We start from the raw sequence: 144,179 nt of genomic DNA, 5'->3' as shown, positions 1-144,179 counted from the left end.
GGGGACGGGGACGACTCCCATTTACCCCTGACTATTCCGGGGATACGCTTATCACAATGCCTTTCTGGTCTGTGCTGAAGCAGGGCATTCTGGCAGCCAAGTGGCTTGACCTTTATTAGTGAGCCTGGTTACCCCCTCTCGGAACCACAGACTTAGAAATCGCCAGCTCATATACAGTGCATAAAATATATTTATATATATACCCTTATACACCATTTTAATAAAAAATATCACAAAATTCTTCTACAGTAAGTCCCTCGGGAAGAGTGAATGACGCGCACGTTCATTTTCAGAGCTCCTAGACCTTCCTATAAGAAGTTAACCAAAAAGTAGCTTCGAAAAACGCTTAGGTTAAGTTTCAGAGTTGCTTCTAATGCACCAAAGCTGGACTTAGACATAATTTCACTCTCACAACATTATGGCTGGTTGGAGACAGTCCGAACCACAAGTACCGGGTCTATGGTTCTGGCCGTATACTGGGGGGACGGGGACGACTCCCATTAACCCCTGACTATACCGGGGATACGCTTATCACAATGCCTTTCTGGTCTGTGCTGAAGCAGGGCATTCTGGCAGCCAAGTGGCTTGACCTTTATTATTGAGCCTGGGTACCCCCTCTCGGAACCACAGACTTAGAAAGCGCCAGCTCATATACAGTGCATAAAATATATTTATATAATATATTTATATATATACCCTTATACACCATTTTAATAAAAAATATCACAAAATTCTTCTAAGTCCCTCGGGAAGAGTGAATGACGCGCACGTTCATTTTCAGAGCTCCTAGACCTTCCTATAAGAAGTTAGCCAAAAAGTAGCTTCGAAAAACGCTTAGGTTAAGTTTCAGAGTTGCTTCTAATGCACCAAAGCTGGACATAGACATAATTTCACTCTCACAACATTATGGCTGGTTGGAGACAGTCCGAACCACAAGTACCGGGTCCATGGTTCTGGCCGTATACTGGGGGGACGGGGACGACTCCCATTAACCCCTGACTATACCGGGGATACGCTTATCACAATGCCTTTCTGGTCTGTGCTGAAGCAGGGCATTCTGGCAGCCAAGTGGCTTGACCTTTATTAGTGAGCCTGGTTACCCCCTCTCGGAACCACAGACTTAGAAATCGCCAGCTCATATACAGTGCATAAAATATATTTATATATATACCCTTATACACCATTTTAATAAAAAATATCACAAAATTCTTCTAAGTCCCTCGGGAAGAGTGAATGACGCGCACGTTCATTTTCAGAGCTCCTAGACCTTCCTATAAGAAGTTAGCCAAAAAGTAGCTTCGAAAAACGCTTAGGTTAAGTTTCAGAGTTGCTTATAATGTACCAAAGCTGGACTTAGACATAATTTCACTCTCACAACATTATGGCTGGTTGGAGACAGTCCGAACCACAAGTACCGGGTCCATGGTTCTGGGCGTATACTGGGGGGACGGGGACGACTCCCATTAACCCCTGACTATACCGGGGATACGCTTATCACAATGCCTTTCTGGTCTGTGCTGAAGCAGGGCATTCTGGCAGCCAAGTGGCTTGACCTTTATTAGTGAGCCTGGTTACCCCCTCTCGGAACCACAGACTTAGAAATCGCCAGCTCATATACAGTGCATAAAATATATTTATATATATACCCTTATACACCATTTTAATAAAAAATATCACAAAATTCTTCTAAGTCCCTCGGGAAGAGTGAATGACGCGCACGGTCATTTTAAGAGCTCCTAGACCTTCCTATAAGAAGTTAGCCAAAAAGTAGCTTCGAAAAACGCTTAGGTTAAGTTTCAGAGTTGCTTCTAATGCACCAAAGCTGGACTTAGACATAATTTCACTCTCACAACATTATGGCTGGTTGGAGACAGTCCGAACCACAAGTACCGGGTCCATGGTTCTGGCCGTATACTGGGGGGACGGGGACGACTCCCATTAACCCCTGACTATTCCGGGGATACGCTTATCACAATGCCTTTCTGGTCTGTGCTGAAGCAGGGCATTCTGGCAGCCAAGTGGCTTGACCTTTATTAGTGAGCCTGGTTACCCCCTCTCGGAACCACAGACTTAGAAATCGCCAGCTCATATACAGTGCATAAAATATATTTATATATATACCCTTATACACCATTTTAATAAAAAATATCACAAAATTCTTCTAAGTCCCTCGGGAAGAGTGAATGACGCGCACGTTCATTTTCAGAGCTCCTAGACCTTCCTATAAGAAGTTAGCCAAAAAGTAGCTTCGAAAAACGCTTAGGTTAAGTTTCAGAGTTGCTTCTAATGCACCAAAGCTGGACTTAGACATAATTTCACTCTCACAACATTATGGCTGGTTGGAGACAGTCCGAACCACATGTACCGGGTCCATGGTTCTGGCCGTATACTGGGGGGACGGGGACGACTCCCATTAACCCCTGACTATACCGGGGATACGCTTATCACAATGCCTTTCTGGTCTGTGCTGAAGCAGGGCATTCTGGCAGCCAAGTGGCTTGACCTTTATTATTGAGCCTGGTTACCCCCTCTCGGAACCACAGACTTAGAAAGCGCCAGCTCATATACAGTGCATAAAATATATTTATATAATATATTTATATATATACCCTTATACACCATTTTAATAAAAAATATCACAAAATTCTTCTAAGTCCCTCGGGAAGAGTGAAAGACGCGCACGTTCATTTTCAGAGCTCCTAGACCTTCCTATAAGAAGTTAGCCAAAAAGTAGCTTCGAAAAACGCTTAGGTTAAGTTTCAGAGTTGCTTCTAATGTACCAAAGCTGGACTTAGACATAATTTCACTCTCACAACATTATGGCTGGTTGGAGACAGTCCGAACCACAAGTACCGGGTCCATGGTTCTGGCCGTATACTGGGGGGACGGGGACGACTCCCATTAACCCCTGACTATACCGGGGATACGCTTATCACAATGCCTTTCTGGTCTGTGCTGAAGCAGGGCATTCTGGCAGCCAAGTGGCTTGACCGTTATTAGTGAGCCTGGTTACCCCCTCTCGGAACCACAGACTTAGAAATCGCCAGCTCATATACAGTGCATAAAATATATTTATATAATATATTTATATATATACCCTTATACACGATTTTAATAAAAAATTTCACAAAATTCTTCTAAGTCCCTCGGGAAGAGTGAATGACGCGCACGTTCATTTTCAGAGCTCCTAGACCTTCCTATAAGAAGTTAGCCAAAAAGTAGCTTCGAAAAACGCTTAGGTTAAGTTTCAGAGTTGCTTCTAATGCACCAAAGCTGGACTTAGACATAATTTCACTCTCACAACATTATGGCTGGTTGGAGACAGTCCGAACCACAAGTACCGGGTCCATGGTTCTGGCCGTATACTGGGGGGACGGGGACGACTCCCATTAACCCCTGACTATACCGGGGATACGCTTATCACAATGCCTTTCTGGTCTGTGCTGAAGCAGGGCATTCTGGCAGCCAAGTGGCTTGACCTTTATTAGTGAGCCTGGTTACCCCCTCTCGGAACCACAGACTTAGAAATCGCCAGCTCATATACAGTGCATAAAATATATTTATATATATACCCTTATACACCATTTTAATAAAAAATATCACAAAATTCTTCTAAGTCCCTCGGGAAGAGTGAATGACGCGCACGTTCATTTTAAGAGCTCCTAGACCTTCCTATAAGAAGTTAGCCAAAAAGTAGCTTCGAAAAACGCTTAGGTTAAGTTTCAGAGTTGCTTCTAATGCACCAAAGCTGGACTTAGACATAATTTCACTCTCACAACATTATGGCTGGTTGGAGACAGTCCGAACCACAAGTACCGGGTCCATGGTTCTGGCCGTATACTGGGGGGACGGGGACGACTCCCATTAACCCCTGACTATTCCGGGGATACGCTTATCACAATGCCTTTCTGGTCTGTGCTGAAGCAGGGCATTCTGGCAGCCAAGTGGCTTGACCTTTATTAGTGAGCCTGGTTACCCCCTCTCGGAACCACAGACTTAGAAATCGCCAGCTCATATACAGTGCATAAAATATATTTATATATATACCCTTATACACCATTTTAATAAAAAATATCACAAAATTCTTCTACAGTAAGTCCCTCGGGAAGAGTGAATGACGCGCACGTTCATTTTCAGAGCTCCTAGACCTTCCTATAAGAAGTTAACCAAAAAGTAGCTTCGAAAAACGCTTAGGTTAAGTTTCAGAGTTGCTTCTAATGCACCAAAGCTGGACTTAGACATAATTTCACTCTCACAACATTATGGCTGGTTGGAGACAGTCCGAACCACAAGTACCGGGTCCATGGTTCTGGCCGTATACTGGGGGGACGGGGACGACTCCCATTAACCCCTGACTATACCGGGGATACGCTTATCACAATGCCTTTCTGGTCTGTGCTGAAGCAGGGCATTCTGGCAGCCAAGTGGCTTGACCTTTATTAGTGAGCTTGGTTACCCCCTCTCGGAACCACAGACTTAGAAATCGCCAGCTCATATACAGTGCATAAAATATATTTATATATATACCCTTATACACCATTTTAATAAAAAATATCACAAAATTCTTCTAAGTCCCTCGGGAAGAGTGAATGACGCGCACGTTCATTTTCAGAGCTCCTAGACCTTCCTATAAGAAGTTAGCCAAAAAGTAGCTTCGAAAAACGCTTACAGTAGGTTAAGTTTCAGAGTTGCTTCTAATGCACCAAAGCTGGACTTAGACATAATTTCACTCTCACAACATTATGGCTGGTTGGAGACAGTCCGAACCACAAGTACCGGGTCCATGGTTCTGGCCGTATACTGGGGGGACGGGGACGACTCCCATTAACCCCTGACTATACCGGGGATACGCTTATCACAATGCCTTTCTGGTCTGTGCTGAAGCAGGGCATTCTGGCAGCCAAGTGGCTTGACCTTTATTAGTGAGCCTGGTTACCCCCTCTCGGAACCACAGACTTAGAAATCGCCAGCTCATATACAGTGCATAAAATATATTTATATATATACCCTTATACACCATTTTAATAAAAAATATCACAAAATTCTTCTAAGTCCCTCGGGAAGAGTGAATGACGCGCACGTTCATTTTCAGAGCTCCTAGACCTTCCTATAAGAAGTTAGCCAAAAAGTAGCTTCGAAAAACGCTTAGGTTAAGTTTCAGAGTTGCTTCTAATGTACCAAAGCTGGACTTAGACATAATTTCCCTCTCACAACATTATGGCTGGTTGGAGACAGTCCGAACCACAAGTACCGGGTCCATGGTTCTGGCCGTGTACTGGGGGGACGGGGACGACTGCCATTAACCCCTGACTATACCGGGGATACGCTTATCACAATGCCTTTCTGGTCTGTGCTGAAGCAGGGCATTCTGGCAGCCAAGTGGCTTGACATTTATTAGTGAGCCTGGTTACCCCCTCTCGGAACCACAGACTTAGAAATCGCCAGCTCATATACAGTGCATAAAATATATTTATATATATATACCCTTATACACCATTTTAATAAAAAATATCACAAAATTCTTCTAAGTCCCTCGGGAAGATTGAAAGACGCGCACGTTCATTTTCAGAGCTCCTAGACCTTCCTATAAGAAGTTAGCCAAAAAGTAGCTTCGAAAAACGCTTAGGTTAAGTTTCAGAGTTGCTTCTAATGTACCAAAGCTGGACTTAGACATAATTTCACTCTCACAACATTATGGCTGGTTGGAGACAGTCCGAACCACAAGTACCGGGTCCATGGTTCTGGGCGTATACTGGGGGGACGGGGACGACTCCCATTAACCCCTGACTATACCGGGGATACGCTTATCACAATGCCTTTCTGGTCTGTGCTGAAGCAGAGCATTCTGGCAGCCAAGTGGCTTGACCTTTGTTATTGAGCCTGGTTACCCCGTCTCGGAACCACAGACTTAGAAATCGCCAGCTCATATACAGTGCATAAAATATATTTATATAATATATTTATATATACCCTTATACACCATTTTAATAAAAAATATCACAAAATTCTTCTAAGTCCCTCGGGAAGAGTGAAAGACGCGCACGTTCATTTTCAGAGCTCCTAGACCTTCCTATAAGAAGTTAGCCAAAAAGTAGCTTCGAAAAACGCTTAGGTAAAGTTTCAGAGTTGCTTCTAATGTACCAAAGCTGGACTTAGACATAATTTCACTCTCACAACATTATGGCTGGTTGGAGACAGTCCGAACCACAAGTACCGGGTCCATGGTTCTGGCCGTATACTGGGGGGACGGGGACGACTCCCATTAACCCCAGACTATACCGGGGATACGCTTATCACAATGCCTTTCTGGTCTGTGCTGAAGCAGGGCATTCTGGCAGCCAAGTGGCTTGACCTTTATTAGTGAGCTTGGTTACCCCCTCTCGGAACCACAGACTTAGAAATCGCCAGCTCATATACAGTGCATAAAATATATTTATATATATACCCTTATACACCATTTTAATAAAAAATATCACAAAATTCTTCTAAGTCCCTCAGGAAGAGTGAATGACGCGCACGTTCATTTTCAGAGCTCCTAGACCTTCCTATAAGAAGTTAGCCAAAAAGTAGCTTCGAAAAACGCTTAGGTTAAGTTTCAGAGTTGCTTCTAATGCACCAAAGCTGGACTTAGACATAATTTCACTCTTACAACATTATGGCTTGTTGGAGACAGTCCGAACCACAAGTACCGGGTCCATGGTTCTGGCCGTATACTGGGGGGACGGGGACGACTCCCATTAACCCCTGACTATACCGGGGATACGCTTATCACAATGCCTTTCTGGTCTGTGCTGAAGCAGGGCATTCTGGCAGCCAAGTGGCTTGACCTTTATTATTGAGCCTGGTTACCCCCTCTCGGAACCACAGACTTAGAAAGCGCCAGCTCATATACAGTGCATAAAATATATTTATATAATATATTTATATATATACCCTTATACACCATTTTAATAAAAAATATCACAAAATTCTTCTAAGTCCCTCGGGAAAAGTGAAAGACGCGCACGTTCATTTTCAGAGCTCCTAGACCTTCCTATAAGAAGTTAGCCAAAAAGTAGCTTCGAAAAACGCTTAGGTTAAGTTTCAGAGTTGCTTCTAATGTACCAAAGCTGGACTTAGACATAATTTCACTCTCACAACATTATGGCTGGTTGGAGACAGTCCGAACCACAAGTACCGGGTCCATGGTTCTGGCCGTATACTGGGGGGACGGGGACGACTCCCATTAACCCCTGACTATACCGGGGATACGCTTATCACAATGCCTTTCTGGTCTGTGCTGAAGCAGGGCATTCTGGCAGCCAAGTGGCTTGACCTTTATTAGTGAGCCTGGTTACCCCCTCTCGGAACCACAGACTTAGAAATCGCCAGCTCATATACAGTGCATAAAATATATTTATATAATATATTTATATATATACCCTTATACACCATTTTAATAAAAAATATCACAAAATTCTTCTAAGTCCCTCGGGAAGAGTGAAAGACGCGCACGTTCATTTTCAGAGCTCCTAGTCCTTCCTATAAGAAGTTAGCCAAAAAGTAGCTTCGAAAAACGCTTAGGTTAAGTTTCAGAGTTGCTTCTAATGTACCAAAGCTGGACTTAGACATAATTTCACTCTCACAACATTATGGCTGGTTGGAGACAGTCCGAACCACAAGTACCGGGTCCATGGTTCTGGCCGTATACTGGGGGGACGGGGACGACTCCCATTAACCCCTGACTATACCGGGGATACGCTTATCACAATGCCTTTCTGGTCTGTGCTGAAGCAGGGCATTCTGGCAGCCAAGTGGCTTGACCGTTATTAGTGAGCCTGGTTACCCCCTCTCGGAACCACAGACTTAGAAATCGCCAGCTCATATACAGTGCATAAAATATATTTATATAATATATTTATATATATACCCTTATACACGATTTTAATAAAAAATTTCACAAAATTCTTCTAAGTCCCTCGGGAAGAGTGAATGACGCGCACGTTCATTTTCAGAGCTCCTAGACCTTCCTATAAGAAGTTAGCCAAAAAGTAGCTTCGAAAAACGCTTAGGTTAAGTTTCAGAGTTGCTTCTAATGCACCAAAGCTGGACTTAGACATAATTTCACTCTCACAACATTATGGCTGGTTGGAGACAGTCCGAACCACAAGTACCGGGTCCATGGTTCTGGCCGTATACTGGGGGGACGGGGACGACTCCCATTAACCCCTGACTATACCGGGGATACGCTTATCACAATGCCTTTCTGGTCTGTGCTGAAGCAGGGCATTCTGGCAGCCAAGTGGCTTGACCTTTATTAGTGAGCCTGGTTACCCCCTCTCGGAACCACAGACTTAGAAATCGCCAGCTCATATACAGTGCATAAAATATATTTATATATATACCCTTATACACCATTTTAATAAAAAATATCACAAAATTCTTCTAAGTCCCTCGGGAAGAGTGAATGACGCGCACGTTCATTTTAAGAGCTCCTAGACCTTCCTATAAGAAGTTAGCCAAAAAGTAGCTTCGAAAAACGCTTAGGTTAAGTTTCAGAGTTGCTTCTAATGCACCAAAGCTGGACTTAGACATAATTTCACTCTCACAACATTATGGCTGGTTGGAGACAGTCCGAACCACAAGTACCGGGTCCATGGTTCTGGCCGTATACTGGGGGGACGGGGACGACTCCCATTAACCCCTGACTATTCCGGGGATACGCTTATCACAATGCCTTTCTGGTCTGTGCTGAAGCAGGGCATTCTGGCAGCCAAGTGGCTTGACCTTTATTAGTGAGCCTGGTTACCCCCTCTCGGAACCACAGACTTAGAAATCGCCAGCTCATATACAGTGCATAAAATATATTTATATATATACCCTTATACACCATTTTAATAAAAAATATCACAAAATTCTTCTACAGTAAGTCCCTCGGGAAGAGTGAATGACGCGCACGTTCATTTTCAGAGCTCCTAGACCTTCCTATAAGAAGTTAACCAAAAAGTAGCTTCGAAAAACGCTTAGGTTAAGTTTCAGAGTTGCTTCTAATGCACCAAAGCTGGACTTAGACATAATTTCACTCTCACAACATTATGGCTGTTTGGAGACAGTCCGAACCACAAGTACCGGGTCCATGGTTCTGGCCGTATACTGGGGGGACGGGGACGACTCCCATTAACCCCTGACTATACCGGGGATACGCTTATCACAATGCCTTTCTGGTCTGTGCTGAAGCAGGGCATTCTGGCAGCCAAGTGGCTTGACCTTTATTATTGAGCCTGGGTACCCCCTCTCGGAACCACAGACTTAGAAATCGCCAGCTCATATACAGTGCATAAAATATATTTATATAATATATTTATATATATACCCTTATACACCATTTTAATAAAAAATATCACAAAATTCTTCTAAGTCCCTCGGGAAGAGTGAATGACGCGCACGTTCATTTTCAGAGCTCCTAGACCTTCCTATAAGAAGTTAGCCAAAAAGTAGCTTCGAAAAACGCTTAGGTTAAGTTTCAGAGTTGCTTCTAATGCACCAAAGCTGGACATAGACATAATTTCACTCTCACAACATTATGGCTGGTTGGAGACAGTCCGAACCACAAGTACCGGGTCCATGGTTCTGGCCGTATACTGGGGGGACGGGGACGACTCCCATTAACCCCTGACTATACCGGGGATACGCTTATCACAATGCCTTTCTGGTCTGTGCTGAAGCAGGGCATTCTGGCAGCCAAGTGGCTTGACCTTTATTACTGAGCCTGATTACCCCCTCTCGGAACCACAGACTTAGAAATCGCCAGCTCATATACAGTGCATAAAATATATTTATATAATATATTTATATATATACCCTTATACACTATTTTAATAAAACATATCACAAAATTCTTCTAAGTCCCTCGGGAAGAGTGAAAGACGCGCACGTTCATTTTCAGAGCTCCTAGACCTTCCTATAAGAAGTTAGCCAAAAAGTAGCTTCGAAAAACGCTTAGGTTAAGTTTCAGAGTTGCTTCTAATGTACCAAAGCTGGACTCAGACATAATTTCACTCTCACAACATTATGGCTGGTTGGAGACAGTCCGAACCACAAGTACCGGGTCCATGGTTCTGGCCGTATACTGGGGGGACGGGGACGACTCCCATTAACCCCTGACTATACCGGGGATACGCTTATCACAATGCCTTTCTGGTCTGTGCTGAAGCAGGGCATTCTGGCAGCCAAGTGGCTTGACCTTTATTAGTGAGCTTGGTTACCCCCTCTCGGAACCACAGACTTAGAAATCGCCAGCTCATATACAGTGCATAAAATAGATTTATATATATACCCTTATACACCATTTTAATAAAAAATATCACAACATTCTTCTAAGTCCCTCGGGAAGAGTGAATGACGCGCACGTTCATTTTCAGAGCTCCTAGACCTTCCTATAAGAAGTTAGCCAAAAAGTAGCTTCGAAAAACGCTTAGGTTAAGTTTCAGAGTTGCTTCTAATGCACCAAAGCTGGACTTAGACATAATTTCACTCTCACAACATTATGGCTGGTTGGAGACAGTCCGAACCACAAGTACCGGGTCCATGGTTCTGGCCGTATACTGGGGGGACGGGGACGACTCCCATTAACCCCTGACTATACCGGGGATACGCTTATCACAATGCCTTTCTGGTCTGTGCTGAAGCAGGGCATTCTGGCAGCCAAGTGGCTTGACCTTTATTAGTGAGCCTGGTTACCCCCTCTCGGAACCACAGACTTAGAAATCGCCAGCTCATATACAGTGCATAAAATATATTTATATATATACCCTTATACACCATTTTAATAAAAAATATCACAAAATTCTTCTAAGTCCCTCGGGAAGAGTGAATGACGCGCACGTTCATTTTCAGAGCTCCTAGACCTTCCTATAAGAAGTTAGCCAAAAAGTAGCTTCGAAAAACGCTTAGGTTAAGTTTCAGAGTTGCTTCTAATGTACCAAAGCTGGACTTAGACATAATTTCCCTCTCACAACATTATGGCTGGTTGGAGACAGTCCGAACCACAAGTACCGGGTCCATGGTTCTGGCCGTGTACTGGGGGGACGGGGACGACTGCCATTAACCCCTGACTATACCGGGGATACGCTTATCACAATGCCTTTCTGGTCTGTGCTGAAGCAGGGCATTCTGGCAGCCAAGTGTCTTGACATTTATTATTGAGCCTGGTTACCCCGTCTCGGAACCACAGACTTAGAAATCGCCAGCTCATATACAGTGCATAAAATATATTTATATAATATATTTATATATACCCTTATACACCATTTTAATAAAAAATATCACAAAATTCTTCTAAGTCCCTCGGGAAGAGTGAAAGACGCGCACGTTCATTTTCAGAGCTCCTAGACCTTCCTATAAGAAGTTAGCCAAAAAGTAGCTTCGAAAAACGCTTAGGTAAAGTTTCAGAGTTGCTTCTAATGTACCAAAGCTGGACTTAGACATAATTTCACTCTCACAACATTATGGCTGGTTGGAGACAGTCCGAACCACAAGTACCGGGTCCATGGTTCTGGCCGTATACTGGGGGGACGGGGACGACTCCCATTAACCCCAGACTATACCGGGGATACGCTTATCACAATGCCTTTCTGGTCTGTGCTGAAGCAGGGCATTCTGGCAGCCAAGTGGCTTGACCTTTATTAGTGAGCTTGGTTACCCCCTCTCGGAACCACAGACTTAGAAATCGCCAGCTCATATACAGTGCATAAAATATATTTATATATATACCCTTATACACCATTTTAATAAAAAATATCACAAAATTCTTCTAAGTCCCTCAGGAAGAGTGAATGACGCGCACGTTCATTTTCAGAGCTCCTAGACCTTCCTATAAGAAGTTAGCCAAAAAGTAGCTTCGAAAAACGCTTAGGTTAAGTTTCAGAGTTGCTTCTAATGCACCAAAGCTGGACTTAGACATAATTTCACTCTTACAACATTATGGCTTGTTGGAGACAGTCCGAACCACAAGTACCGGGTCCATGGTTCTGGCCGTATACTGGGGGGACGGGGACGACTCCCATTAACCCCTGACTATACCGGGGATACGCTTATCACAATGCCTTTCTGGTCTGTGCTGAAGCAGGGCATTCTGGCAGCCAAGTGGCTTGACCTTTATTATTGAGCCTGGTTACCCCCTCTCGGAACCACAGACTTAGAAAGCGCCAGCTCATATACAGTGCATAAAATATATTTATATAATATATTTATATATATACCCTTATACACCATTTTAATAAAAAATATCACAAAATTCTTCTAAGTCCCTCGGGAAAAGTGAAAGACGCGCACGTTCATTTTCAGAGCTCCTAGACCTTCCTATAAGAAGTTAGCCAAAAAGTAGCTTCGAAAAACGCTTAGGTTAAGTTTCAGAGTTGCTTCTAATGTACCAAAGCTGGACTTAGACATAATTTCACTCTCACAACATTATGGCTGGTTGGAGACAGTCCGAACCACAAGTACCGGGTCCATGGTTCTGGCCGTATACTGGGGGGACGGGGACGACTCCCATTAACCCCTGACTATACCGGGGATACGCTTATCACAATGCCTTTCTGGTCTGTGCTGAAGCAGGGCATTCTGGCAGCCAAGTGGCTTGACCTTTATTAGTGAGCCTGGTTACCCCCTCTCGGAACCACAGACTTAGAAATCGCCAGCTCATATACAGTGCATAAAATATATTTATATAATATATTTATATATATACCCTTATACACCATTTTAATAAAAAATATCACAAAATTCTTCTAAGTCCCTCGGGAAAAGTGAAAGACGCGCACGTTCATTTTCAGAGCTCCTAGACCTTCCTATAAGAAGTTAGCCAAAAAGTAGCTTCGAAAAACGCTTAGGTTAAGTTTCAGAGTTGCTTCTAATGTACCAAAGCTGGACTTAGACATAATTTCACTCTCACAACATTATGGCTGGTTGGAGACAGTCCGAACCACAAGTACCGGGTCCATGGTTCTGGCCGTATACTGGGGGGACGGGGACGACTCCCATTAACCCCTGACTATACCGGGGATACGCTTATCACAATGCCTTTCTGGTCTGTGCTGAAGCAGGGCATTCTGGCAGCCAAGTGGCTTGACCTTTATTAGTGAGCCTGGTTACCCCCTCTCGGAACCACAGACTTAGAAATCGCCAGCTCATATACAGTGCATAAAATATATTTATATAATATATTTATATATATACCCTTATACACGATTTTAATAAAAAATATCACAAAATTCTTCTAAGTCCTTCGGGAAGAGTGAAAGACGCGCACGTTCATTTTCAGAGCTCCTAGACCTTCCTATAAGAAGTTAGCCAAAAAGTAGCTTCTAAAAACGCTTAGGTTAAGTTTCAGAGTTGCTTCTAATGTACCAAAGCTGGACTCAGACATAATTTCACTCTCACAACATTATGGCTGGTTGGAGACAGTCCGAACCACAAGTACCGGGTCCATGGTTCTGGCCGTATACTGGGGGGACGGGGACGACTCCCATTAACCCCTGACTATACCGGGGATACGCTTATCACAATGCCTTTCTGGTCTGTGCTGAAGCAGGGCATTCTGGCAGCCAAGTGGCTTGACCTTTATTAGTGAGCTTGGTTACCCCCTCTCGGAACCACAGACTTAGAAATCGCCAGCTCATATACAGTGCATAAAATATATTTATATATATACCCTTATACACCATTTTAATAAAAAATATCACAAAATTCTTCTAAGTCCCTCGGGAAGAGTGAATGACGCGCAAGTTCATTTTCAGAGCTCCTAGACCTTCCTATAAGAAGTTAGCCAAAAAGTAGCTTCGAAAAACGCTTAGGTTAAGTTTCAGAGTTGCTTCTAATGCACCAAAGCTGGACTTAGACATAATTTCACTCTCACAACATTATGGCTGGTTGGAGACAGTCCGAACCACAAGTACCGGGTCCATGGTTCTGGGCGTATACTGGGGGGACGGGGACGACTCCCATTAACTCCTGACTATACCGGGGATACGCTTATCACAATGCCTTTCTGGTCTGTGCTGAAGCAGGGCATTCTGGCAGCCAAGTGGCTTGACCTTTATTAGTGAGCCTGGTTACCCCCTCTCGGAACCACAGACTTAGAAATCGCCAGCTCATATACAGTGCATAAAATATATTTATATATATACCCTTATACACCATTTTAATAAAAAATATCACAAAATTCTTCTAAGTCCCTCGGGAAGAGTGAATGACGCGCACGTTCATTTTAAGAGCTCCTAGACCTTCCTATAAGAAGTTAGCCAAAAAGTAGCTTCGAAAAACGCTTAGGTTAAGTTTCAGAGTTGCTTCTAATGCACCAAAGCTGGACTTAGACATAATTTCACTCTCACAACATTATGGCTGGTTGGAGACAGTCCGAACCACAAGTACCGGGTCCATGGTTCTGGCCGTATACTGGGGGGACGGGGACGACTCCCATTAACCCCTGACTATTCCGGGGATACGCTTATCACAATGCCTTTCTGGTCTGTGCTGAAGCAGGGCATTCTGGCAGCCAAGTGGCTTGACCTTTATTAGTGAGCCTGGTTACCCCCTCTCGGAACCACAGACTTAGAAATCGCCAGCTCATATACAGTGCATAAAATATATTTATATATATACCCTTATACACCATTTTAATAAAAAATATCACAAAATTCTTCTAAGTCCCTCGGGAAGAGTGAATGACGCGCACGTTCATTTTCAGAGCTCCTAGACCTTCCTATAAGAAGTTAGCCAAAAAGTAGCTTCGAAAAACGCTTAGGTTAAGTTTCAGAGTTGCTTCTAATGCACCAAAGCTGGACTTAGACATAATTTCACTCTCACAACATTATGGCTGGTTGGAGACAGTCCGAACCACATGTACCGGGTCCATGGTTCTGGCCGTATACTGGGGGGACGGGGACGACTCCCATTAACCCCTGACTATACCGGGGATACGCTTATCACAATGCCTTTCTGGTCTGTGCTGAAGCAGGGCATTCTGGCAGCCAAGTGGCTTGACCGTTATTAGTGAGCCTGGTTACCCCCTCTCGGAACCACAGACTTAGAAATCGCCAGCTCATATACAGTGCATAAAATATATTTATGTAATATATTTATATATATACCCTTATACACGATTTTAATAAAAAATTTCACAAAATTCTTCTAAGTCCCTCGGGAAGAGTGAATGACGCGCACGTTCATTTTCAGAGCTCCTAGACCTTCCTATAAGAAGTTAGCCAAAAAGTAGCTTCGAAAAACGCTTAGGTTAAGTTTCAGAGTTGCTTCTAATGCACCAAAGCTGGACTTAGACATAATTTCACTCTCACAACATTATGGCTGGTTGGAGACAGTCCGAACCACAAGTACCGGGTCCATGGTTCTGGCCGTATACTGGGGGGACGGGGACGACTCCCATTAACCCCTGACTATACCGGGGATACGCTTATCACAATGCCTTTCTGGTCTGTGCTGAAGCAGGGCATTCTGGCAGCCAAGTGGCTTGACCTTTATTAGTGAGCCTGGTTACCCCCTCTCGGAACCACAGACTTAGAAATCGCCAGCTCATATACAGTGCATAAAATATATTTATATATATACCCTTATACACCATTTTAATAAAAAATATCACAAAATTCTTCTAAGTCCCTCGGGAAGAGTGAATGACGCGCACGTTCATTTTAAGAGCTCCTAGACCTTCCTATAAGAAGTTAGCCAAAAAGTAGCTTCGAAAAACGCTTAGGTTAAGTTTCAGAGTTGCTTCTAATGCACCAAAGCTGGACTTAGACATAATTTCACTCTCACAACATTATGGCTGGTTGGAGACAGTCCGAACCACAAGTACCGGGTCCATGGTTCTGGCCGTATACTGGGGGGACGGGGACGACTCCCATTAACCCCTGACTATTCCGGGGATACGCTTATCACAATGCCTTTCTGGTCTGTGCTGAAGCAGGGCATTCTGGCAGCCAAGTGGCTTGACCTTTATTAGTGAGCCTGGTTACCCCCTCTCGGAACCACAGACTTAGAAATCGCCAGCTCATATACAGTGCATAAAATATATTTATATATATACCCTTATACACCATTTTAATAAAAAATATCACAAAATTCTTCTACAGTAAGTCCCTCGGGAAGAGTGAATGACGCGCACGTTCATTTTCAGAGCTCCTAGACCTTCCTATAAGAAGTTAGCCAAAAAGTAGCTTCGAAAAACGCTTAGGTTAAGTTTCAGAGTTGCTTCTAATGTACCAAAGCTGGACTTAGACATAATTTCACTCTCACAACATTATGGCTGGTTGGAGACAGTCCGAACCACAAGTACCGGGTCCATGGTTCTGGCCGTATACTGGGGGGACGGGGACGACTCCCATTAACCCCTGACTATACCGGGGATACGCTTATCACAATGCCTTTCTGGTCTGTGCTGAAGCAGGGCATTCTGGCAGCCAAGTGGCTTGACCTTTATTAGTGAGCCTGGTTACCCCCTCTCGGAACCACAGACTTAGAAATCGCCAGCTCATATACAGTGCATAAAATATATTTATATAATATATTTATATATATACCCTTATACACCATTTTAATAAAAAATATCACAAAATTCTTCTAAGTCCCTCGGGAAAAGTGAAAGACGCGCACGTTCATTTTCAGAGCTCCTAGACCTTCCTATAAGAAGTTAGCCAAAAAGTAGCTTCGAAAAACGCTTAGGTTAAGTTTCAGAGTTGCTTCTAATGTACCAAAGCTGGACTTAGACATAATTTCACTCTCACAACATTATGGCTGGTTGGAGACAGTCCGAACCACAAGTACCGGGTCCATGGTTCTGGCCTTATACTGGGGGGACGGGGACGACTCCCATTAACCCCTGACTATACCGGGGATACGCTTATCACAATGCCTTTCTGGTCTGTGCTGAAGCAGGGCATTCTGGCAGCCAAGTGGCTTGACCTTTATTAGTGAGCCTGGTTACCCCCTCTCGGAACCACAGACTTAGAAATCGCCAGCTCATATACAGTGCATAAAATATATTTATATAATATATTTATATATATACCCTTATACACGATTTTAATAAAAAATATCACAAAATTCTTCTAAGTCCTTCGGGAAGAGTGAAAGACGCGCACGTTCATTTTCAGAGCTCCTAGACCTTCCTATAAGAAGTTAGCCAAAAAGTAGCTTCGAAAAACGCTTAGGTTAAGTTTCAGAGTTGCTTCTAATGCACCAAAGCTGGACTTAGACATAATTTCACTCTCACAACATTATGGCTGGTTGGAGACAGTCCGAACCACAAGTACCGGGTCCATGGTTCTGGGCGTATACTGGGGGGACGGGGACGACTCCCATTAACTCCTGACTATACCGGGGATACGCTTATCACAATGCCTTTCTGGTCTGTGCTGAAGCAGGGCATTCTGGCAGCCAAGTGGCTTGACCTTTATTAGTGAGCCTGGTTACCCCCTCTCGGAACCACAGACTTAGAAATCGCCAGCTCATATACAGTGCATAAAATATATTTATATATATACCCTTATACACCATTTTAATAAAAAATATCACAAAATTCTTCTAAGTCCCTCGGGAAGAGTGAATGACGCGCACGTTCATTTTAAGAGCTCCTAGACCTTCCTATAAGAAGTTAGCCAAAAAGTAGCTTCGAAAAACGCTTAGGTTAAGTTTCAGAGTTGCTTCTAATGCACCAAAGCTGGACTTAGACATAATTTCACTCTCACAACATTATGGCTGGTTGGAGACAGTCCGAACCACAAGTACCGGGTCCATGGTTCTGGCCGTATACTGGGGGGACGGGGACGACTCCCATTAACCCCTGACTATTCCGGGGATACGCTTATCACAATGCCTTTCTGGTCTGTGCTGAAGCAGGGCATTCTGGCAGCCAAGTGGCTTGACCTTTATTAGTGAGCCTGGTTACCCCCTCTCGGAACCACAGACTTAGAAATCGCCAGCTCATATACAGTGCATAAAATATATTTATATATATACCCTTATACACCATTTTAATAAAAAATATCACAAAATTCTTCTAAGTCCCTCGGGAAGAGTGAATGACGCGCACGTTCATTTTCAGAGCTCCTAGACCTTCCTATAAGAAGTTAGCCAAAAAGTAGCTTCGAAAAACGCTTAGGTTAAGTTTCAGAGTTGCTTCTAATGCACCAAAGCTGGACTTAGACATAATTTCACTCTCACAACATTATGGCTGGTTGGAGACAGTCCGAACCACATGTACCGGGTCCATGGTTCTGGCCGTATACTGGGGGGACGGGGACGACTCCCATTAACCCCTGACTATACCGGGGATACGCTTATCACAATGCCTTTCTGGTCTGTGCTGAAGCAGGGCATTCTGGCAGCCAAGTGGCTTGACCGTTATTAGTGAGCCTGGTTACCCCCTCTCGGAACCACAGACTTAGAAATCGCCAGCTCATATACAGTGCATAAAATATATTTATGTAATATATTTATACTGTATATATACCCTTATACACGATTTTAATAAAAAATTTCACAAAATTCTTCTAAGTCCCTCGGGAAGAGTGAATGACGCGCACGTTCATTTTCAGAGCTCCTAGACCTTCCTATAAGAAGTTAGCCAAAAAGTAGCTTCGAAAAACGCTTAGGTTAAGTTTCAGAGTTGCTTCTAATGCACCAAAGCTGGACTTAGACATAATTTCACTCTCACAACATTATGGCTGGTTGGAGACAGTCCGAACCACAAGTACCGGGTCCATGGTTCTGGCCGTATACTGGGGGGACGGGGACGACTCCCATTAACCCCTGACTATACCGGGGATACGCTTATCACAATGCCTTTCTGGTCTGTGCTGAAGCAGGGCATTCTGGCAGCCAAGTGGCTTGACCTTTATTAGTGAGCCTGGTTACCCCCTCTCGGAACCACAGACTTAGAAATCGCCAGCTCATATACAGTGCATAAAATATATTTATATATATACCCTTATACACCATTTTAATAAAAAATATCACAAAATTCTTCTAAGTCCCTCGGGAAGAGTGAATGACGCGCACGTTCATTTTAAGAGCTCCTAGACCTTCCTATAAGAAGTTAGCCAAAAAGTAGCTTCGAAAAACGCTTAGGTTAAGTTTCAGAGTTGCTTCTAATGCACCAAAGCTGGACTTAGACATAATTTCACTCTCACAACATTATGGCTGGTTGGAGACAGTCCGAACCACAAGTACCGGGTCCATGGTTCTGGCCGTATACTGGGGGGACGGGGACGACTCCCATTAACCCCTGACTATTCCGGGGATACGCTTATCACAATGCCTTTCTGGTCTGTGCTGAAGCAGGGCATTCTGGCAGCCAAGTGGCTTGACCTTTATTAGTGAGCCTGGTTACCCCCTCTCGGAACCACAGACTTAGAAATCGCCAGCTCATATACAGTGCATAAAATATATTTATATATATACCCTTATACACCATTTTAATAAAAAATATCACAAAATTCTTCTACAGTAAGTCCCTCGGGAAGAGTGAATGACGCGCACGTTCATTTTCAGAGCTCCTAGACCTTCCTATAAGAAGTTAGCCAAAAAGTAGCTTCGAAAAACGCTTAGGTTAAGTTTCAGAGTTGCTTCTAATGTACCAAAGCTGGACTTAGACATAATTTCACTCTCACAACATTATGGCTGGTTGGAGACAGTCCGAACCACAAGTACCGGGTCCATGGTTCTGGCCGTATACTGGGGGGACGGGGACGACTCCCATTAACCCCTGACTATACCGGGGATACGCTTATCACAATGCCTTTCTGGTCTGTGCTGAAGCAGGGCATTCTGGCAGCCAAGTGGCTTGACCTTTATTAGTGAGCCTGGTTACCCCCTCTCGGAACCACAGACTTAGAAATCGCCAGCTCATATACAGTGCATAAAATATATTTATATAATATATTTATATATATACCCTTATACACCATTTTAATAAAAAATATCACAAAATTCTTCTAAGTCCCTCGGGAAAAGTGAAAGACGCGCACGTTCATTTTCAGAGCTCCTAGACCTTCCTATAAGAAGTTAGCCAAAAAGTAGCTTCGAAAAACGCTTAGGTTAAGTTTCAGAGTTGCTTCTAATGTACCAAAGCTGGACTTAGACATAATTTCACTCTCACAACATTATGGCTGGTTGGAGACAGTCCGAACCACAAGTACCGGGTCCATGGTTCTGGCCTTATACTGGGGGGACGGGGACGACTCCCATTAACCCCTGACTATACCGGGGATACGCTTATCACAATGCCTTTCTGGTCTGTGCTGAAGCAGGGCATTCTGGCAGCCAAGTGGCTTGACCTTTATTAGTGAGCTTGGTTACCCCCTCTCGGAACCACAGACTTAGAAATCGCCAGCTCATATACAGTGCATAAAATATATTTATATATATACCCTTATACACCATTTTAATAAAAAATATCACAAAATTCTTCTAAGTCCCTCGGGAAGAGTGAATGACGCGCACGTTCATTTTCAGAGCTCCTAGACCTTCCTATAAGAAGTTAGCCAAAAAGTAGCTTCGAAAAACGCTTAGGTTAAGTTTCAGAGTTGCTTCTAATGCACCAAAGCTGGACTTAGACATAATTTCACTCTCACAACATTATGGCTGGTTGGAGACAGTCCGAACCACAAGTACCGGGTCCATGGTTCTGGCCGTATACTGGGGGGACGGGGACGACTCCCATTAACCCCTGACTATTCCGGGGATACGCTTATCACAATGCCTTTCTGGTCTGTGCTGAAGCAGGGCATTCTGGCAGCCAAGTGGCTTGACCTTTATTAGTGAGCCTGGTTACCCCCTCTCGGAACCACAGACTTAGAAAGCGCCAGCTCATATACAGTGCATAAAATATATTTATATAATATATTTATATATATACCCTTATACACGATTTTAATAAAAAATATCACAAAATTCTTCTAAGTCCCTCGGGAAGAGTGAAAGACGCGCACGTTCATTTTCAGAGCTCCTAGACCTTCCTATAAGAAGTTAGCCAAAAAGTAGCTTCGAAAAACGCTTAGGTTAAGTTTCAGAGTTGCTTCTAATGTACCAAAGCTGGACTTAGACATAATTTCACTCTCACAACATTATGGCTGGTTGGAGACAGTCCGAACCACAAGTACCGGGTCCATGGTTCTGGCCGTATACTGGGGGGACGGGGACGACTCCCATTAACCCCTGACTATACCGGGGATACGCTTATCACAATGCCTTTCTGGTCTGTGCTGAAGCAGGGCATTCTGGCAGCCAAGTGGCTTGACCGTTATTAGTGAGCCTGGTTACCCCCTCTCGGAACCACAGACTTAGAAATCGCCAGCTCATATACAGTGCATAAAATATATTTATGTAATATATTTATATATATACCCTTATACACGATTTTAATAAAAAATTTCACAAAATTCTTCTAAGTCCCTCGGGAAGAGTGAATGACGCGCACGTTCATTTTCAGAGCTCCTAGACCTTCCTATAAGAAGTTAGCCAAAAAGTAGCTTCGAAAAACGCTTAGGTTAAGTTTCAGAGTTGCTTCTAATGCACCAAAGCTGGACTTAGACATAATTTCACTCTCACAACATTATGGCTGGTTGGAGACAGTCCGAACCACAAGTACCGGGTCCATGGTTCTGGCCGTATACTGGGGGGACGGGGACGACTCCCATTAACCCCTGACTATACCGGGGATACGCTTATCACAATGCCTTTCTGGTCTGTGCTGAAGCAGGGCATTCTGGCAGCCAAGTGGCTTGACCTTTATTAGTGAGCCTGGTTACCCCCTCTCGGAACCACAGACTTAGAAATCGCCAGCTCATATACAGTGCATAAAATATATTTATATATATACCCTTATACACCATTTTAATAAAAAATATCACAAAATTCTTCTAAGTCCCTCGGGAAGAGTGAATGACGCGCACGTTCATTTTAAGAGCTCCTAGACCTTCCTATAAGAAGTTAGCCAAAAAGTAGCTTCGAAAAACGCTTAGGTTAAGTTTCAGAGTTGCTTCTAATGCACCAAAGCTGGACTTAGACATAATTTCACTCTCACAACATTATGGCTGGTTGGAGACAGTCCGAACCACAAGTACCGGGTCCATGGTTCTGGCCGTATACTGGGGGGACGGGGACGACTCCCATTAACCCCTGACTATTCCGGGGATACGCTTATCACAATGCCTTTCTGGTCTGTGCTGAAGCAGGGCATTCTGGCAGCCAAGTGGCTTGACCTTTATTAGTGAGCCTGGTTACCCCCTCTCGGAACCACAGACTTAGAAATCGCCAGCTCATATACAGTGCATAAAATATATTTATATATATACCCTTATACACCATTTTAATAAAAAATATCACAAAATTCTTCTACAGTAAGTCCCTCGGGAAGAGTGAATGACGCGCACGTTCATTTTCAGAGCTCCTAGACCTTCCTATAAGAAGTTAGCCAAAAAGTAGCTTCGAAAAACGCTTAGGTTAAGTTTCAGAGTTGCTTCTAATGTACCAAAGCTGGACTTAGACATAATTTCACTCTCACAACATTATGGCTGGTTGGAGACAGTCCGAACCACAAGTACCGGGTCCATGGTTCTGGCCGTATACTGGGGGGACGGGGACGACTCCCATTAACCCCTGACTATACCGGGGATACGCTTATCACAATGCCTTTCTGGTCTGTGCTGAAGCAGGGCATTCTGGCAGCCAAGTGGCTTGACCTTTATTAGTGAGCCTGGTTACCCCCTCTCGGAACCACAGACTTAGAAATCGCCAGCTCATATACAGTGCATAAAATATATTTATATAATATATTTATATATATACCCTTATACACCATTTTAATAAAAAATATCACAAAATTCTTCTAAGTCCCTCGGGAAGAGTGAATGACGCGCACGTTCATTTTAAGAGCTCCTAGACCTTCCTATAAGAAGTTAGCCAAAAAGTAGCTTCGAAAAACGCTTAGGTTAAGTTTCAGAGTTGCTTCTAATGCACCAAAGCTGGACTTAGACATAATTTCACTCTCACAACATTATGGCTGGTTGGAGACAGTCCGAACCACAAGTACCGGGTCCATGGTTCTGGCCGTATACTGGGGGGACGGGGACGACTCCCATTAACCCCTGACTATTCCGGGGATACGCTTATCACAATGCCTTTCTGGTCTGTGCTGAAGCAGGGCATTCTGGCAGCCAAGTGGCTTGACCTTTATTAGTGAGCCTGGTTACCCCCTCTCGGAACCACAGACTTAGAAATCGCCAGCTCATATACAGTGCATAAAATATATTTATATATATACCCTTATACACCATTTTAATAAAAAATATCACAAAATTCTTCTACAGTAAGTCCCTCGGGAAGAGTGAATGACGCGCACGTTCATTTTCAGAGCTCCTAGACCTTCCTATAAGAAGTTAGCCAAAAAGTAGCTTCGAAAAACGCTTAGGTTAAGTTTCAGAGTTGCTTCTAATGTACCAAAGCTGGACTTAGACATAATTTCACTCTCACAACATTATGGCTGGTTGGAGACAGTCCGAACCACAAGTACCGGGTCCATGGTTCTGGCCGTATACTGGGGGGACGGGGACGACTCCCATTAACCCCTGACTATACCGGGGATACGCTTATCACAATGCCTTTCTGGTCTGTGCTGAAGCAGGGCATTCTGGCAGCCAAGTGGCTTGACCTTTATTAGTGAGCCTGGTTACCCCCTCTCGGAACCACAGACTTAGAAATCGCCAGCTCATATACAGTGCATAAAATATATTTATATAATATATTTATATATATACCCTTATACACCATTTTAATAAAAAATATCACAAAATTCTTCTAAGTCCCTCGGGAAAAGTGAAAGACGCGCACGTTCATTTTCAGAGCTCCTAGACCTTCCTATAAGAAGTTAGCCAAAAAGTAGCTTCGAAAAACGCTTAGGTTAAGTTTCAGAGTTGCTTCTAATGTACCAAAGCTGGACTTAGACATAATTTCACTCTCACAACATTATGGCTGGTTGGAGACAGTCCGAACCACAAGTACCGGGTCCATGGTTCTGGCCTTATACTGGGGGGACGGGGACGACTCCCATTAACCCCTGACTATACCGGGGATACGCTTATCACAATGCCTTTCTGGTCTGTGCTGAAGCAGGGCATTCTGGCAGCCAAGTGGCTTGACCTTTATTAGTGAGCCTGGTTACCCCCTCTCGGAACCACAGACTTAGAAATCGCCAGCTCATATACAGTGCATAAAATATATTTATATAATATATTTATATATATACCCTTATACACGATTTTAATAAAAAATATCACAAAATTCTTCTAAGTCCTTCGGGAAGAGTGAAAGACGCGCACGTTCATTTTCAGAGCTCCTAGACCTTCCTATAAGAAGTTAGCCAAAAAGTAGCTTCGAAAAACGCTTAGGTTAAGTTTCAGAGTTGCTTCTAATGTACCAAAGCTGGACTCAGACATAATTTCACTCTCACAACATTATGGCTGGTTGGAGACAGTCCGAACCACAAGTACCGGGTCCATGGTTCTGGCCGTATACTGGGGGGATGGGGACGACTCCCATTAACCCCTGACTATACCGGGGATACGCTTATCACAATGCCTTTCTGGTCTGTGCTGAAGCAGGGCATTCTGGCAGCCAAGTGGCTTGACCTTTATTAGTGAGCTTGGTTACCCCCTCTCGGAACCACAGACTTAGAAATCGCCAGCTCATATACAGTGCATAAAATATATTTATATATATACCCTTATACACCATTTTAATAAAAAATATCACAAAATTCTTCTAAGTCCCTCGGGAAGAGTGAATGACGCGCACGTTCATTTTCAGAGCTCCTAGACCTTCCTATAAGAAGTTAGCCAAAAAGTAGCTTCGAAAAACGCTTAGGTTAAGTTTCAGAGTTGCTTCTAATGCACCAAAGCTGGACTTAGACATAATTTCACTCTCACAACATTATGGCTGGTTGGAGACAGTCCGAACCACAAGTACCGGGTCCATGGTTCTGGCCGTATACTGGGGGGACGGGGACGACTCCCATTAACCCCTGACTATTCCGGGGATACGCTTATCACAATGCCTTTCTGGTCTGTGCTGAAGCAGGGCATTCTGGCAGCCAAGTGGCTTGACCTTTATTAGTGAGCCTGGTTACCCCCTCTCGGAACCACAGACTTAGAAAGCGCCAGCTCATATACAGTGCATAAAATATATTTATATAATATATTTATATATATACCCTTATACACGATTTTAATAAAAAATATCACAAAATTCTTCTAAGTCCCTCGGGAAGAGTGAAAGACGCGCACGTTCATTTTCAGAGCTCCTAGACCTTCCTATAAGAAGTTAGCCAAAAAGTAGCTTCGAAAAACGCTTAGGTTAAGTTTCAGAGTTGCTTCTAATGTACCAAAGCTGGACTTAGACATAATTTCACTCTCACAACATTATGGCTGGTTGGAGACAGTCCGAACCACAAGTACCGGGTCCATGGTTCTGGCCGTATACTGGGGGGACGGGGACGACTCCCATTAACCCCTGACTATACCGGGGATACGCTTATCACAATGCCTTTCTGGTCTGTGCTGAAGCAGGGCATTCTGGCAGCCAAGTGGCTTGACCGTTATTAGTGAGCCTGGTTACCCCCTCTCGGAACCACAGACTTAGAAATCGCCAGCTCATATACAGTGCATAAAATATATTTATGTAATATATTTATATATATACCCTTATACACGATTTTAATAAAAAATTTCACAAAATTCTTCTAAGTCCCTCGGGAAGAGTGAATGACGCGCACGTTCATTTTCAGAGCTCCTAGACCTTCCTATAAGAAGTTAGCCAAAAAGTAGCTTCGAAAAACGCTTAGGTTAAGTTTCAGAGTTGCTTCTAATGCACCAAAGCTGGACTTAGACATAATTTCACTCTCACAACATTATGGCTGGTTGGAGACAGTCCGAACCACAAGTACCGGGTCCATGGTTCTGGCCGTATACTGGGGGGACGGGGACGACTCCCATTAACCCCTGACTATACCGGGGATACGCTTATCACAATGCCTTTCTGGTCTGTGCTGAAGCAGGGCATTCTGGCAGCCAAGTGGCTTGACCTTTATTAGTGAGCCTGGTTACCCCCTCTCGGAACCACAGACTTAGAAATCGCCAGCTCATATACAGTGCATAAAATATATTTATATATATACCCTTATACACCATTTTAATAAAAAATATCACAAAATTCTTCTAAGTCCCTCGGGAAGAGTGAATGACGCGCACGTTCATTTTAAGAGCTCCTAGACCTTCCTAAAAGAAGTTAGCCAAAAAGTAGCTTCGAAAAACGCTTAGGTTAAGTTTCAGAGTTGCTTCTAATGCACCAAAGCTGGACTTAGACATAATTTCACTCTCACAACATTATGGCTGGTTGGAGACAGTCCGAACCACAAGTACCGGGTCCATGGTTCTGGCCGTATACTGGGGGGACGGGGACGACTCCCATTAACCCCTGACTATTCCGGGGATACGCTTATCACAATGCCTTTCTGGTCTGTGCTGAAGCAGGGCATTCTGGCAGCCAAGTGGCTTGACCTTTATTAGTGAGCCTGGTTACCCCCTCTCGGAACCACAGACTTAGAAATCGCCAGCTCATATACAGTGCATAAAATATATTTATATATATACCCTTATACACCATTTTAATAAAAAATATCACAAAATTCTTCTACAGTAAGTCCCTCGGGAAGAGTGAATGACGCGCACGTTCATTTTCAGAGCTCCTAGACCTTCCTATAAGAAGTTAGCCAAAAAGTAGCTTCGAAAAACGCTTAGGTTAAGTTTCAGAGTTGCTTCTAATGTACCAAAGCTGGACTTAGACATAATTTCACTCTCACAACATTATGGCTGGTTGGAGACAGTCCGAACCACAAGTACCGGGTCCATGGTTCTGGCCGTATACTGGGGGGACGGGGACGACTCCCATTAACCCCTGACTATACCGGGGATACGCTTATCACAATGCCTTTCTGGTCTGTGCTGAAGCAGGGCATTCTGGCAGCCAAGTGGCTTGACCTTTATTAGTGAGCCTGGTTACCCCCTCTCGGAACCACAGACTTAGAAATCGCCAGCTCATATACAGTGCATAAAATATATTTATATAATATATTTATATATATACCCTTATACACCATTTTAATAAAAAATATCACAAAATTCTTCTAAGTCCCTCGGGAAAAGTGAAAGACGCGCACGTTCATTTTCAGAGCTCCTAGACCTTCCTATAAGAAGTTAGCCAAAAAGTAGCTTCGAAAAACGCTTAGGTTAAGTTTCAGAGTTGCTTCTAATGTACCAAAGCTGGACTTAGACATAATTTCACTCTCACAACATTATGGCTGGTTGGAGACAGTCCGAACCACAAGTACCGGGTCCATGGTTCTGGCCGTATACTGGGGGGACGGGGACGACTCCCATTAACCCCTGACTATACCGGGGATACGCTTATCACAATGCCTTTCTGGTCTGTGCTGAAGCAGGGCATTCTGGCAGCCAAGTGGCTTGACCTTTATTAGTGAGCCTGGTTACCCCCTCTCGGAACCACAGACTTAGAAATCGCCAGCTCATATACAGTGCATAAAATATATTTATATAATATATTTATATATATACCCTTATACACGATTTTAATAAAAAATATCACAAAATTCTCCTAAGTCCTTCGGGAAGAGTGAAAGACGCGCACGTTCATTTTCAGAGCTCCTAGACCTTCCTATAAGAAGTTAGCCAAAAAGTAGCTTCGAAAAACGCTTAGGTTAAGTTTCAGAGTTGCTTCTAATGTACCAAAGCTGGACTCAGACATAATTTCACTCTCACAACATTATGGCTGGTTGGAGACAGTCCGAACCACAAGTACCGGGTCCATGGTTCTGGCCGTATACTGGGGGGATGGGGACGACTCCCATTAACCCCTGACTATACCGGGGATACGCTTATCACAATGCCTTTCTGGTCTGTGCTGAAGCAGGGCATTCTGGCAGCCAAGTGGCTTGACCTTTATTAGTGAGCTTGGTTACCCCCTCTCGGAACCACAGACTTAGAAATCGCCAGCTCATATACAGTGCATAAAATATATTTATATATATACCCTTATACACCATTTTAATAAAAAATATCACAAAATTCTTCTAAGTCCCTCGGGAAGAGTGAATGACGCGCACGTTCATTTTCAGAGCTCCTAGACCTTCCTATAAGAAGTTAGCCAAAAAGTAGCTTCGAAAAACGCTTAGGTTAAGTTTCAGAGTTGCTTCTAATGCACCAAAGCTGGACTTAGACATAATTTCACTCTCACAACATTATGGCTGGTTGGAGACAGTCCGAACCACAAGTACCGGGTCCATGGTTCTGGCCGTATACTGGGGGGACGGGGACGACTCCCATTAACCCCTGACTATTCCGGGGATACGCTTATCACAATGCCTTTCTGGTCTGTGCTGAAGCAGGGCATTCTGGCAGCCAAGTGGCTTGACCTTTATTAGTGAGCCTGGTTACCCCCTCTCGGAACCACAGACTTAGAAAGCGCCAGCTCATATACAGTGCATAAAATATATTTATATAATATATTTATATATATACCCTTATACACGATTTTAATAAAAAATATCACAAAATTCTTCTAAGTCCCTCGGGAAGAGTGAAAGACGCGCACGTTCATTTTCAGAGCTCCTAGACCTTCCTATAAGAAGTTAGCCAAAAAGTAGCTTCGAAAAACGCTTAGGTTAAGTTTCAGAGTTGCTTCTAATGTACCAAAGCTGGACTTAGACATAATTTCACTCTCACAACATTATGGCTGGTTGGAGACAGTCCGAACCACAAGTACCGGGTCCATGGTTCTGGCCGTATACTGGGGGGACGGGGACGACTCCCATTAACCCCTGACTATACCGGGGATACGCTTATCACAATGCCTTTCTGGTCTGTGCTGAAGCAGGGCATTCTGGCAGCCAAGTGGCTTGACCGTTATTAGTGAGCCTGGTTACCCCCTCTCGGAACCACAGACTTAGAAATCGCCAGCTCATATACAGTGCATAAAATATATTTATGTAATATATTTATATATATACCCTTATACACGATTTTAATAAAAAATTTCACAAAATTCTTCTAAGTCCCTCGGGAAGAGTGAATGACGCGCACGTTCATTTTCAGAGCTCCTAGACCTTCCTATAAGAAGTTAGCCAAAAAGTAGCTTCGAAAAACGCTTAGGTTAAGTTTCAGAGTTGCTTCTAATGCACCAAAGCTGGACTTAGACATAATTTCACTCTCACAACATTATGGCTGGTTGGAGACAGTCCGAACCACAAGTACCGGGTCCATGGTTCTGGCCGTATACTGGGGGGACGGGGACGACTCCCATTAACCCCTGACTATACCGGGGATACGCTTATCACAATGCCTTTCTGGTCTGTGCTGAAGCAGGGCATTCTGGCAGCCAAGTGGCTTGACCTTTATTAGTGAGCCTGGTTACCCCCTCTCGGAACCACAGACTTAGAAATCGCCAGCTCATATACAGTGCATAAAATATATTTATATATATACCCTTATACACCATTTTAATAAAAAATATCACAAAATTCTTCTAAGTCCCTCGGGAAGAGTGAATGACGCGCACGTTCATTTTAAGAGCTCCTAGACCTTCCTATAAGAAGTTAGCCAAAAAGTAGCTTCGAAAAACGCTTAGGTTAAGTTTCAGAGTTGCTTCTAATGCACCAAAGCTGGACTTAGACATAATTTCACTCTCACAACATTATGGCTGGTTGGAGACAGTCCGAACCACAAGTACCGGGTCCATGGTTCTGGCCGTATACTGGGGGGACGGGGACGACTCCCATTAACCCCTGACTATTCCGGGGATACGCTTATCACAATGCCTTTCTGGTCTGTGCTGAAGCAGGGCATTCTGGCAGCCAAGTGGCTTGACCTTTATTAGTGAGCCTGGTTACCCCCTCTCGGAACCACAGACTTAGAAATCGCCAGCTCATATACAGTGCATAAAATATATTTATATATATACCCTTATACACCATTTTAATAAAAAATATCACAAAATTCTTCTACAGTAAGTCCCTCGGGAAGAGTGAATGACGCGCACGTTCATTTTCAGAGCTCCTAGACCTTCCTATAAGAAGTTAGCCAAAAAGTAGCTTCGAAAAACGCTTAGGTTAAGTTTCAGAGTTGCTTCTAATGTACCAAAGCTGGACTTAGACATAATTTCACTCTCACAACATTATGGCTGGTTGGAGACAGTCCGAACCACAAGTACCGGGTCCATGGTTCTGGCCGTATACTGGGGGGACGGGGACGACTCCCATTAACCCCTGACTATACCGGGGATACGCTTATCACAATGCCTTTCTGGTCTGTGCTGAAGCAGGGCATTCTGGCAGCCAAGTGGCTTGACCTTTATTAGTGAGCCTGGTTACCCCCTCTCGGAACCACAGACTTAGAAATCGCCAGCTCATATACAGTGCATAAAATATATTTATATAATATATTTATATATATACCCTTATACACCATTTTAATAAAAAATATCACAAAATTCTTCTAAGTCCCTCGGGAAGAGTGAATGACGCGCACGTTCATTTTAAGAGCTCCTAGACCTTCCTATAAGAAGTTAGCCAAAAAGTAGCTTCGAAAAACGCTTAGGTTAAGTTTCAGAGTTGCTTCTAATGCACCAAAGCTGGACTTAGACATAATTTCACTCTCACAACATTATGGCTGGTTGGAGACAGTCCGAACCACAAGTACCGGGTCCATGGTTCTGGCCGTATACTGGGGGGACGGGGACGACTCCCATTAACCCCTGACTATTCCGGGGATACGCTTATCACAATGCCTTTCTGGTCTGTGCTGAAGCAGGGCATTCTGGCAGCCAAGTGGCTTGACCTTTATTAGTGAGCCTGGTTACCCCCTCTCGGAACCACAGACTTAGAAATCGCCAGCTCATATACAGTGCATAAAATATATTTATATATATACCCTTATACACCATTTTAATAAAAAATATCACAAAATTCTTCTACAGTAAGTCCCTCGGGAAGAGTGAATGACGCGCACGTTCATTTTCAGAGCTCCTAGACCTTCCTATAAGAAGTTAGCCAAAAAGTAGCTTCGAAAAACGCTTAGGTTAAGTTTCAGAGTTGCTTCTAATGTACCAAAGCTGGACTTAGACATAATTTCACTCTCACAACATTATGGCTGGTTGGAGACAGTCCGAACCACAAGTACCGGGTCCATGGTTCTGGCCGTATACTGGGGGGACGGGGACGACTCCCATTAACCCCTGACTATACCGGGGATACGCTTATCACAATGCCTTTCTGGTCTGTGCTGAAGCAGGGCATTCTGGCAGCCAAGTGGCTTGACCTTTATTAGTGAGCCTGGTTACCCCCTCTCGGAACCACAGACTTAGAAATCGCCAGCTCATATACAGTGCATAAAATATATTTATATAATATATTTATATATATACCCTTATACACCATTTTAATAAAAAATATCACAAAATTCTTCTAAGTCCCTCGGGAAAAGTGAAAGACGCGCACGTTCATTTTCAGAGCTCCTAGACCTTCCTATAAGAAGTTAGCCAAAAAGTAGCTTCGAAAAACGCTTAGGTTAAGTTTCAGAGTTGCTTCTAATGTACCAAAGCTGGACTTAGACATAATTTCACTCTCACAACATTATGGCTGGTTGGAGACAGTCCGAACCACAAGTACCGGGTCCATGGTTCTGGCCTTATACTGGGGGGACGGGGACGACTCCCATTAACCCCTGACTATACCGGGGATACGCTTATCACAATGCCTTTCTGGTCTGTGCTGAAGCAGGGCATTCTGGCAGCCAAGTGGCTTGACCTTTATTAGTGAGCCTGGTTACCCCCTCTCGGAACCACAGACTTAGAAATCGCCAGCTCATATACAGTGCATAAAATATATTTATATAATATATTTATATATATACCCTTATACACGATTTTAATAAAAAATATCACAAAATTCTTCTAAGTCCTTCGGGAAGAGTGAAAGACGCGCACGTTCATTTTCAGAGCTCCTAGACCTTCCTATAAGAAGTTAGCCAAAAAGTAGCTTCGAAAAACGCTTAGGTTAAGTTTCAGAGTTGCTTCTAATGTACCAAAGCTGGACTCAGACATAATTTCACTCTCACAACATTATGGCTGGTTGGAGACAGTCCGAACCACAAGTACCGGGTCCATGGTTCTGGCCGTATACTGGGGGGATGGGGACGACTCCCATTAACCCCTGACTATACCGGGGATACGCTTATCACAATGCCTTTCTGGTCTGTGCTGAAGCAGGGCATTCTGGCAGCCAAGTGGCTTGACCTTTATTAGTGAGCTTGGTTACCCCCTCTCGGAACCACAGACTTAGAAATCGCCAGCTCATATACAGTGCATAAAATATATTTATATATATACCCTTATACACCATTTTAATAAAAAATATCACAAAATTCTTCTAAGTCCCTCGGGAAGAGTGAATGACGCGCACGTTCATTTTCAGAGCTCCTAGACCTTCCTATAAGAAGTTAGCCAAAAAGTAGCTTCGAAAAACGCTTAGGTTAAGTTTCAGAGTTGCTTCTAATGCACCAAAGCTGGACTTAGACATAATTTCACTCTCACAACATTATGGCTGGTTGGAGACAGTCCGAACCACAAGTACCGGGTCCATGGTTCTGGCCGTATACTGGGGGGACGGGGACGACTCCCATTAACCCCTGACTATTCCGGGGATACGCTTATCACAATGCCTTTCTGGTCTGTGCTGAAGCAGGGCATTCTGGCAGCCAAGTGGCTTGACCTTTATTAGTGAGCCTGGTTACCCCCTCTCGGAACCACAGACTTAGAAAGCGCCAGCTCATATACAGTGCATAAAATATATTTATATAATATATTTATATATATACCCTTATACACGATTTTAATAAAAAATATCACAAAATTCTTCTAAGTCCCTCGGGAAGAGTGAAAGACGCGCACGTTCATTTTCAGAGCTCCTAGACCTTCCTATAAGAAGTTAGCCAAAAAGTAGCTTCGAAAAACGCTTAGGTTAAGTTTCAGAGTTGCTTCTAATGTACCAAAGCTGGACTTAGACATAATTTCACTCTCACAACATTATGGCTGGTTGGAGACAGTCCGAACCACAAGTACCGGGTCCATGGTTCTGGCCGTATACTGGGGGGACGGGGACGACTCCCATTAACCCCTGACTATACCGGGGATACGCTTATCACAATGCCTTTCTGGTCTGTGCTGAAGCAGGGCATTCTGGCAGCCAAGTGGCTTGACCGTTATTAGTGAGCCTGGTTACCCCCTCTCGGAACCACAGACTTAGAAATCGCCAGCTCATATACAGTGCATAAAATATATTTATGTAATATATTTATATATATACCCTTATACACGATTTTAATAAAAAATTTCACAAAATTCTTCTAAGTCCCTCGGGAAGAGTGAATGACGCGCACGTTCATTTTCAGAGCTCCTAGACCTTCCTATAAGAAGTTAGCCAAAAAGTAGCTTCGAAAAACGCTTAGGTTAAGTTTCAGAGTTGCTTCTAATGCACCAAAGCTGGACTTAGACATAATTTCACTCTCACAACATTATGGCTGGTTGGAGACAGTCCGAACCACAAGTACCGGGTCCATGGTTCTGGCCGTATACTGGGGGGACGGGGACGACTCCCATTAACCCCTGACTATACCGGGGATACGCTTATCACAATGCCTTTCTGGTCTGTGCTGAAGCAGGGCATTCTGGCAGCCAAGTGGCTTGACCTTTATTAGTGAGCCTGGTTACCCCCTCTCGGAACCACAGACTTAGAAATCGCCAGCTCATATACAGTGCATAAAATATATTTATATATATACCCTTATACACCATTTTAATAAAAAATATCACAAAATTCTTCTAAGTCCCTCGGGAAGAGTGAATGACGCGCACGTTCATTTTAAGAGCTCCTAGACCTTCCTATAAGAAGTTAGCCAAAAAGTAGCTTCGAAAAACGCTTAGGTTAAGTTTCAGAGTTGCTTCTAATGCACCAAAGCTGGACTTAGACATAATTTCACTCTCACAACATTATGGCTGGTTGGAGACAGTCCGAACCACAAGTACCGGGTCCATGGTTCTGGCCGTATACTGGGGGGACGGGGACGACTCCCATTAACCCCTGACTATTCCGGGGATACGCTTATCACAATGCCTTTCTGGTCTGTGCTGAAGCAGGGCATTCTGGCAGCCAAGTGGCTTGACCTTTATTAGTGAGCCTGGTTACCCCCTCTCGGAACCACAGACTTAGAAATCGCCAGCTCATATACAGTGCATAAAATATATTTATATATATACCCTTATACACCATTTTAATAAAAAATATCACAAAATTCTTCTACAGTAAGTCCCTCGGGAAGAGTGAATGACGCGCACGTTCATTTTCAGAGCTCCTAGACCTTCCTATAAGAAGTTAGCCAAAAAGTAGCTTCGAAAAACGCTTAGGTTAAGTTTCAGAGTTGCTTCTAATGTACCAAAGCTGGACTTAGACATAATTTCACTCTCACAACATTATGGCTGGTTGGAGACAGTCCGAACCACAAGTACCGGGTCCATGGTTCTGGCCGTATACTGGGGGGACGGGGACGACTCCCATTAACCCCTGACTATACCGGGGATACGCTTATCACAATGCCTTTCTGGTCTGTGCTGAAGCAGGGCATTCTGGCAGCCAAGTGGCTTGACCTTTATTAGTGAGCCTGGTTACCCCCTCTCGGAACCACAGACTTAGAAATCGCCAGCTCATATACAGTGCATAAAATATATTTATATAATATATTTATATATATACCCTTATACACCATTTTAATAAAAAATATCACAAAATTCTTCTAAGTCCCTCGGGAAAAGTGAAAGACGCGCACGTTCATTTTCAGAGCTCCTAGACCTTCCTATAAGAAGTTAGCCAAAAAGTAGCTTCGAAAAACGCTTAGGTTAAGTTTCAGAGTTGCTTCTAATGTACCAAAGCTGGACTTAGACATAATTTCACTCTCACAACATTATGGCTGGTTGGAGACAGTCCGAACCACAAGTACCGGGTCCATGGTTCTGGCCGTATACTGGGGGGACGGGGACGACTCCCATTAACCCCTGACTATACCGGGGATACGCTTATCACAATGCCTTTCTGGTCTGTGCTGAAGCAGGGCATTCTGGCAGCCAAGTGGCTTGACCTTTATTAGTGAGCCTGGTTACCCCCTCTCGGAACCACAGACTTAGAAATCGCCAGCTCATATACAGTGCATAAAATATATTTATATAATATATTTATATATATACCCTTATACACGATTTTAATAAAAAATATCACAAAATTCTCCTAAGTCCTTCGGGAAGAGTGAAAGACGCGCACGTTCATTTTCAGAGCTCCTAGACCTTCCTATAAGAAGTTAGCCAAAAAGTAGCTTCGAAAAACGCTTAGGTTAAGTTTCAGAGTTGCTTCTAATGTACCAAAGCTGGACTCAGACATAATTTCACTCTCACAACATTATGGCTGGTTGGAGACAGTCCGAACCACAAGTACTGGGTCCATGGTTCTGGCCGTATACTGGGGGGACGGGGACGACTCCCATTAACCCCTGACTATACCGGGGATACGCTTATCACAATGCCTTTCTGGTCTGTGCTGAAGCAGGGCATTCTGGCAGCCAAGTGGCTTGACCTTTATTAGTGAGCTTGGTTACCCCCTCTCGGAACCACAGACTTAGAAATCGCCAGCTCATATACAGTGCATAAAATATATTTATATATATACCCTTATACACCATTTTAATAAAAAATATCACAAAATTCTTCTAAGTCCCTCGGGAAGAGTGAATGACGCGCACGTTCATTTTCAGAGCTCCTAGACCTTCCTATAAGAAGTTAGCCAAAAAGTAGCTTCGAAAAACGCTTAGGTTAAGTTTCAGAGTTGCTTCTAATGCACCAAAGCTGGACTTAGACATAATTTCACTCTCACAACATTATGGCTGGTTGGAGACAGTCCGAACCACAAGTACCGGGTCCATGGTTCTGGGCGTATACTGGGGGGACGGGGACGACTCCCATTAACTCCTGACTATACCGGGGATACGCTTATCACAATGCCTTTCTGGTCTGTGCTGAAGCAGGGCATTCTGGCAGCCAAGTGGCTTGACCTTTATTAGTGAGCCTGGTTACCCCCTCTCGGAACCACAGACTTAGAAATCGCCAGCTCATATACAGTGCATAAAATATATTTATATATATACCCTTATACACCATTTTAATAAAAAATATCACAAAATTCTTCTAAGTCCCTCGGGAAGAGTGAATGACGCGCACGTTCATTTTAAGAGCTCCTAGACCTTCCTATAAGAAGTTAGCCAAAAAGTAGCTTCGAAAAACGCTTAGGTTAAGTTTCAGAGTTGCTTCTAATGCACCAAAGCTGGACTTAGACATAATTTCACTCTCACAACATTATGGCTGGTTGGAGACAGTCCGAACCACATGTACCGGGTCCATGGTTCTGGCCGTATACTGGGGGGACGGGGACGACTCCCATTAACCCCTGACTATACCGGGGATACACTTATCACAATGCCTTTCTGGTCTGTGCTGAAGCAGGGCATTCTGGCAGCCAAGTGGCTTGACCTTTATTATTGAGCCTGGTTACCCCCTCTCGGAACCACAGACTTAGAAAGCGCCAGCTCATATACAGTGCATAAAATATATTTATATAATATATTTATATATATACCCTTATACACGATTTTAATAAAAAATATCACAAAATTCTTCTAAGTCCCTCGGGAAGAGTGAAAGACGCGCACGTTCATTTTCAGAGCTCCTAGACATTCCTATAAGAAGTTAGCCAAAAAGTAGCTTCGAAAAACGCTTAGGTTAAGTTTCAGAGTTGCTTCTAATGTACCAAAGCTGGACTTAGACATAATTTCACTCTCACAACATTATGGCTGGTTGGAGACAGTCCGAACCACAAGTACCGGGTCCATGGTTCTGGCCGTATACTGGGGGGACGGGGACGACTCCCATTAACCCCTGACTATACCGGGGATACGCTTATCACAATGCCTTTCTGGTCTGTGCTGAAGCAGGGCATTCTGGCAGCCAAGTGGCTTGACCGTTATTAGTGAGCCTGGTTACCCCCTCTCGGAACCACAGACTTAGAAATCGCCAGCTCATATACAGTGCATAAAATATATTTATGTAATATATTTATATATATACCCTTATACACGATTTTAATAAAAAATTTCACAAAATTCTTCTAAGTCCCTCGGGAAGAGTGAATGACGCGCACGTTCATTTTCAGAGCTCCTAGACCTTCCTATAAGAAGTTAGCCAAAAAGTAGCTTCGAAAAACGCTTAGGTTAAGTTTCAGAGTTGCTTCTAATGCACCAAAGCTGGACTTAGACATAATTTCACTCTCACAACATTATGGCTGGTTGGAGACAGTCCGAACCACAAGTACCGGGTCCATGGTTCTGGCCGTATACTGGGGGGACGGGGACGACTCCCATTAACCCCTGACTATACCGGGGATACGCTTATCACAATGCCTTTCTGGTCTGTGCTGAAGCAGGGCATTCTGGCAGCCAAGTGGCTTGACCTTTATTAGTGAGCCTGGTTACCCCCTCTCGGAACCACAGACTTAGAAATCGCCAGCTCATATACAGTGCATAAAATATATTTATATATATACCCTTATACACCATTTTAATAAAAAATATCACAAAATTCTTCTAAGTCCCTCGGGAAGAGTGAATGACGCGCACGTTCATTTTAAGAGCTCCTAGACCTTCCTATAAGAAGTTAGCCAAAAAGTAGCTTCGAAAAACGCTTAGGTTAAGTTTCAGAGTTGCTTCTAATGCACCAAAGCTGGACTTAGACATAATTTCACTCTCACAACATTATGGCTGGTTGGAGACAGTCCGAACCACAAGTACCGGGTCCATGGTTCTGGCCGTATACTGGGGGGACGGGGACGACTCCCATTAACCCCTGACTATTCCGGGGATACGCTTATCACAATGCCTTTCTGGTCTGTGCTGAAGCAGGGCATTCTGGCAGCCAAGTGGCTTGACCTTTATTAGTGAGCCTGGTTACCCCCTCTCGGAACCACAGACTTAGAAATCGCCAGCTCATATACAGTGCATAAAATATATTTATATATATACCCTTATACACCATTTTAATAAAAAATATCACAAAATTCTTCTACAGTAAGTCCCTCGGGAAGAGTGAATGACGCGCACGTTCATTTTCAGAGCTCCTAGACCTTCCTATAAGAAGTTAACCAAAAAGTAGCTTCGAAAAACGCTTAGGTTAAGTTTCAGAGTTGCTTCTAATGCACCAAAGCTGGACTTAGACATAATTTCACTCTCACAACATTATGGCTGGTTGGAGACAGTCCGAACCACAAGTACCGGGTCCATGGTTCTGGCCGTATACTGGGGGGACGGGGACGACTCCCATTAACCCCTGACTATACCGGGGATACGCTTATCACAATGCCTTTCTGGTCTGTGCTGAAGCAGGGCATTCTGGCAGCCAAGTGGCTTGACCTTTATTATTGAGCCTGGTTACCCCCTCTCGGAACCACAGACTTAGAAAGCGCCAGCTCATATACAGTGCATAAAATATATTTATATAATATATTTATATATATACCCTTATACACCATTTTAATAAAAAATATCACAAAATTCTTCTAAGTCCCTCGGGAAGAGTGAAAGACGCGCACGTTCATTTTCAGAGCTCCTAGACCTTCCTATAAGAAGTTAGCCAAAAAGTAGCTTCGAAAAACGCTTAGGTTAAGTTTCAGAGTTGCTTCTAATGTACCAAAGCTGGACTTAGACATAATTTCACTCTCACAACATTATGGCTGGTTGGAGACAGTCCGAACCACAAGTACCGGGTCCATGGTTCTGGCCGTATACTGGGGGGACGGGGACGACTCCCATTAACCCCTGACTATACCGGGGATACGCTTATCACAATACCTTTCTGGTCTGTGCTGAAGCAGGGCATTCTGGCAGCCAAGTGGCTTGACCTTTATTAGTGAGCCTGGTTACCCCCTCTCGGAACCACAGACTTAGAAATCGCCAGCTCATATACAGTGCATAAAATATATTTATATAATATATTTATATATATACCCTTATACACGATTTTAATAAAAAATATCACAAAATTCTTCTAAGTCCCTCGGGAAGAGTGAATGACGCGCACGTTCATTTTAAGAGCTCCTAGACCTTCCTATAAGAAGTTAGCCAAAAAGTAGCTTCGAAAAACGCTTAGGTTAAGTTTCAGAGTTGCTTCTAATGCACCAAAGCTGGACTTAGACATAATTTCACTCTCACAACATTATGGCTGGTTGGAGAGAGTCCGAACCACAAGTACCGGGTCCATGGTTCTGGGCGTATACTGGGGGGACGGGGACGACTCCCATTAACCCCTGACTATACCGGGGATACGCTTATCACAATGCCTTTCTGGTCTGTGCTGAAGCAGAGCATTCTGGCAGCCAAGTGGCTTGACCTTTATTATTGAGCCTGGTTACCCCGTCTCGGAACCACAGACTTAGAAATCGCCAGCTCATATACAGTGCATAAAATATATTTATATAATATATTTATATATATACCCTTATACACCATTTTAATAAAAAATATCACAAAATTCTTCTAAGTCCCTCGGGAAGAGTGAATGACGCGCACGTTCATTTTCAGAGCTCCTAGACCTTCCTATAAGAAGTTAGCCAAAAAGTAGCTTCGAAAAACGCTTAGGTTAAGTTTCAGAGTTGCTTCTAATGCACCAAAGCTGGACATAGACATAATTTCACTCTCACAACATTATGGCTGGTTGGAGACAGTCCGAACCACAAGTACCGGGTCCATGGTTCTGGCCGTATACTGGGGGTACGGGGACGACTCCCATTAACCCCTGACTATACCGGGGATACGCTTATCACAATGCCTTTCTGGTCTGTGCTGAAGCAGGGCATTCTGGCAGCCAAGTGGCTTGACCTTTATTAGTGAGCCTGGTTACCCCCTCTCGGAACCACAGACTTAGAAATCGCCAGCTCATATACAGTGCATAAAATATATTTATATAATATATTTATATATATACCCTTATACACCATTTTAATAAAAAATATCACAAAATTCTTCTAAGTCCCTCGGGAAAAGTGAAAGACGCGCACGTTCATTTTCAGAGCTCCTAGACCTTCCTATAAGAAGTTAGCCAAAAAGCAGCTTCGAAAAACGCTTAGGTTAAGTTTCAGAGTTGCTTCTAATGTACCAAAGCTGGACTTAGACATAATTTCACTCTCACAACATTATGGCTGGTTGGAGACAGTCCGAACCACAAGTACCGGGTCCATGGTTCTGGCCGTATACTGGGGGGACGGGGACGACTCCCATTAACCCCTGACTATACCGGGGATACGCTTATCACAATGCCTTTCTGGTCTGTGCTGAAGCAGGGCATTCTGGCAGCCAAGTGGCTTGACCTTTATTAGTGAGCCTGGTTACCCCCTCTCGGAACCACAGACTTAGAAATCGCCAGCTCATATACAGTGCATAAAATATATTTATATAATATATTTATATATATACCCTTATACACGATTTTAATAAAAAATATCACAAAATTCTTCTAAGTCCCTCGGGAAGAGTGAAAGACGCGCACGTTCATTTTCAGAGCTCCTAGACCTTCCTATAAGAAGTTAGCCAAAAAGTAGCTTCGAAAAACGCTTAGGTTAAGTTTCAGAGTTGCTTCTAATGTACCAAAGCTGGACTCAGACATAATTTCACTCTCACAACATTATGGCTGGTTGGAGTCAGTCCGAACCACAAGTACCGGGTCCATGGTTCTGGCCGTATACTGGGGGGACGGGGACGACTCCCATTAACCCCTGACTATACCGGGGATACGCTTATCACAATGCCTTTCTGGTCTGTGCTGAAGCAGGGCATTCTGGCAGCCAAGTGGCTTGACCTTTATTAGTGAGCTTGGTTACCCCCTCTCGGAACCACAGACTTAGAAATCGCCAGCTCATATACAGTGCATAAAATATATTTATATATATACCCTTATACACCATTTTAATAAAAAAATATCACAAAATTCTTCTAAGTCCCTCGGGAAGAGTGAATGACGCGCACGTTCATTTTCAGAGCTCCTAGACCTTCCTATAAGAAGTTAGCCAAAAAGTAGCTTCGAAAAACGCTTAGGTTAAGTTTCAGAGTTGCTTCTAATGCACCAAAGCTGGACTTAGACATAATTTCACTCTCACAACATTATGGCTGGTTGGAGACAGTCCGAACCACAAGTACCGGGTCCATGGTTCTGGGCGTATACTGGGGGGACGGGGACGACTCCCATTAACTCCTGACTATACCGGGGATACGCTTATCACAATGCCTTTCTGGTCTGTGCTGAAGCAGGGCATTCTGGCAGCCAAGTGGCTTGACCTTTATTAGTGAGCCTGGTTACCCCCTCTCGGAACCACAGACTTAGAAATCGCCAGCTCATATACAGTGCATAAAATATATTTATATATATATACCCTTATACACCATTTTAATAAAAAATATCACAAAATTCTTCTAAGTCCCTCGGGAAGAGTGAATGACGCGCACGTTCATTTTAAGAGCTCCTAGACCTTCCTATAAGAAGTTAGCCAAAAAGTAGCTTCGAAAAACTATTAGGTTAAGTTTCAGAGTTGCTTCTAATGCACCAAAGCTGGACTTAGACATAATTTCACTCTCACAACATTATGGCTGGTTGGAGACAGTCCGAACCACAAGTACCGGGTCCATGGTTCTGGCCGTATACTGGGGGGACGGGGACGACTCCCATTAACCCCTGACTATTCCGGGGATACGCTTATCACAATGCCTTTCTGGTCTGTGCTGAAGCAGGGCATTCTGGCAGCCAAGTGGCTTGACCTTTATTAGTGAGCCTGGTTACCCCCTCTCGGAACCACAGACTTAGAAATCGCCAGCTCATATACAGTGCATAAAATATATTTATATATATACCCTTATACACCATTTTAATAAAAAATATCACAAAATTCTTCTAAGTCCCTCGGGAAGAGTGAATGACGCGCACGTTCATTTTCAGAGCTCCTAGACCTTCCTATAAGAAGTTAGCCAAAAAGTAGCTTCGAAAAACGCTTAGGTTAAGTTTCAGAGTTGCTTCTAATGCACCAAAGCTGGACTTAGACATAATTTCACTCTCACAACATTATGGCTGGTTGGAGACAGTCCGAACCACATGTACCGGGTCCATGGTTCTGGCCGTATACTGGGGGGACGGGGACGACTCCCATTAACCCCTGACTATACCGGGGATACGCTTATCACAATGCCTTTCTGGTCTGTGCTGAAGCAGGGCATTCTGGCAGCCAAGTGGCTTGACCGTTATTAGTGAGCCTGGTTACCCCCTCTCGGAACCACAGACTTAGAAATCGCCAGCTCATATACAGTGCATAAAATATATTTATATAATATATTTATATATATACCCTTATACACGATTTTAATAAAAAATTTCACAAAATTCTTCTAAGTCCCTCGGGAAGAGTGAATGACGCGCACGTTCATTTTCAGAGCTCCTAGACCTTCCTATAAGAAGTTAGCCAAAAAGTAACTTCGAAAAACGCTTAGGTTAAGTTTCAGAGTTGCTTCTAATGCACCAAAGCTGGACTTAGACATAATTTCACTCTCACAACATTATGGCTGGTTGGAGACAGTCCGAACCACAAGTACCGGGTCCATGGTTCTGGCCGTATACTGGGGGGACGGGGACGACTCCCATTAACCCCTGACTATACCGGGGATACGCTTATCACAATGCCTTTCTGGTCTGTGCTGAAGCAGGGCATTCTGGCAGCCAAGTGGCTTGACCTTTATTAGTGAGCCTGGTTACCCCCTCTCGGAACCACAGACTTAGAAATCGCCAGCTCATATACAGTGCATAAAATATATTTATATATATACCCTTATACACCATTTTAATAAAAAATATCACAAAATTCTTCTAAGTCCCTCGGGAAGAGTGAATGACGCGCACGTTCATTTTCAGAGCTCCTAGACCTTCCTATAAGAAGTTAGCCAAAAAGTAGCTTCGAAAAACGCTTAGGTTAAGTTTCAGAGTTGCTTCTAATGCACCAAAGCTGGACTTAGACATAATTTCACTCTCACAACATTATGGCTGGTTGGAGACAGTCCGAACCACATGTACCGGGTCCATGGTTCTGGCCGTATACTGGGGGGACGGGGACGACTCCCATTAACCCCTGACTATACCGGGGATACGCTTATCACAATGCCTTTCTGGTCTGTGCTGAAGCAGGGCATTCTGGCAGCCAAGTGGCTTGACCGTTATTAGTGAGCCTGGTTACCCCCTCTCGGAACCACAGACTTAGAAATCGCCAGCTCATATACAGTGCATAAAATATATTTATATAATATATTTATATATATACCCTTATACACGATTTTAATAAAAAATTTCACAAAATTCTTCTAAGTCCCTCGGGAAGAGTGAATGACGCGCACGTTCATTTTCAGAGCTCCTAGACCTTCCTATAAGAAGTTAGCCAAAAAGTAACTTCGAAAAACGCTTAGGTTAAGTTTCAGAGTTGCTTCTAATGCACCAAAGCTGGACTTAGACATAATTTCACTCTCACAACATTATGGCTGGTTGGAGACAGTCCGAACCACAAGTACCGGGTCCATGGTTCTGGCCGTATACTGGGGGGACGGGGACGACTCCCATTAACCCCTGACTATACCGGGGATACGCTTATCACAATGCCTTTCTGGTCTGTGCTGAAGCAGGGCATTCTGGCAGCCAAGTGGCTTGACCTTTATTAGTGAGCCTGGTTACCCCCTCTCGGAACCACAGACTTAGAAATCGCCAGCTCATATACAGTGCATAAAATATATTTATATATATACCCTTATACACCATTTTAATAAAAAATATCACAAAATTCTTCTAAGTCCCTCGGGAAGAGTGAATGACGCGCACGTTCATTTTAAGAGCTCCTAGACCTTCCTATAAGAAGTTAGCCAAAAAGTAGCTTCGAAAAACGCTTAGGTTAAGTTTCAGAGTTGCTTCTAATGCACCAAAGCTGGACTTAGACATAATTTCACTCTCACAACATTATGGCTGGTTGGAGACAGTCCGAACCACAAGTACCGGGTCCATGGTTCTGGCCGTATACTGGGGGGACGGGGACGACTCCCATTAACCCCTGACTATTCCGGGGATACGCTTATCACAATGCCTTTCTGGTCTGTGCTGAAGCAGGGCATTCTGGCAGCCAAGTGGCTTGACCTTTATTAGTGAGCCTGGTTACCCCCTCTCGGAACCACAGACTTAGAAATCGCCAGCTCATATACAGTGCATAAAATATATTTATATATATACCCTTATACACCATTTTAATAAAAAATATCACAAAATTCTTCTACAGTAAGTCCCTCGGGAAGAGTGAATGACGCGCACGTTCATTTTCAGAGCTCCTAGACCTTCCTATAAGAAGTTAACCAAAAAGTAGCTTCGAAAAACGCTTAGGTTAAGTTTCAGAGTTGCTTCTAATGCACCAAAGCTGGACTTAGACATAATTTCACTCTCACAACATTATGGCTGGTTGGAGACAGTCCGAACCACAAGTACCGGGTCCATGGTTCTGGCCGTATACTGGGGGGACGGGGACGACTCCCATTAACCCCTGACTATACCGGGGATACGCTTATCACAATGCCTTTCTGGTCTGTGCTGAAGCAGGGCATTCTGGCAGCCAAGTGGCTTGACCTTTATTATTGAGCCTGGTTACCCCCTCTCGGAACCACAGACTTAGAAAGCGCCAGCTCATATACAGTGCATAAAATATATTTATATAATATATTTATATATATACAATTATACACCATTTTAATAAAAAATATCACAAAATTCTTCTAAGTCCCTCGGGAAGAGTGAAAGACGCGCACGTTCATTTTCAGAGCTCCTAGACCTTCCTATAAGAAGTTAGCCAAAAAGTAGCTTCGAAAAACGCTTAGGTTAAGTTTCAGAGTTGCTTCTAATGTACCAAAGCTGGACTTAGACATAATTTCACTCTCACAACATTATGGCTGGTTGGAGACAGTCCGAACCACAAGTACCGGGTCCATGGTTCTGGCCGTATACTGGGGGGACGGGGACGACTCCCATTAACCCCTGACTATACCGGGGATACGCTTATCACAATGCCTTTCTGGTCTGTGCTGAAGCAGGGCATTCTGGCAGCCAAGTGGCTTGACCGTTATTAGTGAGCCTGGTTACCCCCTCTCGGAACCACAGACTTAGAAATCGCCAGCTCATATACAGTGCATAAAATATATTTATATAATATATTTATATATATACCCTTATACACGATTTTAATAAAAAATTTCACAAAATTCTTCTAAGTCCCTCGGGAAGAGTGAATGACGCGCACGTTCATTTTCAGAGCTCCTAGACCTTCCTATAAGAAGTTAGCCAAAAAGTAGCTTCGAAAAACGCTTAGGTTAAGTTTCAGAGTTGCTTCTAATGCACCAAAGCTGGACTTAGACATAATTTCACTCTCACAACATTATGGCTGGTTGGAGACAGTCCGAACCACAAGTACCGGGTCCATGGTTCTGGCCGTATACTGGGGGGACGGGGACGACTCCCATTAACCCCTGACTATACCGGGGATACGCTTATCACAATGCCTTTCTGGTCTGTGCTGAAGCAGGGCATTCTGGCAGCCAAGTGGCTTGACCTTTATTAGTGAGCCTGGTTACCCCCTCTCGGAACCACAGACTTAGAAATCGCCAGCTCATATACAGTGCATAAAATATATTTATATATATACCCTTATACACCATTTTAATAAAAAATATCACAAAATTCTTCTAAGTCCCTCGGGAAGAGTGAATGACGCGCACGTTCATTTTAAGAGCTCCTAGACCTTCCTATAAGAAGTTAGCCAAAAAGTAGCTTCGAAAAACGCTTAGGTTAAGTTTCAGAGTTGCTTCTAATGCACCAAAGCTGGACTTAGACATAATTTCACTCTCACAACATTATGGCTGGTTGGAGACAGTCCGAACCACAAGTACCGGGTCCATGGTTCTGGCCGTATACTGGGGGGACGGGGACGACTCCCATTAACCCCTGACTATTCCGGGGATACGCTTATCACAATGCCTTTCTGGTCTGTGCTGAAGCAGGGCATTCTGGCAGCCAAGTGGCTTGACCTTTATTAGTGAGCCTGGTTACCCCCTCTCGGAACCACAGACTTAGAAATCGCCAGCTCATATACAGTGCATAAAATATATTTATATATATACCCTTATACACCATTTTAATAAAAAATATCACAAAATTCTTCTACAGTAAGTCCCTCGGGAAGAGTGAATGACGCGCACGTTCATTTTCAGAGCTCCTAGACCTTCCTATAAGAAGTTAACCAAAAAGTAGCTTCGAAAAACGCTTAGGTTAAGTTTCAGAGTTGCTTCTAATGCACCAAAGCTGGACTTAGACATAATTTCACTCTCACAACATTATGGCTGGTTGGAGACAGTCCGAACCACAAGTACCGGGTCCATGGTTCTGGCCGTATACTGGGGGGACGGGGACGACTCCCATTAACCCCTGACTATACCGGGGATACGCTTATCACAATGCCTTTCTGGTCTGTGCTGAAGCAGGGCATTCTGGCAGCCAAGTGGCTTGACCTTTATTATTGAGCCTGGTTACCCCCTCTCGGAACCACAGACTTAGAAAGCGCCAGCTCATATACAGTGCATAAAATATATTTATATAATATATTTATATATATACAATTATACACCATTTTAATAAAAAATATCACAAAATTCTTCTAAGTCCCTCGGGAAGAGTGAAAGACGCGCACGTTCATTTTCAGAGCTCCTAGACCTTCCTATAAGAAGTTAGCCAAAAAGTAGCTTCGAAAAACGCTTAGGTTAAGTTTCAGAGTTGCTTCTAATGTACCAAAGCTGGACTTAGACATAATTTCACTCTCACAACATTATGGCTGGTTGGAGACAGTCCGAACCACAAGTACCGGGTCCATGGTTCTGGCCGTATACTGGGGGGACGGGGACGACTCCCATTAACCCCTGACTATACCGGGGATACGCTTATCACAATACCTTTCTGGTCTGTGCTGAAGCAGGGCATTCTGGCAGCCAAGTGGCTTGACCTTTATTAGTGAGCCTGGTTACCCCCTCTCGGAACCACAGACTTAGAAATCGCCAGCTCATATACAGTGCATAAAATATATTTATATAATATATTTATATATATACCCTTATACACGATTTTAATAAAAAATATCACAAAATTCTTCTAAGTCCCTCGGGAAGAGTGAATGACGCGCACGTTCATTTTAAGAGCTCCTAGACCTTCCTATAAGAAGTTAGCCAAAAAGTAGCTTCGAAAAACGCTTAGGTTAAGTTTCAGAGTTGCTTCTAATGCACCAAAGCTGGACTTAGACATAATTTCACTCTCACAACATTATGGCTGGTTGGAGACAGTCCGAACCACAAGTACCGGGTCCATGGTTCTGGCCGTATACTGGGGGGACGGGGACGACTCCCATTAACCCCTGACTATACCGGGGATACGCTTATCACAATGCCTTTCTGGTCTGTGCTGAAGCAGGGCATTCTGGCAGCCAAGTGGCTTGACATTTATTAGTGAGCCTGGTTACCCCCTCTCGGAACCACAGACTTAGAAATCGTCAGCTCATATACAGTGCATAACATATATTTATATATATATACCCTTATACACCATTTTAATAAAAAATATCACAAAATTCTTCTAAGTCCCTCGGGAAGAGTGAATGACGCGCACGTTCATTTTAAGAGCTCCTAGACCTTCCTATAAGAAGTTAGCCAAAAAGTAGCTTCGAAAAACGCTTAGGTTAAGTTTCAGAGTTGCTTCTAATGCACCAAAGCTGGACTTAGACATAATTTCACTCTCACAACATTATGGCTGGTTGGAGAGAGTCCGAACCACAAGTACCGGGTCCATGGTTCTGGGCGTATACTGGGGGGACGGGGACGACTCCCATTAACCCCTGACTATACCGGGGATACGCTTATCACAATGCCTTTCTGGTCTGTGCTGAAGCAGAGCATTCTGGCAGCCAAGTGGCTTGACCTTTATTATTGAGCCTGGTTACCCCGTCTCGGAACCACAGACTTAGAAATCGCCAGCTCATATACAGTGCATAAAATATATTTATATAATATATTTATATATATACCCTTATACACCATTTTAATAAAAAATATCACAAAATTCTTCTAAGTCCCTCGGGAAGAGTGAGTGACGCGCACGTTCATTTTCAGAGCTCCTAGACCTTCCTATAAGAAGTTAGCCAAAAAGTAGCTTCGAAAAACGCTTAGGTTAAGTTTCAGAGTTGCTTCTAATGCACCAAAGCTGGACATAGACATAATTTCACTCTCACAACATTATGGCTGGTTGGAGACAGTCCGAACCACAAGTACCGGGTCCATGGTTCTGGCCGTATACTGGGGGTACGGGGACGACTCCCATTAACCCCTGACTATACCGGGGATACGCTTATCACAATGCCTTTCTGGTCTGTGCTGAAGCAGGGCATTCTGGCAGCCAAGTGGCTTGACCTTTATTAGTGAGCTTGGTTACCCCCTCTCGGAACCACAGACTTAGAAATCGCCAGCTCATATACAGTGCATAAAATATATTTATATATATACCCTTATACACCATTTTAATAAAAAATATCACAAAATTCTTCTAAGTCCCTCGGGAAGAGTGAATGACGCGCACGTTCATTTTCAGAGCTCCTAGACCTTCCTATAAGAAGTTAGCCAAAAAGTAGCTTCGAAAAACGCTTAGGTTAAGTTTCAGAGTTGCTTCTAATGCACCAAAGCTGGACTTAGACATAATTTCACTCTCACAACATTATGGCTGGTTGGAGACAGTCCGAACCACAAGTACCGGGTCCATGGTTCTGGCCGTATACTGGGGGGACAGGGACGACTCCCATTAACCCCTGACTATACCGGGGATACGCTTATCACAATGCCTTTCTGGTCTGTGCTGAAGCAGGGCATTCTGGCAGCCAAGTGGCTTGACCTTTATTATTGAGCCTGGTTACCCCCTCTCGGAACCACAGACTTAGAAATCGCCAGCTCATATACAGTGCATAAAATATATTTATATAATATATTTATATATATACCTTTATACTATACACCATTTTAATAAAAAATATCACAAAATTCTTCTAAGTCCCTCGGGAAGAGTGAAAGACGCGCACGTTCATTTTCAGAGCTCCTAGACCTTCCTAATGTATAAGAAGTTAGCCAAAAAGTAGCTTCGAAAAACGCTTAGGTTAAGTTTCAGAGTTGCTTCTAATGTACCAAAGCTGGACTTAGACATAATTTCACTCTCACAACATTATGGCTGGTTGGAGACAGTCCGAACCACAAGTACCGGGTCCATGGTTCTGGCCGTATACTGGGGGGACGGGGACGACTCCCATTAACCCCTGACTATACCGTTGATACGCTTATCACAATGCCTTTCTGGTCTGTGCTGAAGCAGGGCATTCTGGCAGCCAAGTGGCTTGACCTTTATTAGTGAGCCTGGTTACCCCCTCTCGGAACCACAGACTTAGAAATCGCCAGCTCATATACAGTGCATAAAATATATTTATATATATACCCTTATACACCATTTTAATAAAAAATATCACAAAATTCTTTTAAGTCCCTCGGGAAGAGTGAAAGACGCGCACGTTCATTTTCAGAGCTCCTAGACCTTCCTATAAGAAGTTAGCCAAAAAGTAGCTTCGAAAAACGCTTAGGTAAAGTTTCAGAGTTGCTTCTAATGTACCAAAGCTGGACTTAGACATAATTTCACTCTCACAACATTATGGCTGGTTGGAGAGAGTCCGAACCACAAGTACCGGGTCCATGGTTCTGGCCGTGTACTGGGGGAACGGGGACGACTCCCATTAACCCCTGACTATACCGGGGATACGCTTATCACAATGCCTTTCTGGTCTGTGCTGAAGCAGGGCATTCTGGCAGCCAAGTGGCTTGACATTTATTAGTGAGCCTGGTTACCCCCTCTCGGAACCACAGACTTAGAAATCGTCAGCTCATATACAGTGCATAAAATATATTTATATATATATACCCTTATACACCATTTTAATAAAAAATATCACAAAATTCTTCTAAGTCCCTCGGGAAGAGTGAATGACGCGCACGTTCATTTTAAGAGCTCCTAGACCTTCCTATAAGAAGTTAGCCAAAAAGTAGCTTCGAAAAACGCTTAGGTTAAGTTTCAGAGTTGCTTCTAATGCACCAAAGCTGGACTTAGACATAATTTCACTCTCACAACATTATGGCTGGTTGGAGAGAGTCCGAACCACAAGTACCGGGTCCATGGTTCTGGGCGTATACTGGGGGGACGGGGACGACTCCCATTAACCCCTGACTATACCGGGGATACGCTTATCACAATGCCTTTCTGGTCTGTGCTGAAGCAGAGCATTCTGGCAGCCAAGTGGCTTGACCTTTATTATTGAGCCTGGTTACCCCGTCTCGGAACCACAGACTTAGAAATCGCCAGCTCATATACAGTGCATAAAATATATTTATATAATATATTTATATATATACCCTTATACACCATTTTAATAAAAAATATCACAAAATTCTTCTAAGTCCCTCGGGAAGAGTGAATGACGCGCACGTTCATTTTCAGAGCTCCTAGACCTTCCTATAAGAAGTTAGCCAAAAAGTAGCTTCGAAAAACGCTTAGGTTAAGTTTCAGAGTTGCTTCTAATGCACCAAAGCTGGACATAGACATCATTTCACTCTCACAACATTATGGCTGGTTGGAGACAGTCCGAACCACAAGTACCGGGTCCATGGTTCTGGCCGTATACTGGGGGTACGGGGACGACTCCCATTAACCCCTGACTATACCGGGGATACGCTTATCACAATGCCTTTCTGGTCTGTGCTGAAGCAGGGCATTCTGGCAGCCAAGTGGCTTGACCTTTATTAGTGAGCTTGGTTACCCCCTCTCGGAACCACAGACTTAGAAATCGCCAGCTCATATACAGTGCATAAAATATATTTATATATATACCCTTATACACCATTTTAATAAAAAATATCACAAAATTCTTCTAAGTCCCTCGGGAAGAGTGAATGACGCGCACGTTCATTTTCAGAGCTCCTAGACCTTCCTATAAGAAGTTAGCCAAAAAGTAGCTTCGAAAAACGCTTAGGTTAAGTTTCAGAGTTGCTTCTAATGCACCAAAGCTGGACTTAGACATAATTTCACTCTCACAACATTATGGCTGGTTGGAGACAGTCCGAACCACAAGTACCGGGTCCATGGTTCTGGCCGTATACTGGGGGGACAGGGACGACTCCCATTAACCCCTGACTATACCGGGGATACGCTTATCACAATGCCTTTCTGGTCTGTGCTGAAGCAGGGCATTCTGGCAGCCAAGTGGCTTGACCTTTATTATTGAGCCTGGTTACCCCCTCTCGGAACCACAGACTTAGAAATCGCCAGCTCATATACAGTGCATAAAATATATTTATATAATATATTTATATATATACCTTTATACTATACACCATTTTAATAAAAAATATCACAAAATTCTTCTAAGTCCCTCTTGAAGAGTGAAAGACGCGCACGTTCATTTTCAGAGCTCCTAGACCTTCGTAATGTATAAGAAGTTAGCCAAAAAGTAGCTTCGAAAAACGCTTAGGTTAAGTTTCAGAGTTGCTTCTAATGTACCAAAGCTGGACTTAGACATAATTTCACTCTCACAACATTATGGCTGGTTGGAGACAGTCCGAACCACAAGTACCGGGTCCATGGTTCTGGCCGTATACTGGGGGGACGGGGACGACTCCCATTAACCCCTGACTATACCGTTGATACGCTTATCACAATGCCTTTCTGGTCTGTGCTGAAGCAGGGCATTCTGGCAGCCAAGTGGCTTGACCTTTATTAGTGAGCCTGGTTACCCCCTCTCGGAACCACAGACTTAGAAATCGCCAGCTCATATACAGTGCATAAAATATATTTATATATATACCCTTATACACCATTTTAATAAAAAATATCACAAAATTCTTTTAAGTCCCTCGGGAAGAGTGAAAGACGCGCACGTTCATTTTCAGAGCTCCTAGACCTTCCTATAAGAAGTTAGCCAAAAAGTAGCTTCGAAAAACGCTTAGGTAAAGTTTCAGAGTTGCTTCTAATGTACCAAAGCTGGACTTAGACATAATTTCACTCTCACAACATTATGGCTGGTTGGAGAGAGTCCGAACCACAAGTACCGGGTCCATGGTTCTGGCCGTGTACTGGGGGGACGGGGACGACTCCCATTAACCCCTGACTATACCGGGGATACGCTTATCACAATGCCTTTCTGGTCTGTGCTGAAGCAGGGCATTCTGGCAGCCAAGTGGCTTGACATTTATTAGTGAGCCTGGTTACCCCCTCTCGGAACCACAGACTTAGAAATCGCCAGCTCATATACAGTGCATAAAATATATTTATATATATATACCCTTATACACCATTTTAATAAAAAATATCACAAAATTATTCTAAGTCCCTCGGGAAGATTGAAAGACGCGCACGTTCATTTTCAGAGCTCCTAGACCTTCCTATAAGAAGTTAGCCAAAAAGTAGCTTCGAAAAACGCTTAGGTTAAGTTTCAGAGTTGCTTCTAATGTACCAAAGCTGGACTTAGACATAATTTCACTCTCACAACATTATGGCTGGTTGGAGAGAGTCCGAACCACAAGTACCGGGTCCATGGTTCTGGCCGTATACTGGGGGGACGGGGACGACTCCCATTAACCCCTGACTATACCAGGGATACGCTTATCACAATGCCTTTCTGGTCTGTGCTGAAGCAGGGAATTCTGGCAGCCAAGTGGCTTGACATTTATTAGTGAGCCTGGTTACCCCCTCTCGGAACCACAGACTTAGAATTCGCCAGCACATATACAGTGCATAAAATATATTTATATATATATACCCTTATACACCATTTTAATAAAAAATATCACAAAATTCTTCTAAGTCCCTCGGGAAGAGTGAATGACGCGCACGTTCATTTTCAGAGCTTCTAGACCTTCCTATAAGAAGTTAGCCAAAAAGTAGCTTCGAAAAACGCTTAGGTTAAGTTTCAGAGTTGCTTCTAATGTACCAAAGCTGGACTTAGACATAATTTCACTCTCACAACATTATGGCTGGTTGGAGAGAGTCCGAACCACAAGTACCGAGTCCATGGTTCTGGGCGTATACTGGGGGGACGGGGACGACTCCCATTAACCCCTGACTATACCGGGGATACGCTTATCACAATGCCTTACTGGTCTGTGCTGAAGCAGGGCATTTCGGCAGCCAAGTGGCTTGACCTTTATTAGTGAGCCTGGTTACCCCCTCTCGGAACCACAGACTTAGAAATCGCCAGCTCATATACAGTGCATAAAATATATTTATATAATATATTTATATACAGTATATACCCTTATACACCATTTTAATAAAAAATCTCAGTAAATTCTTCTAAGTCCCTCGGGAAGAGTGAATGACGCGCACGTTCATTTTCAGAGCTCCTAGACATTCCTATAAGAAGTTAGCCAAAAAGTAGCTTCGAAAAACGCTTAGGTTAAGTTTCAGAGTTGCTTCTAATGTACCAAAGCTGGACTTAGACATAATTTCACTCTCACAACATTATGGCTGGTTGGAGACAGTCCGAACCACAAGTACCGGGTCCATGGTTCTGGCCGTGTACTGGGGTTACGGGGACGACTCCCATTAACCCCTGACTATACCGGGGATACGCTTATCACAATGCCTTTCTGGTCTGTGCTGAAGCAGGGCATTCTGTCAGCCAAGTGGCTTGACATTTATTAGTGAGCCTGGTTACCCCCTCTCGGAACCACAGACTTAGAAATCGCCAGCTCATATACAGTGCATAAAATATATTTATATATATATACCCTTATACACCATTTTAATAAAAAATATCACAAAATTATTCTAAGTCCCTCGGGAAGATTGAAAGACACGCACGTTCATTTTCAGAGCTCCTAGACCTTCCTATAAGAAGTTAGCCAAAAAGTAGCTTCGAAAAACGCTTAGGTTAAGTTTCAGAGTTGCTTCTAATGTACCAAAGCTGGACTTAGACATAATTTCACTCTCACAACATTATGGCTGGTTGGAGAGAGTCCGAACCACAAGTACCGGGTCCATGGTTCTGGGAGTATACTGGGGGGACGGGGACGACTCCCATTAACCCCTGACTATACCGGGGATACGCTTATCACAATGCCTTTCTGGTCTGTGCTGAAGCAGAGCATTCTGGCAGCCAAGTGGCTTGACCTTTATTATTGAGCCTGGTTACCCCGTCTCGGAACCACAGACTTAGAAATCGCCAGCTCATATACAGTGCATAAAATATATTTATATAATATATTTATATATATACCCTTATACACCATTTTAATAAAAAATATCACAAAATTCTTCTAAGTCCCTCGGGAAGAGTGAAAGACGCGCACGTTCATTTTCAGAGCTCCTAGACCTTCCTATAAGAAGTTAGCCAAAAAGTAGCTTCGAAAAACGCTTAGGTTAAGTTTCAGAGTTGCTTCTAATGTACCAAAGCTGGACTTAGACATAATTTCACTCTCACAACATTATGGCTGGTTGGAGAGAGTCCGAACCACAAGTACCGGGTCCATGGTTCTGGCCGTGTACTGGGGGGACGGGGACGACTCCCATTAACCCCTGACTATACCGGGGATACGCTTATCACAATGCCTTTCTGGTCTGTGCTGAAGCAGGGCATTCTGGCAGCCAAGTGGCTTGACATTTATTAGTGAGCCTGGTTACCCCCTCTCGGAACCACAGACTTAGAAATCGCCAGCTCATATACAGTGCATAAAATATATTTATATATATATACCCTTATACACCATTTTAATAAAAAATATCACAAAATTCTTCTAAGTCCCTCGGGAAGATTGAAAGACGCGCACGTTCATTTTCAGAGCTCCTAGACCTTCCTATAAGAAGTTAGCCAAAAAGTAGCTTCGAAAAACGCTTAGGTTAAGTTTCAGAGTTGCTTCTAATGTACCAAAGCTGGACTTAGACATAATTTCACTCTCACAACATTATGGCTGGTTGGAGAGAGTCCGAACCACAAGTACCGGGTCCATGGTTCTGGGCGTATACTGGGGGGACGGGGACGACTCCCATTAACCCCTGACTATACCAGGGATACGCTTATCACAATGCCTTTCTGGTCTGTGCTGAAGCAGGGCATTCTGGCAGCCAAGTGGCTTGACATTTATTAGTGAGCCTGGTTACCCCCTCTCGGAACCACAGACTTAGAAATCGCCAGCACATATACAGTGCATAAAATATATTTATATATATATACCCTTATACACCATTTTAATAAAAAATATCACAAAATTCTTCTAAGTCCCTCGGGAAGAGTGAATGACGCGCACGTTCATTTTCAGAGCTTCTAGACCTTCCTATAAGAAGTTAGCCAAAAAGTAGCTTCGAAAAACGCTTAGGTTAAGTTTCAGAGTTGCTTCTAATGTACCAAAGCTGGACTTAGACATAATTTCACTCTCACAACATTATGGCTGGTTGGAGAGAGTCCGAACCACAAGTACCGAGTCCATGGTTCTGGGCGTATACTGGGGGGACGGGGACGACTCCCATTAACCCCTGACTATACCGGGGATACGCTTATCACAATGCCTTACTGGTCTGTGCTGAAGCAGGGCATTTCGGCAGCCAAGTGGCTTGACCTTTATTAGTGAGCCTGGTTACCCCCTCTCGGAACCACAGACTTAGAAATCGCCAGCTCATGTACAGTGCATAAAATATATTTATATAATATATTTATATATATACCCTTATACACCATTTTAATAAAAAATATCACAAAATTCTTCTAAGTCCCTCGGGAAGAGTGAAAGACGCGCACGTTCATTTTCAGAGCTCCTAGACCTTCCTATAAGAAGTTAGCCAAAAAGTAGCTTCGAAAAACGCTTAGGTTAAGTTTCAGAGTTGCTTCTAATGTACCAAAGCTGGACTTAGACATAATTTCACTCTCACAACATTATGGCTGGTTGGAGACAGTCCGAACCACAAGTACCGGGTCCATGGTTCTGGCCGTATACTGGGGGGACGGGGACGACTCCCATAAACCCCTGACTATACCGTTGATACGCTTATCACAATGCCTTTCTGGTCTGTGCTGAAGCAGGGCATTCTGGCAGCCAAGTGGCTTGACCTTTATTAGTGAGCCTGGTTACCCCCTCTCGGAACCACAGACTTAGAAATCGTCAGCTCATATACAGTGCATAAAATATATTTATATATATACCCTTATACACCATTTTAATAAAAAATATCACAAAATTCTTCTAAGTCCCTCGGGAAGAGTGAAAGACGCGCACGTTCATTTTCAGAGCTCCTAGACCTTCCTATAAGAAGTTAGCCAAAAAGTAGCTTCGAAAAACGCTTAGGTTAAGTTTCAGAGTTGCTTCTAATGTACCAAAGCTGGACTTAGACATAATTTCACTCTCACAACATTATGGCTGGTTGGAGAGAGTCCGAACCACAAGTACCGGGTCCATGGTTCTGGCCGTGTACTGGGGGGACGGGGACGACTCCCATTAACCCCTGACTATACCGGGGATACGCTTATCACAATGCCTTTCTGGTCTGTGCTGAAGCAGAGCATTCTGGCAGCCAAGTGGCTTGACCTTTATTATTGAGCCTGGTTACCCCGTCTCGGAACCACAGACTTAGAAATCGCCAGCTCATATACAGTGCATAAAATATATTTATATAATACAGTATATTTATATATATACCCTTATACACCATTTTAATAAAAAATATCACAAAATTCTTCTAAGTCCCTCGGGAAGAGTGAAAGACGCGCACGTTCATTTTCAGAGCTCCTAGACCTTCCTATAAGAAGTTAGCCAAAAAGTAGCTTCGAAAAACGCTTAGGTTAAGTTTCAGAGTTGCTTCTAATGTACCAAAGCTGGACTTAGACATAATTTCACTCTCACAACATTATGGCTGGTTGGAGACAGTCCGAACCACAAGTACCGGGTCCATGGTTCTGGCCGTATACTGGGGGGACGGGGACGACTCCCATTAACCCCTGACTATACCGGGGATACGCTTATCACAATGCCTTTCTGGTCTGTGCTGAAGCAGGGCATTCTGGCAGCCAAGTGGCTTGACCTTTATTAGTGAGCCTGGTTACCCCCTCTCGGAACCACAGACTTAGAAATCGCCAGCTCATATACAGTGCATAAAATATATTTATATATATACCCTTATACACCATTTTAATAAAAAATATCACAAAATTCTTCTAAGTCCCTCGGGAAGAGTGAAAGACGCGCACGTTCATTTTCAGAGCTCCTAGACCTTCCTATAAGAAGTTAGCCAAAAAGTAGCTTCGAAAAACGCTTAGGTTAAGTTTCAGAGTTGCTTCTAATGTACTAAAGCTGGACTTAGACATAATTTCACTCTCACAACATTATGGCTGGTTGGAGACAGTCCGAACCACAAGTACCGGGTCCATGGTTCTGGCCGTATACTGGGGGGACGGGGACGACTCCCATTAACCCCTGACTATACCGGGGATACGCTTATCACAGTGCCTTTCTGGTCTGTGCTGAAGCAGGGCATTCTGGCAGCCAAGTGGCTTGACATTTATTAGTGAGCCTGGTTACCCCCTCTCGGAACCACAGACTTAGAAATCGCCAGCTCATATACAGTGCATAAAATATATTTATATATATATACCCTTATACACCATTTTAATAAAAAATATCACAAAATTCTTCTACAGTAAGTCCCTCGGGAAGAGTGAAAGACGCGCACGTTCATTTTCAGATCTCCTAGACCTTCCTATAAGAAGTTAGCCAAAAAGTAGCTTCGAAAAACGCTTAGGTTAAGTTTCAGAGTTGCTTCTAATGTACCAAAGCTGGACTTAGACATAATTTCACTCTCACAACATTATGGCTGGTTGGAGACAGTCCGAACCACAAGTACCGGGTCCATGGTTCTGGCCGTATACTGGGGGGACGGGGACGACTCCCATTAACCCCTGACTATACCGGGGATACGCTTATCACAATGCCTTTCTGGTCTGTGCTGAAGCAGGGCATTCTGGCAGCCAAGTGGCTTGACCTTTATTAGTGAGCCTGGTTACCCCCTCTCGGAACCACAGACTTAGAAATCGCCAGCTCATATACAGTGCATAAAATATATTTATATATATACCCTTATACACCATTTTAATAAAAAATATCACAAAATTCTTCTAAGTCCCTCGGAAAGAGTGAAAGACGCGCACGTTCATTTTCAGAGCTCCTAGACCTTCCTATAAGAAGTTAGCCAAAAAGTAGCTTCGAAAAACGCTTAGGTTAAGTTTCAGAGTTGCTTCTAATGTACCAAAGCTGGACTTAGACATAATTTCACTCTCACAACATTATGGCTGGTTGGAGACAGTCCGAACCACAAGTACCGGGTCCATGGTTCTGGCCGTATACTGGGGGGACGGGGACGACTCCCATTAACCCCTGACTATACCGGGGATACGCTTATCAAATGTGCCTTTCTGGTCTGTGCTGAAGCAGGGCATTCTGGCAGCCAAGTGGCTTGACCTTTATTAGTGAGCCTGGTTACCCCCTCTCGGAACCACAGACTTAGAAATCGCCAGCTCATATACAGTGCATAAAATATATTTATATATATACCCTTATACACCATTTTAATAAAAAATATCACAAAATTCTTCTAAGTCCCTCGGGAAGAGTGAAAGACGCGCACGTTCATTTTCAGATCTGCTAGACCTTCCTATAAGAAGTTAGCCAAAAAGTAGCTTCGAAAAACGCTTAGGTTAAGTTTCAGAGTTGCTTCTAATGTACCAAAGCTGGACTTAGACATAATTTCACTCTCACAACATTATGGCTGGTTGGAGAGTCCGAACCACAAGTACCGGGTCCATGGTTCTGGCCGTATACTGGGAGGACGGGGACGACTCTCATTAACCCCTGACTATACCGGGGATACGCTTATCACAATGCCTTTCTGGTCTGTGCTGAAGCAGGGCATTCTGGCAGCCAAGTGGCTTGACATTTATTAGTGAGCCTGGTTACCCCCTCTCGGAACCACAGACTTAGAAATCGCCAGCTCATATACAGTGCATAAAATATATTTATATATATATATACCCTTATACACCATTTTAATAAAAAATATCACAAAATTCTTCTATGTCCCTCGGGAAGAGTGAAAGACGCGCACGTTCATTTTCAGAGCTCCTAGACCTTCCTATAAGAAGTTAGCCATAAAGTAGCTTCGAAAAACGCTTAGGTTAAGTTTCAGAGTTGCTTCTAATGAACCAAAGCTGGACTTAGACATAATTTCACTCTCACAACATTATGGCTGGTTGGAGACAGTCCGAACCACAAGTACCGGGTCCATGGTTCTGGCCGTATACTGGGAGGACGGGGACGACTCTCATTAACCCCTGACTATACCGGGGATACGCTTATCACAATGCCTTTCTGGTCTGTGCTGAAGCAGGGCATTCTGGCAGCCAAGTGGCTTGACATTTATTAGTGAGCCTGGTTACCCCGTCTCGGAACCACAGACTTAGAAATCGCCAGTTCATATACAGTGCATAAAATATATTTATATAATATATTTATATATATACCCTTATACACCATTTTAATAAAAAATATCACAAAATTCTTCTAATTCCCTCGGGAAGAGTGAAAGACGCGCACGTTCATTTTCAGATCTCCTAGACCTTCCTATAAGAAGTTAGCCAAAAAGTAGCTTCGAAAAACGCTTAGGTTAAGTTTCAGAGTTGCTTCTAATGTACCAAAGCTGGACTTAGACATAATTTCACTCTCACAACATTATGGCTGGTTGGAGACAGTCCGAACCACAAGTACCGGGTCCATGGTTCTGGCCGTATACTGGGGGGACGGGGACGACTCCCATTAACCCCTGACTATACCGGGGATACGCTTATCACAATGCCTTTCTGGTCTGTGCTGAAGCAGGGCATTCTGGCAGCCAAGTGGCTTGACCTTTATTAGTGAGCCTGGTTACCCCCTCTCGGAACCACAGACTTAGAAATCGCCAGCTCATATACAGTGCATAAAATATATTTATATATATACCCTTATACACCATTTTAATAAAAAATATCACAAAATTCTACTAAGTCCCTCGGGAAGAGTGAAAGACGCGCACGTTCATTTTCAGATCTCCTAGACCTTCCTATAAGAAGTTAGCCAAAAAGTAGCTTCGAAAAACGCTTAGGTTAAGTTTCAGAGTTGCTTCTAATGTACCAAAGCTGGACTTAGACATAATTTCACTCTCACAACATTATGGCTGGTTGGAGACAGTCCGAACCACAAGTACCGGGTCCATGGTTCTGGCCGTATACTGGGGGGACGGGGACGACTCCCATTAACCCCTGACTATACCGGGGATACGCTTATCACAATGCCTTTCTGGTCTGTGCTGAAGCAGGGCATTCTGGCAGCCAAGTGGCTTGACCTTTATTAGTGAGCCTGGTTACCCCCTCTCGGAACCACAGACTTAGAAATCGCCAGCTCATATACAGTGCATAAAATATATTTATATATATACCCTTATACACCATTTTAATAAAAAATATCACAAAATTCTTCTAAGTCCCTCGGAAAGAGTGAAAGACGCGCACGTTCATTTTCAGAGCTCCTAGACCTTCCTATAAGAAGTTAGCCAAAAAGTAGCTTCGAAAAACGCTTAGGTTAAGTTTCAGAGTTGCTTCTAATGTACCAAAGCTGGACTTAGACATAATTTCACTCTCACAACATTATGGCTGGTTGGAGACAGTCCGAACCACAAGTACCGGGTCCATGGTTCTGGCCGTATACTGGGGGGACGGGGACGACTCCCATTAACCCCTGACTATACCGGGGATACGCTTATCAAATGTGCCTTTCTGGTCTGTGCTGAAGCAGGGCATTCTGGCAGCCAAGTGGCTTGACCTTTATTAGTGAGCCTGGTTACCCCCTCTCGGAACCACAGACTTAGAAATCGCCAGCTCATATACAGTGCATAAAATATATTTATATATATACCCTTATACACCATTTTAATAAAAAATATCACAAAATTCTTCTAAGTCCCTCGGGAAGAGTGAAAGACGCGCACGTTCATTTTCAGATCTGCTAGACCTTCCTATAAGAAGTTAGCCAAAAAGTAGCTTCGAAAAACGCTTAGGTTAAGTTTCAGAGTTGCTTCTAATGTACCAAAGCTGGACTTAGACATAATTTCACTCTCACAACATTATGGCTGGTTGGAGAGTCCGAACCACAAGTACCGGGTCCATGGTTCTGGCCGTATACTGGGAGGACGGGGACGACTCTCATTAACCCCTGACTATACCGGGGATACGCTTATCACAATGCCTTTCTGGTCTGTGCTGAAGCAGGGCATTCTGGCAGCCAAGTGGCTTGACATTTATTAGTGAGCCTGGTTACCCCCTCTCGGAACCACAGACTTAGAAATCGCCAGCTCATATACAGTGCATAAAATATATTTATATATATATATACCCTTATACACCATTTTAATAAAAAATATCACAAAATTCTTCTATGTCCCTCGGGAAGAGTGAAAGACGCGCACGTTCATTTTCAGAGCTCCTAGACCTTCCTATAAGAAGTTAGCCATAAAGTAGCTTCGAAAAACGCTTAGGTTAAGTTTCAGAGTTGCTTCTAATGAACCAAAGCTGGACTTAGACATAATTTCACTCTCACAACATTATGGCTGGTTGGAGACAGTCCGAACCACAAGTACCGGGTCCATGGTTCTGGCCGTATACTGGGAGGACGGGGACGACTCTCATTAACCCCTGACTATACCGGGGATACGCTTATCACAATGCCTTTCTGGTCTGTGCTGAAGCAGGGCATTCTGGCAGCCAAGTGGCTTGACATTTATTAGTGAGCCTGGTTACCCCGTCTCGGAACCACAGACTTAGAAATCGCCAGTTCATATACAGTGCATAAAATATATTTATATAATATATTTATATATATACCCTTATACACCATTTTAATAAAAAATATCACAAAATTCTTCTAATTCCCTCGGGAAGAGTGAAAGACGCGCACGTTCATTTTCAGATCTCCTAGACCTTCCTATAAGAAGTTAGCCAAAAAGTAGCTTCGAAAAACGCTTAGGTTAAGTTTCAGAGTTGCTTCTAATGTACCAAAGCTGGACTTAGACATAATTTCACTCTCACAACATTATGGCTGGTTGGAGACAGTCCGAACCACAAGTACCGGGTCCATGGTTCTGGCCGTATACTGGGGGGACGGGGACGACTCCCATTAACCCCTGACTATACCGGGGATACGCTTATCACAATGCCTTTCTGGTCTGTGCTGAAGCAGGGCATTCTGGCAGCCAAGTGGCTTGACCTTTATTAGTGAGCCTGGTTACCCCCTCTCGGAACCACAGACTTAGAAATCGCCAGCTCATATACAGTGCATAAAATATATTTATATATATACCCTTATACACCATTTTAATAAAAAATATCACAAAATTCTACTAAGTCCCTCGGGAAGAGTGAAAGACGCGCACGTTCATTTTCAGATCTCCTAGACCTTCCTATAAGAAGTTAGCCAAAAAGTAGCTTCGAAAAACGCTTAGGTTAAGTTTCAGAGTTGCTTCTAATGTACCAAAGCTGGACTTAGACATAATTTCACTCTCACAACATTATGGCTGGTTGGAGACAGTCCGAACCACAAGTACCGGGTCCATGGTTCTGGCCGTATACTGGGGGGACGGGGACGACTCCCATTAACCCCTGACTATACCGGGGATACGCTTATCAAATGTGCCTTTCTGGTCTGTGCTGAAGCAGGGCATTCTGGCAGCCAAGTGGCTTGACCTTTATTAGTGAGCCTGGTTACCCCCTCTCGGAACCACAGACTTAGAAATCGCCAGCTCATATACAGTGCATAAAATATATTTATATATATACCCTTATACACCATTTTAATAAAAAATATCACAAAATTCTTCTAAGTCCCTCGGGAAGAGTGAAAGACGCGCACGTTCATTTTCAGAGCTCCTAGACCTTCCTATAAGAAGTTAGCCAAAAAGTAGCTTCGAAAAACGCTTAGGTTAAGTTTCAGAGTTGCTTCTAATGTACCAAAGCTGGACTTAGACATAATTTCACTCTCACAACATTATGGCTGGTTGGAGAGTCCGAACCACAAGTACCGGGTCCATGGTTCTGGCCGTATACTGGGAGGACGGGGACGACTCTCATTAACCCCTGACTATACCGGGGATACGCTTATCACAATGCCTTTCTGGTCTGTGCTGAAGCAGGGCATTCTGGCAGCCAAGTGGCTTGACATTTATTAGTGAGCCTGGTTACCCCCTCTCGGAACCACAGACTTAGAAATCGCCAGCTCATATACAGTGCATAAAATATATTTATATATATATATATACCCTTATACACCATTTTAATAAAAAATATCACAAAATTCTTCTATGTCCCTCGGGAAGAGTGAAAGACGCGCACGTTCATTTTCAGAGCTCCTAGACCTTCCTATAAGAAGTTAGCCATAAAGTAGCTTCGAAAAACGCTTAGGTTAAGTTTCAGAGTTGCTTCTAATGAACCAAAGCTGGACTTAGACATAATTTCACTCTCACAACATTATGGCTGGTTGGAGACAGTCCGAACCACAAGTACCGGGTCCATGGTTCTGGCCGTATACTGGGAGGACGGGGACGACTCTCATTAACCCCTGACTATACCGGGGATACGCTTATCACAATGCCTTTCTGGTCTGTGCTGAAGCAGGGCATTCTGGCAGCCAAGTGGCTTGACATTTATTAGTGAGCCTGGTTACCCCGTCTCGGAACCACAGACTTAGAAATCGCCAGTTCATATACAGTGCATAAAATATATTTATATAATATGTTTATATATATACCCTTATACACCATTTTAATAAAAAATATCACAAAATTCTTCTAATTCCCTCGGGAAGAGTGAAAGACGCGCACGTTCATTTTCAGATCTCCTAGACCTTCCTATAAGAAGTTAGCCAAAAAGTAGCTTCGAAAAACGCTTAGGTTAAGTTTCAGAGTTGCTTCTAATGTACCAAAGCTGGACTTAGACATAATTTCACTCTCACAACATTATGGCTGGTTGGAGACAGTCCGAACCACAAGTACCGGGTCCATGGTTCTGGCCGTATACTGGGGGGACGGGGACGACTCCCATTAACCCCTGACTATACCGGGGATACGCTTATCACAATGCCTTTCTGGTCTGTGCTGAAGCAGGGCATTCTGGCAGCCAAGTGGCTTGACCTTTATTAGTGAGCCTGGTTACCCCCTCTCGGAACCACAGACTTAGAAATCGCCAGGTCATATACAGTGCATAAAATATATTTATATATATACCCTTATACACCATTTTAATAAAAAATATCACAAAATTCTACTAAGTCCCTCGGGAAGAGTGAAAGACGCGCACGTTCATTTTCAGATCTCCTAGACCTTCCTATAAGAAGTTAGCCAAAAAGTAGCTTCGAAAAACGCTTAGGTTAAGTTTCAGAGTTGCTTCTAATGTACCAAAGCTGGACGTAGACATAATTTCACTCTCACAACATTATGGCTGGTTGGAGACAGTCCGAACCACAAGTACCGGGTCCATGGTTCTGGCCGTATACTGGGGGGACGGGGACGACTCCCATTAACCCCTGACTATACCGGGGATACGCTTATCACAATGCCTTTCTGGTCTGTGCTGAAGCAGGGCATTCTGGCAGCCAAGTGGCTTGACCTTTATTAGTGAGCCTGGTTACCCCCTCTCGGAACCACAGACTTAGAAATCGCCAGCTCATATACAGTGCATAAAATATATTTATATATATACCCTTATACACCATTTTAATAAAAAAATATCACAAAATTCTTCTAAGTCCCTCGGGAAGAGTGAAAGACGCGCACGTTCATTTTCAGAGCTCCTAGACCTTCCTATAAGAAGTTAGCCAAAAAGTAGCTTCGAAAAACGCTTAGGTTAAGTTTCAGAGTTGCTTCTAATGTACTAAAGCTGGACTTAGACATAATTTCACTCTCACAACATTATGGCTGGTTGGAGACAGTCCGAACCACAAGTACCGGGTCCATGGTTCTGGCCGTATACTGGGGGGACGGGGACGACTCCCATTAACCCCTGAATATACCGGGGATACGCTTATCACAGTGCCTTTCTGGTCTGTGCTGAAGCAGGGCATTCTGGCAGCCAAGTGGCTTGACATTTATTAGTGAGCCTGGTTACCCCCTCTCGGAACCACAGACTTAGAAATCGCCAGCTCATATACAGTGCATAAAATATATTTATATATATATACCCTTATACACCATTTTAATAAAAAATATCACAAAATTCTAATAAGTCTCTCGGGAAGAGTGAAAGACGCGCACGTTCATTTACAGAGCTCCTAGACCTTCCTATAAGAAGTTAGCCAAAAAGTAGCTTCGAAAAACGCTTAGGTTAAGTTTCAGAGTTGCTTCTAATGTACCAAAGCTGGACTTAGACATAATTTCACTCTCACAACATTATGGCTGGTTGGAGACAGTCCGAACCACAAGTACCGGGTCCATGGTTCTGGCCGTATACTGGGGGGACGGGGACGACTCCCATTAACCCCTGACTATACCGGGGATACGCTTATCACAATGCCTTTCTGGTCTGTGCTGAAGCAGGGCATTCTGGCAGCCAAGTGGCTTGACCTTTATTAGTGAGCCTGGTTACCCCCTCTCGGAACCACAGACTTAGAAATCGCCAGCTCATATACAGTGCATAAAATATATTTATATATATACCCTTATACACCATTTTAATAAAAAATATCACAAAATTCTTCTAAGTCCCTCGGAAAGAGAGAAAGACGCGCACGTTCATTTTCAGAGCTCCTAGACCTTCCTATAAGAAGTTAGCCAAAAAGTAGCTTCGAAAAACGCTTAGGTTAAGTTTCAGAGTTGCTTCTAATGTACCAAAGCTGGACTTAGACATAATTTCACTCTCACAACATTATGGCTGGTTGGAGACAGTCCGAACCACAAGTACCGGGTCCATGGTTCTGGCCGTATACTGGGGGGACGGGGACGACTCCCATTAACCCCTGACTATACCGGGGATACGCTTATCAAATGTGCCTTTCTGGTCTGTGCTGAAGCAGGGCATTCTGGCAGCCAAGTGGCTTGACCTTTATTAGTGAGCCTGGTTACCCCCTCTCGGAACCACAGACTTAGAAATCGCCAGCTCATATACAGTGCATAAAATATATTTATATATATACCCTTATACACCATTTTAATAAAAAATATCACAAAATTCTTCTAAGTCCCTCGGGAAGAGTGAAAGACGCGCACGTTCATTTTCAGATCTGCTAGACCTTCCTATAAGAAGTTAGCCAAAAAGTAGCTTCGAAAAACGCTTAGGTTAAGTTTCAGAGTTGCTTCTAATGTACCAAAGCTGGACTTAGACATAATTTCACTCTCACAACATTATGGCTGGTTGGAGAGTCCGAACCACAAGTACCGGGTCCATGGTTCTGGCCGTATACTGGGAGGACGGGGACGACTCTCATTAACCCCTGACTATACCGGGGATACGCTTATCACAATGCCTTTCTGGTCTGTGCTGAAGCAGGGCATTCTGGCAGCCAAGTGGCTTGACATTTATTAGTGAGCCTGGTTACCCCCTCTCGGAACCACAGACTTAGAAATCGCCAGCTCATATACAGTGCATAAAATATATTTATATATATATATATACCCTTATACACCATTTTAATAAAAAATATCACAAAATTCTTCTATGTCCCTCGGGAAGAGTGAAAGACGCGCACGTTCATTTTCAGAGCTCCTAGACCTTCCTATAAGAAGTTAGCCATAAAGTAGCTTCGAAAAACGCTTAGGTTAAGTTTCAGAGTTGCTTCTAATGTACCAAAGCTGGACTTAGACATAATTTCACTCTCACAACATTATGGCTGGTTGGAGACAGTCCGAACCACAAGTACCGGGTCCATGGTTCTGGCCGTATACTGGGGGGACGGGGACGACTCCCATTAACCCCTGACTATACCGGGGATACGCTTATCACAATGCCTTTCTGGTCTGTGCTGAAGCAGGGCATTCTGGCAGCCAAGTGGCTTGACCTTTATTAGTGAGCCTAGTTACCCCCTCTCGGAACCACAGACTTAGAAATCGCCAGCTTATATACAGTGCATAAAATATATTTATATATATACCCTTATACACCATTTTAATAAAAAATATCACAAAATTCTTCTAAGTCCCTCGGGAAGAGTGAAAGACGCGCACGTTCATTTTCAGAGCTCCTAGACCTTCCTATAAGAAGTTAGCCAAAAAGTAGCTTCGAAAAACGCTTAGGTAAAGTTTCAGAGTTGCTTCTAATGTACCAAAGCTGGACTTAGACATAATTTCACTCTCACAACATTATGGCTGGTTGGAGACAGTCCGAACCACAAGTACCGGGTCCATGGTTCTGGCCGTATACTGGGGGGACGGGGACGACTCCCATTAACCCCTGACTATACCGGGGATACGCTTATCACAATGCCTTTCTGGTCTGTGCTGAAGCAGGGCATTCTGGCAGCCAAGTGGCTTGACCTTTATTAGTGAGCCTGGTTACCCCCTCTCGGAACCACAGACTTAGAAATCGCCAGCTCATATACAGTGCATAAAATATATTTATATATATATATATACCCTTATACACTATTTTAATAAAAAATATCACAAAATTCTTCTAAGTCCCTCGGGATGATTGAAAGACGCGCACGTTCATTTTCAGAGCTCCTAGACCTTCCTATAAGAAGTTAGCCAAAAAGTAGCTTCGAAAAACGCTTAGGTTAAGTTTCAGAGTTGCTTCTAATGTACCAAAGCTGGACTTAGACATAATTTCACTCTCACAACATTATGGCTGGTTGGAGACAGTCCGAACCACAAGTACCGGGTCCATGGTTCTGGGCGTATACTGGGGGGACGGGGACGACTCCCATTAACCCCTGACTATACCGGGGATACGCTTATCACAATGCCTTTCTGGTCTGTGCTGAAGCAGGGCATTCTGGCAGCCAAGTGGCTTGACCTTTATTAGTGAGCCTGGTTACCCCCTCTCGGAACCACAGACTTAGAAATCGCCAGCTCATATACAGTGCATAAAATATATTTATATATATATATATATACCCTTATACACTATTTTAATAAAAAATATCACAAAATTCTTCTAAGTCCCTCGGGAAGATTGAAAGACGCGCACGTTCATTTTCAGAGCTCCTAGACCTTCCTATAAGAAGTTAGCCAAAAAGTAGCTTCGAAAAACGCTTAGGTTAAGTTTCAGAGTTGCTTCTAATGTACCAAAGCTGGACTTAGACATAATTTCACTCTCACAACATTATGGCTGGTTGGAGACAGTCCGAACCACAAGTACCGGGTCCATGGTTCTGGCCGTATACTGGGGGGACGGGGACGACTCCCATTAACCCCTGACTATACCGGGGATACGCTTATCACAATGCCTTTCTGGTCTGTGCTGAAGCAGGGCATTCTGGCAGCCAAGTGGCTTGACCTTTATTAGTGAGCCTGGTTACCCCCTCTCGGAACCACAGACTTAGAAATCGCCAGCTCATATACAGTGCATAAAATATATTTATATATATATATATACCCTTATACACTATTTTAATAAAAAATATCACAAAATTCTTCTAAGTCCCTCGGGATGATTGAAAGACGCGCACGTTCATTTTCAGAGCTCCTAGACCTTCCTATAAGAAGTTAGCCAAAAAGTAGCTTCGAAAAACGCTTAGGTTAAGTTTCAGAGTTGCTTCTAATGTACCAAAGCTGGACTTAGACATAATTTCACTCTCACAACATTATGGCTGGTTGGAGACAGTCCGAACCACAAGTACCGGGTCCATGGTTCTGGCCGTATACTGGGGGGACGGGGACGACTCCCATTAACCCCTGACTATACCGGGGATACGTTTATCACAGTGCCTTTCTGGTCTGTGCTGAAGCAGGGCATTCTGGCAGCCAAGTGGCTTGACCTTTATTAGTGAGCCTGGTTACCCCCTCTCGGAACCACAGACTTAGAAATCGCCAGCTCATATACAGTGCATAAAATATATTTATATATATACCCTTATACACCATTTTAATAAAAAATATCACAAAATTCTTCTAAGTCCCTCGGGAAGAGTGAAAGACGCGCACGTTCATTTTCAGAGCTCCTAGACCTTCCTATAAGAAGTTAGCCAAAAAGTAGCTTCGAAAAACGCTTAGGTTAAGTTTCAGAGTTGCTTCTAATGTACCAAAGCTGGACTTTGACATAATTTCACTCTCACAACATTATGGCTGGTTGGAGAGAGTCCGAACCACAAGTACCGGGTCCATGGTTCTGGCCGTATACTGGGGGGACGGGGACGACTCCCATTAACCCCTGACTATACCGGGGATACGCTTATCACAATGCCTTTCTGGTCTGTGCTGAAGCAGGGCATTCTGGCAGCCAAGTGGCTTGACCTTTATTAGTGAGCCTGGTTACCCCCTCTCGGAACCACAGACTTAGAAATCGCCAGCTCATATACAGTGCATAAAATATATTTATATATATATATATATATACCCTTATACACTATTTTAATAAAAAATATCACAAAATTCTTCTAAGTCCCTCGGGAAGATTGAAAGACGCGCACGTTCATTTTCAGTGCTCCTAGACCTTCCTATAAGAAGTTAGCCAAAAAGTAGCTTCGAAAAACGCTTAGGTTAAGTTTCAGAGTTGCTTCTAATGTACCAAAGCTGGACTTAGACATAATTTCACTCTCACAACATTATGGCTGGTTGGAGACAGTCCGAACCACAAGTACCGGGTCCATGGTTCTGGCCGTATACTGGGGGGACGGGGACGACTCCCATTAACCCCTGACTATACCGGGGATACGCTTATCACCATGCCTTTCTGGTCTGTGCTGAAGCAGGGCATTCTGGCAGCCAAGTGGCTTGACCTTTATTAGTGAGCCTGGTTACCCCCTCTCGGAACCACAGACTTAGAAATCGCCAGCTCATATACAGTGCATAAAATATATTTATATATATATATATACCCTTATACACTATTTTAATAAAAAATATCACAAAATTCTTCTAAGTCCCTCGGGAAGATTGAAAGACGCGCACGTTCATTTTCAGAGCTCCTAGACCTTCCTATAAGAAGTTAGCCAAAAAGTAGCTTCGAAAAACGCTTAGGTTAAGTTTCAGAGTTGCTTCTAATGTACCAAAGCTGGACTTAGACATAATTTCACTCTCACAACATTATGGCTGGTTGGAGACAGTCCGAACCACAAGTACCGGGTCCATGGTTCTGGCCGTATACTGGGGGGACGGGGACGACTCCCATTAACCCCTGACTATACCGGGGATACGCTTATCACAATGCCTTTCTGGTCTGTGCTGAAGCAGGGCATTCTGGCAGCCAAGTGGCTTGACCTTTATTAGTGAGCCTGGTTACCCCCTCTCGGAACCACAGACTTAGAAATCGCCAGCTCATATACAGTGCATAAAATATATTTATATATATACCCTTATACACCATTTTAATAAAAAATATCACAAAATTCTTCTAAGTCCCTCGGGAAGAGTGAAAGACGCGCACGTTCATTTTCAGAGCTCCTAGACCTTCCTATAAGAAGTTAGCCAAAAAGTAGCTTCGAAAAACGCTTAGGTTAAGTTTCAGAGTTGCTTCTAATGTACCAAAGCTGGACTTAGACATAATTTCACTCTCACAACATTATGGCTGGTTGGAGACAGTCCGAACCACAAGTACCGGGTCCATGGTTCTGGCCGTATACTGGGGGGACGGGGACGACTCCCATTAACCCCTGACTATACCGGGGATACGTTTATCACAGTGCCTTTCTGGTCTGTGCTGAAGCAGGGCATTCTGGCAGCCAAGTGGCTTGACCTTTATTAGTGAGCCTGGTTACCCCCTCTCGGAACCACAGACTTAGAAATCGCCAGCTCATATACAGTGCATAAAATATATTTATATATATACCCTTATACACCATTTTAATAAAAAATATCACAAAATTCTTCTAAGTCCCTCGGGAAGAGTGAAAGACGCGCACGTTCATTTTCAGAGCTCCTAGACCTTCCTATAAGAAGTTAGCCAAAAAGTAGCTTCGAAAAACGCTTAGGTTAAGTTTCAGAGTTGCTTCTAATGTACCAAAGCTGGACTTTGACATAATTTCACTCTCACAACATTATGGCTGGTTGGAGAGAGTCCGAACCACAAGTACCGGGTCCATGGTTCTGGCCGTATACTGGGGGGACGGGGACGACTCCCATTAACCCCTGACTATACCGGGGATACGCTTATCACAATGCCTTTCTGGTCTGTGCTGAAGCAGGGCATTCTGGCAGCCAAGTGGCTTGACCTTTATTAGTGAGCCTGGTTACCCCCTCTCGGAACCACAGACTTAGAAATCGCCAGCTCATATACAGTGCATAAAATATATTTATATATATATATATATACCCTTATACACTATTTTAATAAAAAATATCACAAAATTCTTCTAAGTCCCTCGGGAAGATTGAAAGACGCGCACGTTCATTTTCAGAGCTCCTAGACCTTCCTATAAGAAGTTAGCCAAAAAGTAGCTTCGAAAAACGCTTAGGTTAAGTTTCAGAGTTGCTTCTAATGTACCAAAGCTGGACTTAGACATAATTTCACTCTCACAACATTATGGCTGGTTGGAGACAGTCCGAACCACAAGTACCGGGTCCATGGTTCTGGCCGTATACTGGGGGGACGGGGACGACTCCCATTAACCCCTGACTATACCGGGGATACGCTTATCACAATGCCTTTCTGGTCTGTGCTGAAGCAGGGCATTCTGGCAGCCAAGTGGCTTGACCTTTATTAGTGAGCCTGGTTACCCCCTCTCGGAACCACAGACTTAGAAATCGCCAGCTCATATACAGTGCATAAAATATATTTATATATATATATATACCCTTATACACTATTTTAATAAAAAATATCACAAAATTCTTCTAAGTCCCTCGGGAAGATTGAAAGACGCGCACGTTCATTTTCAGAGCTCCTAGACCTTCCTATAAGAAGTTAGCCAAAAAGTAGCTTCGAAAAACGCTTAGGTTAAGTTTCAGAGTTGCTTCTAATGTACCAAAGCTGGACTTAGACATAATTTCACTCTCACAACATTATGGCTGGTTGGAGACAGTCCGAACCACAAGTACCGGGTCCATGGTTCTGGCCGTATACTGGGGGGACGGGGACGACTCCCATTAACCCCTGACTATACCGGGGATACGCTTATCACAATGCCTTTCTGGTCTGTGCTGAAGCAGGGCATTCTGGCAGCCAAGTGGCTTGACCTTTATTAGTGAGCCTGGTTACCCCCTCTCGGAACCACAGACTTAGAAATCGCCAGCTCATATACAGTGCATAAAATATATTTATATATATACCCTTATACACCATTTTAATAAAAAATATCACAAAATACTTCTAAGTCCCTCGGGAAGAGTGAAAGACGCGCACGTTCATTTTCAGAGCTCCTAGACCTTCCTATAAGAAGTTAGCCAAAAAGTAGCTTCGAAAAACGCTTAGGTTAAGTTTCAGAGTTGCTTCTAATGTACCAAAGCTGGACTTAGACATAATTTCACTCTCACAACATTATGGCTGGTTGGAGACAGTCCGAACCACAAGTACCGGGTCCATGGTTCTGGCCGTATACTGGGGGGACGGGGACGACTCCCATTAACCCCTGACTATACCGGGGATACGCTTATCACAATGCCTTTCTGGTCTGTGCTGAAGCAGGTCATTCTGGCAGCCAAGTGGCTTGACATTTATTAGTGAGCCTGGTTACCCCCTCTCGGAACCACAGACTTAGAAATCGCCAGCTCATATACAGTGCATAAAAAATATTTATATATATATACCCTTATACACCATTTTAATAAAAAATATCACAAAATTCTTCTAAGTCCCTCGGGAAGAGTGAAAGACGCGCACGTTCATTTTCAGAGCTCCTAGACCTTCCTATAAGAAGTTAGCCAAAAAGTAGCTTCGAAAAACGCTTAGGTTAAGTTTCAGAGTTGCTTCTAATGTACCAAAGCTGGACTTTGACATAATTTCACTCTCACAACATTATGGCTGGTTGGAGAGAGTCCGAACCACAAGTACCGGGTCCATGGTTCTGGCCGTATACTGGGGGGACGGGGACGACTCCCATTAACCCCTGACTATACCGGGGATACGCTTATCACAATGCCTTTCTGGTCTGTGCTGAAGCAGGGCATTCTGGCAGCCAAGTGGCTTGACCTTTATTAGTGAGCCTGGTTACCCCCTCTCGGAACCACAGACTTAGAAATCGCCAGCTCATATACAGTGCATAAAATATATTTATATATATATATATATACCCTTATACACTATTTTAATAAAAAATATCACAAAATTCTTCTAAGTCCCTCGGGAAGAGTGAAAGACGCGCACGTTCATTTTCAGAGCTCCTAGACCTTCCTATAAGAAGTTAGCCAAAAAGTAGCTTCGAAAAACGCTTAGGTTAAGTTTCAGAGTTGCTTCTAATGTACCAAAGCTGGACTTTGACATAATTTCACTCTCACAACATTATGGCTGGTTGGAGAGAGTCCGAACCACAAATACCGGGTCCATGGTTCTGGCCGTATACTGGGGGGACGGGGACGACTCCCATTAACCCCTGACTATACCGGGGATACGCTTATCACAATGCCTTTCTGGTCTGTGCTGAAGCAGGGCATTCTGGCAGCCAAGTGGCTTGACCTTTATTAGTGAGCCTGGTTACCCCCTCTCGGAACCACAGACTTAGAAATCGCCAGCTCATATACAGTGCATAAAATATATTTATATATATATATATACCCTTATACACTATTTTAATAAAAAATATCACAAAATTCTTCTAAGTCCCTCGGGATGATTGAAAGACGCGCACGTTCATTTTCAGAGCTCCTAGACCTTCCTATAAGAAGTTAGCCAAAAAGTAGCTTCGAAAAACGCTTAGGTTAAGTTTCAGAGTTGCTTCTAATGTACCAAAGCTGGACTTAGACATAATTTCACTCTCACAACATTATGGCTGGTTGGAGACAGTCCGAACCACAAGTACCGGGTCCATGGTTCTGGCCGTATACTGGGGGGACGGGGACGACTCCCATTAACCCCTGACTATACCGTGGATACGTTTATCACAGTGCCTTTCTGGTCTGTGCTGAAGCAGGGCATTCTGGCAGCCAAGTGGCTTGACCTTTATTAGTGAGCCTGGTTACCCCCTCTCGGAACCACAGACTTAGAAATCGCCAGCTCATATACAGTGCATAAAATATATTTATATATATACCCTTATACACCATTTTAATAAAAAATATCACAAAATTCTTCTAAGTCCCTCGGGAAGAGTGAAAGACGCGCACGTTCATTTTCAGAGCTCCTAGACCTTCCTATAAGAAGTTAGCCAAAAAGTAGCTTCGAAAAACGCTTAGGTTAAGTTTCAGAGTTGCTTCTAATGTACCAAAGCTGGACTTTGACATAATTTCACTCTCACAACATTATGGCTGGTTGGAGAGAGTCCGAACCACAAGTACCGGGTCCATGGTTCTGGCCGTATACTGGGGGGACGGGGACGACTCCCATTAACCCCTGACTATACCGGGGATACGCTTATCACAATGCCTTTCTGGTCTGTGCTGAAGCAGGGCATTCTGGCAGCCAAGTGGCTTGACCTTTATTAGTGAGCCTGGTTACCCCCTCTCGGAACCACAGACTTAGAAATCGCCAGCTCATATACAGTGCATAAAATATATTTATATATATATATATATACCCTTATACACTATTTTAATAAAAAATATCACAAAATTCTTCTAAGTCCCTCGGGAAGATTGAAAGACGCGCACGTTCATTTTCAGAGCTCCTAGACCTTCCTATAAGAAGTTAGCCAAAAAGTAGCTTCGAAAAACGCTTAGGTTAAGTTTCAGAGTTGCTTCTAATGTACCAAAGCTGGACTTAGACATAATTTCACTCTCACAACATTATGGCTGGTTGGAGACAGTCCGAACCACAAGTACCGGGTCCATGGTTCTGGCCGTATACTGGGGGGACGGGGACGACTCCCATTAACCCCTGACTATACCGGGGATACGCTTATCACAATGCCTTTCTGGTCTGTGCTGAAGCAGGGCATTCTGGCAGCCAAGTGGCTTGACCTTTATTAGTGAGCCTGGTTACCCCCTCTCGGAACCACAGACTTAGAAATCGCCAGCTCATATACAGTGCATAAAATATATTTATATATATATATATACCCTTATACACTATTTTAATAAAAAATATCACAAAATTCTTCTAAGTCCCTCGGGAAGATTGAAAGACGCGCACGTTCATTTTCAGAGCTCCTAGACCTTCCTATAAGAAGTTAGCCAAAAAGTAGCTTCGAAAAACGCTTAGGTTAAGTTTCAGAGTTGCTTCTAATGTACCAAAGCTGGACTTAGACATAATTTCACTCTCACAACATTATGGCTGGTTGGAGACAGTCCGAACCACAAGTACCGGGTCCATGGTTCTGGACGTATACTGGGGGGACGGGGACGACTCCCATTAACCCCTGACTATACCGGGGATACGCTTATCACAATGCCTTTCTGGTCTGTGCTGAAGCAGGGCATTCTGGCAGCCAAGTGGCTTGACCTTTATTAGTGAGCCTGGTTACCCCCTCTCGGAACCACAGACTTAGAAATCGCCAGCTCATATACAGTGCATAAAAAATATTTATATATATATACCCTTATACACCATTTTAATAAAAAATATCACAAAATTCTTCTAAGTCCCTCGGGAAGAGTGAAAGACGCGCACGTTCATTTTCAGAGCTCCTAGACCTTCCTATAAGAAGTTAGCCAAAAAGTAGCTTCGAAAAACGCTTAGGTTATGTTTCAGAGTTGCTTCTAATGTACCAAAGCTGGACTTAGACATAATTTCACTCTCACAACATTATGGCTGGTTGGAGAGAGTCCGAACCACAAGTACCGAGTCCATGGTTCTGGGCGTATACTGGGGGGACGGGGACGACTCCCATTAACCCCTGACTATACCGGGGATACGCTTATCACAATGCCTTACTGGTCTGTGCTGAAGCAGGGCATTTCGGCAGCCAAGTGGCTTGACCTTTATTAGTGAGCCTGGTTACCCCCTCCTTGAACCACAGACTTAGAAATCGCCAGCTCATATACAGTGCATAAAATATATTTATAAAATATATTTATATATATACCCTTATACACCATTTTAATAAAAAATATCACAAAATTCTTCTAAGTCCCTCGGGAATAGTGAAAGACGCGCACGTTCATTTTCAGAGCTCCTAGACCTTCCTATAAGAAGTTAGCCAAAAAGTAGCTTCGAAAAACGCTTAGGTTAAGTTTCAGAGTTGCTTCTAATGTACCAAATCTGGACTTAGACATAATTTCACTCTCACAACATTATGGCTGGTTGGAGACAGTCCGAACCACAAGTACCGGGTCCATGGTTCTGGCCGTATACTGGGGGGACGGGGACGACTCCCATTAACCCCTGACTATACCGGGGATACGCTTATCACAATGCCTTTCTGGTCTGTGCTGAAGCAGGTCATTCTGGCAGCCAAGTGGCTTGACCTTTATTAGTGAGCCTGGTTACCCCCTCTCGGAACCACAGACTTAGAAATCGCCAGCTCATATACAGTGCATAAAATATATTTATATATATACCCTTATACACCATTTTAATAAAAAATATCACAAAATTCTTCTAAGTCCCTCGGGAAGAGTGAAAGACGCGCACGTTCATTTTCAGATCTCCTAGACCTTCCTACTGTATAAGAAGTTAGCCAAAAAGTAGCTTCGAAAAACGCTTAGGTTAAGTTTCAGAGTTGCTTCTAATGTACCAAAGCTGGACTTAGACATAATTTCACTCTCACAACATTATGGCTGGTTGGAGACAGTCCGAACCACAAGTACCGGGTCCATGGTTCTGGCCGTATACTGGGGGGACGGGGACGACTCCCATTAACCCCTGACTACACCGGGGATACGCTTATCACAATGCCTTTCTGGTCTGTGCTGAAGCAGGGCATTCTGGCAGCCAAGTGGCTTGACCTTTATTAGTGAGCCTGGTTACCCCCTCTCGGAACCACAGACTTAGAAATCGCCAGCTCATATACAGTGCATAAAATATATTTATATATATACCCTTATACACCATTTTAATAAAAAATATCACAAAATTCTTCTAAGTCCCTCGGGAAGAGTGAATGACGCGCACGTTCATTTTTAGAGCTCCTAGACCTTCCTATAAGAAGTTAGCCAAAAAGTAGCTTCGAAAAACGCTTAGGTTAAGTTTCAGAGTTGCTTCTAATGTACCAAAGCTGGACTTAGACATAATTTCACTCTCACAACATTATGGCTGGTTGGAGACAGTCCGAACCACAAGTACCGGGTCCATGGTTCTGGCCGTATACTGGGGGGACGGGGACGACTCCCATTAACCCCTGACTATACCGGGGATACGCTTATCACAATGCCTTTCTGGTCTGTGCTGAAGCAGGGCATTCTGGCAGCCAAGTGGCTTGACATTTATTAGTGAGCCTGGTTACCCCCTCTCGGAACCACAGACTTAGAAATCGCCAGCTCATATACAGTGCATAAAAAATATTTATATATATATACCCTTATACACCATTTTAATAAAAAATATCACAAAATTCTTCTAAGTCCCTCGGGAATAGTGAAAGACGCGCACGTTCATTTTCAGAGCTCCTAGACCTTCCTATAAGAAGTTAGCCAAAAAGTAGCTTCGAAAAACGCTTAGGTTATGTTTCAGAGTTGCTTCTAATGTACCAAAGCTGGACTTAGACATAATTTCACTCTCACAACATTATGGCTGGTTGGAGAGAGTCCGAACCACAAGTACCGAGTCCATGGTTCTGGGCGTATACTGGGGGGACGGGGACGACTCCCATTAACCCCTGACTATACCGGGGATACGCTTATCACAATGCCTTACTGGTCTGTGCTGAAGCAGGGCATTTCGGCAGCCAAGTGGCTTGACCTTTATTAGTGAGCCTGGTTACCCCCTCTCGGAACCACAGACTTAGAAATCGCCAGCTCATATACAGTGCATAAAATATATTTATATATATACCCTTATACACCATTTTAATAAAAAATATCACAAAATTCTTCTAAGTCCCTCGGGAAGAGTGAATGACGCGCACGTTCATTTTTAGAGCTCCTAGACCTTCCTATAAGAAGTTAGCCAAAAAGTAGCTTCGAAAAACGCTTAGGTTAAGTTTCAGAGTTGCTTCTAATGTACCAAAGCTGGACTTAGACATAATTTCACTCTCACAACATTATGGCTGGTTGGAGACAGTCCGAACCACAAGTACCGGGTCCATGGTTCTGGCCGTATACTGGGGGGACGGGGACGACTCCCATTAACCCCTGACTATACCGGGGATACGCTTATCACAATGCCTTTCTGGTCTGTGCTGAAGCAGGGCATTCTGGCAGCCAAGTGGCTTGACATTTATTAGTGAGCCTGGTTACCCCCTCTCGGAACCACAGACTTAGAAATCGCCAGCTCATATACAGTGCATAAAAAATATTTATATATATATACCCTTATACACCATTTTAATAAAAAATATCACAAAATTCTTCTAAGTCCCTCGGGAAGAGTGAAAGACGCGCACGTTCATTTTCAGAGCTCCTAGACCTTCCTATAAGAAGTTAGCCAAAAAGTAGCTTCGAAAAACGCTTAGGTTATGTTTCAGAGTTGCTTCTAATGTACCAAAGCTGGACTTAGACATAATTTCACTCTCACAACATTATGGCTGGTTGGAGAGAGTCCGAACCACAAGTACCGAGTCCATGGTTCTGGGCGTATACTGGGGGGACGGGGACGACTCCCATTAACCCCTGACTATACCGGGGATACGCTTATCACAATGCCTTACTGGTCTGTGCTGAAGCAGGGCATTTCGGCAGCCAAGTGGCTTGACCTTTATTAGTGAGCCTGGTTACCCCCTCTCGGAACCACAGACTTAGAAATCGCCAGCTCATATACAGTGCATAAAATATATTTATAAAATATATTTATATATATACCCTTATACACCATTTTAATAAAAAATATCACAAAATTCTTCTAAGTCCCTCGGGAAGAGTGAAAGACGCGCACGTTCATTTTCAGAGCTCCTAGACCTTCCTATAAGAAGTTAGCCAAAAAGTAGCTTCGAAAAACGCTTAGGTTAAGTTTCAGAGTTGCTTCTAATGTACCAAAGCTGGACTTAGACATAATTTCACTCTCACAACATTATGGCTGGTTGGAGAGAGTCCGAACCACAAGTACCGGGTCCATGGTTCTGGCCGTATACTGGGGGGACGGGGACGACTCCCATTAACCCCTGACTATACCGGGGATACGCTTATCACAATGCCTTACTGGTCTGTGCTGAAGCAGGGCATTCTGGCAGCCAAGTGGCTTGACCTTTATTAGTGAGCCTGGTTACCCCCTCTCGGAACCACAGACTTAGAAATCGCCAGCTCATATACAGTGCATAAAATATATTTATATATATACCCTTATACACCATTTTAATAAAAAATATCACAAAATTCTTCTAAGTCCCTCGGGAAGAGTGAAAGACGCGCACGTTCATTTTCAGATCTCCTAGACCTTCCTACTGTATAAGAAGTTAGCCAAAAAGTAGCTTCGAAAAACGCTTAGGTTAAGTTTCAGAGTTGCTTCAAATGTACCAAAGCTGGACTTAGACATAATTTCACTCTCACAACATTATGGCTGGTTGGAGACAGTCCGAACCACAAGTACCGAGTCCATGGTTCTGGGCGTATACTGGGGGGACGGGGACGACTCCCATTAACCCCTGACTATACCGGGGATACGCTTATCACAATGCCTTACTGGTCTGTGCTGAAGCAGGGCATTTCGGCAGCCAAGTGGCTTGACCTTTATTAGTGAGCCTGGTTACCCCCTCTCGGAACCACAGACTTAGAAATCGCCAGCTCATATACAGTGCATAAAATATATTTATAAAATATATTTATATATATACCCTTATACACCATTTTAATAAAAAATATCACAAAATTCTTCTAAGTCCCTCGGGAAGAGTGAAAGACGCGCACGTTCATTTTCAGATCTCCTAGACCTTCCTACTGTATAAGAAGTTAGCCAAAAAGTAGCTTCGAAAAACGCTTAGGTTAAGTTTCAGAGTTGCTTCTAATGTACCAAAGCTGGACTTAGACATAATTTCACTCTCACAACATTATGGCTGGTTGGAGACAGTCCGAACCACAAGTACCGGGTCCATGGTTCTGGCCGTATACTGGGGGGACGGGGACGACTCCCATTAACCCCTGACTACACCGGGGATACGCTTATCACAATGCCTTTCTGGTCTGTGCTGAAGCAGGGCATTCTGGCAGCCAAGTGGCTTGACCTTTATTAGTGAGCCTGGTTACCCCCTCTCGGAACCACAGACTTAGAAATCGCCAGCTCATATACAGTGCATAAAATATATTTATATATATACCCTTATACACCATTTTAATAAAAAATATCACAAAATTCTTCTAAGTCCCTTGGGAAGAGTGAATGACGCGCACGTTCATTTTTAGAGCTCCTAGACCTTCCTATAAGAAGTTAGCCAAAAAGTAGCTTCGAAAAACGCTTAGGTTAAGTTTCAGAGTTGCTTCTAATGTACCAAAGCTGGACTTAGACATAATTTCACTCTCACAACATTATGGCTGGTTGGAGAGAGTCCGAACCACAAGTACCGAGTCCATGGTTCTGGGCGTATACTGGGGGGACGGGGACGACTCCCATTAACCCCTGACTATACCGGGGATACGCTTATCACAATGCCTTACTGGTCTGTGCTGAAGCAGGGCATTTCGGCAGCCAAGTGGCTTGACCTTTATTAGTGAGCCTGGTTACCCCCTCTCGGAACCACAGACTTAGAAATCGCCAGCTCATATACAGTGCATAAAATATATTTATAAAATATATTTATATATATACCCTTATACACCATTTTAATAAAAAATATCACAAAATTCTTCTAAGTCCCTCGGGAAGAGTGAAAGACGCGCACGTTCATTTTCAGAGCTCCTAGACCTTCCTATAAGAAGTTAGCCAAAAAGTAGCTTCGAAAAACGCTTAGGTTAAGTTTCAGAGTTGCTTCTAATGTACCAAAGCTGGACTTAGACATAATTTCACTCTCACAACATTATGGCTGGTTGGAGAGAGTCCGAACCACAAGTACCGGGTCCATGGTTCTGGCCGTATACTGGGGGGACGGGGACGACTCCCATTAACCCCTGACTATACCGGGGATACGCTTATCACAATGCCTTACTGGTCTGTGCTGAAGCAGGGCATTCTGGCAGCCAAGTGGCTTGACCTTTATTAGTGAGCCTGGTTACCCCCTCTCGGAACCACAGACTTAGAAATCGCCAGCTCATATACAGTGCATAAAATATATTTATATATATACCCTTATACACCATTTTAATAAAAAATATCACAAAATTCTTCTAAGTCCCTCGGGAAGAGTGAAAGACGCGCACGTTCATTTTCAGATCTCCTAGACCTTCCTACTGTATAAGAAGTTAGCCAAAAAGTAGCTTCGAAAAACGCTTAGGTTAAGTTTCAGAGTTGCTTCTAATGTACCAAAGCTGGACTTAGACATAATTTCACTCTCACAACATTATGGCTGGTTGGAGACAGTCCGAACCACAAGTACCGGGTCCATGGTTCTGGCCGTATACTGGGGGGACGGGGACGACTCCCATTAACCCCTGACTACACCGGGGATACGCTTATCACAATGCCTTTCTGGTCTGTGCTGAAGCAGGGCATTCTGGCAGCCAAGTGGCTTGACCTTTATTAGTGAGCCTGGTTACCCCCTCTCGGAACCACAGACTTAGAAATCGCCAGCTCATATACAGTGCATAAAATATATTTATATATATACCCTTATACACCATTTTAATAAAAAATATCACAAAATTCTTCTAAGTCCCTCGGGAAGAGTGAATGACGCGCACGTTCATTTTTAGAGCTCCTAGACCTTCCTATAAGAAGTTAGCCAAAAAGTAGCTTCGAAAAACGCTTAGGTTAAGTTTCAGAGTTGCTTCTAATGTACCAAAGCTGGACTTAGACATAATTTCACTCTCACAACATTATGGCTGGTTGGAGACAGTCCGAACCACAAGTACCGGGTCCATGGTTCTGGCCGTATACTGGGGGGACGGGGACGACTCCCATTAACCCCTGACTATACCGGGGATACGCTTATCACAATGCCTTTCTGGTCTGTGCTGAAGCAGGGCATTCTGGCAGCCAAGTGGCTTGACATTTATTAGTGAGCCTGGTTACCCCCTCTCGGAACCACAGACTTAGAAATCGCCAGCTCATATACAGTGCATAAAAAATATTTATATATATATACCCTTATACACCATTTTAATAAAAAATATCACAAAATTCTTCTAAGTCCCTCGGGAAGAGTGAAAGACGCGCACGTTCATTTTCAGAGCTCCTAGACCTTCCTATAAGAAGTTAGCCAAAAAGTAGCTTCGAAAAACGCTTAGGTTATGTTTCAGAGTTGCTTCTAATGTACCAAAGCTGGACTTAGACATAATTTCACTCTCACAACATTATGGCTGGTTGGAGAGAGTCCGAACCACAAGTACCGGGTCCATGGTTCTGGCCGTATACTGGGGGGACGGGGACGACTCCCATTAACCCCTGACTATACCGGGGATACGCTTATCACAATGCCTTACTGGTCTGTGCTGAAGCAGGGCATTCTGGCAGCCAAGTGGCTTGACCTTTATTAGTGAGCCTGGTTACCCCCTCTCGGAACCACAGACTTAGAAATCGCCAGCTCATATACAGTGCATAAAATATATTTATATATATACCCTTATACACCATTTTAATAAAAAATATCACAAAATTCTTCTAAGTCCCTCGGGAAGAGTGAAAGACGCGCACGTTCATTTTCAGATCTCCTAGACCTTCCTACTGTATAAGAAGTTAGCCAAAAAGTAGCTTCGAAAAACGCTTAGGTTAAGTTTCAGAGTTGCTTCTAATGTACCAAAGCTGGACTTAGACATAATTTCACTCTCACAACATTATGGCTGGTTGGAGACAGTCCGAACCACAAGTACCGGGTCCATGGTTCTGGCCGTATACTGGGGGGACGGGGACGACTCCCATTAACCCCTGACTACACCGGGGATACGCTTATCACAATGCCTTTCTGGTCTGTGCTGAAGCAGGGCATTCTGGCAGCCAAGTGGCTTGACCTTTATTAGTGAGCCTGGTTACCCCCTCTCGGAACCACAGACTTAGAAATCGCCAGCTCATATACAGTGCATAAAATATATTTATATATATACCCTTATACACCATTTTAATAAAAAATATCACAAAATTCTTCTAAGTCCCTCGGGAAGAGTGAATGACGCGCACGTTCATTTTTAGAGCTCCTAGACCTTCCTATAAGAAGTTAGCCAAAAAGTAGCTTCGAAAAACGCTTAGGTTAAGTTTCAGAGTTGCTTCTAATGTACCAAAGCTGGACTTAGACATAATTTCACTCTCACAACATTATGGCTGGTTGGAGAGAGTCCGAACCACAAGTACCGAGTCCATGGTTCTGGGCGTATACTGGGGGGACGGGGACGACTCCCATTAACCCCTGACTATACCGGGGATACGCTTATCACAATGCCTTACTGGTCTGTGCTGAAGCAGGGCATTTCGGCAGCCAAGTGGCTTGACCTTTATTAGTGAGCCTGGTTACCCCCTCTCGGAACCACAGACTTAGAAATCGCCAGCTCATATACAGTGCATAAAATATATTTATAAAATATATTTATATATATACCCTTATACACCATTTTAATAAAAAATATCACAAAATTCTTCTAAGTCCCTCGGGAAGAGTGAAAGACGCGCACGTTCATTTTCAGAGCTCCTAGACCTTCCTATAAGAAGTTAGCCAAAAAGTAGCTTCGAAAAACGCTTAGGTTAAGTTTCAGAGTTGCTTCTAATGTACCAAAGCTGGACTTAGACATAATTTCACTCTCACAACATTATGGCTGGTTGGAGAGAGTCCGAACCACAAGTACCGGGTCCATGGTTCTGGCCGTATACTGGGGGGACGGGGACGACTCCCATTAACCCCTGACTATACCGGGGATACGCTTATCACAATGCCTTACTGGTCTGTGCTGAAGCAGGGCATTCTGGCAGCCAAGTGGCTTGACCTTTATTAGTGAGCCTGGTTACCCCCTCTCGGAACCACAGACTTAGAAATCGCCAGCTCATATACAGTGCATAAAATATATTTATATATATACCCTTATACACCATTTTAATAAAAAATATCACAAAATTCTTCTAAGTCCCTCGGGAAGAGTGAAAGACGCGCACGTTCATTTTCAGATCTCCTAGACCTTCCTACTGTATAAGAAGTTAGCCAAAAAGTAGCTTCGAAAAACGCTTAGGTTAAGTTTCAGAGTTGCTTCTAATGTACCAAAGCTGGACTTAGACATAATTTCACTCTCACAACATTATGGCTGGTTGGAGACAGTCCGAACCACAAGTACCGGGTCCATGGTTCTGGCCGTATACTGGGGGGACGGGGACGACTCCCATTAACCCCTGACTACACCGGGGATACGCTTATCACAATGCCTTTCTGGTCTGTGCTGAAGCAGGGCATTCTGGCAGCCAAGTGGCTTGACCTTTATTAGTGAGCCTGGTTACCCCCTCTCGGAACCACAGACTTAGAAATCGCCAGCTCATATACAGTGCATAAAATATATTTATATATATACCCTTATACACCATTTTAATAAAAAATATCACAAAATTCTTCTAAGTCCCTCGGGAAGAGTGAATGACGCGCACGTTCATTTTTAGAGCTCCTAGACCTTCCTATAAGAAGTTAGCCAAAAAGTAGCTTCGAAAAACGCTTAGGTTAAGTTTCAGAGTTGCTTCTAATGTACCAAAGCTGGACTTAGACATAATTTCACTCTCACAACATTATGGCTGGTTGGAGAGAGTCCGAACCACAAGTACCGAGTCCATGGTTCTGGGCGTATACTGGGGGGACGGGGACGACTCCCATTAACCCCTGACTATACCGGGGATACGCTTATCACAATGCCTTACTGGTCTGTGCTGAAGCAGGGCATTTCGGCAGCCAAGTGGCTTGACCTTTATTAGTGAGCCTGGTTACCCCCTCTCGGAACCACAGACTTAGAAATCGCCAGCTCATATACAGTGCATAAAATATATTTATAAAATATATTTATATATATACCCTTATACACCATTTTAATAAAAAATATCACAAAATTCTTCTAAGTCCCTCGGGAAGAGTGAAAGACGCGCACGTTCATTTTCAGAGCTCCTAGACCTTCCTATAAGAAGTTAGCCAAAAAGTAGCTTCGAAAAACGCTTAGGTTAAGTTTCAGAGTTGCTTCTAATGTACCAAAGCTGGACTTAGACATAATTTCACTCTCACAACATTATGGCTGGTTGGAGAGAGTCCGAACCACAAGTACCGGGTCCATGGTTCTGGCCGTATACTGGGGGGACGGGGACGACTCCCATTAACCCCTGACTATACCGGGGATACGCTTATCACAATGCCTTACTGGTCTGTGCTGAAGCAGGGCATTCTGGCAGCCAAGTGGCTTGACCTTTATTAGTGAGCCTGGTTACCCCCTCTCGGAACCACAGACTTAGAAATCGCCAGCTCATATACAGTGCATAAAATATATTTATATATATACCCTTATACACCATTTTAATAAAAAATATCACAAAATTCTTCTAAGTCCCTCGGGAAGAGTGAAAGACGCGCACGTTCATTTTCAGATCTCCTAGACCTTCCTACTGTATAAGAAGTTAGCCAAAAAGTAGCTTCGAAAAACGCTTAGGTTAAGTTTCAGAGTTGCTTCTAATGTACCAAAGCTGGACTTAGACATAATTTCACTCTCACAACATTATGGCTGGTTGGAGACAGTCCGAACCACAAGTACCGGGTCCATGGTTCTGGCCGTATACTGGGGGGACGGGGACGACTCCCATTAACCCCTGACTACACCGGGGATACGCTTATCACAATGCCTTTCTGGTCTGTGCTGAAGCAGGGCATTCTGGCAGCCAAGTGGCTTGACCTTTATTAGTGAGCCTGGTTACCCCCTCTCGGAACCACAGACTTAGAAATCGCCAGCTCATATACAGTGCATAAAATATATTTATATATATACCCTTATACACCATTTTAATAAAAAATATCACAAAATTCTTCTAAGTCCCTCGGGAAGAGTGAATGACGCGCACGTTCATTTTTAGAGCTCCTAGACCTTCCTATAAGAAGTTAGCCAAAAAGTAGCTTCGAAAAACGCTTAGGTTAAGTTTCAGAGTTGCTTCTAATGTACCAAAGCTGGACTTAGACATAATTTCACTCTCACAACATTATGGCTGGTTGGAGACAGTCCGAACCACAAGTACCGGGTCCATGGTTCTGGCCGTATACTGGGGGGACGGGGACGACTCCCATTAACCCCTGACTATACCGGGGATACGCTTATCACAATGCCTTTCTGGTCTGTGCTGAAGCAGGGCATTCTGGCAGCCAAGTGGCTTGACATTTATTAGTGAGCCTGGTTACCCCCTCTCGGAACCACAGACTTAGAAATCGCCAGCTCATATACAGTGCATAAAAAATATTTATATATATATACCCTTATACACCATTTTAATAAAAAATATCACAAAATTCTTCTAAGTCCCTCGGGAAGAGTGAAAGACGCGCACGTTCATTTTCAGAGCTCCTAGACCTTCCTATAAGAAGTTAGCCAAAAAGTAGCTTCGAAAAACGCTTAGGTTATGTTTCAGAGTTGCTTCTAATGTACCAAAGCTGGACTTAGACATAATTTCACTCTCACAACATTATGGCTGGTTGGAGAGAGTCCGAACCACAAGTACCGAGTCCATGGTTCTGGGCGTATACTGGGGGGACGGGGACGACTCCCATTAACCCCTGACTATACCGGGGATACGCTTATCACAATGCCTTACTGGTCTGTGCTGAAGCAGGGCATTTCGGCAGCCAAGTGGCTTGACCTTTATTAGTGAGCCTGGTTACCCCCTCTCGGAACCACAGACTTAGAAATCGCCAGCTCATATACAGTGCATAAAATATATTTATAAAATATATTTATATATATACCCTTATACACCATTTTAATAAAAAATATCACAAAATTCTTCTAAGTCCCTCGGGAATAGTGAAAGACGCGCACGTTCATTTTCAGAGCTCCTAGACCTTCCTATAAGAAGTTAGCCAAAAAGTAGCTTCGAAAAACGCTTAGGTTAAGTTTCAGAGTTGCTTCTAATGTACCAAAGCTGGACTTAGACATAATTTCACTCTCACAACATTATGGCTGGTTGGAGAGAGTCCGAACCACAAGTACCGGGTCCATGGTTCTGGCCGTATACTGGGGGGACGGGGACGACTCCCATTAACCCCTGACTATACCGGGGATACGCTTATCACAATGCCTTACTGGTCTGTGCTGAAGCAGGGCATTCTGGCAGCCAAGTGGCTTGACCTTTATTAGTGAGCCTGGTTACCCCCTCTCGGAACCACAGACTTAGAAATCGCCAGCTCATATACAGTGCATAAAATATATTTATATATATACCCTTATACACCATTTTAATAAAAAATATCACAAAATTCTTCTAAGTCCCTCGGGAAGAGTGAATGACGCGCACGTTCATTTTTAGAGCTCCTAGACCTTCCTATAAGAAGTTAGCCAAAAAGTAGCTTCGAAAAACGCTTAGGTTAAGTTTCAGAGTTGCTTCTAATGTACCAAAGCTGGACTTAGACATAATTTCACTCTCACAACATTATGGCTGGTTGGAGACAGTCCGAACCACAAGTACAGGGTCCATGGTTCTGGCCGTATACTGGGGGGACGGGGACGACTCCCATTAACCCCTGACTATACCGGGGATACGCTTATCACAATGCCTTTCTGGTCTGTGCTGAAGCAGGGCATTCTGGCAGCCAAGTGGCTTGACATTTATTAGTGAGCCTGGTTACCCCCTCTCGGAACCACAGACTTAGAAATCGCCAGCTCATATACAGTGCATAAAAAATATTTATATATATATACCCTTATACACCATTTTAATAAAAAATATCACAAAATTCTTCTAAGTCCCTCGGGAAGAGTGAAAGACGCGCACGTTCATTTTCAGAGCTCCTAGACCTTCCTATAAGAAGTTAGCCAAAAAGTAGCTTCGAAAAACGCTTAGGTTATGTTTCAGAGTTGCTTCTAATGTACCAAAGCTGGACTTAGACATAATTTCACTCTCACAACATTATGGCTGGTTGGAGAGAGTCCGAACCACAAGTACCGAGTCCATGGTTCTGGGCGTATACTGGGGGGACGGGGACGACTCCCATTAACCCCTGACTATACCGGGGATACGCTTATCACAATGCCTTACTGGTCTGTGCTGAAGCAGGGCATTTCGGCAGCCAAGTGGCTTGACCTTTATTAGTGAGCCTGGTTACCCCCTCTCGGAACCACAGACTTAGAAATCGCCAGCTCATATACAGTGCATAAAATATATTTATAAAATATATTTATATATATACCCTTATACACCATTTTAATAAAAAATATCACAAAATTCTTCTAAGTCCCTCGGGAAGAGTGAAAGACGCGCACGTTCATTTTCAGAGCTCCTAGACCTTCCTATAAGAAGTTAGCCAAAAAGTAGCTTCGAAAAACGCTTAGGTTAAGTTTCAGAGTTGCTTCTAATGTACCAAAGCTGGACTTAGACATAATTTCACTCTCACAACATTATGGCTGGTTGGAGAGAGTCCGAACCACAAGTACCGGGTCCATGGTTCTGGCCGTATACTGGGGGGACGGGGACGACTCCCATTAACCCCTGACTATACCGGGGATACGCTTATCACAATGCCTTACTGGTCTGTGCTGAAGCAGGGCATTCTGGCAGCCAAGTGGCTTGACCTTTATTAGTGAGCCTGGTTACCCCCTCTCGGAACCACAGACTTAGAAATCGCCAGCTCATATACAGTGCATAAAATATATTTATATATATACCCTTATACACCATTTTAATAAAAAATATCACAAAATTCTTCTAAGTCCCTCGGGAAGAGTGAAAGACGCGCACGTTCATTTTCAGATCTCCTAGACCTTCCTACTGTATAAGAAGTTAGCCAAAAAGTAGCTTCGAAAAACGCTTAGGTTAAGTTTCAGAGTTGCTTCTAATGTACCAAAGCTGGACTTAGACATAATTTCACTCTCACAACATTATGGCTGGTTGGAGACAGTCCGAACCACAAGTACCGGGTCCATGGTTCTGGCCGTATACTGGGGGGACGGGGACGACTCCCATTAACCCCTGACTACACCGGGGATACGCTTATCACAATGCCTTTCTGGTCTGTGCTGAAGCAGGGCATTCTGGCAGCCAAGTGGCTTGACCTTTATTAGTGAGCCTGGTTACCCCCTCTCGGAACCACAGACTTAGAAATCGCCAGCTCATATACAGTGCATAAAATATATTTATATATATACCCTTATACACCATTTTAATAAAAAATATCACAAAATTCTTCTAAGTCCCTCGGGAAGAGAGAATGACGCGCACGTTCATTTTTAGAGCTCCTAGACCTTCCTATAAGAAGTTAGCCAAAAAGTAGCTTCGAAAAACGCTTAGGTTAAGTTTCAGAGTTGCTTCTAATGTACCAAAGCTGGACTTAGACATAATTTCACTCTCACAACATTATGGCTGGTTGGAGAGAGTCCGAACCACAAGTACCGAGTCCATGGTTCTGGGCGTATACTGGGGGGACGGGGACGACTCCCATTAACCCCTGACTATACCGGGGATACGCTTATCACAATGCCTTACTGGTCTGTGCTGAAGCAGGGCATTTCGGCAGCCAAGTGGCTTGACCTTTATTAGTGAGCCTGGTTACCCCCTCTCGGAACCACAGACTTAGAAATCGCCAGCTCATATACAGTGCATAAAATATATTTATAAAATATATTTATATATATACCCTTATACACCATTTTAATAAAAAATATCACAAAATTCTTCTAAGTCCCTCGGGAAGAGTGAAAGACGCGCACGTTCATTTTCAGAGCTCCTAGACCTTCCTATAAGAAGTTAGCCAAAAAGTAGCTTCGAAAAACGCTTAGGTTAAGTTTCAGAGTTGCTTCTAATGTACCAAAGCTGGACTTAGACATAATTTCACTCTCACAACATTATGGCTGGTTGGAGAGAGTCCGAACCACAAGTACCGGGTCCATGGTTCTGGCCGTATACTGGGGGGACGGGGACGACTCCCATTAACCCCTGACTATACCGGGGATACGCTTATCACAATGCCTTACTGGTCTGTGCTGAAGCAGGGCATTTCGGCAGCCAAGTGGCTTGACCTTTATTAGTGAGCCTGGTTACCCCCTCTCGGAACCACAGACTTAGAAATCGCCAGCTCATATACAGTGCATAAAATATATTTATAAAATATATTTATATATATACCCTTATACACCATTTTAATAAAAAATATCACAAAATTCTTCTAAGTCCCTCGGGAAGAGTGAAAGACGCGCACGTTCATTTTCAGAGCTCCTAGACCTTCCTATAAGAAGTTAGCCAAAAAGTAGCTTCGAAAAACGCTTAGGTTAAGTTTCAGAGTTGCTTCTAATGTACCAAAGCTGGACTTAGACATAATTTCACTCTCACAACATTATGGCTGGTTGGAGACAGTCCGAACCACAAGTACCGGGTCCATGGTTCTGGCCGTATACTGGGGGGACGGGGACGACTCCCATTAACCCCTGACTACACCGGGGATACGCTTATCACAATGCCTTTCTGGTCTGTGCTGAAGCAGGGCATTCTGGCAGCCAAGTGGCTTGACCTTTATTAGTGAGCCTGGTTACCCCCTCTCGGAACCACAGACTTAGAAATCGCCAGCTCATATACAGTGCATAAAATATATTTATATATATACCCTTATACACCATTTTAATAAAAAATATCACAAAATTCTTCTAAGTCCCTCGGGAAGAGTGAATGACGCGCACGTTCATTTTTAGAGCTCCTAGACCTTCCTATAAGAAGTTAGCCAAAAAGTAGCTTCGAAAAACGCTTAGGTTAAGTTTCAGAGTTGCTTCTAATGTACCAAAGCTGGACTTAGACATAATTTCACTCTCACAACATTATGGCTAGTTGGAGACAGTCCGAACCACAAGTACCGGGTCCATGGTTCTGGCCGTATACTGGGGGGACGGGGACGACTCCCATTAACCCCTGACTATACCGGGGATACGCTTATCACAATGCCTTTCTGGTCTGTGCTGAAGCAGGGCATTCTGGCAGCCAAGTGGCTTGACATTTATTAGTGAGCCTGGTTACCCCCTCTCGGAACCACAGACTTAGAAATCGCCAGCTCATATACAGTGCATAAAAAATATTTATATATATATACCCTTATACACCATTTTAATAAAAAATATCACAAAATTCTTCTAAGTCCCTCGGGAAGAGAGAAAGACGCGCACGTTCATTTTCAGAGCTCCTAGACCTTCCTATAAGAAGTTAGCCAAAAAACAGCTTCGAAAAACGCTTAGGTTAAGTTTCAGAGTTGCTTCTAATGTACCAAAGCTGGACTTAGACATAATTTCACTCTCACAACATTATGGCTGGTTGGAGACAGTCCGAACCACAAGTACCGGGTCCATGGTTCTGGGCGTATACTGGGGGGACGGGGACGACTCCCATTAACCCCTGACTATACCGGGGATACGCTTATCACAATGCCTTACTGGTCTGTGCTGAAGCAGGGCATTTCGGCAGCCAAGTGGCTTGACCTTTATTAGTGAGCCTGGTTACCCCCTCTCGGAACCACAGACTTAGAAATCGCCAGCTCATATACAGTGCATAAAATATATGTATATAATATATTTATATATATACCCTTATACACCATTTTAATAAAAAATATCACAAAATTCTTCTAAGTCCCTCGGGAAGAGTGAAAGACGCGCACGTTCATTTTCAGAGCTCCTAGACCTTCCTATAAGAAGTTAGCCAAAAAGTAGCTTCGAAAAACGCTTAGGTTAAGTTTCAGAGTTGCTTCTAATGTACCAAAGCTGGACTTAGACATAATTTCACTCTCACAACATTATGGCTGGTTGGAGACAGTCCGAACCACAAGTACCGGGTCCATGGTTCTGGCCGTATACTGGGGGGACGGGGACGACTCCCATTAACCCCTGACTATACCGGGGATACGCTTATCACAATGCCTTTCTGGTCTGTGCTGAAGCAGGGCATTCTGGCAGCCAAGTGGCTTGACCTTTATTAGTGAGCCTGGTTACCCCCTCTCGGAACCACAGACTTAGAAATCGCCAGCTCATATACAGTGCATAAAATATATTTATATATATACCCTTTTACACCATTTTAATAAAAAATATCACAAAATTCTTCTAAGTCCCTCGGGAAGAGTGAAAGACGCGCACGTTCATTTTCAGAGCTCCTAGACCTTCCTATAAGAAGTTAGCCAAAAAGTAGCTTCGAAAAACGCTTAGGTTAAGTTTCAGAGTTGCTTCTAATGTACCAAAGCTGGACTTAGACATAATTTCACTCTCACAACATTATGGCTGGTTGGAGACAGTCCGAACCACAAGTACCGGGTCCATGGTTCTGGCCGTATACTGGGGGGACGGGGACGTCTCCCATTAACCCCTGACTATACCGGGGATACGCTTATCACAATGCCTTTCTGGTCTGTGCTGAAGCAGGGCATTCTGGCAGCCAAGTGGCTTGACATTTATTAGTGAGCCTGTTTACCCCCTCTCGGAACCACAGACTTAGAAATCGCCAGCTCATATACAGTGCATAAAAAATATTTATATATATATACCCTTATACACCATTTTAATAAAAAATATCACAAAATTCTTCTAAGTCCCTCGGGAAGAGTGAATGACGCGCACGTTCATTTTTAGAGCTCCTAGACCTTCCTATAAGAAGTTAGCCAAAAAGTAGCTTCGAAAAACGCTTAGGTTAAGTTTCAGAGTTGCTTCTAATGTACCAAAGCTGGACTTAGACATAATTTCACTCTCACAACATTATGGCTGGTTGGAGACAGTCCGAACCACAAGTACCGAGTCCATGGTTCTGGGCGTATACTGGGGGGACGGGGACGACTCCCATTACCCCTGACTATACCGGGGATACGCTTATCACAATGCCTTACTGGTCTGTGCTGAAGCAGGGCATTTCGGCAGCCAAGTGGCTTGACCTTTATTAGTGAGCCTGGTTACCCCCTCTCGGAACCACAGACTTAGAAATCGCCAGCTCATATACAGTGCATAAAATATATGTATATAATATATTTATATATATACCCTTATACACCATTTTAATAAAAAATATCACAAAATTCTTCTAAGTCCCTCGGGAAGAGTGAAAGACGCGCACGTTTATTTTCAGAGCTCCTAGACCTTCCTATAAGAAGTTAGCCAAAAAGTAGCTTCGAGAAACGCTTAGGTTAAGTTTCAGAGTTGCTTCTAATGTACCAAAGCTGGACTTAGACATAATTTCACTCTCACAACATTATGGCTGGTTGGAAACAGTCCGAACCACAAGTACCGGGTCCATGGTTCTGGCCGTATACTGGGGGGACGGGGACGACTCCCATTAACCCCTGACTATACCGGGGATACGCTTATCACAATGCCTTTCTGGTCTGTGCTGAAGCAGGGCATTCTGGCAGCCAAGTGGCTTGACCTTTATTAGTGAGCCTGGTTACCCCCTCTCGGAACCACAGACTTAGAAATCGCCAGCTCATATACAGTGCATAAAATATATTTATATATATACCCTTATACACCATTTTAATAAAAAATATCACAAAATTCTTCTAAGTCCCTCGGGAAGAGTGAAAGACGCGCACGTTCATTTTCAGAGCTCCTAGACCTTCCTATAAGAAGTTAGCCAAAAAGTAGCTTCGAAAAACGCTTAGGTTAAGTTTCAGAGTTGCTTCTAATGTACCAAAGCTGGACTTAGACATAATTTCACACTCACAACATTATGGCTGGTTGGAGACAGTCCGAACCACAAGTACCGGGTCCATGGTTCTGGCCGTATACTGGGGGGACGGGGACGACTCCCATTAACCCCTGACTATACCGGGGATACGCTTATCACAATGCCTTTCTGGTCTGTGCTGAAGCAGGGCATTCTGGCAGCCATGTGGCTTGACCTTTATTAGTGAGCCTGGTTACCCCCTCTCGGAACCACAGACTTAGAAATCGCCAGCTCATATACAGTGCATAAAATATATTTATATATATACCCTTATACACCATTTTAATAAAAAATATCACAAAATTCTTCTAAGTCCCTCGGGAAGACTGAAAGACGCGCACGTTCATTTTCAGATCTCCTAGACCTTCCTATAAGAAGTTAGCCAAAAAGTAGCTTCGAAAAACGCTTAGGTTAAGTTTCAGAGTTGCTTCAAATGTACCAAAGCTGGACTTAGACATAATTTCACTCTCACAACATTATGGCTGGTTGGAGACAGTCCGAACCACAAGTACCGGGTCCATGGTTCTGGCCGTATACTGGGGGGACGGGGACGACTCCCATTAACCCCTGACTATACCGGGGATACGCTTATCACAGTGCCTTTCTGGTCTGTGCTGAAGCAGGGCATTCTGGCAGCCAAGTTGCTTGACATTTATTAGTGAGCCTGGTTACCCCCTCTCGGAACCACAGACTTAGAAATCGCCAGCTCATATACAGTGCATAAAATATATTTATATATATATACCCTTATACACCATTTTAATAAAAAATATCACAAAATTATTCTAAGTCCCTCGGGAAGAGTGAAAGACGCGCACGTTCATTTTCAGAGCTCCTAGACCTTCCTATAAGAAGTTAGCCAAAAAGTAGCTTCGAAAAACGCTTAGGTTAAGTTTCAGAGTTGCTTCTAATGTACCAAAGCTGGACTTAGACATAATTTCACTCTCACAACATTATGGCTGGTTGGAGAGAGTCCGAACCACAAGTACCGGGTCCATGGTTCTGGCCGTATACTGGGGGGACGGGGACGACTCCCATTAACCCCTGACTATACCGGGGATACGCTTATCACAATGCCTTACTGGTCTGTGCTGAAGCAGGGCATTCTGGCAGCCAAGTGGCTTGACCTTTATTAGTGAGCCTGGTTACCCCCTCTCGGAACCACAGACTTAGAAATCGCCAGCTCATATACAGTGCATAAAATATATTTATATATATACCCTTACTGTATACACCATTTTAATAAAAAATATCACAAAATTCTTCTAAGTCCCTCGGGAAGACTGAAAGACGCGCACGTTCATTTTCAGATCTCCTAGACCTTCCTATAAGAAGTTAGCCAAAAAGTAGCTTCGAAAAACGCTTAGGTTAAGTTTCAGAGTTGCTTCAAATGTACCAAAGCTGGACTTAGACATAATTTCACTCTCACAACATTATGGCTGGTTGGAGACAGTCCGAACCACAAGTACCGGGTCCATGGTTCTGGCCGTATACTGGGGGGATGGGGACGACTCCCATTAACCCCTTACTATACCGGGGATACGCTTATCACAGTGCCTTTCTGGTCTGTGCTGAAGCAGGGCATTCTGGCAGCCAAGTTGCTTGACATTTATTAGTGAGCCTGGTTACCCCCTCTCGGAACCACAGACTTAGAAATCGCCAGCTCATATACAGTGCATAAAATATATTTATATATATATACCCTTATACACCATTTTAATAAAAAATATCACAAAATTCTTCTAAGTCCCTCGGGAAGAGTGAAAGACGCGCACGTTCATTTTCAGAGCTCCTAGACCTTCCTATAAGAAGTTAGCCAAAAAGTAGCTTCGAAAAACGCTTAGGTTAAGTTTCAGAGTTGCTTCTAATGTACCAAAGCTGGACTTAGACATAATTTCACTCTCACAACATTATGGCTGGTTGGAGAGAGTCCGAACCACAAGTACCGGGTCCATGGTTCTGGCCGTATACTGGGGGGACGGGGACGACTCCCATTAACCCCTGACTATACCGGGGATACGCTTATCACAATGCCTTACTGGTCTGTGCTGAAGCAGGGCATTCTGGCAGCCAAGTGGCTTGACCTTTATTAGTGAGCCTGGTTACCCCCTCTCGGAACCACAGACTTAGAAATCGCCAGCTCATATACAGTGCATAAAATATATTTATATATATATACCCTTATACACCATTTTCATAAAAAATATCACAAAATTCTTCTAAGTCCCTCGGGAAGAGTGAAAGACGCGCACGTTCATTTTCAGAGCTCCTAGACCTTCCTATAAGAAGTTAGCCAAAAAGTAGCTTCGAAAAACGCTTAGGTTAAGTTTCAGAGTTGCTTCTAATGTACCAAAGCTGGACTTAGACATAATTTCACTCTCACAACATTAAGGCTGGTTGGAGACAGTCCGAACCACAAGTACCGGGTCCATGGTTCTGGGCGTATACTGGGGGGACGGGGACGACTCCCATTAACCCCTGACTATACCGGGGATACGCTTATCACAATGCCTTACTGGTCTGTGCTGAAGCAGGGCATTTCGGCAGCCAAGTGGCTTGACCTTTATTAGTGAGCCTGGTTACCCCCTCTCGGAACCACAGACTTAGAAATCGCCAGCTCATATACAGTGCATAAAATATATGTATATAATATATTTATATATATACCCTTATACACCATTTTAATAAAAAATATCACAAAATTCTTCTAAGTCCCTCGGGAAGAGTGAAAGACGCGCACGTTCATTTTCAGAGCTCCTAGACCTTCCTATAAGAAGTTAGCCAAAAAGTAGCTTCGAAAAACGCTTAGGTTAAGTTTCAGAGTTGCTTCTAATGTACCAAAGCTGGACTTAGACATAATTTCACTCTCACAACATTATGGCTGGTTGGAGACAGTCCGAACCACAAGTACCGGGTCCATGGTTCTGGCCGTATACTGGGGGGACGGGGACGACTCCCATTAACCCCTGACTATACCGGGGATACGCTTATCACAATGCCTTTCTGGTCTGTGCTGAAGCAGGGCATTCTGGCAGCCAAGTGGCTTGACCTTTATTAGTGAGCCTGGTTACCCCCTCTCGGAACCACAGACTTAGAAATCGCCAGCTCATATACAGTGCATAAAATATATTTATATATATACCCTTATACACCATTTTAATAAAAAATATCACAAAATTCTTCTAAGTCCCTCGGGAAGACTGAAAGACGCGCACATTCATTTTCAGATCTCCTAGACCTTCCTATAAGAAGTTAGCCAAAAAGTAGCTTCGAAAAACGCTTAGGTTAAGTTTCAGAGTTGCTTCTAATGTACCAAAGCTGGACTTAGACATAATTTCACTCTCACAACATTATGGCTGGTTGGAGACAGTCCGAACCACAAGTACCGGGTCCATGGTTCTGGCCGTATACTGGGGGGACGGGGACGACTCTCATTAACCCCTGACTATACCGGGGATACGCTTATCACAGTGCCTTTCTGGTCTGTGCTGAAGCAGGGCATTCTGGCAGCCAAGTGGCTTGACATTTATTAGTGAGCCTGGTTACCCCCTCTCGGAACCACAGACTTAGAAATCGCCAGCTCATATACAGTGCATAAAATATATTTATATATATACCCTTATACACCATTTTAATAAAAAATATCACAAAATTCTTCTAAGTCCCTCGGGAAGACTGAAAGACGCGCACATTCATTTTCAGATCTCCTAGACCTTCCTATAAGAAGTTAGCCAAAAAGTAGCTTCGAAAAACGCTTAGGTTAAGTTTCAGAGTTGCTTCTAATGTACCAAAGCTGGACTTAGACATAATTTCACTCTCACAACATTATGGCTGGTTGGAGACAGTCCGAACCACAAGTACCGGGTCCATGGTTCTGGCCGTATACTGGGGGGACGGGGACGACTCTCATTAACCCCTGACTATACCGGGGATACGCTTATCACAGTGCCTTTCTGGTCTGTGCTGAAGCAGGGCATTCTGGCAGCCAAGTGGCTTGACATTTATTAGTGAGCCTGGTTACCCCCTCTCGGAACCACAGACTTAGAAATCGCCAGCTCATATACAGTGCATAAAATATATTTATATATATACCCTTATACACCATTTTAATAAAAAATATCACAAAATTCTTCTAAGTCCCTCGGGAAGAGTGAAAGACGCGCACGTTCATTTTCAGAGCTCCTAGACCTTCCTATAAGAAGTTAGCCAAAAAGTAGCTTCGAAAAACGCTTAGGTTAAGTTTCAGAGTTGCTTCTAATGTACCAAAGCTGGACTTAGACATAATTTCACACTCACAACATTATGGCTGGTTGGAGACAGTCCGAACCACAAGTACCGGGTCCATGGTTCTGGCCGTATACTGGGGGGACGGGGACGACTCCCATTAACCCCTGACTATACCGGGGATACGCTTATCACAATGCCTTTCTGGTCTGTGCTGAAGCAGGGCATTCTGGCAGCCATGTGGCTTGACCTTTATTAGTGAGCCTGGTTACCCCCTCTCGGAACCACAGACTTAGAAATCGCCAGCTCATATACAGTGCATAAAATATATTTATATATATACCCTTATACACCATTTTAATAAAAAATATCACAAAATTCTTCTAAGTCCCTCGGGAAGACTGAAAGACGCGCACGTTCATTTTCAGATCTCCTAGACCTTCCTATAAGAAGTTAGCCAAAAAGTAGCTTCGAAAAACGCTTAGGTTAAGTTTCAGAGTTGCTTCAAATGTACCAAAGCTGGACTTAGACATAATTTCACTCTCACAACATTATGGCTGGTTGGAGACAGTCCGAACCACAAGTACCGGGTCCATGGTTCTGGCCGTATACTGGGGGGACGGGGACGACTCCCATTAACCCCTGACTATACCGGGGATACGCTTATCACAGTGCCTTTCTGGTCTGTGCTGAAGCAGGGCATTCTGGCAGCCAAGTTGCTTGACATTTATTAGTGAGCCTGGTTACCCCCTCTCGGAACCACAGACTTAGAAATCGCCAGCTCATATACAGTGCATAAAATATATTTATATATATATACCCTTATACACCATTTTAATAAAAAATATCACAAAATTATTCTAAGTCCCTCGGGAAGAGTGAAAGACGCGCACGTTCATTTTCAGAGCTCCTAGACCTTCCTATAAGAAGTTAGCCAAAAAGTAGCTTCGAAAAACGCTTAGGTTAAGTTTCAGAGTTGCTTCTAATGTACCAAAGCTGGACTTAGACATAATTTCACTCTCACAACATTATGGCTGGTTGGAGAGAGTCCGAACCACAAGTACCGGGTCCATGGTTCTGGCCGTATACTGGGGGGACGGGGACGACTCCCATTAACCCCTGACTATACCGGGGATACGCTTATCACAATGCCTTACTGGTCTGTGCTGAAGCAGGGCATTCTGGCAGCCAAGTGGCTTGACCTTTATTAGTGAGCCTGGTTACCCCCTCTCGGAACCACAGACTTAGAAATCGCCAGCTCATATACAGTGCATAAAATATATTTATATATATACCCTTACTGTATACACCATTTTAATAAAAAATATCACAAAATTCTTCTAAGTCCCTCGGGAAGACTGAAAGACGCGCACGTTCATTTTCAGATCTCCTAGACCTTCCTATAAGAAGTTAGCCAAAAAGTAGCTTCGAAAAACGCTTAGGTTAAGTTTCAGAGTTGCTTCAAATGTACCAAAGCTGGACTTAGACATAATTTCACTCTCACAACATTATGGCTGGTTGGAGACAGTCCGAACCACAAGTACCGGGTCCATGGTTCTGGCCGTATACTGGGGGGATGGGGACGACTCCCATTAACCCCTTACTATACCGGGGATACGCTTATCACAGTGCCTTTCTGGTCTGTGCTGAAGCAGGGCATTCTGGCAGCCAAGTTGCTTGACATTTATTAGTGAGCCTGGTTACCCCCTCTCGGAACCACAGACTTAGAAATCGCCAGCTCATATACAGTGCATAAAATATATTTATATATATATACCCTTATACACCATTTTAATAAAAAATATCACAAAATTCTTCTAAGTCCCTCGGGAAGAGTGAAAGACGCGCACGTTCATTTTCAGAGCTCCTAGACCTTCCTATAAGAAGTTAGCCAAAAAGTAGCTTCGAAAAACGCTTAGGTTAAGTTTCAGAGTTGCTTCTAATGTACCAAAGCTGGACTTAGACATAATTTCACTCTCACAACATTATGGCTGGTTGGAGAGAGTCCGAACCACAAGTACCGGGTCCATGGTTCTGGCCGTATACTGGGGGGACGGGGACGACTCCCATTAACCCCTGACTATACCGGGGATACGCTTATCACAATGCCTTACTGGTCTGTGCTGAAGCAGGGCATTCTGGCAGCCAAGTGGCTTGACCTTTATTAGTGAGCCTGGTTACCCCCTCTCGGAACCACAGACTTAGAAATCGCCAGCTCATATACAGTGCATAAAATATATTTATATATATATACCCTTATACACCATTTTCATAAAAAATATCACAAAATTCTTCTAAGTCCCTCGGGAAGAGTGAAAGACGCGCACGTTCATTTTCAGAGCTCCTAGACCTTCCTATAAGAAGTTAGCCAAAAAGTAGCTTCGAAAAACGCTTAGGTTAAGTTTCAGAGTTGCTTCTAATGTACCAAAGCTGGACTTAGACATAATTTCACTCTCACAACATTAAGGCTGGTTGGAGACAGTCCGAACCACAAGTACCGGGTCCATGGTTCTGGGCGTATACTGGGGGGACGGGGACGACTCCCATTAACCCCTGACTATACCGGGGATACGCTTATCACAATGCCTTACTGGTCTGTGCTGAAGCAGGGCATTTCGGCAGCCAAGTGGCTTGACCTTTATTAGTGAGCCTGGTTACCCCCTCTCGGAACCACAGACTTAGAAATCGCCAGCTCATATACAGTGCATAAAATATATGTATATAATATATTTATATATATACCCTTATACACCATTTTAATAAAAAATATCACAAAATTCTTCTAAGTCCCTCGGGAAGAGTGAAAGACGCGCACGTTCATTTTCAGAGCTCCTAGACCTTCCTATAAGAAGTTAGCCAAAAAGTAGCTTCGAAAAACGCTTAGGTTAAGTTTCAGAGTTGCTTCTAATGTACCAAAGCTGGACTTAGACATAATTTCACTCTCACAACATTATGGCTGGTTGGAGACAGTCCGAACCACAAGTACCGGGTCCATGGTTCTGGCCGTATACTGGGGGGACGGGGACGACTCCCATTAACCCCTGACTATACCGGGGATACGCTTATCACAATGCCTTTCTGGTCTGTGCTGAAGCAGGGCATTCTGGCAGCCAAGTGGCTTGACCTTTATTAGTGAGCCTGGTTACCCCCTCTCGGAACCACAGACTTAGAAATCGCCAGCTCATATACAGTGCATAAAATATATTTATATATATACCCTTATACACCATTTTAATAAAAAATATCACAAAATTCTTCTAAGTCCCTCGGGAAGACTGAAAGACGCGCACATTCATTTTCAGATCTCCTAGACCTTCCTATAAGAAGTTAGCCAAAAAGTAGCTTCGAAAAACGCTTAGGTTAAGTTTCAGAGTTGCTTCTAATGTACCAAAGCTGGACTTAGACATAATTTCACTCTCACAACATTATGGCTGGTTGGAGACAGTCCGAACCACAAGTACCGGGTCCATGGTTCTGGCCGTATACTGGGGGGACGGGGACGACTCTCATTAACCCCTGACTATACCGGGGATACGCTTATCACAGTGCCTTTCTGGTCTGTGCTGAAGCAGGGCATTCTGGCAGCCAAGTGGCTTGACATTTATTAGTGAGCCTGGTTACCCCCTCTCGGAACCACAGACTTAGAAATCGCCAGCTCATATACAGTGCATAAAATATATTTATATATATATACCCTTATACACCATTTTAATAAAAAATATCACAAAATTCTTCTAAGTCCCTCGGGAAGAGTGAAAGACGCGCACGTTCATTTTCAGAGCTCCTAGACCTTCCTATAAGAAGTTAGCCAAAAAGTAGCTTCGAAAAACGCTTAGGTTAAGTTTCAGAGTTGCTTCTAATGTACCAAAGCTGGACTTAGACATAATTTCACTCTCACAACATTATGGCTGGTTGGAGAGAGTCCGAACCACAAGTACCGGGTCCATGGTTCTGGCCGTATACTGGGGGGACGGGGACGACTCCCATTAACCCCTGACTATACCGGGGATACGCTTATCACAATGCCTTACTGGTCTGTGCTGAAGCAGGGCATTCTGGCAGCCAAGTGGCTTGACCTTTATTAGTGAGCCTGGTTACCCCCTCTCGGAACCACAGACTTAGAAATCGCCAGCTCATATACAGTGCATAAAATATATTTATATATACAGTATACCCTTATACACCATTTTCATAAAAAATATCACAAAATTCTTCTAAGTCCCTCGGGAAGAGTGAAAGACGCGCACGTTCATTTTCAGAGCTCCTAGACCTTCCTATAAGAAGTTAGCCAAAAAGTAGCTTCGAAAAACGCTTAGGTTAAGTTTCAGAGTTGCTTCTAATGTACCAAAGCTGGACTTAGACATAATTTCACTCTCACAACATTATGGCTGGTTGGAGACAGTCCGAACCACAAGTACCGGGTCCATGGTTCTGGCCGTATACTGGGGGGACGGGGACGACTCCCATTAACCCCTGACTATACCGGGGATACGCTTATCACAATGCCTTACTGGTCTGTGCTGAAGCAGGGCATTCTGGCAGCCAAGTGGCTTGACCTTTATTAGTGAGCCTGGTTACCCCCTCTCGGAACCACAGACTTAGAAATCGCCAGCTCATATACAGTGCATAAAATATATTTATATATATACCCTTATACACCATTTTCATTAAAAATATCACAAAATTCTTCTAAGTCCCTCGGGAAGAGTGAAAGACGCGCACGTTCATTTTCAGAGCTCCTAGACCTTCCTATAAGAAGTTAGCCAAAAAGTAGCTTCGAAAAACGCTTAGGTTAAGTTTCAGAGTTGCTTCTAATGTACCAAAGCTGGACTTAGACATAATTTCACTCTCACAACATTATGGCTGGTTGGAGACAGTCCGAACCACAAGTACCGGGTCCATGGTTCTGGGCGTATACTGGGGGGACGGGGACGACTCCCATTAACCCCTGACTATACCGGGGATACGCTTATCACAATGCCTTACTGGTCTGTGCTGAAGCAGGGCATTTCGGCAGCCAAGTGGCTTGACCTTTATTAGTGAGCCTGGTTACCCCCTCTCGGAACCACAGACTTAGAAATCGCCAGCTCATATACAGTGCATAAAATATATGTATATAATATATTTATATATATACCCTTATACACCATTTTAATAAAAAATATCACAAAATTCTTCTAAGTCCCTCGGGAAGAGTGAAAGACGCGCACGTTCATTTTCAGAGCTCCTAGACCTTCCTATAAGAAGTTAGCCAAAAAGTAGCTTCGAAAAACGCTTAGGTTAAGTTTCAGAGTTGCTTCTAATGTACCAAAGCTGGACTTAGACATAATTTCACTCTCACAACATTATGGCTGGTTGGAGACAGTCCTAACCACAAGTACCGGGTCCATGGTTCTGGCCGTATACAGGGGGGACGGGGACGACTCCCATTAACCCCTGACTATACCGGGGATACGCTTATCACAATGCCTTTCTGGTCTGTGCTGAAGCAGGGCATTCTGGCAGCCAAGTGGCTTGACCTTTATTAGTGAGCCTGGTTACCCCCTCTCGGAACCACAGACTTAGAAATCGCCAGCTCATATACAGTGCATAAAATATATTTATATATATACACTTATACACCATTTTAATAAAAAATATCACAAAATTCTTCTAAGTCCCTCGGGAAGACTGAAAGACGCGCACGTTCATTTTCAGATCTCCTAGACCTTCCTATAAGAAGTTAGCCAAAAAGTAGCTTCGAAAAACGCTTAGGTTAAGTTTCAGAGTTGCTTCTAATGTACCAAAGCTGGACTTAGACATAATTTCACTCTCACAACATTATGGCTGGTTGGAGACAGTCCGAACCACAAGTACCGGGTCCATGGTTCTGGCCGTATACTGGGGGGACGGGGACGACTCCCATTAACCCCTGACTATACCGGGGATACGCTTATCACAGTGCCTTTCTGGTCTGTGCTGAAGCAGGGCATTCTGGCAGCCAAGTGGCTTGACATTTATTAGTGAGCCTGGTTACTCCCTCTCGGAACCACAGACTTAGAAATCGCCAGCTCATATACAGTGCATAAAATATATGTATATAATATATTTATATATATACCCTTATACACCATTTTAATAAAAAATATCACAAAATTCTTCTAAGTCCCTAGGGAAGAGTGAAAGACGCGCACGTTCATTTTCAGAGCTCCTAGACCTTCCTATAAGAAGTTAGCCAAAAAGTAGCTTCGAAAAACGCTTAGGTTAAGTTTCAGAGTTGCTTCTAATGTACCAAAGCTGGACTTAGACATAATTTCACTCTCACAACATTATGGCTGGTTGGAGACAGTCCGAACCACAAGTACCGGGTCCATGGTTCTGGGCGTATACTGGGGGGACGGGGACGACTCCCATTAACCCCTGACTATACCGGGGATACGCTTATCACAGTGCCTTTCTGGTCTGTGCTGAAGCAGGGCATTCTGGCAGCCAAGTGGCTTGACATTTATTAGTGAGCCTGGTTACCCCCTCTCGGAACCACAGACTTAGAAATCGCCAGCTCATATACAGTGCATAAAATATATTTATATATATATACCCTTATACACCATTTTAATAAAAAATATCACAAAATTCTTCTAAGTCCCTCGGGAAGAGTGAAAGACGCGCACGTTCATTTTCAGAGCTCCTAGACCTTCCTATAAGAAGTTAGCCAAAAAGTAGCTTCGAAAAACGCTTAGGTTAAGTTTCAGAGTTGCTTCTAATGTACCAAAGCTGGACTTAGACATAATTTCACTCTCACAACATTATGGCTGGTTGGAGAGAGTCCGAACCACAAGTACCGGGTCCATGGTTCTGGCCGTATACTGGGGGGACGGGGACGACTCCCATTAACCCCTGACTATACCGGGGATACGCTTATCACAATGCCTTACTGGTCTGTGCTGAAGCAGGGCATTCTGGCAGCCAAGTGGCTTGACCTTTATTAGTGAGCCTGGTTACCCCCTCTCGGAACCACAGACTTAGAAATCGCCAGCTCATATACAGTGCATAAAATATATTTATATATACAGTATACCCTTATACACCATTTTCATAAAAAATATCACAAAATTCTTCTAAGTCCCTCGGGAAGAGTGAAAGACGCGCACGTTCATTTTCAGAGCTCCTAGACCTTCCTATAAGAAGTTAGCCAAAAAGTAGCTTCGAAAAACGCTTAGGTTAAGTTTCAGAGTTGCTTCTAATGTACCAAAGCTGGACTTAGACATAATTTCACTCTCACAACATTATGGCTGGTTGGAGACAGTCCGAACCACAAGTACCGGGTCCATGGTTCTGGCCGTATACTGGGGGGACGGGGACGACTCCCATTAACCCCTGACTATACCGGGGATACGCTTATCACAATGCCTTACTGGTCTGTGCTGAAGCAGGGCATTCTGGCAGCCAAGTGGCTTGACCTTTATTAGTGAGCCTGGTTACCCCCTCTCGGAACCACAGACTTAGAAATCGCCAGCTCATATACAGTGCATAAAATATATTTATATATATACCCTTATACACCATTTTCATAAAAAATATCACAAAATTCTTCTAAGTCCCTCGGGAAGAGTGAAAGACGCGCACGTTCATTTTCAGAGCTCCTAGACCTTCCTATAAGAAGTTAGCCAAAAAGTAGCTTCGAAAAACGCTTAGGTTAAGTTTCAGAGTTGCTTCTAATGTACCAAAGCTGGACTTAGACATAATTTCACTCTCACAACATTATGGCTGGTTGGAGACAGTCCGAACCACAAGTACCGGGTCCATGGTTCTGGGCGTATACTGGGGGGACGGGGACGACTCCCATTAACCCCTGACTATACCGGGGATACGCTTATCACAATGCCTTACTGGTCTGTGCTGAAGCAGGGCATTTCGGCAGCCAAGTGGCTTGACCTTTATTAGTGAGCCTGGTTACCCCCTCTCGGAACCACAGACTTAGAAATCGCCAGCTCATATACAGTGCATAAAATATATGTATATAATATATTTATATATATACCCTTATACACCATTTTAATAAAAAATATCACAAAATTCTTCTAAGTCCCTCGGGAAGAGTGAAAGACGCGCACGTTCATTTTCAGAGCTCCTAGACCTTCCTATAAGAAGTTAGCCAAAAAGTAGCTTCGAAAAACGCTTAGGTTAAGTTTCAGAGTTGCTTCTAATGTACCAAAGCTGGACTTAGACATAATTTCACTCTCACAACATTATGGCTGGTTGGAGACAGTCCTAACCACAAGTACCGGGTCCATGGTTCTGGCCGTATACAGGGGGGACGGGGACGACTCCCATTAACCCCTGACTATACCGGGGATACGCTTATCACAATGCCTTTCTGGTCTGTGCTGAAGCAGGGCATTCTGGCAGCCAAGTGGCTTGACCTTTATTAGTGAGCCTGGTTACCCCCTCTCGGAACCACAGACTTAGAAATCGCCAGCTCATATACAGTGCATAAAATATATTTATATATATACACTTATACACCATTTTAATAAAAAATATCACAAAATTCTTCTAAGTCCCTCGGGAAGACTGAAAGACGCGCACGTTCATTTTCAGATCTCCTAGACCTTCCTATAAGAAGTTAGCCAAAAAGTAGCTTCGAAAAACGCTTAGGTTAAGTTTCAGAGTTGCTTCTAATGTACCAAAGCTGGACTTAGACATAATTTCACTCTCACAACATTATGGCTGGTTGGAGACAGTCCGAACCACAAGTACCGGGTCCATGGTTCTGGCCGTATACTGGGGGGACGGGGACGACTCCCATTAACCCCTGACTATACCGGGGATACGCTTATCACAGTGCCTTTCTGGTCTGTGCTGAAGCAGGGCATTCTGGCAGCCAAGTGGCTTGACATTTATTAGTGAGCCTGGTTACTCCCTCTCGGAACCACAGACTTAGAAATCGCCAGCTCATATACAGTGCATAAAATATATGTATATAATATATTTATATATATACCCTTATACACCATTTTAATAAAAAATATCACAAAATTCTTCTAAGTCCCTAGGGAAGAGTGAAAGACGCGCACGTTCATTTTCAGAGCTCCTAGACCTTCCTATAAGAAGTTAGCCAAAAAGTAGCTTCGAAAAACGCTTAGGTTAAGTTTCAGAGTTGCTTCTAATGTACCAAAGCTGGACTTAGACATAATTTCACTCTCACAACATTATGGCTGGTTGGAGACAGTCCGAACCACAAGTACCGGGTCCATGGTTCTGGGCGTATACTGGGGGGACGGGGACGACTCCCATTAACCCCTGACTATACCGGGGATACGCTTATCACAATGCCTTACTGGTCTGTGCTGAAGCAGGGCATTTCGGCAGCCAAGTGGCTTGACCTTTATTAGTGAGCCTGGTTACCCCCTCTCGGAACCACAGACTTAGAAATCGCCAGCTCATATACAGTGCATAAAATATATGTATATAATATATTTATATATATACCCTTATACACCATTTTAATAAAAAATATCACAAAATTCTTCTAAGTCCCTCGGGAAGAGTGAAAGACGCGCACGTTCATTTTCAGAGCTCCTAGACCTTCCTATAAGAAGTTAGCCAAAAAGTAGCTTCGAAAAACGCTTAGGTTAAGTTTCAGAGTTGCTTCTAATGTACCAAAGCTGGACTTAGACATAATTTCACTCTCACAACATTATGGCTGGTTGGAGACAGTCCGAACCACAAGTACCGGGTCCATGGTTCTGGCCGTATACTGGGGGGACGGGGACGACTCCCATTAACCCCTGACTATACCGGGGATACGCTTATCACAATGACTTTCTGGTCTGTGCTGAAGCAGGGCATTCTGGCAGCCAAGTGTCTTGACCTTTATTAGTGAGCCTGGTTACCCCCTCTCGGAACCACAGACTTAGAAATCGCCAGCTCATATACAGTGCATAAAATATATTTATATATATACCCTTATACACCATTTTAATAAAAAATATCACAAAATTCTTCTACTGTAAGTCCCTCGGGAAGAGTGAAAGACGCGCACGTTCATTTTCAGAGCTCCTAGACCTTCCTATAAGAAGTTAGCCAAAAAGTAGCTTCGAAAAACGCTTAGGTTAAGTTTCAGAGTTGCTTCTAATGTACCAAAGCTGGACTTAGACATAATTTCACTCTCACAACATTATGGCTGGTTGGAGACAGTCCGAACCACAAGTACTGGGTCCATGGTTCTGGCCGTATACTGGGGGGACGGGGACGACTCCCATTAACCCCTGACTATACCGGGGATACGCTTATCACAATGCCTTTCTGGTCTGTGCTGAAGCAGGGCATTCTGGCAGCCAAGTGTCTTGACCTTTATTAGTGAGCCTGGTTACCCCCTCTCGGAACCACAGACTTAGAAATCGCCAGCTCATATACAGTGCATAAAATATATTTATATATATACCCTTATACACCATTTTAATAAAAAATATCACAAAATTCTTCTAAGTCCCTCGGGAAGAGTGAAAGACGCGCACGTTCATTTTCAGAGCTCCTAGACCTTCCTATAAGAAGTTAGCCAAAAAGTAGCTTCGAAAAACGCTTAGGTTAAGTTTCAGAGTTGCTTCTAATGTACCAAAGCTGGACTTAGACATAATTTCACTCTCACAACATTATGGCTGGTTGGAGACAGTCCGAACCACAAGTACCGGGTCCATGGTTCTGGCCGTATACTGGGGGGACGGGGACGACTCCCATTAACCCCTGACTATACCGGGGATACGCTTATCACAATGCCTTTCTGGTCTGTGCTGAAGCAGGGCATTCTGGCAGCCAAGTGGCTTGACCTTTATTAGTGAGCCTGGTTACCCCCTCTCGGAACCACAGACTTAGAAATCGCCAGCTCATATACAGTGCATAAAATATATTTATATATATACCCTTATACACCATTTTAATAAAAAATATCACAAAATTCTTCTAAGTCCCTCGGGAAGAGTGAAAGACGCGCACGTTCATTTTCAGAGCTCCTAGACCTTCCTATAAGAAGTTAGCCAAAAAGTAGCTTCGAAAAACGCTTAGGTTAAGTTTCAGAGTTGCTTCTAATGTACCAAAGCTGGACTTAGACATAATTTCACTCTCACAACATTATGGCTGGTTGGAGACAGTCCGAACCACAAGTACCGGGTCCATGGTTCTGGCCGTATACTGGGGGGACGGGGACGACTCCCATTAACCCCTGACTATACCGGGGATACGCTTATCACAATGCCTTTCTGGTCTGTGCTGAAGCAGGGCATTCTGGCAGCCAAGTGGCTTGACCTTTATTAGTGAGCCTGGTTACCCCCTCTCGGAACCACAGACTTAGAAATCGCCAGCTCATATACAGTGCATAAAATATATGTATATAATATATTTATATATATACCCTTATACACCATTTTAATAAAAAATATCACAAAATTCTTCTAAGTCCCTCGGGAAGAGTGAAAGACGCACACGTTCATTTTCAGAGCTCCTAGACCTTCCTATAAGAAGTTAGCCAAAAAGTAGCTTCGAAAAACGCTTAGGTTAAGTTTCAGAGTTGCTTCTAATGTACCAAAGCTGGACTTAGACATAATTTCACACTCACAACATTATGGCTGGTTGGAGACAGTCCGAACGACAAGTACCGGGTCCATGGTTCTGGCCGTATACTGGGGGGACGGGGACGACTCCCATTAACCCCTGACTATACCGGGGATACGCTTATCACAATGCCTTTCTGGTCTGTGCTGAAGCAGGGCATTCTGGCAGCCAAGTGGCTTGACCTTTATTAGTGAGCCTGGTTACCCCCTCTCGGAACAACAGACTTAGAAATCGCCAGCTCATATACAGTGCATAAAATATATTTATATATATACCCTTATACACCATTTTAATAAAAAATATCACAAAATTCTTCTAAGTCCCTCGGGAAGAGTGAAAGACGCGCACGTTCATTTTCAGAGCTCCTAGACCTTCCTATAAGAAGTTAGCCAAAAAGTAGCTTCGAAAAACGCTTAGGTTAAGTTTCAGAGTTGCTTCTAATGTACCAAAGCTGGACTTAGACATAATTTCACTCTCACAACATTATGGCTGGTTGGAGACAGTCCGAACCACAAGTACCGGGTCCATGGTTCTGGCCGTATACTGGGGGGACGGGGACGACTCCCATTAACCCCTGACTATACCGGGGATACGCTTATCACAATGCCTTTCTGGTCTGTGCTGAAGCAGGGCATTCTGGCAGCCAAGTGGCTTGACCTTTATTAGTGAGCCTGGTTACCCCCTCTCGGAACCACAGACTTAGAAATCGCCAGCTCATATACAGTGCATAAAATATATTTATATATATACCCTTATACACCATTTTAATAAAAAATATCACAAAATTCTTCTAAGTCCCTCGGGAAGAGTGAAAGACGCGCACGTTCATTTTCAGAGCTCCTAGACCTTCCTATAAGAAGTTAGCCAAAAAGTAGCTTCGAAAAACGCTTAGGTTAAGTTTCAGAGTTGCTTCTAATGTACCAAAGCTGGACTTAGACATAATTTCACTCTCACAACATTATGGCTGGTTGGAGACAGTCCGAACCACAAGTACCGGGTCCATGGTTCTGGCCGTATACTGGGGGGACGGGGACGACTCCCATTAACCCCTGACTATACCGGGGATACGCTTATCACAATGCCTTTCTGGTCTGTGCTGAAGCAGGGCATTCTGGCAGCCAAGTGGCTTGACCTTTATTAGTGAGCCTGGTTACCCCCTCTCGGAACAACAGACTTAGAAATCGCCAGCTCATATACAGTGCATAAAATATATTTATATATATACCCTTATACACCATTTTAATAAAAAATATCACAAAATTCTTCTAAGTCCCTCGGGAAGAGTGAAAGACGCGCACGTTCATTTTCAGAGCTCCTAGACCTTCCTATAAGAAGTTAGCCAAAAAGTAGCTTCGAAAAACGCTTAGGTTAAGTTTCAGAGTTGCTTCTAATGTACCAAAGCTGGACTTAGACATAATTTCACTCTCACAACATTATGGCTGGTTGGAGACAGTCCGAACCACAAGTACCGGGTCCATGGTTCTGGCCGTATACTGGGGGGACGGGGACGACTCCCATTAACCCCTGACTATACCGGGGATACGCTTATCACAATGCCTTTCTGGTCTATGCTGAAGCAGGGCATTCTGGCAGCCAAGTGGCTTGACCTTTATTAGTGAGCCTGGTTACCCCCTCTCGGAACCACAGACTTAGAAATCGCCAGCTCATATACAGTGCATAAAATATATTTATATATATACCCTTATACACCATTTTAATAAAAAATATCACAAAATTCTTCTAAGTCCCTCGGGAAGACTGAAAGACGCGCACGTTCATTTTCAGATCTCCTAGACCTTCCTATAAGAAGTTAGCCAAAAAGTAGCTTCGAAAAACGCTTAGGTTAAGTTTCAGTTTTGCTTCTAATGTACCAAAGCTGGACTTAGACATAATTTCACTCTCACAACATTATGGCTGTTTGGAGACAGTCCGAACCACAAGTACCGGGTCCATGGTTCTGGCCGTATACTGGGGGGACGGGGACGACTCCCATTAACCCCTGACTATACCGGGGATACGCTTATCACAATGCCTTTCTGGTCTGTGCTGAAGCAGGGCATTCTGGCAGCCAAGTGTCTTGACCTTTATTAGTGAGCCTGGTTACCCCCTCTCGGAACCACAGACTTAGAAATCGCCAGCTCATATACAGTGCATAAAATATATGTATATAATATATTTATATATATACCCTTATACACCATTTTAATAAAAAATATCACAAAATTCTTCTAAGTCCCTCGGGAAGAGTGAAAGACGCGCACGTTCATTTTCAGAGCTCCTAGTCCTTCCTATAAGAAGTTAGCCAAAAAGTAGCTTCGAAAAACGCTTAGGTTAAGTTTCAGAGTTGCTTCTAATGTACCAAAGCTGGACTTAGACATAATTTCACTCTCACAACATTATGGCTGGTTGGAGACAGTCCGAACCACAAGTACCGGGTCCATGGTTCTGGCCGTATACTGGGGGGACGGGGACGACACCCATTAACCCCTGACTATTCCGGGGATACGCTTATCACAATGCCTTTCTGGTCTGTGCTGAAGCAGGGCATTCTGGCAGCAGTGGCTTGACCTTTATTAGTGAGCCTGGTTACCCCCTCTCGGAACCACAGACTTAGAAATCGCCAGCTCATATACAGTGCATAAAATATATTTATATATATACCCTTATACACCATTTTAATAAAAAATATCACAAAATTCTTCTAAGTCCCTCGGGAAGAGTGAAAGACGCGCACGTTCATTTTCAGAGCTCCTAGACCTTCCTATAAGAAGTTAGCCAAAAAGTAGCTTCGAAAAACGCTTAGGTTAAGTTTCAGAGTTGCTTCTAATGTACCAAAGCTGGACTTAGACATAATTTCACTCTCACAACATTATGGCTGGTTGGAGACAGTCCGAACCACAAGTACCGGGTCCATGGTTCTGGCCGTATACTGGGGGGACGGGGACGACTCCCATTAACCCCTGACTATACCGGGGATACGCTTATCACAATGCCTTTCTGGTCTGTGCTGAAGCAGGGCATTCTGGCAGCCAAGTGGCTTGACCTTTATTAGTGAGCCTGGTTACCCCCTCTCGGAACCACAGACTTAGAAATCGCCAGCTCATATACAGTGCATAAAATATATTTATATATATACCCTTATACACCATTTTAATAAAAAATATCACAAAATTCTTCTAAGTCCCTCGGGAAGAGTGAAAGACGCGCACGTTCATTTTCAGAGCTCCTAGACCTTCCTATAAGAAGTTAGCCAAAAAGTAGCTTCGAAAAACGCTTAGGTTAAGTTTCAGAGTTGCTTCTAATGTACCAAAGCTGGACTTAGACATAATTTCACTCTCACAACATTATGGCTGGTTGGAGACAGTCCGAACCACAAGTACCGGGTCCATGGTTCTGGCCGTATACTGGGGGGACGGGGACGACTCCCATTAACCCCTGACTATACCGGGGATACGCTTATCACAATGCCTTTCTGGTCTGTGCTGAAGCAGGGCATTCTGGCAGCCAAGTGGCTTGACCTTTATTAGTGAGCCTGGTTACCCCCTCTCGGAACCACAGACTTAGAAATCGCCAGCTCATATACAGTGCATAAAATATATTTATATATATACCCTTATACACCATTTTAATAAAAAATATCACAAAATTCTTCTAAGTCCCTCGGGAAGACTGAAAGACGCGCACGTTCATTTTCAGAGCTCCTAGACCTTCCTATAAGAAGTTAGCCAAAAAGTAGCTTCGAAAAACGCTTAGGTTAAGTTTCAGAGTTGCTTCTAATGTACCAAAGCTGGACTTAGACATAATTTCACTCTCACAACATTATGGCTGGTTGGAGACAGTCCGAACCACAAGTACCGGGTCCATGGTTCTGGCCGTATACTGGGGGGACGGGGACGACTCCCATTAACCCCTGACTATACCGGGGATACGCTTATCACAATGCCTTTCTGGTCTGTGCTGAAGCAGGGCATTCTGGCAGCCAAGTGGCTTGACCTTTATTAGTGAGCCTGGTTACCCCCTCTCGGAACAACAGACTTAGAAATCGCCAGCTCATATACAGTGCATAAAATATATTTATATATATACCCTTATACACCATTTTAATAAAAAATATCACAAAATTCTTCTAAGTCCCTCGGGAAGAGTGAAAGACGCGCACGTTCATTTTCAGAGCTCCTAGACCTTCCTATAAGAAGTTAGCCAAAAAGTAGCTTCGAAAAACGCTTAGGTTAAGTTTCAGAGTTGCTTCTATTGTACCAAAGCTGGACTTAGACATAATTTCACTCTCACAACATTATGGCTGGTTGGAGACAGTCCGAACCACAAGTACCGGGTCCATGGTTCTGGCCGTATACTGGGGGGACGGGGACGACTCCCATTAACCCCTGACTATACCGGGGATACGCTTATCACAATGCCTTTCTGGTCTATGCTGAAGCAGGGCATTCTGGCAGCCAAGTGGCTTGACCTTTATTAGTGAGCCTGGTTACCCCCTCTCGGAACCACAGACTTAGAAATCGCCAGCTCATATACAGTGCATAAAATATATTTATATATATACCCTTATACACCATTTTAATAAAAAATATCACAAAATTCTTCTAAGTCCCTCGGGAAGACTGAAAGACGCGCACGTTCATTTTCAGATCTCCTAGACCTTCCTATAAGAAGTTAGCCAAAAAGTAGCTTCGAAAAACGCTTAGGTTAAGTTTCAGAGTTGCTTCTAATGTACCAAAGCTGGACTTAGACATAATTTCACTCTCACAACATTATGGCTGGTTGGAGACAGTCCGAACCACAAGTACCGGGTCCATGGTTCTGGCCGTATACTGGGGGGACGGGGACGACTCCCATTAACCCCTGACTATACCGGGGATACGCTTATCACAATGCCTTTCTGGTCTGTGCTGAAGCAGGGCATTCTGGCAGCCAAGTGTCTTGACCTTTATTAGTGAGCCTGGTTACCCCCTCTCGGAACCACAGACTTAGAAATCGCCAGCTCATATACAGTGCATAAAATATATTTATATATATACCCTTATACACCATTTTAATAAAAAATATCACAAAATTCTTCTAAGTCCCTCGGGAAGAGTGAAAGACGCGCACGTTCATTTTCAGAGCTCCTAGACCTTCCTATAAGAAGTTAGCCAAAAAGTAGCTTCGAAAAACGCTTAGGTTAAGTTTCAGAGTTGCTTCTAATGTACCAAAGCTGGACTTAGACATAATTTCACTCTCACAACATTATGGCTGGTTGGAGACAGTCCGAACCACAAGTACCGGGTCCATGGTTCTGGCCGTATACTGGGGGGACGGGGACGACTCCCATTAACCCCTGACTATACCGGGGATACGCTTATCACAATGCCTTTCTGGTCTGTGCTGAAGCAGGGCATTCTGGCAGCCAAGTGGCTTGACCTTTATTAGTGGGCCTGGTTACCCCCTCTCGGAACCACAGACTTAGAACTCGCCAGCTCATATACAGTGCATAAAATATATGTATATAATATATTTATATATATACCCTTATACACCATTTTAATAAAAAATATCACAAAATTCTTCTAAGTCCCTCGGGAAGAGTGAAAGACGCGCACGTTCATTTTCAGAGCTCCTAGTCCTTCCTATAAGAAGTTAGCCAAAAAGTAGCTTCGAAAAACGCTTAGGTTAAGTTTCAGAGTTGCTTCTAATGTACCAAAGCTGGACTTAGACATAATTTCACTCTCACAACATTATGGCTGGTTGGAGACAGTCCGAACCACAAGTACCGGGTCCATGGTTCTGGCCGTATACTGGGGGGACGGGGACGATTCCCATTAACCCCTGACTATTCCGGGGATACGCTTATCACAATGCCTTTCTGGTCTGTGCTGAAGCAGGGCATTCTGGCAGCCAAGTGGCTTGACCTTTATTAGTGAGCCTGGTTACCCCCTCTCGGAACCACAGACTTAGAAATCGCCAGCTCATATACAGTGCATAAAATATATTTATATATATACCCTTATACACCATTTTAATAAAAAATATCACAAAATTCTTCTAAGTCCCTCGGGAAGAGTGAAAGACGCGCACGTTCATTTTCAGAGCTCCTAGACCTTCCTATAAGAAGTTAGCCAAAAAGTAGCTTCGAAAAACGCTTAGGTTAAGTTTCAGAGTTGCTTCTAATGTACCAAAGCTGGACTTAGACATAATTTCACTCTCACAACATTATAGCTGGTTGGAGACAGTCCGAACCACAAGTACCGGGTCCATGGTTCTGGCCGTATACTGGGGGGACGGGGACGACTCCCATTAACCCCTGACTATACCGGGGATACGCTTATCACAATGCCTTTCTGGTCTGTGCTGAAGCAGGGCATTCTGGCAGCCAAGTGGCTTGACCTTTATTAGTGAGCCTGGTTACCCCCTCTCGGAACCACAGACTTAGAAATCGCCAGCTCATATACAGTGCATAAAATATATGTATATAATATATTTATATATATACCCTTATACACCATTTTAATAAAAAATATCACAAAATTCTTCTAAGTCCCTCGGGAAGAGTGAAAGACGCGCACGGTCATTTTCAGAGCTCCTAGTCCTTCCTATAAGAAGTTAGCCAAAAAGTAGCTTCGAAAAACGCTTAGGTTAAGTTTCAGAGTTGCTTCTAATGTACCAAAGCTGGACTTAGACATAATTTCACTCTCACAACATTATGGCTGGTTGGAGACAGTCCGAACCACAAGTACCGGGTCCATGGTTCTGGCCGTATACTGGGGGGACGGGGACGATTCCCATTAACCCCTGACTATTCCGGGGATACGCTTATCACAATGCCTTTCTGGTCTGTGCTGAAGCAGGGCATTCTGGCAGCCAAGTGGCTTGACCTTTATTAGTGAGCCTGGTTACCCCCTCTCGGAACCACAGACTTAGAAATCGCCAGCTCATATACAGTGCATAAAATATATTTATATATATACCCTTATACACCATTTTAATAAAAAATATCACAAAATTCTTCTAAGTCCCTCGGGAAGAGTGAAAGACGCGCACGTTCATTTTCAGAGCTCCTAGACCTTCCTATAAGAAGTTAGCCAAAAAGTAGCTTCGAAAAACGCTTAGGTTAAGTTTCAGAGTTGCTTCTAATGTACCAAAGCTGGACTTAGACATAATTTCACTCTCACAACATTATAGCTGGTTGGAGACAGTCCGAACCACAAGTACCGGGTCCATGGTTCTGGCCGTATACTGGGGGGACGGGGACGACTCCCATTAACCCCTGACTATACCGGGGATACGCTTATCACAATGCCTTTCTGGTCTGTGCTGAAGCAGGGCATTCTGGCAGCCAAGTGGCTTGACCTTTATTAGTGAGCCTGGTTACCCCCTCTCGGAACCACAGACTTAGAAATCGCCAGCTCATATACAGTGCATAAAATATATTTATATATATACCCTTATACACCATTTTAATAAAAAATATCACAAAATTCTTCTAAGTCCCTCGGGAAGAGTGAAAGACGCGCACGTTCATTTTCAGAGCTCCTAGACCTTCCTATAAGAAGTTAGCCAAAAAGTAGCTTCGAAAAACGCTTAGGTTAAGTTTCAGAGTTGCTTCTAATGTACCAAAGCTGGACTTAGACATAATTTCACTCTCACAACATTATGGCTGGTTGGAGACAGTCCGAACCACAAGTACCGGGTCCATGGTTCTGGCCGTATACTGGGGGGACGGGGACGACTCCCATTAACCCCTGACTATACCGGGGATACGCTTATCACAATGCCTTTCTGGTCTGTGCTGAAGCAGGGCATTCTGGCAGCCAAGTGGCTTGACCTTTATTAGTGAGCATGGTTACCCCCTCTCGGAACCACAGACTTAGAAATCGCCAGCTCATATACAGTGCATAAAATATATGTATATAATATATTTATATATATACCCTTATACACCATTTTAATAAAAAATATCACAAAATTCTTCTAAGTCCCTCGGGAAGAGTGAAAGACGCGCACGTTCATTTTCAGAGCTCCTAGTCCTTCCTATAAGAAGTTAGCCAAAAAGTAGCTTCGAAAAACGCTTAGGTTAAGTTTCAGAGTTGCTTCTAATGTCCCAAAGCTGGACTTAGACATAATTTCACTCTCACAACATTATGGCTGGTTGGAGACAGTCCGAACCACAAGTACCGGGTCCATGGTTCTGGCCGTATACTGGGGGGACGGGGACGATTCCCATTAACCCCTGACTATTCCGGGGATACGCTTATCACAATGCCTTTCTGGTCTGTGCTGAAGCAGGGCATTCTGGCAGCCAAGTGGCTTGACCTTTATTAGTGAGCCTGGTTACCCCCTCTCGGAACCACAGACTTAGAAATCGCCAGCTCATATACAGTGCATAAAATATATTTATATATATACCCTTATACACCATTTTAATAAAAAATATCACAAAATTCTTCTAAGTCCCTCGGGAAGAGTGAAAGACGCGCACGTTCATTTTCAGAGCTCCTGGACCTTCCTATAAGAAGTTAGCCAAAAAGTAGCTTCGAAAAACGCTTAGGTTAAGTTTCAGAGTTGCTTCTAATGTACCAAAGCTGGACTTAGACATAATTTCACTCTCACAACATTATGGCTGGTTGGAGACAGTCCGAACCACAAGTACCGGGTCCATGGTTCTGGCCGTATACTGGGGGGACGGGGACGACTCCCATTAACCCCTGACTATACCGGGGATACGCTTATCACAATGCCTTTCTGGTCTGTGCTGAAGCAGGGCATTCTGGCAGCCAAGTGGCTTGACCTTTATTAGTGAGCCTGGTTACCCCCTCTCGGAACCACAGACTTAGAAATCGCCAGCTCATATACAGTGCATAAAATATATTTATATATATACCCTTATACACCATTTTAATAAAAAATATCACAAAATTCTTCTAAGTCCCTCGGGAAGAGTGAAAGACGCGCACGTTCATTTTCAGAGCTCCTAGACCTTCCTACAGTATAAGAAGTTAGCCAAAAAGTAGCTTCGAAAAACGCTTAGGTTAAGTTTCAGAGTTGCTTCTAATGTACCAAAGCTGGACTTAGACATAATTTCACTCTCACAACATTATAGCTGGTTGGAGACAGTCCGAACCACAAGTACCGTGTCCATGGTTCTGGCCGTATACTGGGGGGACGGGGACGACTCCCATTAACCCCTGACTATACCGGGGATACGCTTATCACAATGCCTTTCTGGTCTGTGCTGAAGCAGGGCATTCTGGCAGCCAAGTGGCTTGACCTTTATTAGTGAGCCTGGTTACCCCCTCTCGGAACCACAGACTTAGAAATCGCCAGCTCATATACAGTGCATAAAATATATTTATATATATACCCTTATACACCATTTTAATAAAAAATATCACAAAATTCTTCTAAGTCCCTCGGGAAGAGTGAAAGACGAGCACGTTCATTTTCAGAGCTCCTAGACCTTCCTATAAGAAGTTAGCCAAAAAGTAGCTTCGAAAAACGCTTAGGTTAAGTTTCAGAGTTGCTTCTAATGTACCAAAGCTGGACTTAGACATAATTTCACACTCACAACATTATGGCTGGTTGGAGACAGTCCGAACAACAAGTACCGGGTCCATGGTTCTGGACGTATACTGGGGGGACGGGGACGACTCCCATTAACCCCTGACTATACCGGGGATACGCTTATCACAATGCCTTTCTGGTCTGTGCTGAAGCAGGGCATTCTGGCAGCCAAGTGGCTTGACCTTTATTAGTGAGCCTGGTTACCCCCTCTCGGAACCACAGACTTAGAAATCGCCAGCTCATACTGTATACAGTGCATAAAATATATGTATATAATATATTTATATATATACCCTTATACACCATTTTAATAAAAAATATCACAAAATTCTTCTAAGTCCCTCGGGAAGAGTGAAAGACGCGCACGTTCATTTTCAGAGCTCCTAGACCTTCCTATAAGAAGTTAGCCAAAAAGTAGCTTCGAAAAACGCTTAGGTTAAGTTTCAGAGTTGCTTCTAATGTACCAAAGCTGGACTTAGACATAATTTCACACTCACAACATTATGGCTGGTTGGAGACAGTCCGAACCACAAGTACCGGGTCCATGGTTCTGGCCGTATACTGGGGGGACGGGGACGACTCCCATTAACCCCTGACTATACCGGGGATACGCTTATCACAATGCCTTTCTGGTCTGTGCTAAAGCAGGGCATTCTGGCAGCCAAGTGGCTTGACCTTTATTAGTGAGCCTGGTTACCCCCTCTCGGAACAACAGACTTAGAAATCGCCAGCTCATATACAGTGCATAAAATATATTTATATATATACCCTTATACACCATTTTAATAAAAAATATCACAAAATTCTTCTAAGTCCCTCGGGAAGAGTGAAAGACGCGCACGTTCATTTTCAGAGCTCCTAGACCTTCCTATAAGAAGTTAGCCAAAAAGTAGCTTCGAAAAACGCTTAGGTTAAGTTTCAGAGTTGCTTCTAATGTACCAAAGCTGGACTTAGACATAATTTCACTCTCACAACATTATGGCTGGTTGGAGACAGTCCGAACCACAAGTACCGGGTCCATGGTTCTGGCCGTATACTGGGGGGACGGGGACGACTCCCATTAACCCCTGACTATACCGGGGATACGCTTATCACAATGCCTTTCTGGTCTATGCTGAAGCAGGGCATTCTGGCAGCCAAGTGGCTTGACCTTTATTAGTGAGCCTGGTTACCCCCTCTCGGAACCACAGACTTAGAAATCGCCAGCTCATATACAGTGCATAAAATATATTTATATATATACCCTTATACACCATTTTAATAAAAAATATCACAAAATTCTTCTAAGTCCCTCGGGAAGACTGAAAGACGCGCACGTTCATTTTCAGATCTCCTAGACCTTCCTATAAGAAGTTAGCCAAAAAGTAGCTTCGAAAAACGCTTAGGTTAAGTTTCAGAGTTGCTTCTAATGTACCAAAGCTGGACTTAGACATAATTTCACTCTCACAACATTATGGCTGGTTGGAGACAGTCCGAACCACAAGTACCGGGTCCATGGTTCTGGCCGTATACTGGGGGGACGGGGACGACTCCCATTAACCCCTGACTATACCGGGGATACGCTTATCACAATGCCTTTCTGGTCTGTGCTGAAGCAGGGCATTCTGGCAGCCAAGTGTCTTGACCTTTATTAGTGAGCCTGGTTACCCCCTCTCGGAACCACAGACTTAGAAATCGCCAGCTCATATACAGTGCATAAAATATATTTATATATATACCCTTATACACCATTTTAATAAAAAATATCACAAAATTCTTCTAAGTCCCTCGGGAAGAGTGAAAGACGCGCACGTTCATTTTCAGAGCTCCTAGACCTTCCTATAAGAAGTTAGCCAAAAAGTAGCTTCGAAAAACGCTTAGGTTAAGTTTCAGAGTTGCTTCTAATGTACCAAAGCTGGACTTAGACATAATTTCACTCTCACAACATTATGGCTGGTTGGAGACAGTCCGAACCACAAGTACCGGGTCCATGGTTCTGGCCGTATACTGGGGGGACGGGGACGACTCCCATTAACCCCTGACTATACCGGGGATACGCTTATCACAATGCCTTTCTGGTCTGTGCTGAAGCAGGGCATTCTGGCAGCCAAGTGGCTTGACCTTTATTAGTGGGCCTGGTTACCCCCTCTCGGAACCACAGACTTAGAAATCGCCAGCTCATATACAGTGCATAAAATATATTTATATATATACCCTTATACACCATTTTAATAAAAAATATCACAAAATTCTTCTAAGTCCCTCGGGAAGAGTGAAAGACGCGCACGTTCATTTTCAGAGCTCCTAGACCTTCCTATAAGAAGTTAGCCAAAAAGTTGCTTCGAAAAACGCTTAGTTTAAGTTTCAGAGTTGCTTCTAATGTACCAAAGCTGGACTTAGACATAATTTCACTCTCACAACATTATGGCTGGTTGGAGACAGTCCGAACCACAAGTACCGGGTCCATGGTTCTGGCCGTATACTGGGGGGACGGGGACGACTCCCATTAACCCCTGACTATACCGGGGATACGCTTATCACAATGCCTTTCTGGTCTGTGCTGAAGCAGGGCATTCTGGCAGCCAAGTGGCTTGACCTTTATTAGTGAGCCTGGTTACCCCCTCTCGGAACCACAGACTTAGAAATCGCCAGCTCATATACAGTACAGTGCATAAAATATATGTATATAATATATTTATATATATACCCTTATACACCATTTTAATAAAAAATATCACAAAATTCTTCTAAGTCCCTCGGGAAGAGTGAAAGACGCGCACGTTCATTTTCAGAGCTCCTAGACCTTCCTATAAGAAGTTAGCCAAAAAGTAGCTTCGAAAAACGCTTAGGTTAAGTTTCAGAGTTGCTTCTAATGTACCAAAGCTGGACTTAGACATAATTTCACTCTCACAACATTATGGCTGGTTGGAGACAGTCCGAACCACAAGTACCGGGTCCATGGTTCTGGCCGTATACTGGGGGGACGGGGACGACTCCCATTAACCCCTGACTATACCGGGGATACGCTTATCACAATGCCTTTCTGGTCTGTGCTGAAGCAGGGCATTCTGGCAGCCAAGTGGCTTGACCTTTATTAGTGAGCCTGGTTACCCCCTCTCGGAACCACAGACTTAGAAATCGCCAGCTCATATACAGTGCATAAAATATATTTATATATATACCCTTATACACCATTTTAATAAAAAATATCACAAAATTCTTCTAAGTCCCTCGGGAAGAGTGAAAGACGCGCACGTTCATTTTCAGAGCTCCTAGACCTTCCTATAAGAAGTTAGCCAAAAAGTAGCTTCGAAAAACGCTTAGGTTAAGTTTCAGAGTTGCTTCTAATGTACCAAAGCTGGACTTAGACATAATTTCACTCTCACAACATTATGGCTGGTTGGAGACAGTCCGAACCACAAGTACCGGGTCCATGGTTCTGGCCGTATACTGGGGGGACGGGGACGACTCCCATTAACCCCTGACTATACCGGGGATACGCTTATCACAATGCCTTTCTGGTCTATGCTGAAGCAGGGCATTCTGGCAGCCAAGTGGCTTGACCTTTATTAGTGAGCCTGGTTACCCCCTCTCGGAACCACAGACTTAGAAATCGCCAGCTCATATACAGTGCATAAAATATATTTATATATATACCCTTATACACCATTTTAATAAAAAATATCACAAAATTCTTCTAAGTCCCTCGGGAAGACTGAAAGACGCGCACGTTCATTTTCAGATCTCCTAGACCTTCCTATAAGAAGTTAGCCAAAAAGTAGCTTCGAAAAACGCTTAGGTTAAGTTTCAGAGTTGCTTCTAATGTACCAAAGCTGGACTTAGACATAATTTCACTCTCACAACATTATGGCTGGTTGGAGACAGTCCGAACCACAAGTACCGGGTCCATGGTTCTGGCCGTATACTGGGGGGACGGGGACGACTCCCATTAACCCCTGACTATACCGGGGATACGCTTATCACAATGCCTTTCTGGTCTGTGCTGAAGCAGGGCATTCTGGCAGCCAAGTGGCTTGACCTTTATTAGTGAGCCTGGTTACCCCCTCTCGGAACCACAGACTTAGAAATCGCCAGCTCATATACAGTGCATAAAATATATTTATATATATACCCTTATACACCATTTTAATAAAAAATATCACAAAATTCTTCTAAGTCCCTCGGGAAGAGTGAAAGACGCGCACGTTCATTTTCAGAGCTCCTAGACCTTCCTATAAGAAGTTAGCCAAAAAGTAGCTTCGAAAAACGCTTAGGTTAAGTTTCAGAGTTGCTTCTAATGTACCAAAGCTGGACTTAGACATAATTTCACTCTCACAACATTATGGCTGGTTGGAGACAGTCCGAACCACAAGTACCGGGTCCATGGTTCTGGCCGTATACTGGGGGGACGGGGACGACTCCCATTAACCCCTGACTATACCGGGGATACGCTTATCACAATGCCTTTCTGGTCTATGCTGAAGCAGGGCATTCTGGCAGCCAAGTGGCTTGACCTTTATTAGTGAGCCTGGTTACCCCCTCTCGGAACCACAGACTTAGAAATCGCCAGCTCATATACAGTGCATAAAATATATTTATATATATACCCTTATACACCATTTTAATAAAAAATATCACAAAATTCTTCTAAGTCCCTCGGGAAGACTGAAAGACGCGCACGTTCATTTTCAGATCTCCTAGACCTTCCTATAAGAAGTTAGCCAAAAAGTAGCTTCGAAAAACGCTTAGGTTAAGTTTCAGAGTTGCTTCTAATGTACCAAAGCTGGACTTAGACATAATTTCACTCTCACAACATTATGGCTGGTTGGAGACAGTCCGAACCACAAGTACCGGGTCCATGGTTCTGGCCGTATACTGGGGGGACGGGGACGACTCCCATTAACCCCTGACTATACCGGGGATACGCTTATCACAATGCCTTTCTGGTCTGTGCTGAAGCAGGGCATTCTGGCAGCCAAGTGTCTTGACCTTTATTAGTGAGCCTGGTTACCCCCTCTCGGAACCACAGACTTAGAAATCGCCAGCTCATATACAGTGCATAAAATATATTTATATATATACCCTTATACACCATTTTAATAAAAAATATCACAAAATTCTTCTAAGTCCCTCGGGAAGAGTGAAAGACGCGCACGTTCATTTTCAGAGCTCCTAGACCTTCCTATAAGAAGTTAGCCAAAAAGTAGCTTCGAAAAACGCTTAGGTTAAGTTTCAGAGTTGCTTCTAATGTACCAAAGCTGGACTTAGACATAATTTCACTCTCACAACATTATGGCTGGTTGGAGACAGTCCGAACCACAAGTACCGGGTCCATGGTTCTGGCCGTATACTGGGGGGACGGGGACGACTCCCATTAACCCCTGACTATACCGGGGATACGCTTATCACAATGCCTTTCTGGTCTGTGCTGAAGCAGGGCATTCTGGCAGCCAAGTGGCTTGACCTTTATTAGTGGGCCTGGTTACCCCCTCTCGGAACCACAGACTTAGAAATCGCCAGCTCATATACAGTGCATAAAATATATTTATATATATACCCTTATACACCATTTTAATAAAAAATATCACAAAATTCTTCTAAGTCCCTCGGGAAGAGTGAAAGACGCGCACGTTCATTTTCAGAGCTCCTAGACCTTCCTATAAGAAGTTAGCCAAAAAGTTGCTTCGAAAAACGCTTAGTTTAAGTTTCAGAGTTGCTTCTAATGTACCAAAGCTGGACTTAGACATAATTTCACTCTCACAACATTATGGCTGGTTGGAGACAGTCCGAACCACAAGTACCGGGTCCATGGTTCTGGCCGTATACTGGGGGGACGGGGACGACTCCCATTAACCCTGACTATACCGGGGATACGCTTATCACAATGCCTTTCTGGACTGTGCTGAAGCAGGGCATTCTGGCAGCCAAGTGGCTTGACCTTTATTAGTGAGCCTGGTTACCCCCTCTCGGAACCACAGACTTAGAAATCGCCAGCTCATATACAGTGCATAAAATATATGTATATAATATATTTATATATATACCCTTATACACCATTTTAATAAAAAATATCACAAAATTCTTCTAAGTCCCTCGGGAAGAGTGAAAGACGCGCACGTTCATTTTCAGAGCTCCTAGACCTTCCTATAAGAAGTTAGCCAAAAAGTAGCTTCGAAAAACGCTTAGGTTAAGTTTCAGAGTTGCTTCTAATGTACCAAAGCTGGACTTAGACATAATTTCACTCTCACAACATTATGGCTGGTTGGAGACAGTCCGAACCACAAGTACCGGGTCCATGGTTCTGGCCGTTTACTGGGGGGACGGGGACGACTCCCATTAACCCCTGACTATACCGGGGATACGCTTATCACAATGCCTTTCTGGTCTGTGCTGAAGCAGGGCATTCTGGCAGCCAAGTGTCTTGACCTTTATTAGTGAGCCTGGTTACCCCCTCTCGGAACCACAGACTTAGAAATCGCCAGCTCATATACAGTGCATAAAATATATTTATATATATACCCTTATACACCATTTTAATAAAAAATATCACAAAATTCTTCTAAGTCCCTCGGGAAGAGTGAAAGACGCGCACGTTCATTTTCAGAGCTCCTAGACCTTCCTATAAGAAGTTAGCCAAAAAGTAGCTTCGAAAAACGCTTAGGTTAAGTTTCAGAGTTGCTTCTAATGTACCAAAGCTGGACTTAGACATAATTTCACTCTCACAACATTATGGCTGGTTGGAGACAGTCCGAACCACAAGTACCGGGTCCATGGTTCTGGCCGTATACTGGGGGGACGGGGACGACTCCCATTAACCCCTGACTATACCGGGGATACGCTTATCACAATGCCTTTCTGGTCTGTGCTGAAGCAGGGCATTCTGGCAGCCAAGTGGCTTGACCTTTATTAGTGAGCCTGGTTACCCCCTCTCGGAACCACAGACTTAGAAATCGCCAGCTCATATACAGTGCATAAAATATATGTATATAATATATTTATATATATATACCCTTATACACCATTTTAATAAAAAATATCACAAAATTCTTCTAAGTCCCTCGGGAAGAGTGAAAGACGCGCACGTTCATTTTCAGAGCTCCTAGTCCTTCCTATAAGAAGTTAGCCAAAAAGTAGCTTCGAAAAACGCTTAGGTTAAGTTTCAGAGTTGCTTCTAATGTACCAAAGCTGGACTTAGACATAATTTCACTCTCACAACATTATGGCTGGTTGGAGACAGTCCGAACCACAAGTACCGGGTCCATGGTTCTGGCCGTATACTGGGGGGACGGGGACGACTCCCATTAACCCCTGACTATTCCGGGGATACGCTTATCACAATGCCTTTCTGGTCTGTGCTGAAGCAGGGCATTCTGGCAGCCAAGTGGCTTGACCTTTATTAGTGAGCCTGGTTACCCCCTCTCGGAACCACAGACTTAGAAATCGCCAGCTCATATACAGTGCATAAAATATATTTATATATATACCCTTATACACCATTTTAATAAAAAATATCACAAAATTCTTCTAAGTCCCTCGGGAAGAGTGAAAGACGCGCACGTTCATTTTCAGAGCTCCTAGACTTTCCTATAAGAAGTTAGCCAAAAAGTAGCTTCGAAAAACGCTTAGGTTAAGTTTCAGAGTTGCTTCTAATGTACCAAAGCTGGACTTAGACATAATTTCACTCTCACAACATTATGGCTGGTTGGAGACAGTCCGAACCACAAGTACCGGGTCCATGGTTCTGGCCGTATACTGGGGGGACGGGGATGACTCCCATTAACCCCTGACTATACCGGGGATACGCTTATCACAATGCCTTTCTGGTCTGTGCTGAAGCAGGGCATTCTGGCAGCCAAGTGGCTTGACCTTTATTAGTGAGCCTGGTTACCCCCTCTCGGAACCACAGACTTAGAAATCGCCAGCTCATATACAGTGCATAAAATATATTTATATATATACCCTTATACACCATTTTAATAAAAAATATCACAAAATTCTTCGAAGTCCCTCGGGAAGAGTGAAAGACGCGCACGTTCATTTTCAGAGCTCCTAGACCTTCCTATAAGAAGTTAGCCAAAAAGTAGCTTCGAAAAACGCTTAGGTTAAGTTTCAGAGTTGCTTCTAATGTACCAAAGCTGGACTTAGACATAATTTCACTCTCACAACATTATGGCTGGTTGGAGACAGTCCGAACCACAAGTACCGGGTCCATGGTTCTGGCCGTATACTGGGGGGACGGGGATGACTCCCATTAACCCCTGACTATACCGGGGATACGCTTATCACAATGCCTTTCTGGTCTGTGCTGAAGCAGGGCATTCTGGCAGCCAAGTGGCTTGACCTTTATTAGTGAGCCTGGTTACCCCCTCTCGGAACCACAGACTTAGAAATCGCCAGCTCATATACAGTGCATAAAATATATTTATATATATACCCTTATACACCATTTTAATAAAAAATATCACAAAATTCTTCGAAGTCCCTCGGGAAGAGTGAAAGACGCGCACGTTCATTTTCAGAGCTCCTAGACCTTCCTATTAGAAGTTAGCCAAAAAGTAGCTTCGAAAAACGCTTAGGTTAAGTTTCAGAGTTGCTTCTAATGTACCAAAGCTGGACTTAGACATAATTTCACTCTCACAACATTATGGCTGGTTGGAGACAGTCCGAACCACAAGTACCGGGTCCATGGTTCTGGCCGTATACTGGGGGGACGGGGACGACTCCCATTAACCCCTGACTATACCGGGGATACGCTTATCACAATGCCTTTCTGGTCTGTGCTGAAGCAGGGCATTCTGGCAGCCAAGTGGCTTGACCTTTATTAGTGAGCCTGGTTACCCCCTCTCGGAACCACAGACTTAGAAATCGCCAGCTCATATACAGTGCATAAAATATATGTATATAATATATTTATATATATACCCTTATACACCATTTTAATAAAAAATATCACAAAATTCTTCTAAGTCCCTCGGGAAGAGTGAAAGACGCGCACGTTCATTTTCAGAGCTCCTAGTCCTTCCTATAAGAAGTTAGCCAAAAAGTAGCTTCGAAAATCGCTTAGGTTAAGTTTCAGAGTTGCTTCTAATGTACCAAAGCTGGACTTAGACATAATTTCACTCTCACAACATTATGGCTGGTTGGAGACAGTCCGAACCACAAGTACCGGGTCCATGGTTCTGGCCGTATACTGGGGGGACGGGGACGACTCCCATTAACCCCTGACTATTCCGGGGATACGCTTATCACAATGCCTTTCTGGTCTGTGCTGAAGCAGGGCATTCTGGCAGCCAAGTGGCTTGACCTTTATTAGTGAGCCTGGTTACCCCCTCTCGGAACCACAGACTTAGAAATCGCCAGCTCATATACAGTGCATAAAATATATTTATATATATACCCTTATACACCATTTTAATAAAAAATATCACAAAATTCTTCTAAGTCCCTCGGGAAGAGTGAAAGACGCGCACGTTCATTTTCAGAGCTCCTAGACCTTCCTATAAGAAGTTAGCCAAGAAGTAGCTTCGAAAATCGCTTAGGTTAAGTTTCAGAGTTGCTTCTAATGTACCAAAGCTGGACTTAGACATAATTTCACTCTCACAACATTATGGCTGGTTGGAGACAGTCCGAACCACAAGTACCGGGTCCATGGTTCTGGCCGTATACTGGGGGGACGGGGACGACTCCCATTAACCCCTGACTATACCGGGGATACGCTTATCACAATGCCTTTCTGGTCTGTGCTGAAGCAGGGCATTCTGGCAGCCAAGTGGCTTGACCTTTATTAGTGAGCCTGGTTACCCCCTCTCGGAACCACAGACTTAGAAATCGCCAGCTCATATACAGTGCATAAAATATATGTATATAATATATTCATATATATATACCCTTATACACCATTTTAATAAAAAATATCACAAAATTCTTCTAAGTCCCTCGGGAAGAGTGAAAGACGCGCACGTTCATTTTCAGAGCTCCTAGTCCTTCCTATAAGAAGTTAGCCAAAAAGTAGCTTCGAAAAACGCTTAGGTTAAGTTTCAGAGTTGCTTCTAATGTACCAAAGCTGGACTTAGACATAATTTCACTCTCACAACATTATGGCTGGTTGGAGACAGTCCGAACCACAAGTACCGGGTCCATGGTTCTGGCCGTATACTGGGGGGACGGGGACGACTCCCATTAACCCCTGACTATTCCGGGGATACGCTTATCACAATGCCTTTCTGGTCTGTGCTGAAGCAGGGCATTCTGGCAGCCAAGTGGCTTGACCTTTATTAGTGAGCCTGGTTACCCCCTCTCGGAACCACAGACTTAGAAATCGCCAGCTCATATACAGTGCATAAAATATATTTATATATATACCCTTATACACCATTTTAATAAAAAATATCACAAAATTCTTCTAAGTCCCTCGGGAAGAGTGAAAGACGCGCACGTTCATTTTCAGAGCTCCTAGACCTTCCTATAAGAAGTTAGCCAAAAAGTAGCTTCGAAAAACGCTTAGGTTAAGTTTCAGAGTTGCTTCTAATGTACCAAAGCTGGACTTAGACATAATTTCACTCTCACAACATTATGGCTGGTTGGAGACAGTCCGAACCACAAGTACCGGGTCCATGGTTCTGGCCGTATACTGGGGGGACGGGGATGACTCCCATTAACCCCTGACTATACCGGGGATACGCTTATCACAATGCCTTTCTGGTCTGTGCTGAAGCAGGGCATTCTGGCAGCCAAGTGGCTTGACCTTTATTAGTGAGCCTGGTTACCCCCTCTCGGAACCACAGACTTAGAAATCGCCAGCTCATATACAGTGCATAAAATATATTTATATATATACCCTTATACACCATTTTAATAAAAAATATCACAAAATTCTTCTAAGTCCCTCGGGAAGAGTGAAAGACGCGCACGTTCATTTTCAGAGCTCCTAGACCTTCCTATTAGAAGTTAGCCAAAAAGTAGCTTCGAAAAACGCTTAGGTTAAGTTTCAGAGTTGCTTCTAATGTACCAAAGCTGGACTTAGACATAATTTCACTCTCACAACATTATGGCTGGTTGGAGACAGTCCGAACCACAAGTACCGGGTCCATGGTTCTGGCCGTATACTGGGGGGACGGGGACGACTCCCATTAACCCCTGACTATTCCGGGGATACGCTTATCACAATGCCTTTCTGGTCTGTGCTGAAGCAGGGCATTCTGGCAGCCAAGTGGCTTGACCTTTATTAGTGAGCCTGGTTACCCCCTCTCGGAACCACAGACTTAGAAATCGCCAGCTCATATACAGTGCATAAAATATATTTATATATATACCCTTATACACCATTTTAATAAAAAATATCACAAAATTCTTCTAAGTCCCTCGGGAAGAGTGAAAGACGCGCACGTTCATTTTCAGAGCTCCTAGACCTTCCTATAAGAAGTTAGCCAAAAAGTAGCTTCGAAAATCGCTTAGGTTAAGTTTCAGAGTTGCTTCTAATGTACCAAAGCTGGACTTAGACATAATTTCACTCTCACAACATTATGGCTGGTTGGAGACAGTCCGAACCACAAGTACCGGGTCCATGGTTCTGGCCGTATACTGGGGGGACGGGGACGACTCCCATTAACCCCTGACTATACCGGGGATACGCTTATCACAATGCCTTTCTGGTCTGTGCTGAAGCAGGGCATTCTGGCAGCCAAGTGGCTTGACCTTTATTAGTGAGCCTGGTTACCCCCTCTCGGAACCACAGACTTAGAAATCGCCAGCTCATATACAGTGCATAAAATATATTTATATATATATACCCTTATACACCATTTTAATAAAAAATATCACAAAATTCTTCTAAGTCCCTCGGGAAGAGTGAAAGACGCGCACGTTCATTTTCAGAGCTCCTAGACCTTCCTATAAGAAGTTAGCCAAAAAGTAGCTTCGAAAAACGCTTAGGTTAAGTTTCAGAGTTGCTTCTAATGTACCAAAGCTGGACTTAGACATAATTTCACACTCACAACATTATGGCTGGTTGGAGACAGTCCGAACCACAAGTACCGGGTCCATGGTTCTGGCCGTATACTGGGGGGACGGGGACGACTCCCATTAACCCCTGACTATACCGGGGATACGCTTATCACAATGCCTTTCTGGTCTGTGCTGAAGCAGGGCATTCTGGCAGCCAAGTGGCTTGACCTTTATTAGTGAGCCTGGTTACCCCCTCTCGGAACCACAGACTTAGAAATCGCCAGCTCATATACAGTGCATAAAATATATGTATATAATATATTTATATATATACCCTTATACACCATTTTAATAAAAAATATCACAAAATTCTTCTAAGTCCCTCGGGAAGAGTGAAAGACGCGCACGTTCATTTTCAGAGCTCCTAGTCCTTCCTATAAGAAGTTAGCCAAAAAGTAGCTTCGAAAAACGCTTAGGTTAAGTTTCAGAGTTGCTTCTAATGTACCAAAGCTGGACTTAGACATAATTTCACTCTCACAACATTATGGCTGGTTGGAGACAGTCCGAACCACAAGTACCGGGTCCATGGTTCTGGCCGTATACTGGGGGGACGGGGACGACTCCCATTAACCCCTGACTATTCCGGGGATACGCTTATCACAATGCCTTTCTGGTCTGTGCTGAAGCAGGGCATTCTGGCAGCCAAGTGGCTTGACCTTTATTAGTGAGCCTGGTTACCCCCTCTCGGAACCACAGACTTAGAAATCGCCAGCTCATATACAGTGCATAAAATATATTTATATATATACCCTTATACACCATTTTAATAAAAAATATCACAAAATTCTTCTAAGTCCCTCGGGAAGAGTGAAAGACGCGCACGTTCATTTTCAGAGCTCCTAGACCTTCCTATAAGAAGTTAGCCAAAAAGTAGCTTCGAAAATCGCTTAGGTTAAGTTTCAGAGTTGCTTCTAATGTACCAAAGCTGGACTTAGACATAATTTCACTCTCACAACATTATGGCTGGTTGGAGACAGTCCGAACCACAAGTACCGGGTCCATGGTTCTGGCCGTATACTGGGGGGACGGGGACGACTCCCATTAACCCCTGACTATACCGGGGATACGCTTATCACAATGCCTTTCTGGTCTGTGCTGAAGCAGGGCATTCTGGCAGCCAAGTGGCTTGACCTTTATTAGTGAGCCTGGTTACCCCCTCTCGGAACCACAGACTTAGAAATCGCCAGCTCATATACAGTGCATAAAATATATTTATATATATACCCTTATACACCATTTTAATAAAAAATATCACAAAATTCTTCTAAGTCCCTCGGGAAGAGTGAAAGACGCGCACGTTCATTTTCAGAGCTCCTAGACCTTCCTATAAGAAGTTAGCCAAAAAGTAGCTTCGAAAAACGCTTAGGTTAAGTTTCAGAGTTGCTTCTAATGTACCAAAGCTGGACTTAGACATAATTTCACACTCACAACATTATGGCTGGTTGGAGACAGTCCGAACCACAAGTACCGGGTCCATGGTTCTGGCCGTATACTGGGGGGACGGGGACGACTCCCATTAACCCCTGACTATACCGGGGATACGCTTATCACAATGCCTTTCTGGTCTGTGCTGAAGCAGGGCATTCTGGCAGCCAAGTGGCTTGACCTTTATTAGTGAGCCTGGTTACCCCCTCTCGGAACAACAGACTTAGAAATCGCCAGCTCATATACAGTGCATAAAATATATTTATATATATACCCTTATACACCATTTTAATAAAAAATATCACAAAATTCTTCTAAGTCCCTCGGGAAGAGTGAAAGACGCGCACGTTCATTTTCAGAGCTCCTAGACCTTCCTATAAGAAGTTAGCCAAAAAGTAGCTTCGAAAAACGCTTAGGTTAAGTTTCAGAGTTGCTTCTAATGTACCAAAGCTGGACTTAGACATAATTTCACTCTCACAACATTATGGCTGGTTGGAGACAGTCCGAACCACAAGTACCGGGTCCATGGTTCTGGCCGTATACTGGGGGGACGGGGACGACTCCCATTAACCCCTGACTATACCGGGGATACGCTTATCACAATGCCTTTCTGGTCTATGCTGAAGCAGGGCATTCTGGCAGCCAAGTGGCTTGACCTTTATTAGTGAGCCTGGTTACCCCCTCTCGGAACCACAGACTTAGAAATCGCCAGCTCATATACAGTGCATAAAATATATGTATATAATATATTTATATATATACCCTTATACACCATTTTAATAAAAAATATCACAAAATTCTTCTAAGTCCCTCGGGAAGAGTGAAAGACGCGCACGTTCATTTTCAGAGCTCCTAGTCCTTCCTATAAGAAGTTAGCCAAAAAGTAGCTTCGAAAAACGCTTAGGTTAAGTTTCAGAGTTGCTTCTAATGTACCAAAGCTGGACTTAGACATAATTTCACTCTCACAACATTATGGCTGGTTGGAGACAGTCCGAACCACAAGTACCGGGTCCATGGTTCTGGCCGTATACTGGGGGGACGGGGACGACTCCCATTAACCCCTGACTATACCGGGGATACGCTTATCACAATGCCTTTCTGGTCTGTGCTGAAGCAGGGCATTCTGGCAGCCAAGTGGCTTGACCTTTATTAGTGAGCCTGGTTACCCCCTCTCGGAACCACAGACTTAGAAATCGCCAGCTCATATACAGTGCATAAAATATATTTATATATATACCCTTATACACCATTTTAATAAAAAATATCACAAAATTCTTCTAAGTCCCTCGGGAAGAATGAAAGACGCGCACGTTCATTTTCAGAGCTCCTAGACCTTCCTATAAGAAGTTAGCCAAAAAGTAGCTTCGAAAAACGCTTAGGTTAAGTTTCAGAGTTGCTTCTAATGTACCAAAGCTGGACTTAGACATAATTTCACTCTCACAACATTATGGCTGGTTGGAGACAGTCCGAACCACAAGTACCGGGTCCATGGTTCTGGCCGTATACTGGGGGGACGGGGACGACTCCCATTAACCCCTGACTATACCGGGGATACGCTTATCACAATGCCTTTCTGGTCTGTGCTGAAGCAGGGCATTCTGGCAGCCAAGTGGCTTGACCTTTATTAGTGAGCCTGGTTACCCCCTCTCGGAACCACAGACTTAGAAATCGCCAGCTCATATACAGTGCATAAAATATATTTATATATACAGTATACCCTTATACACCATTTTAATAAAAAATATCACAAAATTCTTCTAAGTCCCTCGGGAAGAGTGAAAGACGCGCACGTTCATTTTCAGAGCTCCTAGACCTTCCTATAAGAAGTTAGCCAAAAAGTAGCTTCGAAAAACGCTTAGGTTAAGTTTCAGAGTTGCTTCTAATGTACCAAAGCTGGACTTAGACATAATTTCACACTCACAACATTATGGCTGGTTGGAGACAGTCCGAACCACAAGTACCGGGTCCATGGTTCTGGCCGTATACTGGGGGGACGGGGACGACTCCCATTAACCCCTGACTATACCGGGGATACGCTTATCACAATGCCTTTCTGGTCTGTGCTGAAGCAGGGCATTCTGGCAGCCAAGTGGCTTGACCTTTATTAGTGAGCCTGGTTACCCCCTCTCGGAACCACAGACTTAGAAATCGCCAGCTCATATACAGTGCATAAAATATATTTATATATATACCCTTATACACCATTTTAATAAAAAATATCACAAAATTCTTCTAAGTCCCTCGGGAAGAATGAAAGACGCGCACGTTCATTTTCAGAGCTCCTAGACCTTCCTATAAGAAGTTAGCCAAAAAGTAGCTTCGAAAAACGCTTAGGTTAAGTTTCAGAGTTGCTTCTAATGTACCAAAGCTGGACTTAGACATAATTTCACTCTCACAACATTATGGCTGGTTGGAGACAGTCCGAACCACAAGTACCGGGTCCATGGTTCTGGCCGTATACTGGGGGGACGGGGACGACTCCCATTAACCCCTGACTATACCGGGGATACGCTTATCACAATGCCTTTCTGGTCTGTGCTGAAGCAGGGCATTCTGGCAGCCAAGTGGCTTGACCTTTATTAGTGAGCCTGGTTACCCCCTCTCGGAACCACAGACTTAGAAATCGCCAGCTCATATACAGTGCATAAAATATATTTATATATACAGTATACCCTTATACACCATTTTAATAAAAAATATCACAAAATTCTTCTAAGTCCCTCGGGAAGAGTGAAAGACGCGCACGTTCATTTTCAGAGCTCCTAGACCTTCCTATAAGAAGTTAGCCAAAAAGTAGCTTCGAAAAACGCTTAGGTTAAGTTTCAGAGTTGCTTCTAATGTAGCAAAGCTGGACTTAGACATAATTTCACACTCACAACATTATGGCTGGTTGGAGACAGTCCGAACCACAAGTACCGAGTCCATGGTTCTGGCCGTATACTGGGGGGACGGGGACGACTCCCATTAACCCCTGACTATACCGGGGATACGCTTATCACAATGCCTTTCTGGTCTGTGCTGAAGCAGGGCATTCTGGCAGTCAAGTGGCTTGACCTTTATTAGTGAGCCTGGTTACCCCCTCTCGGAACAACAGACTTAGAAATCGCCAGCTCATATACAGTGCATAAAATATATTTATATATACTGTATACCCTTATACACCATTTTAATAAAAAATATCACAAAATTCTTCTAAGTCCCTCGGGAAGAGTGAAAGACGCGCACGTTCATTTTCAGAGCTCCTAGACCTTCCTATAAGAAGTTAGCCAAAAAGTAGCTTCGAAAAACGCTTAGGTTAAGTTTCAGAGTTGCTTCTAATGTACCAAAGCTGGACTTAGACATAATTTCACTCTCCCAACATTATGGCTGGTTGGAGACAGTCCGAACCACAAGTACCGGGTCCATGGTTCTGGCCGTATACTGGGGGGACGGGGACGACTCCCATTAACCCCTGACTATACCGGGGATACGCTTATCACAATGCCTTTCTGGTCTGTGCTGAAGCAGGGCATTCTGGCAGCCAAGTGGCTTGACCTTTATTAGTGAGCCTGGTTACCCCCTCTCGGAACCACAGACTTAGAAATCGCCAGCTCATATACAGTGCATAAAATATATTTATATATATACCCTTATACACCATTTTAATAAAAAATATCACAAAATTCTTCTAAGTCCCTCGGGAAGAGTGAAAGACGCGCACGTTCATTTTCAGAGCTCCTAGACCTTCCTATAAGAAGTTAGCCAAAAAGTAGCTTCGAAAAACGCTTAGGTTAAGTTTCAGAGTTGCTTCTTATGTACCAAAGCAGGACTTAGACATAATTTCACTCTCACAACATTATGGCTGGTTGGAGACAGTCCAAACCACAAGTACCGGGTCCATGGTTCTGGCCGTATACTGGGGGGACGGGGACGACTCCCATTAACCCCTGACTATACCGGGGATACGCTTATCACAATGCCTTTCTGGTCTGTGCTGAAGCAGGGCATTCTGGCAGCCAAGTGGCTTGACCTTTATTAGTGAGACTGGTTACCCCCTCTCGGAACCACAGACTTAGAAATCGCCAGCTCATATACAGTGCATAAAATATATTTATATATATACCCTTATACACCATTTTAATAAAAAATATCACAAAATTCTTCTAAGTCCCTCGGGAAGACTGAAAGACGCGCACGTTCATTTTCAGATCTCCTAGACCTTCCTATAAGAAGTTAGCCAAAAAGTAGCTTCGAAAAACGCTTAGGTTAAGTTTCAGAGTTGCTTCTAATGTACCAAAGCTGGACTTAGACATTATTTCATTCTCACAACATTATGGCTGGTTGGAGACAGTCCGAACCACAAGTACCGGGTCCATGGTTCTGGCCGTATACTGGGGGGACGGGGACGACTCCCATTAACCCCTGACTATACCGGGGATAAGCTTATCACAGTGCCTTTCTGGTCTGTGCTGAAGCAGGGCATTCTGGCAGCCAAGTGGCTTGACATTTATTAGTGAGCCTGGTTACCCCCTCTCGGAACCACAGACTTAGAAATCGCCAGCTCATATACAGTGCATAAAATATATTTATATATATATACCCTTATACACCATTTTAATAAAAAATATCACAAAATTATTCTAAGTCCCTCGGGAAGAGTGAAAGACGCGCACGTTCATTTTCAGAGCTCCTAGACCTTCCTATAAGAAGTTAGCCAAAAAGTAGCTTCGAAAAACGCTTAGGTTAAGTTTCAGAGTTGCTTCTAATGTACCAAAGCTGGACTTAGACATAATTTCACTCTCACAACATTATGGCTGGTTGGAGAGAGTCCGAACCACAAGTACCGGGTCCATGGTTCTGGCCGTATACTGGGGGGACGGGGACGACTCCCATTAACCCCTGACTATACCGGGGATACGCTTATCACAATGCCTTACTGGTCTGTGCTGAAGCAGGGCATTCTGGCAGCCAAGTGTCTTGACCTTTATTAGTGAGCCTGGTTACCCCCTCTCGGAACCACAGACTTAGAAATCGCCAGCTCATATACAGTGCATAAAATATATTTATATATATACCCTTATACACCATTTTAATAAAAAATATCACAAAATTCTTCTAAGTCCCTCAGGAAGAGTGAAAGACGCGCACGTTCATTTTCAGAGCTCCTAGACCTTCCTATAAGAAGTTAGCCAGAAAGTAGCTTCGAAAAACGCTTAGGTTAAGTTTCAGAGTTGCTTCTAATGTACCAAAGCTGGACTTAGACATAATTTCACTCTCACAACATTATGGCTGGTTGGAGAGAGTCCGAACCACAAGTACCGGGTCCATGGTTCTGGCCGTATACTGGGGGGACGGGGACGACTCCCATTAACCCCTGACTATACCGGGGATACGCTTATCACAATGCCTTACTGGTCTGTGCTGAAGCAGGGCATTCTGGCAGCCAAGTGGCTTGACCTTTATTAGTGAGCCTGGTTACCCCCTCTCGGAACCACAGACTTAGAAATCGCCAGCTCATATACAGTGCATAAAATATATTTATATATATACCCTTATACACCATTTTAATAAAAAATATCACAAAATTCTTCTAAGTCCCTCGGGAAGAGTGAAAGACGCGCACGTTCATTTTCAGATCTCCTAGACCTTCCTACTGTATAAGAAGTTAGCCAAAAAGTAGCTTCGAAAAACGCTTAGGTTAAGTTTCAGAGTTGCTTCTAATGTACCAAAGCTAGACTTAGACATAATTTCACTCTCACAACATTATGGCTGGTTGGAGACAGTCCGAACCACAAGTACCGGGTCCATGGTTCTGGCCGTATACTGGGGGGACGGGGACGACTCCCATTAACCCCTGACAATACCGGGGATACGCTTATCACAATGCCTTTCTGGTCTGTGCTGAAGCAGGGCATTCTGGCAGCCAAGTGGCTTGACCTTTATTAGTGAGCCTGGTTACCCCCTCTCGGAACCACAGACTTAGAAATCGCCAGCTCATATACAGTGCATAAAATATATGTATATAATATATTTATATATAAATACCCTTATACACCATTTTAATAAAAAATATCACAAAATTATTCTAAGTCCCTCGGGAAGAGTGAAAGACGCGCACGTTCATTTTTAGAGCTCCTAGACCTTCCTATAAGAAGTTAGCCAAAAAGTAGCTTCGAAAAACGCTTAGGTTAAGTTTCAGAGTTGCTTCTAATGTACCAAAGCTGGACTTAGACATAATTTCACTCTCACAACATTATGGCTGGTTGGAGACAGTCCGAACCACAAGTACCGGGTCCATGGTTCTGGCCGTATACTGGGGGGACGGGGACGACTCCCATTAACCCCTGACTATACCGGGGATACGCTTATCACAATGCCTTTCTGGTCTGTGCTGAAGCAGGGCATTCTGGCAGCCAAGTGGCTTGACCTTTATTAGTGAGCCTGGTTACCCCCTCTCGGAACCACAGACTTAGAAATCGCCAGCTCATATACAGTGCATAAAATATATTTACTGTATATATATACCCTTATACACCATTTTAATAAAACATATCACAAACTTCTTCAAAGTCCCTCGGGAAGAGTGAAAGACGCGCACGTTCATTTTCAGAGCTCCTAGACCTTCCTATAAGAAGTTAGCCAGAAAGTAGCTTCGAAAAACGCTTAGGTTAAGTTTCAGAGTTGCTTCTAATGTACCAAAGCTGGACTTAGACATAATTTCACTCTCACAACATTATGGCTGGTTGGAGAGAGTCCGAACCACAAGTACCGGGTCCATGGTTCTGGCCGTATACTGGGGGGACGGGGACGACTCCCATTAACCCCTGACTATACCGGGGATACGCTTATCACAATGCCTTACTGGTCTGTGCTGAAGCAGGGCATTCTGGCAGCCAAGTGGCTTGACCTTTATTAGTGAGCCTGGTTACCCCCTCTCGGAACCACAGACTTAGAAATCGCCAGCTCATATACAGTGCATAAAATATATTTATATATATACCCTTATACACCATTTTAATAAAAAATATCACAAAATTCTTCTAAGTCCCTCGGGAAGAGTGAAAGACGCGCACGTTCATTTTCAGATCTCCTAGACCTTCCTACTGTATAAGAAGTTAGCCAAAAAGTAGCTTCGAAAAACGCTTAGGTTAAGTTTCAGAGTTGCTTCTAATGTACCAAAGCTAGACTTAGACATAATTTCACTCTCACAACATTATGGCTGGTTGGAGACAGTCCGAACCACAAGTACCGGGTCCATGGTTCTGGCCGTATACTGGGGGGACGGGGACGACTCCCATTAACCCCTGACAATACCGGGGATACGCTTATCACAATGCCTTTCTGGTCTGTGCTGAAGCAGGGCATTCTGGCAGCCAAGTGGCTTGACCTTTATTAGTGAGCCTGGTTACCCCCTCTCGGAACCACAGACTTAGAAATCGCCAGCTCATATACAGTGCATAAAATATATGTATATAATATATTTATATATAAATACCCTTATACACCATTTTAATAAAAAATATCACAAAATTATTCTAAGTCCCTCGGGAAGAGTGAAAGACGCGCACGTTCATTTTTAGAGCTCCTAGACCTTCCTATAAGAAGTTAGCCAAAAAGTAGCTTCGAAAAACGCTTAGGTTAAGTTTCAGAGTTGCTTCTAATGTACCAAAGCTGGACTTAGACATAATTTCACTCTCACAACATTATGGCTGGTTGGAGACAGTCCGAACCACAAGTACCGGGTCCATGGTTCTGGCCGTATACTGGGGGGACGGGGACGACTCCCATTAACCCCTGACTATACCGGGGATACGCTTATCACAATGCCTTTCTGGTCTGTGCTGAAGCAGGGCATTCTGGCAGCCAAGTGGCTTGACCTTTATTAGTGAGCCTGGTTACCCCCTCTCGGAACCACAGACTTAGAAATCGCCAGCTCATATACAGTGCATAAAATATATTTACTGTATATATATACCCTTATACACCATTTTAATAAAACATATCACAAACTTCTTCAAAGTCCCTCGGGAAGAGTGAAAGACGCGCACGTTCATTTTCAGAGCTCCTAGACCTTCCTATAAGAAGTTAGCCAAAAAGTAGCTTCGAAAAACGCTTAGGTTAAGTTTCAGAGTTGCTTCTAATGTACCAAAGCTGGACTTAGACATAATTTCACACTCACAACATTATGGCTGGTTGGAGACAGTCCGAACCACAAGTACCGGGTCCATGGTTCTGGCCCTATACTGGGGGGACGGGGACGACTCCCATTAACCCCTGACTATACCGGGGATACGCTTATCACAATGCCTTTCTGGTCTGTGCTGAAGCAGGGCATTCTGGCAGCCAAGTGGCTTGACCTTTATTAGTGAGCCTGGTTACCCCCTCTCGGAACCACAGACTTAGAAATCGCCAGCTCATATACAGTGCATAAAATATATTTATATATATACCCTTATACACCATTTTAATAAAACATATCACAAACTTCTTCAAAGTCCCTCGGGAAGAGTGAAAGACGCGCACGTTCATTTTCAGAGCTCCTAGACCTTCCTATAAGAAGTTAGCCAAAAAGTAGCTTCGAAAAACGCTTAGGTTAAGTTTCAGAGTTGCTTCTAATGTACCAAAGCTGGACTTAGACATAATTTCACACTCACAACATTATGGCTGGTTGGAGACAGTCCGAACCACAAGTACCGGGTCCATGGTTCTGGCCGTATACTGGGGGGACGGGGACGACTCCCATTAACCCCTGACTATACCGGGGATACGCTTATCACAATGCCTTTCTGGTCTGTGCTGAAGCAGGGCATTCTGGCAGCCAAGTGGCTTGACCTTTATTAGTGAGCCTGGTTACCCCCTCTCGGAACCACAGACTTAGAAATCGCCAGCTCATATACAGTGCATAAAATATATTTACTGTATATATATACCCTTATACACCATTTTAATAAAACATATCACAAACTTCTTCAAAGTCCCTCGGGAAGAGTGAAAGACGCGCACGTTCATTTTCAGAGCTCCTAGACCTTCCTATAAGAAGTTAGCCAAAAAGTAGCTTCGAAAAACGCTTAGGTTAAGTTTCAGAGTTGCTTCTAATGTACCAAAGCTGGACTTAGACATAATTTCACACTCACAACATTATGGCTGGTTGGAGACAGTCCGAACCACAAGTACCGGGTCCATGGTTCTGGCCGTATACTGGGGGGACGGGGACGACTCCCATTAACCCCTGACTATACCGGGGATACGCTTATCACAATGCCTTTCTGGTCTGTGCTGAAGCAGGGCATTCTGGCAGCCAAGTGGCTTGACCTTTATTAGTGAGCCTGGTTACCCCCTCTCGGAACCACAGACTTAGAAATCGCCAGCTCATATACAGTGCATAAAATATATTTATATATATACCCTTATACACCATTTTAATAAAACATATCACAAAATTCTTCAAAGTCCCTCGGGAAGAGTGAAAGACGCGCACGTTCATTTTCAGAGCTCCTAGACCTTCCTATAAGAAGTTAGCCAAAAAGTAGCTTCGAAAAACGCTTAGGTTAAGTTTCAGAGTTGCTTCTAATGTACCAAAGCTGGACTTAGACATAATTTCACACTCACAACATTATGGCTGGTTGGAGACAGTCCGAACCACAAGTACCGGGTCCATGGTTCTGGCCGTATACTGGGGGGACGGGGACGACTCCCATTAACCCCTGACTATACCGGGGACACGCTTATCACAATGGCTTTCTGGTCTGTGCTGAAGCAGGGCATTCTGGCAGCCAAGTGGCTTGACCTTTATTAGTGAGCCTGGTTACCCCCTCTCGGAACCACAGAGTTAGAAATCGCCAGCTCATATACAGTGCATAAAATATATTTATATATATACCCTTATACACCATTTTAATAAAAAATATCACAAAATTCTTCTAAGTCCCTCGGGAAGACTGAAAGACGCGCACGTTCATTTTCAGATCTCCTAGACCTTCCTATAAGAAGTTAGCCAAAAAGTAGCTTCGAAAAACGCTTAGGTTAAGTTTCAGAGTTGCTTCTAATGTTCCAAAGCTGGACTTAGACATAATTTCACTCTCACAACATTATGGCTGGTTGGAGACAGTCCGAACCACAAGTACCGGGTCCATGGTTCTGGCCGTATACTGGGGGGACGGGGACGACTCCCATTAACCCCTGACTATACCGGGGATACGCTTATCACAGTGCCTTTCTGGTCTGTGCTGAAGCAGGGCATTCTGGCAGCCAAGTGGCTTGCCATTTATTAGTGAGCCTGGTTACCCCCTCTCGGAACCACAGACTTAGAAATCGCCAGCTCATATACAGTGCATAAAATATATTTATATATATATACCCTTATACACCATTTTAATAAAAAATATCACAAAATTATTCTAAGTCCCTCGGGAAGAGTGAAAGACGCGCACGTTCATTTTCAGAGCTCCTAGACCTTCCTATAAGAAGTTAGCCAAAAAGTAGCTTCGAAAAACGCTTAGGTTAAGTTTCAGAGTTGCTTCTAATGTACCAAAGCTGGACTTAGACATAATTTCACACTCACAACATTATGGCTGGTTGGAGACAGTCCGAACCACAAGTACCGGGTCCATGGTTCTGGCCGTATACTGGGGGGACGGGGACGACTCCCATTAACCCCTGACTATACCGGGGATACGCTTATCACAATGCCTTT

This window comes from Ascaphus truei, chromosome 4 (assembly GCF_040206685.1).
Source record: "Ascaphus truei isolate aAscTru1 chromosome 4, aAscTru1.hap1, whole genome shotgun sequence".
NCBI classification, from domain to species: Eukaryota; Metazoa; Chordata; class Amphibia; order Anura; family Ascaphidae; genus Ascaphus; species Ascaphus truei.
Note: the sequence above shows the minus strand (reverse complement) of the source record.